Source organism: Struthio camelus, chromosome Z (genome assembly GCF_040807025.1).
Source record: "Struthio camelus isolate bStrCam1 chromosome Z, bStrCam1.hap1, whole genome shotgun sequence".
NCBI classification, from domain to species: domain Eukaryota; kingdom Metazoa; phylum Chordata; class Aves; order Struthioniformes; family Struthionidae; genus Struthio; species Struthio camelus.
The window spans coordinates 64051113-64195291 of NC_090982.1; the positions used below are offsets into that span (position 1 = coordinate 64051113).

At 44.2% G+C, this 144179-nt stretch overlaps 3 long non-coding RNA genes across 7 annotated transcripts; all 3 read left to right on the plus strand.

The window, feature by feature from the left end:
- Positions 1–3761: 3761 nt before the first annotated feature.
- LOC104152966 (uncharacterized) lies at positions 3762–63019 on the plus strand. 4 transcript variants are annotated; one of them, XR_011137944.1, is made up of 7 exons: positions 3762–4285; positions 56601–56734; positions 57650–58064; positions 59913–60013; positions 60558–60643; positions 60782–60883; positions 61410–63019. It is a non-coding gene; the product is annotated as an uncharacterized lncRNA (long non-coding RNA). The 4 variants fall into 4 exon arrangements; XR_696110.2 differs by having other exon boundaries at positions 60782–63019; XR_011137945.1 differs by having other exon boundaries at positions 57650–57982; positions 60782–63019.
- Positions 63020–75152: 12133 nt separating this feature from the next.
- On the plus strand, positions 75153–104497 carry LOC138064701 (uncharacterized). 2 transcript variants are annotated; one of them, XR_011137947.1, is made up of 6 exons: positions 75153–75439; positions 75862–76058; positions 82669–82770; positions 94324–94427; positions 97159–97258; positions 104403–104497. It is a non-coding gene; the product is annotated as an uncharacterized lncRNA (long non-coding RNA). The 2 variants fall into 2 exon arrangements; XR_011137946.1 differs by lacking the exon at positions 104403–104497 and adding an exon at positions 98129–99275.
- A 1989-nt stretch (positions 104498–106486) lies between these two features.
- LOC138064702 (uncharacterized) lies at positions 106487–109525 on the plus strand. Its single transcript, XR_011137948.1, has 3 exons — positions 106487–106578; positions 107489–107674; positions 109474–109525. It is a non-coding gene; the product is annotated as an uncharacterized lncRNA (long non-coding RNA).
- Positions 109526–144179: the final 34654 nt, after the last annotated feature.

A 144179-nucleotide genomic window follows, 5' to 3' on the forward strand; every position in this document is an offset into this window, starting at 1 on the left:
GCTAAAGGAAATCAGTAGCTGATAAGAAAGCTAAATCTTGATCTTGCAAACATTTCTGCACATGCTTAACTTTAAAATTGTGTCCAGTTCCATTGGTGTTAATGGCTCTTCTCAAGGCCTTAGGGATAAGTTGATTTTTAAAAGCTTGCAGGCCTGTGGGCTAATAGCATCCCAGTATTGGACCATAGGAGAAGCAGGAAAAAGTGTATCACAAAATGTGCTGTATTAATTCAACAAATGTATTTAAGTTTTAATTATTTATAACATTTCAGAGTATATTAGTAAATGTTCTGTAATGTATTGATAATAGTAATGAAGTCTGAGTAATTCAATTACATCAGCCTGCTATTAAGTCTTGCTAAGAAATGGAAAGAGAAAGCACCACTTTCAGTTCGGACAACAAAATATGATTCAGCAAAGAAGTGCTAGTCAAACTAGATTTTCAAAACTGCATCCTTCAGGTTAAATTTCTGAATCTGTTGGTGTCTCAGTCTGGCTTGATTTTTGGAAGTATTGAGGAGTGAGTATCTCTGATATTCTTAATTGACAGGGTTATTTAGGCTAGTGGATAACTTAGACTATTGGTTTAATCACAGTGTACATGGTAAGAGAAGCCGATTGTTCTGTAATTTATATGAAAAAAACATCTAGAACTTTCCAGCAAAATCAGGGTTGTTAGATGTATACAAACACCCAGGAAAATACAAGAGAACTTAGGAAGTCATGGTCTTACTACAAAAATAATAATAAAATAATAATAAAAAAATAAAAGGACATACTGTGTTGCAGGTGTAACAGGTACCACTGTGGAGCATGTGAGTGTGCTCTACCCTGTGCCCACCATGCATGGACAGCAGTCAACAGCAGCAGAGTTACTCTCGTTTGCCCAGTGGAGACAAGCTCAGTAGTAGTCTTGCGGTATTTGACCATCTTTCCCAGCTGGGATCTGCACTACCCCAACCTTTAGGAAAATTCAGATCCAGATCTAGACTGAGCACAAGCTCGTCACATAAGCCCCTCTGTGGAGTAAAGCAGGAGAAAGCTCTGACAGAGAGGCTCTGAAGCTGCAGCAGGTCATACTGTGTCACCCTGTAGTCACTTACTAGATTCTTTTTCTCTCCATACTCAAAGAGAGGGAGCCTTTAGCTCTCCACAGATAGTGTGGTAGAAGAATAACTCAAGCTTAAGGCTGATTTCAATTACTCTTTTCCCAAAGATGTCCCAAACCTGCTCCCCATCTCTTTGTCCGTGGGAAAGGTGCCATTGCCAAATGCTGGCAGGGCTCTTGTCGCGGGTGCGAGACCTGGTGCCCATGCTGGTCCTGCAGGACAGTGGTGGCCAAAGGCAGTGGTTGTGCCAAGACGTAAGGACATATGGATGCCGAGGACGCTGGTGTGAGCTGAGGTTCTGTGCAAGGGAATTTCCCAAGCCACGGTGACACCTCTGCAGTCCCTGCAAGGCAGAGCGAGGATGGGGGTAATCAAGGATGGTGCAAAACAAAGACGAAGCACCTGTAACGTCACTGGGCATACAAGATGCTCTCAAAGATTGAAAGACAATAAAAGTTATATGGAAAACCAAGCATATTGTGAACACAGAAGCACAAGAACCACAGGATTGTACTGAAAAGAAACCACGCAGCATCGCTGATGAGGGATGTACTGGGTCTAATAACTGCGTTGAGCAAAGTATGCGAATAGCTTGATCTCTCTCTTGCAGTCTAGAGCTGCCAGGTGACCCCAGGATGTGGGCAGAGAGGCTCAAGAGACCACCAGTTTTCTATGAGTTAACTCCAACATGTAGATTTTCCATGAAGGCGGCTGGCTTTCTGCTGGCGCTGGTGGGTCTGGAGCCAGCATGGCAGGGAGGAGGTTCAGCTCATGGGAGAGGGACATCTTTTGGGGTGCCTGCATCTCAGACAGCTGCATCTCTGTGTGCTCAAGGACAGTCCCCAGTCTCCCAGGGGGGCTGCGATCTGAGCACTGCTAGACTGACCGTAGGAGCCAACTGTGGGAGCCGACCACCGCGGCCATGCACCCAAGCACCGCGGCAGCCAAGAGGCTTTCCCTGCCTTGCTGCAGAAGCACCAAAACGAGGGGAGTAGCCGTGGGGCTGGGTGTGCTGACACGGTGCCGTGTTCCTGCACCGGGCCACCTCTGCTGCGGCACCTGCTCCTGCTTCCCGCTCGGTACCCTGCGGAGAAATCACCACCATGTACAGATTATAAACGGATCAATACTGCATAAAAGATGATCATTAGGAAGATAGGACCTCCCTAGCTCATTGGCAATTATTTTATGATATTTCTGATTAATGATTCCATTTTAGCTGTTCCAGTGTTCAGCAGTCTTCATTTGTTAGTGTTGATTATGGGAGTCCATGCCTTGCCTGAATCTGAGTAATTTTGACCAACAAATGTGAATTAAAATCAATAGAAATGTCATTAGCATCCCAGTGCCATGAAAGATAATATGGCTATTTCTCATGCATTCAGTTTATTAAAATTTGCTAAAGTGTGAAATATGTATGACAAGTAATGATGTTTTAATCTTTTGCCAAGGTAACAATTGAAAGCTGATTGATTCCATTCAGTAATTATAAAATCAAAATGATGGAAGATTGTAATCAAGAAGGATTCTGTCTCATACTTTGTCACGCCTCCATGCAAGATAAAATTCTCATTTGTAACATCTCTTCTATCTGAAAAGAAATCAAACTCCTATTTGCCCGAGTTTGAATCTCATGGCTAGTTAGATAATAGCTTTTTTTTTTGGACTCCAGTGAGAAAAGAAAAGCAGCCTGTGCCCACCGACTGAAGGGTTATATCCTCATGTGTGCCATGCTTTCTTAAGGATGTTTCCATACACCCTCCACGTGGCTGTTATTTAGGTTTGTCTGGAACAGCTGAATCCAGTCCTTCCTCCTTCCCCTCCAAAAAAGGGCAGTGACAGCTTCTAAAGTCAAACCATGAGAAATTCCTCAGAGACAGGGTCCCGTGAGGTGGCGAGCATGTTTGCGGGGTGTGCTGGGGGTGGTGAGATTGTATTGTGTTGAGGTTTCTTCTTTTTTCCTCTCTGCTTGCCTTTGCTGGAAAGCAACTAGAGAATTGATTGCAAACGGTCTGAAAGCTGTGCAAGGACTCAAAATGAACCCCAGCTCACCTCTTCACCGGTTTTAAACAGCAAGAGTATTCTCTGGACCAGGTATCTACTCAGAGATGTCCTGGAGCAGAAAGCAAAGTTTCCTTTTTGGATTGCTTAGTTTTGACATCCAGATTTGGGAGACGCTCAGCTATTTGTAAGGGTAAAGGAAGCACGTCTCTGTGGAGCCCTGCCATCAGTTGAATGACTCTGCAGTGAGATCCAAGAGGCAGCGCAGTCAGTGGGTGGCCCCAGACAAATTTTAATGGGCTTTAGGATAAAGCCCAAGCATATCACGAAGAGCAGCAGAATGAGCCTTTGGCTGAGCTGAATTTCTGAGCATGAGCTTAACCATTGAAATTAATGAGACGTAAGCAGGTGCCTGAGCGCTCTGCTGACCCTTACCTTAACCCCTGAATAACAAATGCTGTCCGTTGGAGACTCCATGTGCAAGGGGGATAACCCCATTTAAAACAGAAGATCATTTTGATTTTCTAGTGACATAGCAAAAACAGAATGTGGCCCTGTACTCCTTGGAACAAGAAAATTTTAAATTATTATCAACTGCATCTGCTCACTGCAACGTTTTATGTGATACAGGTTAGTGGCTGGCTGCTAGGTAGGAGAACTCGGCTTCAGTCGTCTGACAAGATTCTGGGTATTCTGCTCACTAGAAGGGTTATTTTCTCTAACCATATTTCTGTAGGAATGCATCTTTTAAGTCTCCTGCTGCATTATTTTGACATGACCTTCATATCTTTTCAGTTCATAGTTTCTGGAATTCTTTTTCTCGGTATATGAAGTGATGTTGCTGGGTGTGCTTTTTATAACAAACCTTGATGGGAGATTAGAAAAAAGCTAATATACCCTATGCCTTGGTAATTTCAGGGTCAAAATAGATTTTGAGTGTTGATCTTCTTGTGCTTGCTGATTAATCTATTTGACCAAGCAGCTGGTGTATCAGATCTAGCCGGCAGCACACTGAGCACATTAGGAAAACAAAGAGAACGTGCGATTAAACTAAGAAGAGACAAGAACAGCATTTTCTCCCTGTTCTGCATGAAGGCAGAAGATGCTCCGAGAGGATACCAACTCAGTTTTCTGATTGGAACCATGGCCTTTTTCCCCCATCAGATTATTCAAAGGTAAATTTGCTTTTCACTCTCTCAGACCGACCATTTCCCCCTCACTGGTATACTTATTTATTAGTAACATTATTTGTAAAATGCTAACTTCATTGCCTGCACTGTTATGATGTTATCTCTATGTGCTTCTGTGAGAACGTAACAATGTCATGAAGAAAAATGATGTAAAAATTATGTGGGTACATAAAATGGGATTGACAAAATGTAATAAATCACTGCTGAGCTGAAGAACAGAGCTGCATGTGTAATGAAATACTTGGGCATTACATCATCGTTTATGTAACATCTGGCAGAGCCTTGTATTTCAGTGCTGCTTTGAATCAGGATCATTTTTTCTCTATGAGAAAAGAGAAAAACAAGACTCTCGATTTTGCACACAGAAAACTTGAGAAAAAGGAAAAGAAAGGAAACCCTTGAGATGTCTGTGTGAAGTTTCCCCCAAGAAGTACTGAAATCCCCATCTTGATGTAAAAAATATAATGTCCAAGCTGCCTACAAAATGGTTTACATCCAAGCAGGACATTTCAGTTTTATAAGGGAAATACGTCTTTAAGGTGAGGAGGATATTCTGGGGTTGCACAGGTAATTTCTGAAAATAAGAGCTTTTCTAATTTTCCTCACTGCACATACACTGTTGTATAACATCATTGTTATACATATATTATACTTACAGACTTCTAGCAAAAAACCCCCCAAAACAAGACAAAAGAAGGGGGGTGGATTATATGCTCCTGAGTATTTTCCACAGGCTTTTTTTCAAAAGAGGATTCACCCTTGGGTGGATGGACTTGAGGCTTGCGCCCAGAGCCGCCGGGGAGCCTGGCGAGAGGCAGGAATTGCTCCTTGGAAAAACGGGCCGATCCTAGGTGATTTTGGAGAAGGGTCCCCTTGCCCTGCCCGGGAGGGAGCCTCTTTGAAGGCCCCGTCTGACGCCTGCCCAGGTGACGGGAGAAGCTTGCAGCTGCTCTTGGCTCCAGGAGCGTGCACAGTGGATGGTGGGTGCTTTATAGCTCCGGCCCGGAGACTGGGAACGCAACAAAATGGTGGCCTCGCGCCGAAGGAAGGTTCCCAGGCTGCAGCCGTGTTATAGGGTGGCTACACTTCTGTGGGAGGATGGGTCGGGCATCTATCGCTGACAGTAGTTCACACCATGTGCTACTGATGTGAGTGTTAATTGAAATGTATTTTTTTTGCTGCTGCAGTAATTGAAGGCAGAAACGGAGGTCTTTGCTAATAAAATCTCTGGATGAAACCCCAACCCCGAAATCCTGAAATCAGCAGAAGTTTTGCTATTAATTTCAAGAGGGCTAGGTTATTTCCTTGTCTCTTGCTTCCGCCGCCCCCCGTGGCAGGGCCCTGGGCACGCGGTGCTGCAGGCGGGAGGTGCCAGACCCCCCGGAGCGGGCTGCGTCCCGCGGGCGACGCTCTCCTTCCCCAAACCTTCGGCAGGTGGCAGCCGCCTGGGATGCGGGAACAGGTCATCAGCAAGAGCTCGCTCTACCTAAAAATAACCTTTTTGCTTTCTTCTTTTCGTATTCTACCTCTCAAGGAGGAAATAGGACAGGTTGCCGAAGAGAAATCACTGTTTGTTTAGCTCCTTTTCTGTTAATCAAATATCACGCAGATAAGCCACTCATAGCGTAATCGCTCTTCTCCCAGAGATTTTCATATGGTATATTTATCCAGCAGCATAGGTCTGGCTGATACACAAATAGAGCTGGTGGTTACAGCCCTTTCGCTCCCCCTCCTATTTTCCCCGGGCTGGTACAGAATGTTAGATCCTGATATGCTCTCGAGTAAAGTGTGATACAAGAGTCCAGCGTGTAAAAATGGAAATGATAAGGGGAAGTAGTGCAGTCCTGATACAATGGCTAGTGTCCTAGAAACCTGATTCTGTGTGGGTGTCTTGAGTGCTTTCATCCTTTCCAAGCAATTGTTGGAGTTAGTGAAAAGTTTGTTTGCTTCGGTTTTTAAATCAGTGGTGACTTCTGTTGATTTTCATTTTGGAGGAGACTGGTGCTGTAGAGCATGACTGTCGCTATATACAGGACAGTATAAAATTGGCAAATGCAAAAGAGGGAGGCAATGGCCACGTGATTAAAGTGCGAGATTTGGAGTAGGGATATCTTGTTCCTATTTCTGGTTTTTCTGCAGGTGACCTTGGGAAAAGAAATCGTTACCAGGGCCAAAAGCTGGCCATGCACAGGGCTGACTCTCACTAGCAGTAGAGGCAGCAATGGGATATTTTAAGGTGAAAATGTTTCCAGCACCTGTCAGCTTTTGGATGAGCACATTTTGCTCTCTCTTGCAGAAGTCTCACAGCAGTCTGCAGCTGCCTGAAGGATTTCCAAGAGGAAGAAGAACCTCTCAGAAGCATCTCCCTGGTATTTTTGATCCCGGACAGTGCAGGACTGGAAGCAGACAGCCATGCAGGAGTGGCACTAGGCAGGAATGGGAGAAGGTCAGAGGACAAGTGATGGGTTGAGGCCAAGTTCATCTTAGGGGGAAACTGGAGTTGTGATAGATAGCACTTGTCTTAAAAGCTGAACCTTTCTTACTGGAGCAGTCCCAGCTGGCAGGTGCCTTGTCTGTGCATATGCAGAGAGGTGGGTAGTGGAAAGCCAGCATTAGACAGCACAGTGGCACCAGGGAGTCTGCTGGGCATTTTTCCACAATGTGAACTATCTCAGCTGTAATGCAGTGACAGAGGCTGGTCTTTTAAAGGTGTGAGCTGGCCAGTGAAGCTCTTCTTTGGGTGTTAACCTTCCTTGTTCTGCTGCTCCTGCTTCTCCCCCTGGCACAGGAGCTGCCTCCTAGGAAATGTTGCAAGGTGCATGCTGCTCCTCTGTCCACTGCACTTGCTGATGCCTGCTATCTTGAAAAACTCCCTCCCCTGTGAATAAAAAGAGTTGCTATGGCTTGAGTGACAGGCCTAGGCCTTTGCACTAAGGCAGCAGTAGATGATTTCTCTCCACAGGGATTTCTGTGAGACACCCAGTGAGACTTGTATGCACTTAGCTTTTCTTTGCATTTACCGTGCGTACTCACTCATGCTCCTCAAGCTATGTCACGGTCACAATTTAAGCAGGATATTAGAAGCCTAAATTATCTAATGCTAATGAGGTTCTTTTGGTCCCCTGGAAAGAATCACTAAATATGAGCTGACAATGCAAGAATTATCTGTGAGCATCAGAGGGAACTGGCTTCCAAGGAGAAAAGAAGACTTTATTTATTTATTTTTTAAATATTATTTATTTAATAAAATATTGGCCTAATGGCAGGTGAGCTTTTTTTTGCTTTCTGGTTGTTTCAGTGTCCACTGCCCCGGGTGTGAGGAAACCTTGGTCCTTTCCAGGGCTGAAATGCTATAGTAGTACAGCACTCCAGCTCTTCTGGTTTAAACCAGCAATGGCCAAGGAAAGAAACAAAGCTTTCTCTCTCTGCACCAACCCATTCTTCTAGTATTTGTAAATGTACCTTTTTCTGAGCTAGTTATAAGCTCTCACATCAACTTCTCTCCCTCTAACTACCACCTAAGGATGTGAGTGCAGTGTATCTTCCGGTGCTTCCGTTGCTGGGACCCCAGTTCAGTCACGGCCTGGCACCTTCCCCGTGCACTGTTTGGTCAGTGGGAGGGCTGGCCCTTAGCATTATTTGTATCTTCGTGGGCTCAAAACACTCTTTTTAGAGTATGCTTCTTTTCAAAGGCTGAGCTGTGCCTCAGTAAAAGGGAATGAAAGGACACTCTCTTGCTGTTCTTTGTTTTGCTCACAGCTCTAGCTTATACCCTAGTGCTAGAGGAGCTGTTGTTTTTTTTTTGGTTTCTTAGAATAATTGTCATTGCCATCCTCCAAAAAACAGTTGGCCTCAGTCTCTTCCAAGTGGATTGTCATACCCAAGAGACTTGCTGCTATTTGTTTGCTCTTGGTGAAAGAGGGGATGCTGATTTCCGTCACTAATTTAATTTAGATGTCTGTATGATGTGTGGGGACTAGTCTATATGGTCATAGACTGTGTGAGATTTAATGTATGATAAGGCTTCTTAGGGGAGTCCTTTAGGGTACTGAGCAGGAAGGAGCATTTCACTCCTTAAGAGATTAGCAATTTGCTCACGATTTAGTCAAGTGCTAGGGCAGGTGGTAATATGTGCCCCTGGGACAAGAAACGAGTTTGCCCAGACTGCCAGGAAGATGGTAGCCTTTCCAAAGAGGTGGGAATGGTCAGGAGTCCAGGGAGAAGGCTGCGATCAGCCCAGGAACAGTGGCCCGGGAAGGCAGGGGTGGAGGAGCCAGCTTGGCCACTGCTGGCTGCAAAGCAGTGGGTCAAAGAGGTGCTGTGGCGTCTCAGCAAGGGCAACATGCCCTTGTGAATTTGCCTTGGGGACAAAGAGATTAAGCAGGATTTTTCCATTTCTATCAGCCAGTATCCATAATTATCTTTGCAACCATGCTGTCTATTGGGACTTATGACTGCATTACTCATATTTACTTGCATGATGATTTGGCTCAAATTAAGGGTGATTTCAGGCTGAGATCAAGGCACATCCAGGTCAGCAATGCCTAAATAGGACCACCTTCCCAGAAGCCAATGGCCCAGGGCATAGCTCAAGCGTTCATTGAGGAACACCTCCACCAGCCACGTAGGGGGCCGTTAACACCCACATCTACCTAAAAGAAGTGCTGCGAACAACCTGCGTGCCTGGCCTCCAGTGGGCGTGTGGTGCTCCAGCCTCGCACCCCCCCAGCCCAGGGGGATTGGGACAATGACCAACCACACTTTGGCTATTGCTCAGCAATCAAAACTTTGAATAATGTTGATGAGTTAATTCACCACCTCGGGAGAAGGTTTCCCTGCTGGTGTAATAGATGAAGGAGCAATTATGGTTAAAGGGAAAGAATCTTATATGGAGTTGTGTAACAGTGCCGTTCCAGATTTGTTTCTTTTTACTTCTTGACAGCTGTTTAGCATTATACAGATGTATGTATTGATAATATTTCCCATAATTTCTACAGAATGAAGCTGCAGTTATTTCCCAGATCTTCTATTTAATTCAGCCAAGCCATATTCAATTACCTCTTTAAGCAGAAGGTTGGGTGTAAGCAGAGCCAGGCTGGGAGTGTTTCGGTAGCATTGATTGGTGAAATCACAGTTGGTTCCCAAACTCTCTGGGGAAAGCTGCCTCCAGTGGGCTCTTCTCCCTGCCTCTGTTCCCCCCATTTTTGGGAGATGTAGGGGTAGGGGAAAGTAGAAGGGAACTCAGTCCTTCATCTCCTACTCTGGCCTCTGCCCAGGCTCCCTGCTCCCGCTATGCTGATATCCTTTGTCAGGACGATCCTGTCAGGAGAAATGTTAAAGGGAATATCTATTGTTGTCATTTGGTAGGATGAAGATTGCCACTAGTGCACACTGTTAGGTCCGTGGAAAATATTTTAAGAATTCCTGATGCTTAGCATAATTCCTGCCTTGTTTTTTCCTAATGTTGGTTATTCATTTTGACCTTTACTAAGGCCACTGGCCTTATTTTTGATTTCTCTTCTATTGTCTTTTTCTTGCTTTGAGCTGGTGATGTTCAGCTGACGCATGTCAAATTATTCCTGATTCATGCCAGGACCATTATCTGAAAACAATAAGCCTGGGATATATAGTTCGGGTGGTTTTTTTTTTCCTTTGTTCTCTTCTGTTTGATGGTTCACTTCCAATATTCCTTCCCGCTGACTTCCAGTAGAGGTTTTTTGCTTTATAAACAAGTGGATTGATTTCCAATATGGACTTTTACTTCCTTGAAAAAGCATCTCCTTGGGGGAAATTGGCAGTTCTCTCTCTATATATTTTCTTATTTGCATTTAGTTGGAGGGGTTTGGAACCCAGAGACAAGATTTACGTCAACAAATCCCTCTCCCTCTTATCCAATTTAGTTGTTTTAACATAATACAATCATTTTCTAAATCAAACTGATGGAGCGGTTCCTAAAGGCATTACACCAACTGTATATCTGGAATCATATTCGCTTTCTTTTATTGCATTAGCACCAGGCTTGAACTTTTCAGATTTGCATTGTGCTTTACAGAAGTTCTCAGGATATTTGAAGCAGTTTATAGCTGGAATCTGGTGTGTTTTAAACCAGAGACTGGAGAGTGGATTATAGAACAAAGCTTGTGCGGAGGTGAGCTTTTCTTTACATGGAGCAAGTGGAAACCAGAAAAAGAAAGCAAGAGGAACCTTACATTTCCTAGGTGGTTTTGGAGACATTGAAAAGTGGGTGCTGTGTTGCAGAACTGATTCTGATGTACATCTCATTAGACTCTCTAAAGTGTTTTACTGACCTCTGTGAGACTTTGCTAGAAAGAGGGTGCTGCTCAGTATGAGCAAGGGTCCGACATACAGCAACAAGGGCTGCTCACAGAAAGCTGTCCAGAGGACGTGCACCCAACACCTGGGATATAATCTGGCAACCCTCCAGCATATGCTTTTGGCGAACAGGTCTCCTGTTATTTGAACATTGTCTTTCTTTTCTCCGTGATGCCAGATGGGCTGTAACTATCAGGCATCCTTCTTAAGATATGCTTATAATACTAATGAGGGGAATTTTCAAAGACACAAATGAGAACCTAGCTCTTGTCTGTGCTTTTGAATATCTCCTCCATTGTTCTTACATGGTCTGAGGTTATTTCAGTCATAGTGCTTGGCCATCCAGAATAGGAGGGAGTTTGGGACAACATAGCTAAAGCAAGTAAGCAAGTAATGTATTAGGTACAGAAAACAAGCCCAAGAACATACAGTGAAGGGGAAAAGAAAGCTTCAGTGACACTGTTTGGATAAAGCACCGAGTTCCCTAAGCTGCTGAATGGAGAGGTACGTTTGCGCAGAGACCCTCCATGTGAACATGACCTTATTGCTTCTGGTCCAAAGGGAGTTTGTGTGAAACAATCTCAGTATCTCTCCACTTGGCACTTAGTTAAACCACAGTCCAGCAACTGCTCACACATTACTGAGGTCTGGCTGTCAATTAGATAACAATAAAAATCCTGATTTGCTCATAAGTGGATGTCTCAGGGCACGGTTAAAAGACTGTGAAGGTATCTGATTCCAGTCTGGTATCATTTGATACCTCTGATCACATTCCGCAACATAGACCAGCTATCACTGTTGGAAGGTGCATCCTCTTTGCAAGCACTGGCAGATAGGGGCAAGGGAGGTTGTTAGGATGCGTCATGGGGTCCAAGAAATCACTTGCAAAAGAGAAGTAAGTCAGCGCCGGGGCGTGAGGGCTACCGCTGGTGCTCTGTCTTTTGAGTAATTGCAGTATCATGAATCTGGCCTACTGCGCTAGCATTGTGTTCATTTCCAATAGCCCAGCACTCCTAAATGTCACAACTAGCTTTTGGCTTAAAGTCTTAAAAATTCAAATCAGGATTATGAATAATGAATTGGCACAAAATAGCTGGCAACTGGAAAACATTCTCAGTTTTTAGCGAAAATCTTACATTGTTTATAAAAAATATAATAATAATAAAATCCATTTTGAGATCTGTACTCAATTCCTGGAACAAGATACTAACCTTAAAATACAAAACTCTACTACCTGCAAATAGTAGACAAACTTCTGGGACCCAGTATAGACCTGTAAAAAGAGGTACAAGATAAAATAGTTCTAGTTCGTGAAAGGAGCTGTGCATTTCTCACATGGTTTCCCTAGGAAATAGAGTTTCTGTGATTACACTTCGCAGGTGTTTAAACATGAGTGTTTGCTGCTCCCAGAGCAACATTTGAACCCAAAGACTGATGTTCAGCTACATCTTGCAGGATGCAAGTCTTGCAGGACCCCCACCTGAAGGGTCAAAGAAACCTGTGTGCTGGCCTGTGACCAGAATATTCGGCAGTCGGGGAAATTTGTGTTGGTATGGTGCCCCTCTCACATGTGGAGCCACCTTAGGGGAGGATGTGCTCAGTGGAAGATCATACAGTCAGGGTTCCCTGCCTGGGTCCTGTTAGCAATAAACGTCAATATGGACTGTTGAGGTCCACCGCTCCTTTTGCACCTTTTACCCTGCCCTCTCTGCAGTGAGGCCCAAGTCTTCTCTTTGCAGCAAGGCCTGAGCATCCTGTATTCTCTTCCTGCAAAAAGGAGTTAACCACTGTTAAATTAATACCCAGTGTAACAGATTTCTTCGAAAATGAGACATTTGAGGAGTTCTAGAGGTGTATGATCTGAGGTGTATGATTCCTGCTGACCGTGCACTAAATGCAGCTCAGCTGGCTGCTGAAACACGCCATTCTAAGAAGTTAATTGTTATTAAGAGTGTTTAAAACATCCTTTCAGTGCATGCCATTGACTGCCCACATGAGCAATTTTACTTACAGCCCAATCTTTCCTTTACTATCGATTATATTAGGAAAGAGATGAAAAATATGAAACCAGTGTTGCAGAGAATAGGTCAGTTTATTAAGTCTCCCTCTCCAAATTGGCTGTTTTAAAATTCAATAGATGAACATAAAAAGCTGATCTTAGTGCGAAAAAAGCCTTCATGCAGTTAGTTCCAAAGGTAGCGTCCCTCTGCTTTTTATTGTCAGGCTTTTCATGAGAACCATGAAGCTGAAGTATGCTCGACCTCTTGCCAAATGATTAGTAGTGTATTTTTACCTCTGATAATCACATTTTGTCGCTATTTCAAACTGCAACAAGTTGTCATTATCTCCTACATATATTTCCACTTGCCACACACTGTACTTTATTATGAATGCAGTATTTATCCGTATATTATCAAGTGGCTTTTAGATCAATACCCCAACACACGGTGCTTGAGGTTAATGCAACTTATGAATACTGAAGGTGCTTACACAGCTGTGGTCTTGAGGAATTCCTTCCTCTTCAGAGACAGTCTAATATGGATGTGCTGCTCTCTCTCCAACTTGTGTGGTCAACTGTCAAGAAGCACGAGACACCAAACCATCCCACTCGCAGCTGCCAGTGGACTGGCACTGCAGGGCAGAGGAGCAAGGAAGGCAGAGGGAAGGGCTTTTTGGGTCATTTCAACCCTCCTCTCCCCCATATCAGTGCAGGACCATGCTTACTACACATCTTCTTTTGTGTACACACTGTACAGGTCGATGATTTGCAAACCCTTGCTGTAGACATTTTTAAATGTAAATGGTCTTCATGGAGAAAGTTAATAGAAATACCTGAAGGAGACCAAGCTGCAGCTTAGCATTCCTCATCTCCTTTGCTTTTTCCTGGCAATTTCTTTTCCCTTTCTGTACCGTACCTCATTTGACTACAGCAAATTATCATTCTTCATATTTGGTGTTTGTCCCCACAGCCTGTTCATCAGCTCCCACACCCTCTCCCCTTTTACCTCTTCCCCCTGCAAAGATAAATATGAATTCCTGATGTGGCCAGGAGCTCAGATGAGGATCAAAGCCCTGATATGTAAGGCTTGATACAAGCTTACTTTAGGAAGGCAGTCCTTGCCCCTGGGGAAGTGGTGACAGCCGAGCGAAATGGCTGGATGGGATGGGTTGGCAAACAGGGACAATGCCTGCTCTCTGCTTCTTCTCCCCTTGGAACCAGTTCCCAGGCCCATATCCTCTGGGCTTGCACTCACTTGTTAATAGAGCTTTGATAGCAAAGTGGTCAAAACTAATGGCAAAATCCCAGGACAGGTTATGATAAAGGTATATGGGAAAAGGATTGCCTTCCTGCCCTGTGATATGATACCTCCTTGTCTGCAGAAGAAAGCAGCAATGGTTTCTTTCCAGCACCACTGCATGGCTCACTTATGTCTAACTGGATGTCTGCTCTCCCCCCAGGTTTGTTTCAACCCTAAATTCATTTTTAAAAGGTAATAATACTCTACTAAAAGAACTGATACGTCAGTATATCTACTGCAGTATGACTAAAATGCAGAGATTAGTAAAAGCAACATTCATACCCAGAACTTTGCTAATAGTCTGTGTAGCACAAATGGCAGGCCAGATTTATGCCTTGTATGAGAACTTGATGCTCATGGCATATGCAGTATACCTGGATAATCAGTGCATGCACATGGAGGGGAGGAAGCATGTCCTCTCTTTCCGTTCCCCAGCCTGAAATTCCTGCGTTCAGAGTCTTCATCTCACGCAGTGGGCAGCATCCTGTGCTGACTTACACTGTAATGTCACCTCTAATGTCAGAGAGTTTTAACTCAATAGTTAAATCTGCCACAGGAAGTCAGCAGCAAACTGTCCTAACTAGATTTCCCTAACCTGGGGACCTTGTTCACCACTCTCTTCCCAGCACACAGATTTTCAGATGTCCTTGTTCCTTTAATGCAGTTATGAAACATAGCTGATTTGTATAACCTTACAGATCTGCTGACGGAGTTGAGAAGAAACCCAACAGGAGCCAAATTTTGTCATTTCTTTTCCGGTCAGAAGTTAATTTACCAGCAGAGGGCTCTCTCATTATTACATTTTTTTTTGCTTCCCAAGGTTAGCAGGAGGTTTCAAAAAAAAAGATAGAAGATGTATGAAGCTAGCCCTGTTCCCCAGGCTGTGCTGGGCACACTGAGGGACTGAGGCTGGACACGCCGCTCCGGGCTCCGGCTCTCAGTCCACGGCAGGGGAACAGAAACCCGGTGCGTATCCCCGTCCATGGGCCACCGCCAGCCCGAGGGGCTGGCAGTGCACAGGGCGCCCGCCGCAGCCCGGGCTGGCCTTGTCCTAACAGTTTGCGTGCGAGGGCTCGCTCATCCTTTCAAGGCAGCTTTGCCTGAGGGAACAGGACAGCTCACGTGATTGCTGCTGGGATGTAGGGAAGGATTGTGAAAAACACACCAAGGGAAACCCCCCAGTGATGCCATGGTCATGGGGAGTCATGCTATGATACAGCTGTTGCCATTTTATAACTTAAACATTTCTATTTGCTAATAAAGTTTACAGTGAAATTAATAGATGCATACAGGCACATATACATGAATGTGATTCTGAACCGTTAGAGGGGTGTGCTTGAAAATAATCTGTATGAATTTTCTGTATGAACGGGGCATCTATTTTGTGTCTTGCAAGTTGCAGCAATTTTTCTAGTGGTAAAAGGCGGGACATTTGTTCTCTCACATGAGTTCTTTAAAATATGGTGTAGAAATAAAATCAAGAGCAAAAGTACATTTTCAGAGGATTTGCATAGATGGCAGTATTTATTGTTTTAGTGTTCATGGCATAGACAGTTTTCCAGTTCTGACCTTTTTATTCTTTTTGTGCATGTAGAACTATATTCTAGGTGGAGAATTTGTGGTATCAGTTAAACTGATACTTGAGGAAAAAGTTCTTACTTTATTATGCATATTTATGAAACATGAAAAACAATGAAATTTACTGGATTTTTTTTTTTTTAACATTATAACTCACTATAGTAATTGCAGAGCTTGTCTTATAACCTCAGCTGTACCGGTATATTTAAAAGCTCTGTCAAGATATAACCAGGGGTAAATGCCCCAAACACTCAGGAGTGGTAGTTGGTCCTTGAAAAGTTGCTAGCTAATAGCAAGAGTGGGAGCTGTGGGAGCTTTCCTGGGCTTCACCACCGCTATAGGTGAGAGCATGACAGTCACTAGGCTACTTCATTCTTTCAGCATCCATGTGAGATAGTAGCTCTCTTTTCATAGACAGAGAATGAGTCACAAAACAGACGGAGCAATTTATCTCCAGGAAGTTTGTGGCTGGGCTGAACTCATGCCTTTAATGTCCCTGAACAGTGTTTGAGCCACTAGCCTGCCCTGAATATCTATGTGGTGCCAAAAACATGATAATAAAAAACCCTATAACCTATATCATCATCGCTGTTGTTTGGAAGCACTGTGCTTCCGTGGACGATATGATCAAAATAAAATCTTACAGCCTTAAAATTCCTTCATCACTCCTTGGCACTTCCTGGCTTATTGGGTGCACTCCATACCATAAACACCGAGTTCCTGCGATAAAAAGGCACTTCCCTCTTCCAAGGAAAGGGGAACTGAAGGGCAATAGGTCTGTACAAACAAACTGCTATCGCTTTTGCAACAGGCACAACTGGGTCGAATTCAGCAGGAAGATCACATCTCATTTGGGGTGAAATCAGGTTGCTTTGATGCCTTAAAAAAGGCTACATTGGAGCATACGCAATGCAGTGGTCCTCTGTGGGATGGTGATTTTATCCACTCTGAGCAAGTTACCCCAGACACACATTACTGAGCGCAGGCGGCTGGTAGGGCCAGCCAGCCTCTCTTATCCAGTTGCTACGTGGCAACCCAGTAACAATGAGCACAGTGTTTACTGGAAAGCAGGCAAGGCACTTGGTGGCACTTGGGCCAGATTCATCCTTAGCAGACCTCCACAGAAACCAGGCGAGCTCGGTGAGGGCTGGATGTGGTGCTCTCCGCTCAGTGACTCATAGTCCCGCAGTCCAGCAATTGCAAGTAAATTCCTCTTGTCCACTAACAGCAGTCACCATCACTGCCATTAAGCGTGTCCTGCGTGCGTATTAATTAAACGACACGCTCTGTCTCTTATCAAAACCTCCGTTATCAGAGAGCATTTTGTGCTATTTTGTTTGGGCAGCTGACATAGGTGTTGGGCCAGATCCTTGGTAACTGCCATAAACTTGTTGCCTATTCCACTTCTTGATGTATTTCACGTCCTTTGCTCCTTCTACAAAACAGAGATCTGGGTCTCCCTTTCTCCGTCTCCCTCCTAATCCAAAACAAGATTTTCAATGAAGAGTATAGATCTGATTTTTTTCCTTGAGCTGGAGACTGTAATTCAAGAGTAAAACAAATCCATTACAAGAACAGTCCTTAACAAATGAAAATAATAATTTCCTTTAGTTTACTGATAGCAAACCCTTGAGTATCCTCTTACTAGGCCTCTGCCAAAGTGTTAGATCCAAACGCCTCCCATTCAGGTATGCTCAATTATCTGGCATGTCTCTGGGCTCTTTGATCTGGACCTAACATTTCTGGTTGCCTGCACTGGCTGTGACGGCAAGGGCTGCATCGGTGCGGGTAACCCTGGCTCACGAGCACCGAGGTGACCGTAGTGCCCGGCCGGTGACGTGGGGTTGCGCTGGTACACACGTTTCTGGATAATCGCATCCTTGGCATTGGGAAGAAGTAATCATCAAGCACAGGGATGTGGAGACTTCCCCAGCGCATCCTTCTCCTTCAGGGGACAGCGAGCACTCTGGGTAAGTCTCTGCCTTTGCCAGGGGCACTCCTGCCCCATGGCCCCACAGGTCCAGTCTGCCACTCTTCACTGTCAGCTGACTGGAGGTTTTGGTGTGTGCTCGTGGTGTCAGGAGCATCCACTATCCCCAGGGCTGGCCCAGCCTAGCATGAAAACGAGGAGTGCAAATGCTCTTCAGACAAACCTGCTTTTCTCAGTGTCCCTTCTCTCTGGAAACTGCTGCAAGCTGCACCCAGCTCTCACAGCTCTTAAAACGCTGGTTGCACCATGAGCTTCTGCTTCCACACTTACCTCCCAGGGCACATTCATTCACACCACCTCAAACATAAACATTTTTCTATCTTTTCTATGTCTCAAAGCACAGCTTCTGGGGCGAATGACCCCAGAGTGAAATCAGCCGGGCAGAGCCCCCACATGCCCTGGTGTATCACTCACCGGGCACAGTGAGCACATGAGACAAGCTGCGCAGCAAAGACCATGCTGAGCGAGATAACCAAAGGGCACGGGAAGTTTGGAATGATATGGTTAATTACTTTGGCTACTTAACAGCTAAATGTTATGATGATTATTAAATAAGGTTAGAAACTGGGCCCTTGTGATTCAGCTGCCAGATCCTCAGCCTGCCTGAGGTGGTGTAGCTGCACACAGGCTAAGACTGTGCTAATTTTATACCAGCCCTAGCTCAGCTACAAATCTCATACAGAAAGTAAAGGGAAAAGATACCATGTTTGTATGGACACATGGTTTTAAGAAAGAATGGCAGTTGTCAGGCTGGGAATCAGCCCAGATCTTGGAGATGGCAATACCAACATGTAATCCCCTAAAACAAAATTTAGGATCAGTACATGCAAGCAGATAGAGTTGACATCTTTGAGTGAATGCAGCTTAGACATCAGCCTAATCTCCCTTAGGCACATCTACTTCGTATTCTGTAGTGGCTTCTAAGTGACTGTGCACAGTTGTGGTACTGCTGCTGTCAACGGAAAAAGAGCAAGTCCGTTCAAGTGATACCAGCCTTAACCAAACAGGGATAAATGAAGACAAAGTCAAAGTATGCATGTCATTTTCAGAGAGGTCACTGAATAAAAAGTCAAGCCTAGTCAGAATGTCTGCATAGATCTCATCCTGGCTGCAATCTCACTTTAACAGGCTTGTTGGGAAATAAGATGTGTGCTTTGGATGTTTCATTCAGCTAATATTAGTCTTTGTTCTGGCATTTACAATGTCTTAAAGGAAAATTCCAGTGATTTTTCAAAATTCTAGGCAGTTATTGAAAGCAGTTGAATTGGCTTTAGAAAAAAATGAATGTTGCATTTATAGGACCAATCATCAATCAGTCAAAGAAAGAAAGCAGAAAACCCAACAATCCAGGACAGCAAATGGTGATAAAGATCCCAGATAAAGTCACTTTTCTCAGCTGGCAGCAGGTCTGATGAACTGAAATAGAAAGTCCTTCTCATTGATTTCAATGGAAAAAGTAATTTACTTTGAACTCTTTGAATAAGTCACAATCTGTATTTAATTTCTTGACCAAGCAAGAGAATGTCATTTTGTTTTTCTTGTGGCTCCGAAAAGCTTTAACGTCAGTTGCACAGTTGAATCCCTTGCATCAAGCTCCATATTTACCCTGTTGTCAGTGTGCCTAGGACTGAAACACAAATCAGCCTTTCAGCTCTTCATTGCTTAAAGGATCAGGCCATAATACCGTATTTATTAATTCAAAATCTCTCTTGTCCATACATGCACAGTCAGAGACGACTATTTAGAGGAAAGGCAGAAAAAGTATAAAGACCGTAATTTAACTTTTAGACATTAATGTAGCCTATTAACTGGGAATATTCGTACAGTTCTAGCAAGCATACACTATTTTGCCTTTGAACTGCTTGAAGTGAGAGATTCATCTCTTCCGGCTGTCAAGGTCACAGATCCAAACTGCTGACCTTCTTGCAGGGCCAGATTGCCTTTTGAATAACATACGCAGTATGTTATCTGCCATTAGCAATTCCAAACATGTGAGGGAAATCCCACATCCGAGTGAGCCTCGGATCCTCCTGAATTTTGCCAGGTGGGTCGATCTGGCTCAGATCCTATTATTCCCACATTGGAACAATTACTGTGCTGGAATACAATGGAACAGTGCTTGGATTTGTGCACCACATTTTGCTTGTTCCAATATGAAATATGTGACCCGATCTTACATGTGCACTTGCTGTCTACGTTACACGGGCACATGCAAGCTGTCCATAAAAAGCCCTGTCTTCTTTAGTCATCACACTGGCTTGTTTAGCCAAAGATTATTCAGAGGCGAAAACACTTTTGATGATTAAACTCTAATGATTTACACTGTCATTTTGGGTACATTACACTTTCAATCATAAATACAAACAAGAGGAAGATCAGAAAGCTCATCTGGGAAGATGTCTTTATGGAGAAATAATGGGTCTTATTACGTCAAGGCTCCTGTATAGCAGTGTGCACTGGAAAGGTAGTGTAGGTGAAATGCGAACCCACCCTCTAAAAATCCAAAAAAGTGTAAACAGAGCATCATATGAATAAGGATTGCGACCCAGCCTTTCTTCTGAAGATTAAAGGATAACAAGGATCACGATTCTGGCAGTTGAAAATGATCCAGCAGAGAGAAACCATGAGTTTGAGCTCTGGGATAGGAGACTCTACTGTGCCTGGGTCCCCCACAAGGCGCGTTCTTTACGTGGGACAAATTATTCCCTCCATGCTCAAAGTTTCATGACAATAAAAGCCTAAGGGAAACTGGAAAGGCTGATAAATCTGTTTTAAAATGATGCTTCACCATTTTTAAGTGCCTTTCCCTTTTAAGAGAATGAAAAAGAAGAAAAATGATCCAAATGCTCTATTTTCCGAGAGAATGTTACTCTTTGTCTTTTTCTATGTTCAAAGTAGATGATCAAAAGGAAAATTTTTTTTCCAGAATGTTAGTTTTAATGATACTGTCTTACATTTAGGACAGGATTTCTCATAAAAACAAAACACAGGCAAAAGTGTTGCTTTACACCAGTGCATAACCTGGGGTTGGTGCATTCGGAAGAACCTAGTCTCTGGCCTGATGAAGCTGCAGCAGCAGCTGCGATATTGGTCCTCATGTCTGAACTTCACATAGACCGATATTCTGTGCTGTTATTCACTGAGTTTATTTTTCTCTTGTTTTGCGTGATAATAGACAAAGATACACTGATTTGCTCCAGTTAGATCGAATTCTGATACCTTCCTCATAATAGGAAATTCTTGTACTAGTGGAGTGCTGAGTTCTGGTCTTGCTTTTTATCTTTTTCTTCCTGGTTCATACACTCTTGTATTAAGGCTGATTGATTGCATTTTTAATCGATCTAATTTTGTCATCATGTTTACCGCAAACTCTTTTTGTCTATTTTCCTGGGCTAACGCTTTTCTCATGGCCCCCTGAAGGTTTCACGAGCCACTTTGTACCAAATTCTGTTACAGGTTCATGGAATTTTCCCTTTTCCTAATTATAGACTTCCTTTTCTTGAGTTTATTTATCTTTTGGTACTATAAGCTGCCACAGAGCGTTTTGTTTGAGAACATGATTCTTACCCCCAACCATGACAACAATTTTGCTATCAGCATTATAATCACATGAAAGTCTCAGCAAAAAGGTCAATCTGAAAAGTCACAGAGCCTCATCCACCATAAAGGTCAAGCTTATATGTACTGCACTGTATTGACTATGTGCAGCACTGGCCTTCTTAGGGCTCAGAATAACCTGTTTGAGAACAAACGAGTAATGAACTCATTTCATTATGAGTTCATCAAAAATGGGAAGAGGTCATTTTTGGACACAAAGGTGATGTACCTGAGGTTGTTTCTGACCAGCATTATCCATTTTACTTGAGGATCGCTTTGTCTGTCTCAGATATTGTGGCCTTCCAGCGTTCTTGTCTTTCGAAACAAGCCCTTTGCTCCAGCCCTCATGTGAATCCAGACCCAGCCTTCCTGGTAAGCAGATGGAGTCTGGGTTATCCTCTCTTCCACAATGAAGGCAGCCTTTCTGATTCTGAGATTTCATCAGGGGTCATCACAGCAAGCTAGTTCTTCTGTAAACAGTTCCCCATGCACTGTGGCCACTGCGTATAACAGGCAACAGGCACCACGACCGTTTTACTGTAACTTTCTAGTGCAGAGTGAAGATCTTGCCCAAAGGTTTTGATACAGTTGACTGTGGATTGTTGCTTTGGTGACTAGTGGATGATGCTAGCGAGCCATGGCTTTAGTCCTTCACAGCAGGAAAAGAAAAAGCTGTAGAGAAGTCTGACTGCACATTGCTCTGCTAGACTGACATATGCTCTTCCTTGAGGTCTGACCTGTTTTCTGTCTTCCTCAATGTATTCAGGAGACTGTTTCTTTTTATGATACACACATTATCACAGTGTCTCAGCACTTCAACGTCTGAGTTACGTCTCTCCTCACAACCTACTGCGAGCAGGGAAGCACATTTATCCTTATAATTTTAAAGAACGAAGAATTGCCAGGAAGATATTAAGTGACTTGCTGAAGATCACACAGTTATTGCAGGCCAGGAAATCCTAAATCCTAAACTCATACTATAACAATCATACTATCCTTCCCCCAAGACCATGTAAAGAGACACTTCCTTGGGGTGAGGGACAGTCTCACCAAGAGGCTGATAACACACGAATGCACTTGCTTTATGGGCCCTGCCTGACTTGGCAGAGCCCTGGGGCAGTGCTAACAGCTGGAACGATTTGAGCTCTTTTTGTCTTTGCAAGCTTTGCTTTTGAATAGAGCTATTCTGTGTAAGGAAACCTGCATTTTCTCCTTGTTCCTGCTCCTGAGGAAACTTGGCAGAGGTAGCAAGCAGCAAGACCGTTGGTGTTCGTTTGACTAGACCCTTTCTAGGCAGAGGTGTGAGATGTTTTCTATGCATCGCATCATATCTGCTGGCTACGCTTTTGTTATCTGGGGCAGTCGGTGCTGGGGGATGGAGCTGGAGGCTGCTGTCTAGGCCTGGTTTTAGAAAGGATGGGGAAAGTCAGAGAGATTGTAGAGAAGAGCCTTAATGTTATCCAGGGCCTGAAAATAGGCGTCATGGTGAGCGATAAAGCCGAGATTCCTCTCCTCTTGCTTTCGCTGCCTGCAAAGCGGCGAATGTGAGCCCTGGCACTGGCTGTCGGGGGGACACGGCTGTGCGTGCAGGTGCAGCAGGCACAGATGGCCACGCAGAGCAGCCGGGCTCCCACTGCGCTGGCACCCGCTGCGCTGGGCACCCACTGCCCCAGGCACCCACTGCCCCAGGCGCCTTGTAGGACCCCTAGCCGCTGGTGGCAGGGCACAGCTCCCGGGGCTCCTATGCTGCTCTCTTCCCACCCTGCAGCCTTTGGAGGGAGCCCTCTCTAGAAATAGCACTGCTGTCCCTATCAGTGAAACTTTCTACGCCTGTGATTTAATGAAGCCCATCTCGAGACTGGCATATGTTAGGGCACTTTCGCTCCTTTGTCTCTATCGTTTCTAAGAAACGCACCCATAAGCAACTTCAAATGAAAGAGATTTCTTTTATACGGCAGCTTAAACCCGGCTGAACTTGAAACAGTAGAACTGAGAAATAAGTATCCTCCTGCGGACGAAGCACACAAAGTTTGCTCTGCGGGCAACAGCGCAGTCACAAAAGAAGCTGTTTTAGAGATCCCGCCGCCTCGAGGCGAGAGGGATGAGTAAGCGTGCCGCAGGGGCCGCTGTGCCGGCCGGCCGGCCGCCCGCCAGCGCGCCCTCCAGAGAGCTGCCTGAGGGCGCGCGGAGGGTCCGCTGGAAACGCAAAGCGTTGCTCCGGCCGGGGGCAAGCGTGGCCGGTAGCCGTGCCGCCTGCCTGCTGCATGGCCCAGGGCGCAGGTTTTACAGGCTGGCTCCGCTCTCCGAGAAGGAGCATTGCCAGCACCAGGCGAGACGCACGGCTGACACGAGCCAAGGGAGACGTCACCATACTTGACAGGAGCTAGCGATAAGAAAGACCCATAATTCAATGTAATCTCAGCCTGGTGTTTACCTGCGTAATTGACTTTGGGAAATCGCGCCTGATGCTGCCAGGCTTCCCTTCCTGGGGCGGCTGCAGGACGCCGTGCGGGCGCGAGGGCTGGGGCCGAGGAGCGCCCCCGTGCCAGCGCGGCCGAGCCCCTGCGCGGGTGGCGCGGGGCCGAGGCGGGACCCCCAGCAGCAAGGGGAGCTGGCGGCTGCGGGGAGCAGCAGCCCCGGGGGTTTCATCGCGGGCGCCCCTGCTAACGAGGAGCGCGCCGGCCTCGTCAGGTAGGGCTGGGCTTGGTCTGCCCGCCGGCAGGAAATTGCTGGGCTACTGCGGGATTTTCTCTTTGAAATAATTTTCTCCGCGGTGAGAAGTTTCTTTGAGAACATTTGTTAAAGCGTCGCTTTCCCCGAAGCTGTAATGCTGTCTGGGCTGTGAGCTGCTCCTGAAACCGGTGCTGAGGAGGGAGCTTCTCCCTTCCATTTGTCTTTGCGTGTAAATCCTGTGCTGTCCTCGCGCCGAGCTGCATTCGGCTTTGTCACTGAGGGATTAGTGTCTGCTTAGTATTTCCCTCACTTCGCCCATTAGGTATTGCAAATGGACGCTGAAGAGGTCTCCAGGCATATAAAATCGCCTTAGACAGTTTATTTGTCCCCGCACGTCCTACGGGTTTGTGAAGGTCGCAAGCGAGAACTTTTTTCTCTGCTGGAGAAGGAGCACGCAGAGCAGCACCCCCAGGGCCAGGACAGCTATTGCTCTACCTTTTCCAATCGCACGGCCTGTCTGTGGAGTCCGTTTCCTTCGCTCTGCTGAAATTACACGTTCTCGTTGTCACAGTTGCTGAGGCAGGAGCTGGGCTGCGCGTGGGGCCTGGGGCCAGGGCAGCCTTATGGCGCATGTCCTGGCCCAGAGACTAGATAGCTGCTCGCCGTCCCCCCCCCCCCTGGCAGCCCCAGTGGGCCCCCAAGGAGCCCAGGCTGGAGCTGCCGTCCCCGTCGGCACACACGGACACCTTGGCAGAGGTGTCTCGCTCTGCCTTCGTGACCTGGATGCAAATTCGGCGTCATATCTCTCAGTGCAACGGTACAGAGTGACACCCTGAAGGCGTCATTGGCAATAAGGCTTATCAATCATTTGATGATGAATTTTCCCATCTGCATAAAGCGAGGAGTGATATTTATCCTCTTTCACTGATGCCTTCAACTTTTAAATAGAACGGAACAAAATTTGGTTTTATATAGCTCCTCTTGCACTTACCTATTCCAAAGCACTTTCACAAAGCAGTTAAGGTAGAACATAGTGCTGGTAATGCAGTGACTGTAGGCAAACGTGGCAGTCTGAACCGTACCATATACCACTGCATCCACCTCTGCTGGGTTTGATGCACGCACCGTTTAATCTTTTTTAATAGCTATTCCATACCTGCCCTTGATTCTGACTGACCAAATCTGAGCTATTAGATCTGTGCCTCAGTACCTTTTTTAAAAGCCTTTTTAAAAGGGATTTAGCGCTTGCAAACGTTGCCAGATTAAGGTAGGTTTATGCAACATGCGATTTTTTTTTTTTTTCTAACACGATGCTGAGGCATTCAAAGCTTCAGAGGGCTTGCAAGAAGCAGCGAATCAGCAGCTAAACTTTTCTAAGCTTCATCTGTCAGTAGGGCTTTTCTGGGAAGGCTGGCCTGATTTGCTGTCCTTTTCTTGTAAACAGCGTTATTCCCAGCGACAAAGACATTGGCTTTTTCCTTGTATGGTATCACTTTCAAAAATAAGTGACGAGCCTTTCCTGGCAGACAGGTTTATTTACCTGTAAAATATTGCGACTCCTGTGTGTCAGGGCACCGCGTGCGCAGCTCTCAGACCGCCGGGCTGTTTGTGGTGCAGCGGGAGGCGCGTGCCCTGCGAGGAGCCCGCGTCACCTCTGCTCCCTCCGGAGCTGGAGCTGGAGCTGGAGCCGGCGGCCCGGCCCTCCGGGGATGTTGACACTGAGCACAGAAGACTGGGCAGCTCCCCGTGTCCTGGAGCTGCCTGAACCAGCCATCCTCAAGATAAGTAAACACGATTTAACCCAATATTTTAACGCATTCATGCCTCGGACGAGCAGATGGTACCTTCTCTTTGAATGTGAGCCAAGGTTGCAGCAGCTGAATAAAGCTTTGTAAAATTTTTCATACAGAAATACTGGCATAAGAGAGTATTGATAGCACTGCACTACCAAACGCACTGTTCCATACCAGGTCGTGGCTCTTGCAATCGTTCATTTTTAGTCCTCCCAGCTTTCCCTTAATTTCTGTTATTTCTGTACCCCAGAATCTTCCCTTTGGTCTTCATTAACGATTAATGATTATTTCTGTCACTTTCAAGCTGGCTCTGTAAAAATGTATGTATAATTGACCAAATCCCCTCTCTTTTGCTCTTAGGCAACATTATTGACGTCAAGTGAGAACAAAATCCCACTGAAGTGTAAGAGCCCTTTTTGACTGAAAGGCTACATTGTATTAAAAGCTTTCCCGTGCTATTACAGGTTGTAACGAATATTTTTACTAGAAGAAATCATGAGCTCATTAAATGGGTTATCTTACCTCTGAAAAACTATCAGGAGAACACATAACAGCTACAGTTGAAAAAAAAAATAATTAGAGCTTTTTAAAAAAAAACATGTTTAAGGATGTTGTAAAATAGGAAGCATACTGTATTCCATTGCAAACCATTAATGGTTAAATTCCTCTCTCGGTTAGACTAGCATAAATCAGAGTAGCCCTACTGACTTTAACAGAGTTATGCTGAAATTGCTCTGGTGTAGTCCGCTCATTCTGGCCCTACAAACTCAGCATTCATCCTGCTAGATCCTATCCAAAGCCCATGGAATGTCTTGGCAATCTTTGTATGCAGATAAAAGGATTTGGATCAGACTGTATAAGTTTAACAAGAATCATAATTAGCTCAATTTGGTATTTGCATGGCTTACAATATGCAAGAAAGCCACGTGAGCCAAGTGGAGCGTTGGTCTTGTTGCTTAGGAATGGGAGTGAAACCATATAGTCTTTCACATAGTCCACTTAATTGCAGTCAGATGGTAACTACTTCAAGTAATTACCAAACTAGAACATGCCTGGAGCACCCACCTAACACCGATGTCTGCATCGTTGGGCCAGGTCTCCAGAGGAATGACTCTCCTCTTCTGCTTCTTTCAAGTCTCGACCATTCATAACACTGATGTTGCCATGCTGGTGTCACTAGCCTTTTGCTAATTGCCTTTAATACTTTGTTTGCTATGGGAATAACATTATATTGCCTACTACATTTACACAGTTCATTACGCTCTGTGCATGTAGTAGGGAAAGAATCCAGAAGTCAAGAGGCCTGATTCTGATCTCATTTGCATTGGAGTTGCATCCATTGAATCTGATGAACTCTATGAAATTATTCTTGATTTATAGCAGTGCTGGATAAGTACAAGATTGAGATCTGCTGTAATTCTGTGGATCTGCATAGAATGACTTTGCTCGTATTGAAGATGAGAAGGAGCTGTTGTTGATGAATATATTATATATATATATTTACATCATGATTCTTTCAAAAGGCTGATCATGTGCAAATGTATCCATTTTTTTCTGAGTTCATCAGTGAATTTCTGGAGAAGATATATCAGTGTCACTGGCAGCGAAATTTAACACAGTGCCTTCCATACCTGAAAGTAAAACAACACACAACCAATACAAAGGCATCCCTTTTCCGAAATCCTCTTGCTATAGAACATGACTGTCAGCTTCTGTACTGATGAAAAGAAAGCAAATGCCAATTAGTGTAAAGAAAAGTCTTTCTTCTAGTCTTCACATTAGAAACAAGCAGATGAGGGGAAAGGATGCTTTTGTATCAATATCATATAAAGGGTAATGAAACTGGAAATAGATTCATGATTTATTGTCCCTCCAGCAGCACATTTAAGTGTATGGGAAAATTGGCTTTCGGTATATACAGTAGCTGCTTACATAGCATGACTAAAGAAAGACCCTGTGAATATGAAAGGTCCCAGATGAATGAGGCCTGAAATGGAAAACCTCTATTGCTATAGCAGACTGGATTGTGTGGCTTTCATGTGCATTGCCAGTAATTTGCCAACATTTACATTTGATCTTTGGCTAGCAGAAACATTGATTTAGTAGGGTGTAAAGGCCCCTTTCTCTACCTGCCATCTAAACCCATAAAAATCATTATGTAGCAATCGTCTCTTTTTCTAGGTGTCAGGCTGGAAAGCCATTATCCCAGGAGTGTAGAGAAACTGTGGTGTAAATTCCATATAAGGTTCCACATCACTTCCTACATCTGAGAAAATATAATACACATCTCTTAGCAGCAGGAGAATGGTTTCACAATAGCGAAGAAGAGTGTACTCTAAATCATTCACAAGCAGAAGAGTATTTGGAGAGAGCTGCAATCTCAGACATAGCCACGCTACTGAGGGGTGAGCCCTACTGCGGCCATATGAGCTGCTTTGCACGGAGCAGAGCCTCTGCGACTGTGGAGTAAAGCACTTTGTACCGAGCCCCAGCATGGCTCTTCCCCAGCCGCTCCGGGGCCTTGGCACCGTGGCCGTCCTGAAGGCTGACCTCTCCCTATCCCAAATTGGGGGCAGATAGGGAAGTGCTGCAGGGCCAAATTCACCATTTTCTGCCATCTCTGTGTGGCTACGACATCTCTCTGCTGAGGTCAGTGCCCAGGGAGCCCGGGTGCGTGGCTGAATCATTTAATGATACTTTTTTCCATTGGGAAATGCAGAGTCACCAAAACTGACTGATTCAATGACTGAAAACTTTGGTGGAATGAATATTTTTTGGCTCTGATACCACATTTCTCATCTCTAGAGAGAAACGGCAGTGTAGCAGATGGTTGGGATGCTCAGCTGGGATGCAGAAGACCCGGGTTTGCATTCCCAGCTCCAAGGGGTCCTGGACCCCTCACCCAAGGGGAAAGCTCCAGTGGGCACCTGGGAAACACAGGAGCCACCTTCTGGTCAGAGTCAGGTGGAGCACAGTCTTAAAAGTAGTTCTCCCCATTTCAAGAGAACAGCCACAGATTATGGTCATGCTTTTCTAACGCTCACTTTTTTGCTAGTGTGGATGCCAAGCAGCTTCACAACACCTTGGTTCGCACGCATGACTTAGAACAGAAAAACAGCTGAAATCTTGAAAAGCCGCATAAGACTGGAAAACCTTGATTTGTAACCAAATTTGATACAGTACCAGCCTATTCAAGAACTGGTCCTGCTATATCTATGTGTGTGATGGAGGAACAGAGTTTCGTCCATAAGGCACATGAGTTCTTCATGAGACCAGGTGTGCAGCACAATTTCTTTTTCATATTAATATTATTTGGGCAGGGCCTGGAATTGTATCTGTTTCCTAAATCTCTTTAGTTAATGAAATGGCCAAATACAATCATCTGGCAATAGAATTGCACTTCAGCAATACAAACAAAAAGACTCTAATTTACATTTGTGCCAATACCATTAATGTAAATTGGTTATTAGCTATTTATGCTAAAAAGCTGTAATACAAAACATAAAGGTAGTTTTATTAACTACATTTTGCCCTGTGAAATCCACGCTAGAAGGCACACTTTGCAATCAGTGATTTGCTTTTCTCAGGCAGTATGGCATTTGCTCCACCTAATTAACATATTTATAAACAAATTACTACCCCCTTTTCTGCACTTTGCATTTTATAACACATCACTGCTATGAAGTTAATAGGACAGCCATGTGCAATGCTTTTGTAATTCAATTGCGACATTGGATTGTTCTTTATCCTATCATTCTCATGTATATGTAGGAAGGGGTAATTAAAGAAAAAAATAGCATTTGCAAACAATTATAATGCAGGAATAACAAGGAAGGAAATAGCTTTCAATCATTGCTTTTTAATAGGGATGTGGGGATGGATGAGGGTCGCAGGAAAACAGAACTACCTCTGATCTATTTTGTTTTTAGTTTCTCCCTGAAACTGGGAGAATATTTTCTGGGGTGCACAGGTCAGGTGTTCCCTCATGTGCTTCTTAAGTTCCTATGCTGATGGAAGGGAGAGCAATTAGTGCCTTTGCTAGTGGTGTCAGCAATGAGAGGCAAGTTACAAATCCAACTGGGATCCAAAAAGATGCAGCACCCTGATGCCACCCCAGAGAGATGCTGGGTTGCAGACCTTCTGTTGTAGCTGTTTTCACATGGATATAGCCCTTTGGAAAGGCTCCAGCCTGTGCTGGCAGAAGGGAGCTTGCAGGAGACCCATGACATGGTGACACGGGTGCTGGCTGCCTCTCTCAAGGGCCCGCAAGCCAGATGCAATAACTCTGCGCAGGACACCAAGGCCTGGGACTGGGATTGACAGTTGGCTTCACGTGTAAAATATGACCTCCTTGATTTCTACTGCAGTTATTTCAGCGCAAGGAGCTTTGGACTTTTGCACTTACTTACCCACTTGGCTGGCCACCTTGCTGATGCACGGCCTCCCTCCCCAGGACCTCCCTGTCCTATCAGTACTGTGCTGCGCCATCCCACCTCACCCTGGTCCCCCTGAGTCAGGTGCACAGTGAGTGATGGCAAGAGAAAGGGGAGATGTAAGGCAATTGGAAAGAAGAGAGGGGAGGTGAGAAATGGCATATGGTACGGAAAGAAGTCACGAGGTAAGGCCACCGGCAGAGGGGATGTGTGCACAGGGCTCCACGGCGCTGCTGGAAGTGCCTGGGTGAGAGCTAGTGCAGATTTGAAATGTTGCATGAGGTACCCAGTCCAAGATGTCCCAATTAATGGTTTCACCAAGGCTTTCTTTTGGCAGCAGTGCCAGCTCAGCCCACTGTTTTTCCGCTCTCCCAGTCCTAGCTCCCTCAGCCAGCGGCACAGTTTGGCAGATGCAGGGTGAGGTGGGTCACAGAAACCATCCCCTTGAAACACAGCCTAAAACAACAAACCAGCTACTCTTAATTCTGATTAGTCCCCTGATCCAGTTGTGGCCACCCCAACCAGCTGCACCGGTTGCAGCTGTGCGCTCGCTGAGGGGCTGTGTAAGGGCTGGAATAAGCAGTCAAAGAAGGAGGAGAGGGAAGAAGAAGGCATGGTGGGGGCTGGCACTGTAGACAGCAGAAATGAGGACCTGCAGTCTTAATGTTAGGCAGAACTGACCTTTACGGCCCGTTTAAGAGTGACAGACACTGCGAAGCAAAGGAAAGTCACAGGCTTTGTCTCTGTGGGACCTGAACTCCTGTTGAGGTTGCAAAGTTAGAACTCAATACGGAGCGGAGGGCACATAGGCGAAATCTGAGGCCTGAGGAGTTGAGCTGTCTGGGCACGCTTACCAAAATGCTCCCAGACGGCAGTAAGCTCTGTGCTCAGTCTCTGTGCTCCCCAGCCTGCCTGCTCCCAGCTGCGGGGCTGCCACGTCGGACAGCGCAGCTGTGGCTTGCGCTGCGCCCTGTCTGGTCACCAGCAAAAGAGGTGTTGGGCTGAGACTTTGGTTCATTTCTCTGCCGTGAGGAGCTGCGTTCAAGAGCTGCGTGTCATTTCCTTAAGGTGGAAACAGCTCCAAAACATTTTGGGTACCAAGGAGCAATTTTGAGCAAACAAATGGTCCTGAGGTGTGATTACGGGTTGTCAGATGAGCTTGTCACTGCCACTTGCCTCTTTCACGGGTAGCACGTCTGTGTCCCCAAAGCACCCCTTCTGGTCTGACTTCACTACCTTGCAGGTGCTGCTTCAGCCTGCTCTTCTGATGTCTTTCTGCTGATATAGAAGAGCTCAGGATAAAGCTCTTTGAGCTTCCTTTGTGGAAAGCAGGAAAGAGAGCGATGAAAGATGTATGCTTTTCTTTTCCAGAAATTAAAAAAGTTTTTAATTCAAATGAAAGCTGCAATATTCCTAAAAACAACTGTTAATTTGGAGGTCATTTATACTATTTCCTATTTCTGTAAAGAACGCAGATTTCTTTTGAAGAATGAAAATAACTTCAATTTAATGAATTCAGGTGTTGAAGTGGATTTTCAATCTTTCATTTTTGTTATTAAAAGTTAGCATTAAATTATATTCTTAGATTATAGTGTCATCTAACCCAGGCTGGCGTTACTTATTTTGAGGCAAATGAGCTAGTTTGGAAAAAAGAGAGGTAAATACGTTTTCTGTGCAAAAGATTTGCAAAGTTTTGGGCAAATAGCAGTTTTCAACTAGCTTCTGTGCGTAGGAATATTTTAACCCCAAGAGCACCAGCATTTTTCATGCTATCAGATTTGAAGAATGTGTAAGAGAATCTGTGCATATATACCCAATGACACAAAACAGACTGGTGCTCCAGCTAGTTTCGTGAGAAAGAATAAATGGAGCACTAGACTATTTTGTGTTGTGGTCTATGTTAGAAGCTCTTTGGCTATTTGCATTCAGTGCACCTGCGCCATTCCTGCCTAAGTCATTCTTAGAGGGTTGTTGTTGGTAGCCTCAAAGGGAGTGCCATGCTGCCCTCCGACCAGCTGGTTGGCAGTCATAACACTGGTGGCTCTGGCTGCAGGGCAGAGCATGAAAAACAAGTTAATAATTGACCTATGCTCCTTGTTTTTCATTCTTAGGACTACAGACATATAAATGATAACATCTGTTTTTTAAAAAAACTTTTTATAGTAAATAGAATATCTTTTACATCTCATGTTGAAAACAACAACAGAAATTGTAGGTCAAGGAATGGGTGATTTGCTCTGTATTTCTAAAGAGTGTTCTTTAAAGGAGGAGAGATCAGATATTGCTAGGGGAGATCGCGCAGCATTCAGAAAACTTTGTGAATCACGCACGACAGGCTGAGCCTGCCATTCTTCGTATGACTTTCCAAGTTCACACAAAGGTTACATGGCTACCAAAGATGAAAAGCAGTCTCATCTGTTTTTTTCTACCACAGCCTTTTTCCATTACTAAAAATGAGGATTGTGATGAATCATGTCTTCAGCGGAACATCAAACACAAGTCTGTAGTCTTCAGTGAGCATTAAATATAGATGTGAATATAAATAGAGAAGAGGAGGTTATTATGTAGGAAGGAGGAGGATAATAGCAAGGCACAAGTGAGCTATTTAACATATGCTTTCTGTCCCCTTGATATCACACGTTCTTTTATCTCAGGAGAAGAGGGCAATGGGTGAGCATGACCCTGTCATAGGCTATAGGCTCTCATCAGAAAATTGGTGATGAATAGTCACTATCATCTATGAAGCAATTGAATTTCTGCTTATATCTCTGTAAATATCTGAATGGATATTTCACCCAGCTTTGTATTCACATAGCTTCCTCCAGCAATGTTTTGTGTTACTACCCGCCACACATGACATAGAGGAACCCCTGATTTTCAACCTGTCTCTTTTGTTATGAGAAGCTGTTGTTGAGAGGCTGCAGTTGAATCTAGTCTTTCTACCACGGCCAGTCAGCTCCCTCTTCTAAGAGCCTTCCCTCTTAAAATCTCTGCTGTTCCCTCCAAGCCCTGTGCAAACTGCAACAAGCAGTGCTCTGCACTCTTTCGTTTGACCCACGGTGCAAGCAGGACTTGTCCTCCAACAAAGATTTGTTTAAGTGTGTCCATTTAATATCCTGCCACTACACTGTTCAGCTACCACAGTATTAGATGGGACATTTGGCTTGGAGGACTCCTGGCCGTGTCTTGTTTGGAGTCTGTCTCTCCAACGACCTCAGTGTTCAGCCTATGTACTTGTGCGGGATTTCGAGCCTACCACCACAATCCAGTTCAGTGATTTCTGTCTCTATGTGCATCCTCTGGATATAAATGCCAAGACCAGTGCCTTGGTTGCCCCAGCCGTGTGGTTCTTTGCTGATCCTGGTGAAGGCAATGGGCTATAATGGCCCTTTAAAGTCTGGTACGGCTCCAGCATCATTCCCAGTGTCACTCGTGGCTGTTGCATAGCAGAGCGTGCAGCACTCTGACCACACAACACCCTCGCTCCTCCATGCTCCCCACAAAGCCCCTTTCCTTTGGAGTGTTCCAGGCAGGCAGACAGGTAATTCTCTGTGCAGAGGGATTTCCCAGGTGAGATCCTACCATAGTCAGAAAACAGGACGGCCCATTGGTCCTGCTTGTGGTGGCTTGATGGCAGATCCTGAGAGAGGTATGTTAGAGCAGGTAAATGCAGACTTGCGTTGTGCAGGCAACCATTTCCACCAAGCTAAGGTCAGAACTATCACCAGCTGACTTCCTTTTGGTACGGAGATGCCCGTCACCTGTCTGTTCTTAGCACCTGATGGGTCTTACCGCATTTCAAATCTGTACTGAGTCACTGTTAACAGTCTAATAGGACATTTCAAACCTCTTTCTGTTCTTTGTCTATTGAGAAAATACCATGAAACCATCCTTGCTGGTTGATTTGCTTTACAAATGCCAAAATTATATTGTACTGAAATGACAACACACTTGTCCCATTGCCGGACAGAGTTGGGAGTCTTCCTCATGACTTTGCGGACTTATTTCTATAGAAAGTTTTAAAGATCTGATTCATCTCGTTGTTCACAAGCGGGAAACTTAACAGGAAGATATAATGGATCAGACCACCAAATTCATAGTCTTCGCTATAAAGCAGTGATTACAAGTACTATATAACTCTAGGTTAAACTTTTTCTAAAAGCATTTAACACTTAGGAAAGAGAATCAAAAGTCATAATTCAGATACAGCCCCTTTAATTAAATCTTCTAAAGATGAAATAGGGCTCTCCAAAAAGTCTGTGAGGATATCTGTAGCAGAAAACAAGTCATATCTACTCTACATACACGTCTTCAGTGCATGTCTTCAATGAGCAGAAGAGCCCCTAATGATTGGGCTTAATTGTTACTCATCAACACCACTGCACCATCTGTCCTGAAGTGGTAATTTTCTGTGATAGCTATATAATACCACAACATCAGTGCTCTTCAAATATCAGGATACTGAATTAATCATGAAGGGATTTTCATTAGCACTGGAAAAAATTGCCTCGGTTAAGTAGACTTTCTTTAAAAACAGTCTGGTCAAAGATCGTTTCAACCTTTCAAGGAAACTAAAATGCCTGCGACAGGTTTGTCAGGGTTGCTGGTCCTGATTCCTCCAGGGGATTGTTACTGGCACTTCCCTTGGTCTTTCCCTAGATATCTCTCTTGATTTAAACTTCTATTTTTCTCCCATATTTAAATCTTGTGGTAGGACACAGCATCCCCTCCATAGTCTTTGCTTTGCTCAAGTTGCTTCTAAAGTCAAATCTCAGGTATGTTCTGCCACAAAACGATTTCTGGCTATATACTTTCCAAAAGCTGGCTACTGGATCTGCTTTGGTAATGATCACCTAGGAGGGGAGACAGATATCCAGCTTCCATCAGAAAGAGATGCCAGTCCCTGCTGGGTTTGAGGTCTCTCCATTAAGTTGTAGGGGATCCCAGAGTTCAGGTCAAGCACTTTGCCAAATATCACCAATACAGCTAAAGATGTGAAGCTGCTTGCACTGGGGGTTTAAGCTAGCTGGAAGCCTGTGTGGAGGCAGGAGAGCACAGGAGGAGAGACCTAGTAAGTCCTTACAGAGTAAGGAAAAGGAGCATTTGAGTATATAGCAAGAGGGTTGCTAGGAGGTACAGGAACAGATACGGTCCTCGTTTGACATACGCTGAAGTCAAGCATCCACATTCTTGGAAAAGTGTCTGAAGTGAATTTTCTGTAGCTTGATCTTCTGATCTGACTTCAAAAATATGTGTGCTACTATTAAGATGATTTGACTTGAGTATCAGAATGGTTTTGCTGCCATGCTGCCATGCAGAGACTTGTAAGTCTGCAAAGACCCTCAAGAGATCACCAGGTTCATCTCCTTGCCCCGTGATTGCCATTCCTCAGTACTGGGCTCTCTGCACCTTTGCAGGTGGCCTGTTCCAGAGCTTCACTACCCGCACTGTCAGAAAGCTTCTCATGATGTCTAGCTTGCATCCAGTTAGCTTGCTGCACAACGCCCACTTTGTCTGGTCTGTTCCACCATGGCAATGAGAACAGTCAGTTTTTCTCCTCCTCACTGTAACCTTTTATGTATTCAAAGTCAAATTCCCCGCAGAAGTGTTCGTGATCAATGTTTTGGAGATAACATTCTGTGCAACAGTTCGACGCTCCAAGACTTTCAGAAAGGCAGTGGAAAGCAACAGCTGTCTAAACTCTTCCAGCCGCTGCTAATAAACTTCCCACTCTCTGCGCTGAGCCATTTGATGGCACATGCAGTGAAATGTCAAAGATGGAAAGCCCCTTTGGCACAGAGCCCGTCTTTTCCTTGGTTGGATGAGAATGGCTGACTGTGAATCTGTCGGGGCTGCTGTAATGATGCTAAGTGTGGCTCTGCTTAGTACTACTGTCCAACTAGCAGCCCACACAAGCCTGCAATTTTCCTCTTACCCAGTATTTGAACACAATGCTGCTAATCACAACCAAAATGGCTATTTATGATCTAATTATAGCTCCCTGTTGAATTTAACTGCTACTGCTGAGGGTCAGCTATCAGAATTTTGAATTCTAGTTTGCCCAGGAACTGTAACATAGACTTTTCTCTTGAGTTACCTTTTCCTGCATATGGTGTGAGGTGTAACTGTGATCCACATCCGGGAGAAATCAGCACTCTTACAAAGAGTGTGCTGAAAGCACAATCAGCCCACCTCGTGTGCACTTACAAGCACCAGAATGAGGTCTGAGCACCTTCAACACTCAAAATGACCCTATTTCAGTGATTCCTTACTTGAAGCCTTAATTTTTAAGTGGTCCTTTATTCCGTAGTTGAAATCACTTACCTTAACAGTAAGAGTTAATTGCTTCTGCCCTAACGATGACACCAGGAAATGAACCCAAAAATAACTCTAAGGACTCTTACTTGTAGACAGATTCCTTAACAATTTGTATATTATATATTGGGAAGGTCCTAGCATAAAAGGTATGCCTGGCTGCATCCAGTACCCAGTCCTTGTAGTCACTATGAATGCAGAGTGTCTTCATGCTTCTGTTTTGGCTTTTCAGCTTGGCTTTCTGTTGTCTTCCAAGGAAAAGCTCAAGAAAAGTGAGCTTGAGCTCTTACAGGCTCTGGTAAGTATCCTGGAGTTTGGAGGTGAAATCCAGGCCTCATGAAAGTCTATATGATCTCAATAGGCTGAGGACTTTCCCTGAGATGGTTTTCTAAGGCTTAACTGTATCCTATTTGGAATAGCTGAGCCCAGCAATTTTGGAGTGCCCCCATCATCCCCACAGACAGAGCAATGGAATCAGCTTGCCATTCTTAACACAATAATGGCACTTTCTTAGGTTTTCTTGCTCGTCGCTGGGTTTGCCTACTGCTTATTCTTTCCTCTCTCTGTATCATTTCTTTTTCTATTAAATCTCTCCCAATATTAACAAGATGATTTTTCTGAAAGAACAAAAGAAGAACGTGTATGCATCTAGATTCTTGCATTTGACCTTGCTTGAGGTTAATGAGCCTATTAATTTTATAGAAGATACTGGCATGTGGACTGTTTCACTTTGCTGTGTGCACGGTGTATCTAATAACACTCAACTGCTCTCTGAACCCTTAAATTAGGCCTTAAGTTATTAATCAGAATGCCATGAAAGCCTGAGCTCACATTTGTAAATAACAAAGTGTTTAAGTAACAAAAAATACAAGAACTGTTTGTCCTACATACATTCACCCCTTCCCTCCCTCTCCCTCTCCTCCCAGCTTTTGTGTTACTGCAGTGCTAAAAATCGTGGTAGTGAGAGTTACAGTTTCAGGGACTTTCGAAAATAGTGGAGATTACTGTATAACCTTATTTGTTTCAGCACGTAATGCTAATTGTAACAGCGTACCCTGTAAAGGGTTCTCTGCAAGATGCTCAGTTTCCAGCTGCTGGGGGAGCTATAGCCGATGTGTGGTTGTGACTGACTTAGAGTGGGAACTCCTTTGGGCACAAACATGTAACTCCTGGCCTGCAGGAGAACTGCTCCCAAAGCCATTTTGAAAGTATGTGGCCATGTGCAATGATAGACACATGTGTCAGGAAACCTCCCTCCCCCAGGAATGAGGTACCCTCTCCACTCTGCACCTAGGGTGCCCAGCCAGGCTGTCCAGCCCACCCTGAGATCTGTGCTGTGGGGCTGCATTGCTTCTGAGGTCCCCGGCATAGGCTGACAGGGACAGCAACGCCCTCCTCCTAATAGCAGAGTTGATGCATGTGTTGAAGTCCTGTTCCTGCAGTGTTACTGGGAGGTGAATCATGGGGTAAAGCACACAATTTAGCTCCTTCTAATCTGGGTTACATAGAGTTTTCCCACTTCTGCCTCTGGAAGGGCAAACAGGAGGTCTTTCCTGCAGGCTGATTTCTGGCTCCACTGCTGGGAGCAGGGCTGTGCAGCAGCACGGCAGCCTGTGTCACTGCTGCTGGGCACAGCTCCCGCTCCACCTCAGACAGGTGCTGTCACCCATCCCTGTCCTTTCCCATGCATGCCCAGATAGATAAGGGTACCTTTCCTGCAGAGATGAATCCAGGCACAACTCAACCAAATACAAGCCAAGAGTTGGTGAATAATGGCAGAGGTACGTGGCCTGGTGATGAGGACAGTAGGGGGAAAAGAGGGGAAGGAGGTCCCAGGGTGTATCAGGATGAACAAATTCCTCAAGCACTCTGCATGTGAAATCCCTGAGAACAAGTGAAGCTGCACAGCACATGGAAAATACTAGAAAAAGTCATTTTATCTTGTGTTTTACTCATCCATGAAGCTCCACATACACTTACAGCACTGCATAAAGATGAATAGTAAGGAATCTATTTGCTCATTAGTGTGACCTTCCTGCTGCTGCTTTGTATCACTAGGAAATGTCTCTGGGGAGGGGTTGGATGGTAACAAGCATCTCATGTCTTGCCCTGAGAAGTCGTGACAGGCCAAAGAAATACAGAAAACATGATTCTTTCCAGAGACTCTACCTAGGCGCTTGGTGTCAGTCTGTAAGAGATATTCAGGTATTAGCCAGTCCTGCATCCACATGGCTTTTTAAAAGGCTGGAGACACACACTCTGTCTCCTCAGTGCCATCTACCCGACTCCAATATCCTTCTGCTTTGCAGTGGGCCCCATGCAGGTACTGTCCTTTCCTTGGGTTTCTTCCATAGTCAGTTTGAATGTAGCTGGGGCAAGTGACAAAGGAAGAAGCACGAGGATGCTAAGAAAGGCCTTTTCCAATAGCACCACTGGGGACTGTGAGTGATACCTAACAAATTAGCCATTTCCACTCTTGCCATGTCCCACAGACCAAGAACTAGAGCAATGGGCTGGATTTGCTTGCTCCTCCACCCTACACTAGAGGTAAGAAAGCTGGTGCATCGTTTCCCCTATATAAAGGACTCTGGAACTGGTTAAGAGACATCTAACTCTTACATCATCTTTCATGAATACCTTACTGTAGGAGGCATTTTGGAAAGGGGTGGAGGTATGGACAGGATTGCACAGTTCTCCAGGTAGGCTGAGGGAGACAGTCATTTGATGTGCTCTGGAGCAGCCCATAGGTCATTTTGTGAGGAATGGTGTCATATCACTGTTGATGGTAACAAATGTCAACCCTCTTCTCCTCAGTCTCATCTGTGCAATCCCTAAGACTGCTGTACCTGAGATGGAAATTCATATATTCACATCACAGTATGAACTACACTGTTTAATGGCAGATTACTATATGAGGACCTACCTAGAGAACAAAGATGTAAATATTTCCCTACATTGTATGCTGATGGCTTTTGAGGGTCATACCAGATAGTCAGCCTTAATCATTGCTTTGAGTAATGGAAAGTGAAGGACACACTAATCCATACTGACTGATGTTGGAACAGTTGTTTCCTAGAATAGAAACATATCAGTTCATCCTCTTCCCTGACATTTCTTATGCTATAGGAGAACACATAAGGGTTGCATGGGGCATGACAAAATCAGAGAAGGTACATTGACTGGATGGCCTTGTCAGTGGAGGGCAGAGTGATAAGAAGACAGAGGACCAAGGACAGCATGGATGCAGCTGGCATGGGTCAGAGACAAACCCAGGAGTAAGTGTGGTACAAGCCACTTGATGGAGAGTTTGAGTCTGAACTGGTGCATGGCTGTCAGCAAACATACAGATGTAGCCATTGCTATCACTGTTGTTCCGGGATTTTTTTTTCAGCTGCAATCATTTTTTCTTCCTTTGATGGGCCCAAGAGAATTAATGTTCCTTGCCTGCTCACTGCTTGGGATATATTTTGAATATTTAAAGCATCACCCTGTATTTGCAGGGATCAGATCGTAATTTATCTTGACTATTGCAGTGTTTTTGGCCGCTTAATATTTATTCTTTATGAGTGTCAATAAAGAGTTTGCCTGATAGTCAATTGATGATATTCTATAATCAGACTCTATTTTGCCAGTCTTGCACATAACATGGTGCACTGAGGTGTCATTTTCATCTTTTGAAGTCTGCTTCATTTTTGCTAAAGAAGTAATAACAAAAACACCCCAAAATGATGCTATTTCTAAAGCTTGCCCTCAAAGTTCCATTTCAGCTGGAGCCAGGTCATCTTCCCCATCTTCTGTCTTAATCTTTGAGTTCTCAGAAGCCCAGAATTAAAGGTTATTTAAAAAGTCGGATCTGTTTTTCTAATAATCTGAAACAGAGCGTTCAGTGGGAACTCCTCTGTCTGACCTCAAACTCACTTACAACCCAGTTCAACATGAAAAGGTTGTCAAGCTTTGTTAATTTGTCAGGGAGCTGGGACCAGGATTTGTGTTTATAATCTCACTTGAAATTCCGTGGTAATCTGTCCTGCAAATGCTCAGGTGTGGGCTTAAATTTAACAGTTGTTTTCAGTGCAATTGCATGTATGTTTAAAGTTTGGCAGGAGCTGATGTGTTTTCCAGGACTAGGTTCTAAATAGGTTCTGAATTTCATTCAGCTCAGATAATTTCAGAAATAACATGCAAAAAGTAATAGCATGTACTATATTCTAAATGAGAATACACCTTTTAGTTTTGCTCTATCTATAGGGACTATGTAATACAAAAAAATCACATCTGTCTGTTTACTACCATTCTCCCTGACATCTTAATGAAAATTAGCAGATGCATATTTTCTGTGCCAGCATTACCCTGGCATTTATTAACTGACTGAGGTAAAAACTAACCTTAGACAGAAATAATGAAAACAGGAATCCAATGTGACTAGATGCACTCTATAGTTAATGGTCTCATTAGTGATGCCACTGTTTTAAATGATGGCAGAATAACTCAGTATGCACATTAATGCAAGACGTTGATAGATTATGAATTGTCCAAATGCAGGACTAAATTCACCCCTTGTATAATTCCAGGGAAGTCAAGTCATGCCAGAAATAAAACTGATCCACGTTATTCTAGGTGTGATTATTATGTCTAAATTAATATAGAATTGCTATCTAAATATCTGATAAAAGCCCAGTCTGACATTGTATAAAATCAGAAAACCATGAAATGAGCATCAGGGTTTTTCTTAGAGTTATAGGCCAGAGAGCCTCAAGGGGTTGTGCAGTCCATTTCTTGGCTGCAGCGCAGGAGCAATGATGCCTGGGTTATGCCTGATAGATGTTGGTCTAATCTGCTCTTAAGAAATGTTGAATTATGGAGATTCCACAACCTTTCAAGGCAATCTATTCCCATGCTTGACATCTGTAGTGTACATATATCACAGGACATTCAGGGATACTGAAAGGCAGCTAGATGTCAGCCTCTTGCATCAATCAAAAGATGTTAGATACTTAAATGCTTTTGATGATTTGGGCCTTTGTGACCCTGATTTTTATTTTGTTACATATTTGTAGGTCTATTTATTAATCAGATGTACTGAACTAAAACCAAAATCACATTGTCTAGCATTATCAACGGGATAATGGTGTTATGTTAATACACAATGAGCCCATCCAGAGGGCTGGTCTATATTCTGTGTTGCTAGGCAGGTATGTGCTGGGGCTTCTGTGAATGCCACTTACCAGCACTGATGACATTGCTGAAGAACTCTAGTCTAGAAAAATAAACTTTATCCAGCTAAAGAGGAAGATTCAGAGGTCTGATTTTATCAGAATTCCATGGCTGGAATAAATTAATTTTCTCAATATCCATTAGGGGACTAGTATTGTGGTGCTTTAATGATATCTCTGCATGAATCAATGTTTTACACAGAATTGCTTTGACTTTCACAAATATCGAGAGAGTGGCTAATTGATTGTCAGACTCCTTAAGTAGCATTGATTTTACTGCTGCAATATTCAGATGATGAGGTAATTGCATCTTATCAACTTATTGAAAAAGTCCTGTTAAAGCAATTAATGGCCATGGACTTCTCCAGCTTCGTCATTTCTCTTTGGGTGCTGTTCTGGTTTTTCGTTTTTGTTTTGCAGTCCACTGGGTCTGAGGTCTGGGAGGTGGGGTGGCAGTCATTACATTGTTGTTTATCCTCAGAAATCACAAGGTTACCACCGTTATTTCCTGCTCTTGGGAAAAATAGCAACCTGTGGTAAAGTGTTGACAAATTCTGACCTTCAGTGGTGCTCACTGTACCAGGCAGAGGAAGGCAGCAGGAGTTTGGCTCAGGAGAGAACTTGCACATGGAGATAAGCGTTTAGTTGCCCATGTGATAGGGGTATAGTACCTACATGGTACATCTCTGTAAATGGTCTTCCATCAGAAAGGGGAGTTCTGGGAATCACCACAGCGTGAAAACATAGCTTGCTTGATGCTGTGAAACTGCACTGTGTTCTGGTGTCGTATTGACAGGAAAGCTGTTAAATACCAAACTACTCGTGTTGATTTAGTTGCTTACAGGCATCTGACGGCATTTTCAACTCTGCATGCAGTCTGCAAGACCCTTGCCTCAATCTGAGCCATGCTGCACCTTCACAAGAACCTTCTGTATTTCTAGATTACTCCAGCAATCACCTATCGATCACCAGCTGCCAGAAGCTTTAATCCGATTACAGGCAATAAAACTGGTTTCTATCTCTGGCGCCTGACTCAGGTTTCAGGGCAAGGGAAAAAGTATGACATCACCCGTGCTTGCATCTGTGTTGGGTAGCTAATGAAATTACACGAAGAGTTTGAAGACCATTAAAGTCAATGTTGATCCTTATTATTATTAAGAGCACTTTCAAATTTACTGCACCACAGGGCAGGCTTGAAAGCATCATTTTTCAAAGGTGTGTGCATTGCATTGGATTGCAGAGAAGAGCCCTGCTGGCTGTAGAGGATGCCGGCAACAGAGGGAATCAATTCTGAAATTAATTGGCTAAAAGTCCACATAGCTCCTTTCCCGTACAGACCCACACATCCCATTATTTGGCAATAATGGGCACAATAGCGACCTTGGGATAAGAAAGCCCCAGGTGGGCTCCAGTGTATGAAAAGGAGTAGGTGGTTTGCAGAGGTTTCCTCCTGCAGCCTGTTGTGGCTCTTGGGCTGTGTGGTGGCACCAGTGTGGTCTCTTCTTCCCTCTGGGCACGGCAGAGCCCTGTGCAGGGGCACAAGCAACCCTCATTCATCCCAAGGGGTCATTTCCTCCCAGCTTGTGCTGTTGAGTCCTGCCTCTATCTGCTCTGGCAGAATGGCTGAATTTTTCATTTTTTTATTTCTCAAAGTTGTCACTGCCATTTTGAGAAAATGTTGGAGGTCTTTTGGCTTCACCTTAGCCAGCAGTCAGAGAAGCTTGTCATTACCCGGCAGACTGAAATCCCAGACTGGCTGAGCTGCTGTCCTTACTGAAGGCCTGACTTCTTCTGTGGAAATCCCATGCTGTGATAGCATTTGCACAGCCGTTTTACTCTTTTTGTGCATTCCTGCTCGCTGGGGAAAGGAAGAAGTCACCAAATCCTCCTCAGTTCCACTGCAAGAAAGAGAAGGAAGGCAAGAGGGTGAGGTAGGCGATACATACATAGATCAGTGCTTTATAACCTGCACCTCATAATTCTTCATGGAGACCGATGCTCAGATAAAAAATACTTAGATGCTTGATTCCCAGCCATATGAAATGCCTCTGGTCCTCAGTGCTCTGGCTATTATACTTGCCTGGGTTTCTCCAGCTCAGATGAAGGTGAATCCAAACTGACTAGGACGAAGAGCATTACTGCCAAAACACAGAAATATTTTGTGCCAAAGTCTTCATTCTGTTAAACAGGGTAAAGTGTAAAAAAGATACAACCTAACCTTTTGGATATTTCAGTATCTGAATATTTATCACATCTCATTACTCTGTTTCTCCAGTCCATGTCTAGGATAAAGGCAATTTTCATTCCAAGAGCTATAGATTTTCCATTAGTTTTTGGGCAGGTAAAGCTGCTCTCTCTATTTCAGAACTCCAAAAAAGTAGACGTGGAAAGAAAAACTTTCTGTAGTTGTCGTGGTATGAGTGGGGTGGGCCTCCTGGGATTTCTGGATTTTGCTTAGGAGAAGGAGTCCCTAATCGGGCTCAAGTGAGTTTTATAGATAGTGACAAAATTAAAAACTGCTTATGTCACAGGTGAATTTTCATATCCAGCTCAGGAAGGTGGCTTAAAAGCTAAATTCATTCAGCAAATGAAGGTTTCAATAGCACAAGAACCTGCTGGCTGGTATAGGCTGGGAAGGATGTGGATGCCTTGCTGTGGAAGTTTTTGGGGTGGGTCTGCATAGGAGTGTGACAGCTTGACAGCTTTTCACAGCCCAGGTTGCCCACTGCATTGTGCAGTGCTAGCAGTGGGAGTCCAGTCTCCTTAGCTTCTCTGATAGGGTTACTGCAGGGAAAAAGGTTTCTCCAGCATAGAGGAGATCCTAGGAGCAAGCTGGAGACTCCTAGACCATGTCCTGGCTTGTGCTTTGTCTTCAGTAGCAGTTTTCTGGCAGCACAAGGCAGATAAAAGCTAAACTTGTTCTGCCTTTTGAACAGGTTGTTTCTATTCAGGTGAAGGCAACTCTGAGGTTCAGAGAGAAGAAAAGTGGCGGAGAGGCCTCAGTGATGCTGCCTCTGCCAACAGTGGACTTCTCCGAGCATCTGCACCTCAGACCAACAGTGTGAGCTTTTCTTGAAGGCTGGCACTAACTGTCTAGGTCTGCTGGACGTCTTCTGAGCAGGAATTAACCCTGGCTTAGTGAAATATGCTCATAAACAGCTGATGCACAAGCAGCAGGTCCAAAGTAAGCACTCAGGAGCACGCTTGAAGGACTTGAAGGTGAAATGCAGTATTTGGCAAATCCAACAGTGTACTGGTGGAGCTAATCCCCCCACTCATGCAATTCCTCATCCATCTCCTGAAGCTTTCAAGTGGAGAGGGAGTCACATCCATGGAAATCCTCAGAAAGCTATTTCTGCCTTTCAGTTTTGCACTGCCTTGTCCCAGCACGCTCTAAAGCCTTTGTTATAGGACTGTAATGTGTAAGCAGTGGCTGGGGAATGGTGTGCTTCCCAAAGTGGATAACGGTGCCTGGTTTTCCAAAGAGAGGCCATTTACAATGGAGAAAATAGTATAATCAGAATGAGTGTGTCATTTGAGTCCATTCAAAACTTCCCCCATATCAAATCCTAATTCCATCTGAAAGATATACAGCACCAGCCTCAGCACAATGCTGCCGCATCTACTAATACTGGCAAGATAAGGAACTGTAAAGAGACAGCACAGGCAGAAATGACCTTAAATAAAAAGAGTGAATTTTCAATTAACAGGTTAATCCAAGGAGCTACCAATAGATTCATCTCTCACAAACAAATGTTTCCTTCCCGTGCACATCTTAAATCCCTTCACAGTAATTAAATGCAAACAGAGGGGATAGATACAAAATTTAGCAGTAATACGTAGTATTCTTCAACAGGGTGTTTGGTATCTGTAGCAGCATTGCTAAGTGTGCATGTGTAAGGAGGGGACTCCTGTTTATTGTACTTTTTTTTTACCAGGTACTTGCCAGCTCAGAGGCTGGAAGCTTTGTCCCTGACACAGCTACATGTCGGTTCTAAAAGAGTCAGCCCAGTCAAAAGCAGTGAGGTATGCTTTCCTGGCTAGCAGCCACAGATGTTCTTTTTTTAAATGTTGGAATGCCACTATAGGGACGTTAAACACTATGACTCCAGTAATGTCAGAACCAACGTCCTGAAAATGAGAAATTCCAGTGAAATGATGTACTATACAAGATATTTTCCACCCCCCTGCACCACCACTGAAGCCTTGCATATATTTTGCTCCTTCATTTTCATATATATTATATTGCCCATCAGTGTGCTGCTGCATGCTGCAGATCAGTGAGGCCTGGTGACACAGTACTTGAATGCAGAGATAGACCACGAGCAGTTGCTCTGCACTCAGAGCTTGTGGGTTTGAAATAGGATTGCCCCTTTGGAAAGTGCAGAAACTGATTTGGCCACCTTAGGTAAATGTCCGCTGAGGATGTACTCTCAGTCTGCTCATGTACTATGGCTCCAGTGTTGTCTGCAAATCCACAGCAAAACCATTAGCTCACCTAAAAAATTTAAAATGGCAATTTAGTAACCCCTCAATTACTTCCATTTTAAAAAAAGCTTAAATCTCCTGCAAGGTGCTCAGGTTAGGAAAGGCACATATTACTGCTGTGAGCTCAAGAATAATGCTGCAAAGCCATGGCATATAACATTGTGGATACCTGGGGCAAGTTTCTGACAAGTTTGAAGAAGAACTCAAGAAGCAAGAGCATTAAAAGAAGGTAATTACAAGAGTGGTAGGTGCTAGCTTAAAGCTCAACCAAGGGTAGCCTGGCAGCCAGCTTTTTTTAGGCTTTGAGATGTAGGGAACCCTGGGATGCCATAACAGGCAGGCTCTTGGCTACCCTTCATGTGGAAGAAGCCCTCCTGGGCAATCCAGGAATGTGAGTAGAAGACCACGCCATTTTGGTGATTTCACCACTCACCTTTCTTGGCTATGGAAGTACATAAAAATTTAGCCCCTGTTTGGCAGCCTCCTTACACAAGCAGCCAAGAAGTCTTGCCTTGCCCTTGCCAGGGTCTCCTGCATTTGGCAAGAGCAAAAGATTTGATCAAAGATCAGCTACCAGCTGTAGCAGGATGAAGGAGAGCAAAGATCATGGCTTAGAGATGTCTCTCCCATCCCTCTTAGTCCTTGTGTCAAGTGAAGGTAAATGGACCAGATGGCCCAGCAAAGCCTTAGGAAGAGCAGCTATTCTGACAACAGCCCTCATTATAAATGTGGTGAAAAGGTGATGATTAAACTTTGTGGCACAGGTTTTACTTCAAAGCAGGACTTGCAAACGGGGGTATGTGGGATACGTGAACTGGGGCTGATCTGAATTGGCATTGTCTGTGGTGGTTAATGTTCATGCCCATGTGCTGCTCTCTGCCCCCGCTGCCACTGCTGACAGTGGTACCCAGGAGAAACATTTAGGAAATTGCTCTAAAGCAGGAACCACAGGAGAGAAGAACAGCCGTCCAAAAGCAAGTTTGGAGTACCCGGAGGGATCTCATGAGTATTAGCCATAGTAGCTCTTATTTACATCCTACACTATAGAGTCTACTGAGCAATCCTCCCTTCACAGACTGCGAGATATTAAGGCAGGTTTGAACAAGAGCTGCTATGAAGCTATCTAGACCTTTAAGGCTTGAGCACAAATGTGATTCAACCACTTCCTCTACTTGGCAATTTGGTGTTAGCCAAGCCAAGGAACGCCTGTCATTTTCTCTTTTTTCCTCGCTCTCTTCTGGAATGCTTATTCATCTGCTTTTTGTTAGATTTGGTCATAAACTCAATACCCACCCCCTGCTAGCTGGGAAGACCTTGCTAGTGCAGGTTTGTTTTAAAGGTCTTGTTCAAGAAGCGTGTGTCAGGAAATAGGTTTTTATTTCCAGGTGACCCCTTTTCCAAAAGTAAGACAATTTCCATCCCACATCACCGTGACAGCTATTTGAGTGAAAAAAAAGGAAAGACAAGAAAAGAAAAAGCGTAATTAACATTGGGTAGAGGAAGAATTCATAGAAATGTGTGGGTATCCCAAAGAACACAATCCCTTCCCCACTGCTGCTGCTTGCCTTTCAGGTTCCTCCTTTCATGTTGATCAGCCTGTGGGCTGTAGCACCACACTTCGATCAGAGTCCAATAAATAGCAATTTTTGTCATAGGTTACATTAAAGAGCTGCAATTAATTTATAGGCTAAACCATGATAAATTTCACTACCCTTCCACATTTCAACATTTGCTTCGGAATAAATTACTGCCTATATATTGGGTGTTCTATCTATACAAAACCATATTGCAGCCTGTTAACTTAAAAAAAAAGATAGGAGAGAAAGAAAGCATTCTAATTTCTCATCAGTGTAAGAAAAGATAAGAAAAAATATTAACACAATGAATAATAGGTTTCTGAATAGGGTAGGATGAGTTTGCAAGAGAGGAGTCTCAGGCACCGATCCTGGTCTTGGTTAGATTGGGAATAAAATCACTGGAGTCATTGTAACACAGGCGGTAGTTCAAAATAGGCTGCTGGCTTCGGGGATAATATATTTTTTTAAGAAGCAATTTATACAAGCCAGATTCTGCTTTGATCTTCATGATCATGAATCTGGTAAAATGCCATTTTAAAGCTGGTGGTGTCTCTCCGGGTTTGTATGAGCGTCACTGAATCGGAGCCATGGAGCAGGAAGCAACTGCAATCTGCTTTTATATTTCATAGTCATATTAAAAATGATGGCTGGGGACCTAGTGAAAAGCAACATATTGTCAATAGGGAAAGCTTTATAGAAATTTCTCTTCAAACGCTCTCTTAAGTGTTAGCATGCAATTTAGATTTCAGTATTTTTGTGACATGATTTTCTGATGTTTCAAGCCCCCCATGCCCAGCTGACCTCAGGGAGCTCCTGACAGTGTCTGGCACCACCCCAAGGCCACCTGGTGAAAGCCTACCCTCCTGCCGTGCTCTGGGCCAGCCTGTGGGTGTAGTGGGGACAAAGACATCCTTAAGATCCTGTCCTTACAGAGCCAAGGCCACCTGCAGAAACTCTCCCACAAAATATTCCGAGTGAAGCATTTACGATGGAAAGAAATTTGCTGAAAACAATGGTTCCGCCAGTGATTCCTGTGGTGCACAGAGGGCAGCCCTAGCTGGGTGTAGAGTGACCAGAAGGCGCTCTGGTGCAGAATGGGTGCCTGAGCCTGTGCCGCTCCTGCGGACGCATTGGGACTGGGGCATCTAAACAGCAAAGACAGAAGTAACCATTGGGTACCATAGACACTGGTTATAAATGCTGAAATATGGAATAACAAACAACTCAAAATGTATGAAAGAACAAAATAGCCTTCCTTTTAGTAGTTGTTCCTATTGTTTTTCCCCACCCTCCTGATAATTTTTAAAAAAGAGAAAAGCTCTGCAGTTGCTGTAGAGCAGAGAGTTGGTGTCAGGGGCATGGGCAATCCCTGTGCACAGCTGTGGTGGTAGGATAAACCTGTCTAGAGGCACATTATCATGGACAAAAAGCAAGCTGCCATGGGTAGTGTATTATATTCTCCATTACCCTCTGGTAGGAGAAATTCCTACAATCAGCAGAGATGCTGTGTATGGTAGCAAGTGTCTCCCAGGACTGCGTACTGGGTGGACTTTGCCTGATTCAGCCTTTCATTCCAGGAGGGCATTGCAGAGGAGGCGGTGACAAATTTGGTGCACCACAGATTTTTTCCAGTACAGAGACTAACAAGGCAGCAGTAGAGCAGTGGCCTTCATTTCATGCCTTAGCAGATATGCTGCTAAGAATGAATCCAGCCTCTTACTACATAAACTGTGGTGAGATACTCTCTTCTTGAAGAAATCAGTCTGCTGAGGACAACTGTTCCTAGGAAAGCCCAAGGATGCTCCAAGGCTCAGAGGAATTTCTTCAGCACCCAGAGACTGTTGGGGTGTGGCAGGAGTTTGCCATGGTGGCACGCAAGGATTATCCCAAAGCCAGGGAAGATCACTCAGCGGCTGTTTAACTGGGTTAAAATTTGCTGTAGTGGTACAAAGCAGATAATGACAATTATAAACCAGCTAGTTTTGCTACAACTAACAACAAGATCACGGTCACATGCGGGTTAATGAGGACTAGTTGCCTAGGTCCTCGTGCAGCCTTCTGGATGGATTTTGACACTGTTGTTACACTGCTTGCAATAATACTGGAGCAGGTTTGGGTAAGCAAGCTGCTGCAGGTCTGCAGGATTACAGGAGCTGTCATCACAGCACTGTCTGCTGGACAGACCCGTGCTTAGTGCCTCAGAGCCTCAGCCCTGGCACTGCTGTTTCCTTCGAACTGCTCAGCCCTCAGTAGTAAGCACCTACCCAGCCCCACGGCAGCCTGGCCATTGTGGGCTGGGTTTAGGAAACAAAACAGTAACAAAATGGTAATGGTTGATGTGGTGACATAAATATGCGCGTGTGGGGAAAAGTGGGGGAGAGCTGCCTGAGCAAACCTGAAGGAGAGGGACTGAATTTCTGCCAGGGACAAGTGCTTTCTTAATTGTCCAGGGTTTCAAGTGCTTTGGAATTCAATATATTATTTCATTGCCAGAACCCTACTGTGAGAGAGACTATTACCCCTGTTTCACAAAGATGCTGGAGAATGGATTTATCAAGACTATCATTTGCAGACATTGGTACATATATTTCTTCCTCAAATCTGCATTTAGGTGCTTCAGACTTGAATTTTTCATTTCAGGGAGGTGACAGGTAGCAGAGGAAGTCAGAGTTGGAATTACTCTGAGCCCCTTATTTGGTTTAGTCAGTCATTTTTTCTTTTTAATGAGAAGGCTGAGTTTGTCCTGTATATTTCTTGATCAGTTAAACTAAGTGAAAAGCTCCTATGCAAAAGCTTGTGGGCATCTGCCTAACTCTGCAATTACTGGGAGAGTTTGGAGGTTCTTGTAGTCTGAGACAGAATTTCTTCAATTACACCGTTCTGCCCCACTACAGGCAGTACAGGCAGCACGCCAGCAAAAAGGAGGTCCCATGCAAATGGCCAGCTTACACCTGCACAGCACCTCTTCGCGTTCGCCCCTTCGTAACGCTTGTCCGGTGGCTGGTGGCTAGGCGGGCTCAGTCTCTGAATGAGAGACCAGCATACAACAGGTACAACAAGTGATAACGTTAAGTCTAGATGGAAAAGTATCCTTATTTCCTCAGAAGCTACATCCCTTTTTTTTTTTTTTAAGAAAAAAAGGTTTGCCCCTCCAAGTACCTTCTGCTCAATGCTCTTTAGGCATTTCAAAATCTCTGGCGCTTTTCATCTCTGAATTCAAAGAACCTTTGTGTGAAGCAGTAAAATCACTGGCTAGCTAAGTCCGTTATCTAGAGTAAAAGGATTAATTTTCTTTTGATTACAGGAATGACTTTATAGAGAGCATTTGAAAGGGGCACGTTTTGCCTGCCATCAGCCTTGTTTTCAAACAGCAACCAGCATTTATCTGCTTAGCCAGGAGATGTGATTTTATTTACTAGCCTTCTCAGAAGATATACGAAGAGGATTTCAGGACTTGGTTCGCCTTTGGTCTTATATTAAAACCTTCCATGGAAATTTAGTCGATTGGACTGAAATGTCTTTGTGGTTTACACTGGACAAGCAAGAAGATAGTAAGGGACAATGGGCCACTTCACCGGTAAGGAAAGGAAGACGGCAGTTTCTCACTGCAGCGCAGTGTGGGTGCTCTGAGCTTGTTTCTGACCTCAACAACTCCAGATTAAACATCCAGGGCTTCAGGAGAGTCCCTTTGAATGTCCAGCTGTGTAGAGGAGTTTCTGGCCCCCATTTTATGGGATATCACTTTTCTCCCTAATTCGGGTTCTTCTAAATAGAGCCGAGGGAGTTGGCAATGTCACAGTTGCCTGCAGTTTCCCAAACTGTGACCTCCCCGGTGCAGATGCCTGCATGTGAGCTGCTCACCGGGGCTCATGCGCAGCCGGAGGAGGCGAACAGGCGCTCTGGGCGCGATTCACCCCCTCCTGCAGCACACACCGAAAACAGGCAGCCCGGTCCTCCCCTTGGGGCACGTGCTGTGTCTGGTTCAAACGTGGGCATCAGGGTTCGTCGGCGCCTGGACGGCACCTGCAGCCCTGCCTGTCCCTGCCGTCCTCCCCAGGGCCCCCAGGCCATGCCGTGTCCCAGGCCCCGTGCCGGCCGCTGATCCCCGCGGAGGGGAGCGGGAGCAGGGGTGCGCAGGCAGCCTGTAGCGCGAGGGCGGCAGGGGGACGGTGGCGCCACGGGAGCCCCTCTGCCCCTAGCTCAGCAGGGAACCGTGCGCCCGGAGGCAGGTGGTGCGGCCTCCTTAAGGGAGAGGCCCGCTGCCTCGCCAGTGGCAGCTGACAGCACACGTCTGAGAGGAGCACAAAACCTCACAGAAAGTGAGAATCTGCCTGTTCAGAACTGGAAATCGATTCCCCAGCGCGATTCCCCAGGTTCATCCTTGGGGTCAAATATAACCGCGCAGGAGAAAGTGCTGCCTTCCCGCTAGGAGGGCTGCCAGCCGAGCTGCTGGCGGTGGCCGCGCTGCCCTCGCTGTCAGGGAGCGTCGGTGCCAGCACCCCCCCAAACCTGCTGGTACTGGGCTCTGAGCCGGCTGCTGCCGAGGATGACCCTGAAGATAGCCCTGTGCTGGGTCTGACAGGCCACTTCCCCATCTCTGGGATGACAAAAAAAGCACAGATTCTGCAGAAAACCCTGTAAATATCAATATCCACAGAAGGAGCCTAGATGTGCTCCTGCAGCCCTGTCTGTTTTCGCCAAGGGCCCCGGGCTGCTTGCCTGGCACCCCTCGATCTCTCTGAGCTCTGGTGATAACCCATTACTGCACTCCCAATATCAAACTGTGCAGAGCACTTTGATACCTTTAGCATAAAAGATGCTATAAAAATCTAATTGTATTTTATATCTGATGTTAATATAATATTCTCCCAACTAATGGAGGACTTCATAGTGCCCATTTAATTTCTCTAATGTTAACTTTCTAGACAAATTTAGCTATGGTACAAAGGTTTTATGTGGAGGAGTATTTTTCCTTTTAATTTCCTTTCTGTTCCTGCTTTTCAGTTGAAGGTCTGATTCTGTAGTGCATATTGTTCTCCCTGCTAGTCTGAATTTAGTAAAAAGAGAAAGAAGCTGGAAGAGTGTTAGGGCTGCCTGTCTCTCTAACTCCCTACCTTGACCCATGTTGTAAGTCCACAGGTTTCATAACCTGGAGTCTTTGTACTCCAAGTTACTGGACGCTTTGGTGAAAGAAATAACCATTTTCCTCAATAGTCCAGTGTGATGGAGAAATTATGAATTTATTGACAGTGCTTGAAATGTATTTAGCTAGTTGTTAAGACCTGCCTTAAAGTTTGTTTTAAGAATTAGGAAGAGTTTACCTACTCTGTCTTGACCGTCTGAGGGCAGTGTCACCTAATACTTGCTGGAAGTGATAAGCCTGGTCACTGCATACTAACTGCACTTTTCCCACCCTCTAAGGACCTCATCCAAAACTCTGATGTCAAAGAGAACCTTTCCACAGACCTTAACTGTGTCTTGGGTTTGGACCTATTGCACTCACTCTCCCGGGCCAGAGGGTCTGCTGGTGTAAATCTTTAATTGCACTGAATCCGGTTTGGGACCTTTCACCTGATAGATTCACTGACATGAACCTAGATGGGACCATCACTGACTTTCAGGTCACACTTCTCACAGATATCCAATGTAGATTTCTATGAATTGCCTTTTGTATGAAGCAGTTATGCTTGGATAGAGCATGACTTTGAGAAGACTTTCCAGTCTTGTTTTAAAGACCTCAAGCAATAAAGAACCTACAGTGATCTTTGATAAATTGTTCCATAGGTAATCAAGCTCACCTTTAAAACCATACATATTCTCCTAGACTAAATATATCGAACTCAGATTCCACCAGATACTCAGTTATTCAGAAAAGGTTGTCCTTCACTTAAGTTTGTCTTTGTTGTTAATGCTAATAATATGCAGCAAACCACAAGTCCTTCTTGTTAGTGTTTATATTAATTACACGCTTGCAGGCAGCTATCACGTCTCCTTTAATTCCGTCTTGTCTTGAAACAATACCTTCAGCCTGTAGACACAACAGATGTTTTAGGTGGGAAGGGATAGGAACCCCTATGGAATGGGCATCAAAGGGGAAACTAGTATGAGGCTTCTGGAATGGGCAGACCTTTCCTTTCCAAGAAAAAGTGGAAGACACCAGAATGATAATCATTTAGATCAGCTAAGAACCTGACCTAGTGCTTATGTTTTAAGCAGGCATGCTGTGGGCAGCTAAATAGTGACTTGGCCTTGTTTAAACTTACATACATATGAGATGAGATAGGATAGAAGATACATTTATATAAAAATATATATCAAATAATAATTCTTCCAGTTTTGCCTGTAAGCACCACACAGTTATCGCAAGTTCTTCCTTAAACTGTAATAGAAACCGTTGAAATGTGAATTCTTCTAGTGGGACAATGGCAGAAGGGCGTCAGTATGTTGATTTGGAGGAAACACCAAAGAAAAGAGTAAACACCAAGTGAAGATGCAGTAACTCCAGGTCCTTCTTTAGAAACAAAAAATATTAGGCAGTTAAGGTGTAGATTGATATAAAGTAATCAGGAAAGGGAAAAAGGATAATCTTGACAGGGAGGTATGAAAAACCCAAAGGCTATGATAACCAGCACCGTAATCCCAATATGTTAAAGCTGATCAGCCTGAACCCGTTATCAACGTAAAGCATGAAATGAAAGGGATTCATTTTTCATATTTCCCAGATGATTGGTGCTGAGAAAGGAACTGGATGTTGGCAGGAGAAGCATGATGGTTAATATGGAAGTGTGCTTACATTTACATACGCATGTTTAATGAATCACCTGTCCATCATATGAGTGTTGCTGGTTCTTGAGGCACTAGTGATCAGCTCTGGTCACTAAAGGTAATTTGAAGCACACTGGAGAACAATTTTGGAAATAGAAAAGTTTTGCTGGAAATCTGATGTCTGGTGGGTGAGAAGTTGGCTCAGCCCTTTCTCTTTCTCTCATGCATTTGTAAAGATCTGATATCATGTGGAAACACTTGTAATATTGAAAGCAATGGAACTGAAATGAGAAGAGCCTAGTTTAGGGTGCTACAGAGCAGTGGTGAGTCACTTTTTCCAGACCATTTATGAAATTACAGCTAGTCCCTGGACACCCTATTAAAACCCACTGGAGCTCCCCACTGCTATGGCTTCCTCTCTGGGGAGCCTCCCGGCTGCTGCTCGTCTTGGCAGGCACTTCAGCCGTCTGCTCCCTTGCCTTGTCTAGGTTTGGAAATCCTCTCCAGTTGGGGAGGAGCAATCTCTACTGACTTCCCAGCCTGGGCTCCATCCCCGGCTGAGGTCTGAGAAGCAGTATATCAGTGGGCAGGGAAGAGAGGACAGGTACTGCTTCTGATATTCGGTCTTACTTCTCTCTGGCCTGTGTTATCTGCACACCGTGACAACTGTACAGTTTCCTTCCCTTAGTTTCCCAGCTCTTCCACTTTGAGTACTCTTTCTACAGCCTGTTGTGCGCATACTCTCTTGGCCTGCTCGAATCCCAGCTCTCCCACATCCAAACCACTTCCTTCCCATCTGCTGGGTTGATGACCCTCTCTCTTCTTCACCTTTGGCTGGGAGGACAGGGAACTGCCTTCTGCTTAAACAGGGGCAATGGGATATAGGCCCTGCATGCAGATAACTTGAAGCTTTTACTTAAATACGTTCAGCTTGGACTTCATGACCAGCTAGGGCTCCGACTTGCATGAGCTTCAGCCTCTTAGAAAAAGCCCTGGAGATCCCCAACTGCTTCTGAAAAATGATTTTTGGATGCTTAGCTTGAAAACAACCCAGATCTAGTTGCCCAGCCACAGCAGACTTGGGTTACACAAGCCAGATGGCTAGGACCAGTGCCAGTCCTAACAAATCCCCATGTCTTAGCTCCAGCCTGTATATCACTGCCTTGCTGGTTTCTTCCACTTTCTTTAGAAAAGTGCTAGTCTACTTAACTGGCTGGGTGTCCCCATCTGGCCTAGGTTCGTTTCACACCGCTACCCGTGTTCACCTCGCACACGTATTTGTCACATCACTAAGCACAAGTCCTCTCCTCTATTGCCTCTCTTTTAGTTAGTTATTTTTTTTATTTATGTTTTTAGTACCTTGTCTCTGCTTGTTTTTCCCCCCACGGTACTGCTGCAGTTAGCAGTTGGCCTAATCCCTGGAAGATGTCAAACTTTGAGTCTTCTCTTTTCAGAGAAGTCAGATGTGGTATTGCCTCAAAAACTGAACAGATTTTAATCTCATTACCTCAAGTAACGATGCACACCAGACATAGAAATGAGGAGTCTGAAGAAAACCTCGGGGGATGGTACCTCTAAAACAGATGATTTCTTCTAAAGAAAGAAAAGAAAAAGAAAATTAATGCTGAAACGTTTTCCTGAAAGACATATTCAGACTCCTAATGCAGAGTGTATTATCTGTGCACAGAGTAGGGTCCCTATGCCAAGGTGAACCACTGCACTCTTGGGACTTTGCACAATTTTGATTGCAGATTTTCATATTGTCTGGAAGAGAAACAGAAGAAGGTGGGAGGATGTGTTAAGCAGAGGATGTTGGTACCGAAAAGAGCTGTCTCAGAACCAGTGCCGGAGTGGGATAGAAGCATGACATTTCTTCTGCGTCAGTAATAGAGTTTCAAACCCAAAATTGCTTGTGAAATGAAGCTGCGAGCTGGCCGGGGGAAACATGTCTCCACTCCATGCTACACGGAAAAAGAAGTTCATGATGTTCTGTATTAACTATAAGCCATTCCTGGCAACTTTAGCCACATACGGGAATGAGCGCAGGAAAGGAAGGGCAGAGGGGAGAGGCTTTCTTGCTAAGCCAGTAGACAAGCAGGATTACGGCTTGCACAGTGCTTAGGGAAGCTATTCAGCTTGAAAGGAAAATATCTGAGTGCTGAGAAGGAGTGTACAAAATAATTATGCTTATTTTGTAAACCTAAGCACTGCTTTTCAGTATTTCTTTCACCTTTGTTTTTCTGCAGAGTACAGTGTTAATAATCCTTCCCAGATGATGGTATGATGGATGGTTACAGTTTGATCTATCACCTACTTCACGGCAGGTAGAACTAACGAAACAGTTAGAAGACAGAACTGCTTTCATGACTGAGGTGGGAAGGTAAAACACAATAAACTATTTTCAGTATTACAGGTCTTTGCTGTTATTGTCGTTTACTTGTTTAGTTCCCACCAAAAATACCTTTGGTTCATTTGCCATTTCCTTTTTTGGTTAACACACAGTACTGAGCTATTCGGTTCTCTCATGTTCCAGAAAACAGACAAACATTTTAAAAAATGTATGTTCTTTCCGAGTTTGCATATTTTTCCTTCAGTTCATTTCTGAGTCTAAGAAATGGCAAGAAACTTCAGAAGCAGCCCAGGTCTATTTTAGAAGCAGAAATACGTGTACCTTTTTTTTTTTTCTTCCTTGTAGCCTGGTATTGTTTTCTCCATTTTTTGTCTGCGTTGTTTTCAGATGTGATTTTTTTAGAGCTCATTTTAGATTTTCGGGGCTTCTTGATCACCTTTTTTCTGCATTATAGAAGTCAGAATCCATTTACTGCCAGATGACTAATGTTCACCCATGTTGCTTAGCTGGCTTGTCGCTAGACTCTTAACAAGTATTTGATCTATAATGTCCTGGGAAAGCCTTAGTCCCCCCACTTGCTTTGTCTCACTCCCCCATTGTTTACCCTGCTTTCCTGGGGAGACGGAGCTTACGCAGTCTCAGCCTCTGTCTGTCACTCTGGTGACTTCTGAACTAGTTTGTCAGTTTAAATCAAATTTGCGAGAGGTCAAGGGGGAGGTTCCTGCACATTTCATGAAAGTAGGAGGTCTATTAACAGATGGCCCCACTAACAGTGTGAGCCAAACTCCTATGTCCTCCTGTGCATCCTGCGCAGCTTCAGGCATGTGGAAGCGATGCTGCGCTCAGAGCTGAGTCCCACAGTGATTCAGGGCTGCCTGAAATGCAGCCATGATTGACACACGCTTTGTCCTGTGCTCTCAGCACTGTCGCCCTTCTCCTCTCTAGGGCTGCAGCTATTGCAGAGAAGCGCTGCACAGAAATGGTGAGCTTTCAGAGAGAAAATGCCGAACTCCACCAGCTGGCATCCTGCTACCTCCCGGTGGATGGGTGACGTCACTGGCTGTCGCGGCTGTGCCAGCTTTTGAGTCACTGGCAGACGTAGCAGAGCCTTCTGCCTGGAGCAGCGTCGGTTGCCCCTACAGGAACTGCAAGGATCAAATGACATTACAAGACACATTTTAAAAAAGAAGAATGGCAACAGCGTCTACCTAGAAAGCTCCTTAGCCTGTATATGTATTGGAGAAACGTTAGAGCCAGTTTGAAACGGAACATGATACTGTGCGTGCCTTTGGTATATTGTCACTGGTACATGAATACGCCCTCCTACAAGGCTTAGATGGCTGGAATTAACATATTTGAGGTGACTCCCTGCTCCTTTAGTCCTTGGCAGACAATCTTTAATGGGCCCTGAACCCCTGAAAGCTCCCTGGTGCCTTTAGAGAAGCTGGCCCTCACGTGAAGGGGCTGTGCTCTTCTGCATTCAGCCGTGTTTGGAAAATCCAGTGAGCTCAGTGTTTGTAAGCAAGGTGTGCTGCCACAGCTGCCTAGCACAGAGGCAGCTGATGAGTTTGACAGGCCTTGGTGAACTGCACTCACTTGGAAGGATGGACATAATCGATCACTAATTTCTTGGGCTCAGTTCCTGCTGACCTAACCTAGGTGTCTGACTTTGGCACCTAACTTGCACTTAAGTTTTAGGCCCCTAGTGAAGCAGTCTTGCTAAAGTGTCTATGTGCTCCATCCATGATGTGGGCAGAGGTAGTGGCGTACACTTACGCAGGCAGGATGCATCTGGGGGCCTGCAAAAGCCTTATTCTGCTTGCTCTACAGAGCACGGGTATTCACTTTCAGACGCCTGTCTTGTCAGGCATCTGGAATAGGACGGGCCAGTAGGTTAGGTGGGTTGGATCCTGCTCTCTTAGTTCAAACTTTTTTTTTGCAGACTAGCAGTTAATAGACATCACTGCAAAGTATGCATCCACAATGTGCTCATGCACTGCTGCTGAGAGAGGAGTGCCTAGGTGCGCAGACACAGACATGCTCTGTGCTGAAGGCATTACCCAAGATTTGTGAAATGTACTTTGTCATCACAGGCAATTTTTCCTTTTGCCACCCTCAGAGCTATGCCTTTGCTGGGATTTAAGGAAGCCTTCAATATCTTGACTCATCCCAAAGTTTATTTATAAATAAGGAGGTCAGCGTACACTTGCATGACTCCAGGTACTGCTGGCAGGATTCTGACTGCTCAGAAGGTTTTATTCATTCCTAAGGAGTGGGAATAAGCTGTAACATTTCTATCCAACTGATTTTCCTATTTTAGACATCACTACAGCAATATGAACAAGAGGAACTGAAAAAGCAGATATAAATAGCAGTGAGATGTGATCATTTCTGATATTCTTGCTGAGATTTTATGGTGTATTTTTTAGTCCTGATTATACACCTCAAGGCAGAAAACAGGCTAAAGCAGATTTTATATCAAATGTGCAATGAACTTTAGATTATTTCCTTGGCCCTATTGCTATTTTTCCAGAGAAAATTAGAAAAGGAAAAAATGATTTTTAGGGCTTATCATTTAGCAGATAACCTTTCTTGGTAAAATGGTCTTATCTGCTGCGGTTTCTGAACATTTGGCATTCATTGCTAGAAATGTTACTACTTATTTTTCATTCTGAATCCTTCTTGCTACAAAACTCAGATCACATCCTATTTATAGTCCAGTTTTGGAAAGAGATAAACATGGATTCATAGATTCATGTGAGAAGTTAAACAGCTACTTAATTTTTCAAAGAACGCCTTTTTATGAATCAAACCAGTTAACTTAAATCTGTAGCTTTGTATGTATTCGTAGGTACTGCAGTTTGATAAATGCATGATGAAGTAAGTCACTAGCAGACTTACCTTTCGTCTCATGTTATCTCACGACTGAAGAGCAAACACATGACAAAATTTGTAGCCAATATTTGTTTGGGGCTGGTAGGGTGAATCAGTCTGGATGACAATCATTTCCTATTAAAAAACTGAAAGCATTAACTACTGTTCAGTTTAGTCTGCAGAAAATGCTAAGTACTGAGGGACAAATAAAAAATGAGATTCACAGGAGTACCAGTTAGATTAATCAGTTAATGTCTGTAAAATATGTTAAAATGGAGAACTAATCAACCAAAGGTTATTATTACTTATAAAGAAATGTGTCTTCTAATTTTAGAAATCTCTTCATTGGATCAGTGGAAAAAACAAGAGCAGCCTGGAACCCAGGAATTAAAATCATACTAACAGTAGATCAAAGAAGGAACACAAAAATAAAAGGTATGGAGTAATATCCCTCTCTTCATGGAACCACACAGAGGCAGACCTTGGGTCTGGAAGGCAGTGGCTGGCAAAGCCAGAAATTAAGATGCTCAGCTCAGCTTATTTTTCTTCTTGAATGTACCGGTTAATATTTTCATAGAGTGAGGGTATGTTTTACGTTTCTTACTGAATATTCAGTATATTAAAGGATTGAGTAATTCAGTTGTTTCAACATTTGCGTTTTACTCATATTCCAGTTTTCAGTTAGATATCAAATAATAAACACAGGTGGGATATAGCTGTCTGCTCATTGCTTCTTCTCATATGTGCCTTATATATGACAGTGGCAATATCTCTGTGGCCAAATTTTTCAGAGAGAAAAATTCTTGTAAACTGGAATATGTTTCATGGAGGAAAATACCTTCCATTTTGATCTCTGAATCAATCCACTTACAGTGGGAAGCAAAGAGATCAAGAAACCATCCCTAGAAAAATAATAAAATGAACACAGGCTGTTGTTCTTTTTTGGTCCTTCACACTCTTGCCATCTTCAATTGCACAGCAAATAGCAGCACTCAGGAAGCAGTAAACAGCTCTGGCTGCCTGACAGTAACCTGAGGCTCCATCATGCAGAACAAAAAATGAAAGGTAAGGACAAACTCAAAGGGAATGCCGGGCACAGTGCACGAGAAAGCTACTTAGTGAATGTTTTAAGTGGGACAGTTCTTGAATGTGCACAAGTATGCTAGAAAATCAATATAACCTCTGGGACCCCTGTCTTTTCAGACAAGAGCCTGAAAATGCACTTTTTTCTCAAGACATCTCTACAGCAAGTATATCTTCAGATATGAGAAGAGAGTTGGAAGGGTACAGAGTAACAAATGACAAGTAAGCAAAAGCGATAAATGGGCGTAAAATAAGGGAGCAATACAAAGATTATACTTAAAATCCACATTGTTAATTGGAATCAAGTCACAGTTCTTTCTCTCTTGGAAAAAGAATAGTAATTTGTCTTCAGCTTTGGCAGAAGAACAGCATGCATAAGAGCAAATAATATTTGAAAGTAGAACAAGCCGACATGGCACCAAGTGAGATAAATGCTTATCTCATAATCATTAACTCCTGGCCTAGCTACTGCTTTGCATTGCCAAAAAATCAGGAGTTGGATAGGAATTATGTAGGCTAAAATAATAATTCTAAGGAGCAGTATCAGAAAAGAGTTGCAACTGTATTTGCCTGTGATTACTAAAGTACTATAAAAACAAAGAGCATCTCCTCTTGGTGGTCCTAAATCAGTGATTCACTGTGGTAACTTCTGATTTTTGCTGCAGAAGTAGCTAACGTCCATGTTATTCAGGAGCCAAGTGGCCAACTTCTGTTAGATAATCTCCTCCATCATTATGTGTCTGAATAGGAAAGACCTACTGTTCCTAGAAGGGAGACAAAGTGGTTGCAGTGGCTTCCAGAAGACAAATCAAAAGTGTTCTGGACTCCTGCCTCAGCATGAAGCTGATCTAGTGTCAAGTCATCTATTTAGCAAGATAACCATCTGTCCAGAGTAGGTTTGGTGAGGTAATGGTTTTATTAATTTCTTATAATAAGATGAGCAGGCATAAGGCTGCCTGTGGCATTCAGAGATTAGTATTCGACCTTTACTAAATTATTTGCCTTCATTTCTGGTGCAAAGCCTGATGATTTTCAGTGCGTCAGAGGTGCTACCGGGTGAATTTTCCTAGGGCTTTGCAGTGAGAACAAGAAGATGTCAGGGTGGTAGGTCTGAACTCATTTTCACACCTGCAGAATAAGCACTTTTTAATCATACAGGCTGAAGCAAGGAAAGGCCATTTCCTCTAGACTGTTCTACACTGCAGGTCATTGTGTGCCATCCACATGCTCTTCTAACTTTCCTGGACAAAACTAAACTTGCTGAAAAGCTATCTGCTTGATTTGCATAAGCTATCACTTTCTTTGGTAGGTTGTCCAAAAGTTGCCACCCCCACTGTTTAAAAAAGGTAACTTGTTCCTTACTTGAATTTTCTTCTTAAATTTCCACCCACTAGTTTTGCCTGTGACTTTCTCCTCGAGCTCAAAAGGGCCTCTAGGACTCAGTGTTCTCACTGCTTAAAGGAGTCTCATCAAATGTTTCTTCGCTAAGCTAAGCAAATCAAACTCCTGAAGCCTCTCTTTTTCCAACCCTGGAATCATTTATACAGGTCTTATCTGCACTCTCTTCAGGTTTTCAGCATCTTTTCAGAAATGTGGATGTCAAAATTGGACAGAATTACCGTGTAAGCAATGGCTTCTATATTAGTGGAGAAAACAACAACAACGACAAAACCCAAAATGTTGTGTTATGTCTTGGAATAGATTTTAAGATAAATTCAATCTCCAGCATAATCAGTAGCTAAGTAACACAAACCAGGAAAAAACAGCTTGTGCACCTTTAAGATGTAGGGCTTGTAAAGCACGGTGATAAATCATGAGCAGGACTTATACATAAAACGTGGGGAATGCTGCAAACGCTCCTGATCACGAACAATATAAATCCACACTAAAATACTTTAAGGATATCCCCTCCTTTTGTTTTCCAAAAGAAATTCCAATAGCATGGCCCATCGTCTCAAAGGATCATGCTATGGACATATCCACAGGTGCCTGCAGCCTTACGTGCAGAATGGTTGACAGGGACATGCATGGTAACATGCATATTTTACGCATGCATGTACTTTCACTTCACCGGCACCACTTCACGGCTTTGAGTATTTTGTATTAAAGGCTTAATCTGCCATTTCACTTTACTTCTCTGGTCTTCCTCTAGAAGTTAGTACACAAGCAAAGATTTGGAGATAAGTTAATTGGTGTCAGCTCTATTGTCTATTAAATATTCCCAGGCTGCCGTCATCCCCTGACCATCCTGATCATCAGGCATTTGCCACCACCAATTAACTTAGCTGAATAAACAAGCAAGAAAGGATGGTATGTAAACTGAGACTTGCATGCTCCAGCTCATAATACTCACCCATTTCCTTTCTTCTCTCCATCAGAGAACAATATGTAACTAGCATCGTGCTGGAATGCCAGCAAACTCAACTGCAGCTCCCCTAGATGATGAAGGGGAATCAATATAAACTGAACTAGATGGAGACGGGGGTCCTCTCATCCTTCAAAGGGTTCATCAGGTTGCTTTTGACAGTTGTTAGTAAATCACCAGTCCAAAGTTTTTGGCTGATTCTCAGTAGCTGTCAGTGATGTGTCTGAGAAATTCTTGATGATCTTGATCCGGGTTTTACTTTTCTCACCTTTGCCACCCCAGACTCAGCGAAGCTAGATGCTGGTAATTCATGCATGGTAGATGGGTTGGCCTCACCAGCTGGTCTGCAGATCCTTCCCTGTGTCACCTCTGCTGCTGCGCAGGGACCTCTTGGCCTGTGGAGAGGTATGTAGGTTAGGACAAGAGCCAGAGACAGGGCACCGCTGAGGCAACCTGTAGCTGAATTACAGCTGGAGTCAACACAGCCTGGTGAAGCACCAGGAATAACAGCCATGCACAGCTAACAGTGCATTATGCACAGTCCTCACCACCTGAGCTGTGTTTCCTGAAGATGCAGCTGTTACCCTGAAGGATACAGTCAGCTTCAAGACTCAGAGGAATTCAGTCTAACTTTAGGCACATGGTAGTGGTTACGGTAAGGAAAGGGACATTCCCAGAGGGACAGGTTTTCTCCAAATTTACCTAAATCTGTTCTGAACATATGGCTCATGCCTTACTCATTTGTTAAGCTTAGAGCTATTGAAATACGATGCCTCCAGAAACGTCAGCTTGTCAGCACTGTTGGAAGACATTTCAGAATGAATGGGAAAAAGTACCAGGGGAACACTTAACTGCAAGGACACATCTCAGACAAATCCATACCTTCCAGGCTGTCCCAGTGGTGAGAAGAGCGAAGGATGAAGGAGTCAGAACCTAGGTCTGTGCCAGCCGCCTGGTCGGAGTGGTGAAAGCTGAGACACCACATCAGCCTGCAGGGTCTTGCACCAGGGAACCTCTCAGGGGCAGGTCGAAGGCCTGCACCAACAGCACCATCCTTTATTTGTTTTTTTCCTGCCTCCTGACACAAGGGAGGAAGTCACTGTTGCACCTGAGCACTGCAAAGAGGGTGTCAGTAGGAAGACTTTGCAGTATTTCTTAGCACAGGCATATAGTCCCCATTTCTTTTCCTTTGACCTTTCCCTTTTCCTTTAACTAGGCCTTCAGTGCTGAGATTTGCGTTTCCTCAGCTGCAGGAGAGTCCCTGTTAGATGACAGCAGAACGAGGCCCTTGAAACACTGCTGAATGATCCTGACTCTGGTCACTGCTGGCAAAGCACGTTTTCTTCAAAAAGACCTTGCAGCGCTTCTTCCCGCAAGTCAGGAGGAGAGAACAGCTGAGGGAGCAGGAGACAGCTATGCTCTTGCATTAAACATTTTTTCCCAGAACAGCCAAGATATGAATAGCCAAAAAACCTAACGATAGTGGAGAGAACAGACACAACTGGGAAAAGTTATTTAAAGAACTAGCTCAGGAAACTTGTATTTATTATTGCATTTTGAACAAGCTGATACAGAAAAAATAGTATAAAAGGACTAACAACAGTAAGGTCAAAATCCAGTATATCTGCATCACAGTGATTAGTTAACCAATCATCACAACTGTTGAAAATGTAAAATTCACTCCTTCAGGGCTGGTAGATCCTGGTGTCCCTGCGAGTTGCTGCGTCTTTTCCCAAGGCCCACAAGAGCTCCTGGGATTTCCCCACCTTGGCTCAGCACTTTGTGGGCAAAGATGATACTCTGCATGGGGAGCCATTTGCTGGTGTGGTGATGAGGTTAGAGGAGAAAAGCCTACAGAAATTGTGGGGCTCATTGAAAAAAAGGTATGAACAGATCCCTGGTTGCCAGAAAGGTACTCCTGCATTTTGTCACTACCAAATGCTTCCAGCATACTTTTCCATAAGATTTTGTGTGAGGTGAGGTCTTCATCCCAGCAATAAGGACTACACTGAAGTTCAGCTCTCTGAGGGATGACAGTTGAGAGTCGTTTTCACTTTTGTGAACCTGTCCCACTGGCTTCTGTGAGATGAGAGAGAAACTGGCATTGTGAGCAAATGATTTAGAAAGTTCCTGTCACTCTGTCCCTAGAAGGCCAAATTCCTGCATAAATCCATCTTGTCTATGCGAACCCTCCCCAGCTTCAGGTGGACTTAGTAGTCTTCTCCCTTCCTCCCCCGACTGCTGCAGATGCCTTTCTGTGGGAAAGCGCTGCTCTCAGGAACCGCTTTTTACAGTTTCTTTATGTGACCTTAAACATCTTTCTGAAAAAGGTGACTTTCCTCAGAAACAAGTACATCTGCCATTGCACTGAGCGTGGGAGAGGGAGTGGTGAAGGGAGAGGGCTGGGGGGACCAGGAGCTGCTGAGGTGGACACCAGTGGCGCTGAGCCAGAGGAGCAAATGGATCAGGAAACTTGTGTTAAAGCTTTTCTTGGACATCTACATGAGGATTCACGGGCTCCAGAGCCTGTTTTGGGAAGAATGTCGTCTGCTTTCGCATTGGCATCAACGCTACGGCGCCAGCACTGAGGAGAGGAACTGACTCCAGGAGGCAAGGGTTAAAATAACACGGGCTGCTTATAAATAAATATCCTCATGCTCTAGTGCATAGCTATAAATAGTGTTAATGTCCTCTTTACAGGTAACTGAATCAAACTTTCAGGGGAGGGATCAGTCTCTGCGGACCTTGCCAGCCACTCGCTGGCCAGGTCAGCGTCCGACCACGGCTCCGTTGAGCTCCCAGCCTTTCTGTAGCCCTCAGTCGGGCTGCCCGGCTGCTCCAGGGGCAGTTTGCCAACTTGCACATAGCACCACCTTTGCCAGCCGTTGAGTCGAGCCTCGCTGCGTGCCTGGGGCCTCTGCTAGTCCTGTGCTGCCCCCTCTGCAGACCGTAGCGTGTGCTGGTGGTGGGTCCTCTCCAGCGCGGCGCCTGTGGCCACCGCTGCCACCCTGCCGCTCCTCGAGGTGACGCTGGTGCCGGCAGCCCCGCAAGGCCCTGTGGTGGTGGTGACGAGGCCGGCCACACTGGGTGGGTGGCCCCGCACACACGCGTGGGCTCATGCAGCGTGTGCCCACAATGTGCGCGCTGTGCCGTGCTGCGCTGCACTGTGCCGTGCTGGTCGGTGGTCGCGCACCCGCTGTGCGTGCCCCAGGGTGCCTGGCAGCAAAAGGATTAAACCTGCGACTGGTTTCGGACATGCGCAGGCCAGGTTCAGATGCCCAGACCACATGAGCTGGGTCAGCTAACGGCAAAGGCGTCTCAGGTTAACTCATGCCTCAAGCTGTGAGATATCTGATAAGTTATCTCGCATTTCTCTGCTTGAACTACACCACACACACACGCACGCACACGCACACACACACACACACACACACACGTGCGCGTGCAAATTTTCTGTCCTTTCTGTACGGGCTGGCGGGTGATGCTAGAGGAGACCTGCTTTGTAATCACAGACATACATGCGGATGTAGCTGACCTGCCTAACTCCTAACGTTAATCAAAATCACGTTGGGCTCTGTGCAGCCGTGAGGATCTTTCCTCCCTCCCTCCCTTCCTCTCTTTCTCTCTTCCTTTTCTCTCTTAATGAAAAAAAAGGCAAGTTCCTGTAACAAGGGAGCAGTTCTTAAGAAAGGAAATCTCATGAGTTAATGAGAGAAACCATGCATGTTTGCACAAAGTTGGAACAGTTTTAAAAGAGCTCAGCTCAGTTCTTGGAGACATGATTCTAAAGGCCTCATCAACACTGTAAGGGAAAACTCAGAGAAGGGGATTCCTCTCTAATTTGTTTTTTCTGCAGGCATTTTATAAGAATCTATTCTTTCTTTTAAAATGCATCTCAGCCCTTCTTCCTAGTGTTTCACTGTTCTTTATTTTTATACAGGAATAGCTAACTAGCAAACATTAAATTTGCTGTATCACAAAGGCTCTAAAAGATAGGACATGACTCTCTAGCTTCTGGAGACAGGTATTTTGTCTGCAGATGATAAAATGGCTTTAATTACTGCATTACATTTGTGGTACGACTCTTCCACTGGCAAGTTTTAATGGCCCAGTGAAATTATTACTTGTGATGTAACTTCATTATAAGTTCTCTTAAAATTGTTATGATACTTTGGAGGTGGAAGACTTGATCACATGTTAATGTGAAGGTGGTTTCCTTAAGGGTTACTCTAGCCTGACATATTTCAGGCAGTTTCTACTGGCTGCTGTTCATAAAAATGCATATAGTAATAGCAAAAATATGGGCAAAGAAGAAATGTATCTGTTCACTGGATCGCTACTGAAATTATTTGCATGACAAAAGTGCTTATGGTTGCTAGAATACCCAAATAAGCGGAGATGAAGTCATTCTTCATAAAGAAAAAATATTTATTCTTTTCAAATTGCTTTTTAAATACAAAAGTAAAATGTTAATATGTATAATGCTAAGTCAGCTTACTCCAGCTGGGAGTCTGCCCCATATAGTCATACTTAGAGGGATGGGTATTAATCTATTTATTCAACTGCACAAAGTTCAGTAGAATAACTGTTCTCGCTAATTGCTAATGGGTGAAAATGCTGGTGCTTATAGGGAGACATTCTGGTAACAGATAATTAAGCAACTAAGTAGTTGAAAATGTCAAGAGAGAAAAATGATCTTTTCACCTCAATGAGGTCATTTTCAAAACTGTGTCAGTTCGGCTCCCATCATCCTGCCGTCTTGCAGCTCTGCCAGTGAGCTGTACTACAGCCCCCATGCAGCGTGACCCAGCAGAGACAAAGGGACAAGCAGGGGAAAAAGACTTCACTCAGTCCTTGTTGGAACCTGCCTGCTTCATGGTACCCATGCACCGGGAGGAGAGCTGCAAACTCCAACACCATGTCCCCAGGAACGATTCGCAAACTGCTACAGGTGGTTCTTATTTGCGCTGGCTTTCCTAACCAGGTCTTGACCCTTGCTCAATGGCTTAGAGATGTTGTTCTTTCCCACCAGCCACGTCTCCATGCTACTGCACGCCAGGTGACTCCCTTCCTGCACTGTGCTTGAGATACCCCACCAAGTGTCTCCTTTTCGGGAAGTGTCAGAGCAAGAAAGGGAAGGTCAACAGCTGTAAAGAGGAGAAATCAGAGGGAGCTCTCTGAGCCGTAACATAATATTTTGGCCCCTCTACCACCTTTGAAATGTGTCCCTTCCTGTACAATGGAGGTCTGAAAATGGTTGTGCCTTCCTGCTGTCTTCAGGCAAGGCAAAGGAGCACTCCTGGACCCCAAATCAGAAGGTCCTTGGACCCTTGGGCCTCAGAGGAGGCTGGAAGGGGGCTGTGCATGGGATACCTAACCTCCTGATGTTCTGGCAGCCTCCAGGGCAGCCGGAGTGTGCCCTCAGCATGAGGGGAAAGGCAGTCCTAGGCAGCACTTTGGATGGTGACTGAGGAAGCAGACATGCTGCAGCTGGTTCAAATCTGGTACCCTTTTTGAGAAGAGTGAGGTAGGGGACATGGCATGTACCCCTTTCCTTTGCTGCTGGCCTAGGAGGACTTTGCATATGAAGTGCTGGCTGCCTGCCTAGCTCGCAGCTTACCCGGGAGCACTGGAGTCTAAATATGACAGGGCTTTGGTAGCTGTTTCCACATATCACAAAGATGCCCCTTGCCCTTCTCTCTCTCAAGTGTGAGCCTGTCCCCATTTGCATCTATTTACGGCATGACACAACAGCCCCTTGCAATTCCATGTAATCCAGGTGGGGGGTGAGTGGGGAATATTTCCTGCGTTTTGCTGCCGACCATAGACAGCTTCTTCTGATCGTGATGAATTTCTGATAAAAAGTGAGGTCCCTGCAGTATAGGCCTTGCATTACCAGCTCCCTTGTGCTGCCCCTCCCTGTATCAGCCGATGTGTCCTCTTCCTGTGCCCTGGCTGCCACCCTGCCCACCCTGTCCCCGTGGCAAGCTGATGCAACACGGAGCACGTGTCTGCTCCGGTCGCTGCTACACTGAAATATAATACTGCAGCAGCTTTCACCTCCAGGATGCCAGTAAAAATGCCAGTACATTCTTGTCCAGGCACTCATGTCACACTGAGCAAAGAGCAGCACTGCTGCCACACCTCCCCTCAGAGCCTTCTATCGAGGTTTAAAAGCTCCGTCTGGACCACCTTAGAGTTCAGTTGGAGTGAGTTTTCCGTTGAAAACTGAAAGTTAAAAGCCTTTAAGTTGCAAGGCTATAAAATGAATGATAGATCATTACAGGCACAGTTTTAAAATTCTTCCTATTTTGCTCACATGGAGCCAGCCTAAAATCACCCTCACTGAGAACCAAGATAGCCTACCAAAAAAGAGCCCTCTCCCAAAACTCCTATCTTCAGTAATGCTCTGGTAGAGGAGATGAGAGCCTACTTTTCAAGACAGGCCTAATGTAAAGCTGGCCAAGGTCAAGGGAAAGGCTGCAGTGGTTTTGCATTGGACTCATATTGGTTTTTGTGTAAATAACACACAGCTCCCTTAAATAACAGGGAATGACTACATGGAAGCTGAATTTATTTTATAAAATATTCTTGGAAAATAAGTTAATGAGTAAATAGGTGAAACCATAAAGCAGTGGGTTTAGAAAATAAGCTGTAATGGGAGATATCACACGTAGTTTAAAGAATTGGCTAAATATAGATATATTCATTAGATCAGAAAAGCTCAGTAGTCAGAGACAATTCTGCCTGATTACCTCCAAGACTAGATGGATGATTAATGAACACGCTAGTTCCTCAGGATCCTGGGGCATGGCTGGGGTATGGCATGCTCACGAGGCTGCATGGGAAGCCAAAAGTGGTGGTTTAGGCATTAGATGTACTGCAAAAAGGGATTTCTGTGCCTGTGGTCTGAAAATCTATAACACTCTGCAGTGAATGGCAAGTTCAGACGCATGCAATAAGGGCTTGGGCTTTTCTTATGTCCCATGGGCTTCAGCCCAGAGCAGGTAGGTGGGCTGAACTGATGCTGGTTTGCCTGCACAGCTGGATGAGAAATGGACTTTATAATTCTGCAGACAATCAAAACCAAAAATGTTGGAAAAAACATCTAATAAAGAAAGCTTGAAAAATTTCAGCTGGACTAATGCCAGAATGTTAGCTAACCTGTTAGAGATATTTCAGTTTCATTCTGGCATTGCTTAATGTTCTCCATAACCTTGTTCCCATTTTAGGGGACACTTGGGTTGGTATCAAAGGGGAGAATGGTGTTTCAAAACAAGGAGCAGAAAACTTTCGTTTTTCAACACTGGATGAAAATGGTGCACCGTTTCCAAAATAAAACCCTGAATGTTGAAAGTATAAAAGTTTCGATCTTGGAAATACTTTTTCCTTTTTCTTTTTCCCTTGGAAAATCATCAAGTTTGACCCAGTTCTTTCAAAAATCTCTGTTTAACAGATATGCTAGTTGTCAAAAAGACTCCTTCCCCATCTAGCCTAGAGTTACAGCTGTGAGCTGTGGCCCCTTGAGTTAAGACTTTCTCACTGAGGCTGTAGCAGGCTAGGGTCTTCTCCTGTCATAATTTCTCCAGTGAGTCTCAATTCAGTGAAGAATAGAATCAGTAGAGCCACACACTTGTAAAACCAGAGAAATGCAGTGGGGAATCAGGCACAAGCTTATAATTTCACACTTTTGGGAAAAAAAGGAATTCAAAGTTAATTAAAATCAAAAGAATCCTTTTGCAAATTATGTCTGAGGATGTCTGAGTGAAAAGGGCAAAAGGCAAATGAATATTTAAGGCGGGGAACTCCACTAATTCTGACATACACTGGTACTGCTCACCTTTGGCCTCGTTGTCTTTCTTGCTGCTAAAGGGAATTACTTATACAGGGTATATTCCCAAGAAGCACGCACGGTATGGAGCCCACGATCTTCCGACAGTGTGAAATTGCTACTGCATTTGTGCATTGCCTTACGCTCTGTGCTGGAAAGGACTCATGCCTAGTCCTTACTGCCCATGGTATTTACAGGGATGCTGACAAGTTGGAAGCCCTAAGCTAGACTTCCACGCGCTTCAGGCATGCAAAAGCACGTGGAGGAGGCATGTGTCCAGGAGGCATGGGCAACTGGTCTGGAAAAGGTGTAAGGTGTCATGGGGGTGGATGGGCATCAACTCCAGAGGGATCATATTGTCAGGGAGGGCATGTGGCAGGGCAGGGGGAGTCACTTTTCCCCCAGGTAAGAGAGTGGCGGGGAGGGGAGTGAGGGCTTGGGTGGACCCGCAGCTTCAAGGGAAGCTGTCAGGCAACAGCATCCCTCCTCAGCGTCTCCCCAGCCTAAAGGAGCTGTTTGCCTGAGGAGGGGCAAACAGCCTTGCATTTCCCTGTGCAGGCTGTCGTTTAGCTCCTCCTGCTAGCTACACTTCCTTGCACAGCTCAAAGGACATCGTCTTCAACAAGAAAACTGCAAGCGTCCCCCCTAATGAGCTCATTCTGGTATTAATCCATCACTAGGCGCCATTGGCCAAATTATGCTCTCATTTAAACCTGCATAAATCTAAAGTAGCCCCACTAGAGTCAGAGGAGATAATCCAGATTTATGCTACACTGATTAAGAGTAGAGTTTGGTCCTGTAATTTTATAACACTGTGACTGCAGTTTTACTAGTCCGCAGGGTCCAGAGCGAAAGTATTTGTATTTACTTGCTCTGAATTTTAAGTGCATTTTGCTGAGTACCTTAACTAAGGCATCCTGCAGAAACATGGATCTCTCAGATCAGTATATTCTCCTGTTTTGGTGAATTGTGACCTTTCATCCTGAACCATGCAGTACCCATAAAGTACCAGTCTCTAACAGCATTTCACCTCTGCAAATCTAATGGCTCCCACTATGTTACACACAATATTACTCCCTGACCTTTTAGGAAGTGCAGCTGCCAGTAATGCCACCCATTTGTGGCTTCTTCGTTGCTTCTTCAAGAGGCAGGTAACTCACTGGTTTGTCATGACGTGCATTTCCCTAGGACGAATTATTACAGCATTTCTTCATCTTTTCTTGGTGAAATGAAACTACCAAAACCTTCAACAAGCATATTTTTGGTGAAAATATCTGGAGCTCCCCTTTCATGACTAGTTCTTTAACAAAACAGGCTGGTTTTTATCACCTGTGGGTAACAGTTTTACATCCAGTGAAGACTTATCTGCAATACCTTATCACAACTATGAAGTGCAGCAGGAACTGGCAAGGCGGCTTACCATTTGTATCCCTTTGGGAATATTAAGTATTAAAAGTAATTGGCCCCCAAATCATAAAACTTCTGTCTGTGAAAGGAGATTGTTAGGGCCAGAAAGTGACCTTATAAACATGGAGTTTGGGATGGGAACAGTAGGTATTATGTACACCTGGAGACTTGTTCTCCTTCCTTATGCTTATGGCATTAATTCAGGCTCTGCAATCCAAAAGGAAATTAGGAAAAGGAAAAGCTTTCAGTCGAAATGCGAAAAAGATCTCTGGCAGGATTAAATGATGTCCTGCCTTCCTGAGTTCTGGTTATGCTGCTAATCATTTCTGTATGATGTAAAGAGCTGCTGTTACAACCTGTCTAGAAAACACACTGCAACGGTAGCAGAGAGCACCAAAATGTGACGAATCACTGAAAAACACAATTCAAGTAAAAAACGGAGCAGAATAAAAAAGCCTTCCAATGAATAGTGTTAGTCGATTTATAATAAGGGAGGGAACAGTAATTAGTCATGGTTGAATGTTTCCTATTTCCCCTCACCATCCAGAGCCCCTTTGGATCGTTGGGCTTTTGTGGAGAGAGAGGTGTTGGGATCCTCTGGGGTTTGGGGAATATCCTTGCTTCGTCCTGAAAGCACCTGTCTGTTCCCTCCATGGCACAGCTTCTAATCCTGCCCTGGAAGCAGTGAGACAAAATGGGCTTCTAATTTCATGGTTGAAGTCAGAAGAGATAATATCTGCTCGGTTCCCTGCATAAAAATTGCTCTCTAGCATAAACCTCCTGGAATTCTGCTTTTGTGACCTCAAAAGGATCAGGATGTGAGGGATCCGTCTGTGTGTGCACGATCTCTGTACGTGCCGAAACATAAAATATCAAGGCTGCTTGATACAATATAAAAATTTTAATAAGAGTCAAGTCACATAAAGCTTTTCACTGCCTTCCCCCTTTATTCTTAATATATGTTCCAACCATGTCTGTGGAATATAGCTTGTCAGTATGTGTAGGTACAATCTGATTCATGTTGACATCTTGTAAAGACTGGGGAGGTGTTATTCAGGCAGCTGCAAGGGCACTTCTCGGAGAGTGGGAAGAAACACTGTATTATGCCTGCTCTAACGTGAGTTTTTAAAGGTTACCTCATTTGTTCAGCATGTTCAAAGGCATCAAAACCAAGCTCCAGTAAGAATCAGAGTCAGGAGAGGGTTAAGGAAGTAAATGATGCCTGATGTTAACATCTTTCCTCTTTTTCTGCTTTGTAAAAGATAAACGTTTCAGATTTCAATCTGTGGTTCCCAGCAGTGCTTTGGGAACACTGCAGTAGGCCCGCAAAAATCGCTAATGCTGGACCAAGCCGAGATAATGCGTCTCAGCAGGAATGACATAATGCCCTAAAAGAAGACTATGATGTAATGCATATCTCAAAAATCGGAGCCAATTTCCGTTGCAAAGCCTTGAAGTCTAGCACTAATGCTGCAATATGCAAAACTTTGGAGGTTTAGATCTTTTCTTCTCTTTATTTTTTTTGGAGAATGATTTTGTAAGGCTTACAGCCCTGCTACGGTCTGTGTCAGCTTCTAAAGAAGCTTCTCTCTCGTTCCACACTTTCTGCAGTTCTGGGGCTTACTGAAAGCCATTAAGCATTTCACCTTGGTTGAGGTGCCTGCAATACGTTAATACGAATGCTGTAATTTATAGCGCTAACATGGCTGTTTATGCAGGTGAGGCATAAAGCGTATATAGTATATTACAGTAAATCCTGCTTAATGAAGGTGTTATGCAGGGATTTATTAGACTCACTAATGTCTCATGGAAAAGTTAAATGGTATTTGCTAAGCTCAGCTTGGGTATCAGCCAGTGCAGCTCCGTGGTCTTGAGTGAAATTGCCCCCCGATTAGGGCAAGCCATATCTGGGCCTCTGCGGTTTATAAACCATCCTGTCTAGTTTTTCTTTCTTTTGTTAATAAATACGCTGTCGGAACAGCAGAACTCGCCTGCTGCTTAGCGCTGCTCTGGTGTGTAATCCCGGGGGACCGGCGTGCTGGGCGCTGCTGCTGGCGCGGGTGGGAGCTGCCCCCGGCTTTTCTGTGCTTCACCTCGCTCGTCCCTGCAGGGGAGCGCGGGGCAGCAGGCCCTGAGAGGGCAGGTGGGGAAGGAAAAAGCCTTTTGGCAGCCGGTTAGCAGGCCGGAGGGCGCAGGCTCCTGCGGCAGGCGCTGCACGCCGAGGGCTGCCCTCCGAAAACCGGGCTTGCAGGCCGCCTCCCGGGACGGCCGCTGGCCTCAGCCCCCGTGGTGCTCGCGGGCATGGTGCAAGCTGCTGTGCGCCAAGGCACATCTCTTCATCTCGCAAGTGTCACATCATCGTGGTTAGCGCTTGCACGCTTTCCAAGCGCCCGTCCCCTGCGCGGATGCTGCTCCTGGGCGGCGCGCCGGCCAGGGGCTTTTTGGAGGCCTGATCCCCGGGGGAAAGAGCTCTCCAGGGGAGAATCTGTTCTGGCAGGGAAGAAAAATTGTATTATGGCCTTCTGCCTCAGTTAACCGAGAAGATCTCACAGACATATCTTTCTTGAGCAGCAGAATAACTTCAGGAGGGGTTACACTGGAAACCAGAATCCTTTAAGACAACCAGCGAGAGAGCTCACTTTGCCTTGGGGTCCCATGCAGGTGCCGGCTGCCCTCTTCTGCAGACGGCAGCTGCCGGTGCGATCCCGATGGCCGTGAGCCCCTTGTAGCAGAAAGCTGATCTGCACTAATCAAACCATCTCAGCTAAAGCAACTGAGATATTAATATGTAACCTCAGTTGGCTCTTGTAAATGTGAGGTTTACGTTTTTGCTTCTCCCCCTTAAGAAACATTGGGAGTGTCAGATATTGAAGGCTTGTGTTTACTTGCCTACAAATGCAAGGTTGCTAACTCAGATTCAGCAGGCAAGTAAACTTGTGACCTTGTTCTAAAAATTAATAAACCACCATCAGCACCTCAAACAGAGGGGGAAGCTTACATCTGCTCATGTTAGTTCAAGCCTGGACCTGCTTTTCATTCAGAATGACCTGCCTGCAAATGGAGGCTACTGGATTTTATGTTACAGACTGCTTGCTAAAGGAGACTGACCCGAGACGCGTGGCATCATTAAATTGAGAACAATGCTGGACATGCACCACAACCACACAAGTGAAAGGTGAGTTGCTGCGTCAAATTGTTTTAAAAACTCATTATCGTTAATAAATACCAAGCTGTGTTATGTCCACCATTTCATTAAAAGAAGAAAGCCAGAAGGAGAGCTTAATTATCTTGCTCTAGTAAAAAGCTCTAGGGGCAAAAGGGGAATATATAATTATAGTGTCAGTATGGCCTACCGTCCTGCTGGCAGGCCGGCGAGACAGGAACCCAGATCTCTCATCTGACCTCACCTCTGCCATATGTGACTGTTGGGGCACGTCATTTAACCTCCTTTCTAAAATGGGAGCCCTAATACTTGCAGAGCTAAGTAATCAAAGTCTGAAGACTGATTTTTGTATGAGGCCGGGAGCATTTGTAAGCTCTTTTGGCTTTTAAGAATCATGGTGAAACGTTTTTCTTTATGCCTTTATGCATACTTAGATACCTACTCACCTTGCGCTAGCTGACTGGAACTCAGCAACCGGGATTGCTTTGGCAAGGAAGGCATTGCATGACAGTCAGTCCCCTGCCACACACTGAGATCGTCCTGCTGATGACATCGGTTGTCCCGAATCCATGCAGAAAACCATGGGGGATGGATTTTGGTAGGAGTTCAGGAAAGAGAAGCGCAGACCAAGGTGTGCAATATATCTACAACTAAAAACTGAATACAGTGGGTTGTGCATCTTCTAGTCAGCACAGAGGGAGCAATGAGGCTGCATTTCTATGGCAGAACCTGGCCCAATTCCCCCAGGAGCCGTGGGTATCCAGTCATACTGCTGGCCTATTCACCCACCTCCACATCTTTGCATCTGGTGCTACTGCTCCAGCCGAAGGAAAGCTATTGCACAGATATAACCTACTTTTTTCTTTTGTGACATTGGTATACTTCTGTGCAGCTGGTTTAGTGCTGGTACTCTGATAACCTGTTGCTAGGACTGAGTCCATTTGCTTTGGGCACCTAATTAATCTCAGCAGTTAAGTTGCATAACTCTGAGCAAAGCCTCTTACCAGGTTCAGAAGTACCTTGGGCTTACAAACGTCCCTAGGGATTTGCAACAGCATTGTTACCGTGAGATGGGGGGAGCTTACTTCCTAGTGCTGTTTGCTGTATTTCTGTCTGTTGGGCTAACAGGTGATGGAAAAAATATGCCACGACTGTGCACTATAGTGCTAGCACGGTAAAGTGTCCAGCTGTGGCTTTGGGTAAGTTAGCCTGGGAGCACCGGCACAGTAACATCACTGTGCTGCCCCTGGTGCCAAAGCTTGTGTCGAGCTAGCTGGGGTGTCACTGTGCTGGTGCTGCACGGATGTGCCTGCATGGCCTTGCTCTTGTTGCAGCGTGGCCTGGAGAAGAGCTAGGTGTTCACTCCTGCCATCAAGCTCTGCAATTCAAATGCTTAGCATGGCTCTAGCACTTTTCATTTGTGCATCTCCAAGGCTGTCCACACAAGTGAATTGGTATCTTTCTCATTCCTACTTCGAGAGATAATAAGGCCTAGAAGCCAGCTTCTCTATCTGACTCAGCCATGGGTTCGCTGCCCGCAGTTTGATTCATCTCAATTTAAAGGTACAGCAAGAGCTATTAGGGAAAAAGAACTGATCTGCCTAGAAACGTCCCATAGCATGAGAAATTGTAAAAACTATGGCCAGAGAAACCATTTTCTACCTGAGAAAGGAGCAGAGTTGAAAAGCATTTGACTCTCATATTCCAGATTAAGAAGGGCACAGCAAAAACTGATCAGCTTCTCCCATTTGACACTATCCCTTAACATGAGAATGAAAGGTCTCCAGGACATTAAAGGCAAGGAGTTTAGAAGGAATTACCAAGGATATTGCTTTGCACACTGAATAGACAGCCTGTGGTCTTCACTGATGCAGACACTCAATGTCAAGCATGTATGGCTGGGTTTTTAAAGTGTTGGCTAATATAATTGTCACTGGCTACCACACACAAGGCTAAGATAACCAGGGCTGGATTTTACCCTCCAGTGCTGCAGCTGATCACCTCTGGGGTATGTCTATGCATGTGTGAGAGAACTGCCCAACTGGCTGAGTGCACTGAAGGTTTTTTCTGCCTCTGAATCATTATTCATAATATTTTTAGAGACAAGAGGCTGAAGGAAATGAAATCACATTGGAACGCAAATGTTCAAAGAGAAAAGCCAGACCCATCGGGAAGTTTGGGAGTCAAGCTCTTTCTTGTTTGCACACCCTACTTTTCATTGAGCTTGGCAGGAAGTTAGGTGCCTAAATCTCTTTGTAAATCTGCTCCTATAAGGCAAAGTATCACTGTGTTATGTGCATAATCTACACAACGGAGAAGGGAAGGAAAGTGATTCCTGTTGTCTTTGTTTCCTGGGAACTCAAAAAAAAATCTTCTGGCATACCTTTGAAAGCACCTTGAGAGTTGCTTCAAGGCACTTCCAGCGCGATGGCTGTGTCGGTGAAAACTCTACCATCCTTTGTTAGCTGTGCCCAGGCATACCATTGATCCCACCGTGTCATGTGGCTTGAAGTGACTGTGTTTTCACTACCTGTAGTGATAAGGTTCAAATTCAGGCTGCTCTCCACCCTATGCCTGCATTTCCTACCTACAGACCTCCTGGCTGAATGGGCAGTGGTTTGGTCCAAGAGCAAGAGCAAGCTAGCAATGAAGTAACATGACAGCATAGATATCCTCTTAGCGACCGCTTCACTGGCTGCAGGTCAGCTGGTGTGCTGGGTCAGGCTGTCCCGGCCTCTCCTTTCACTCCTTGCTGTGCAGAGGGCACTGAGGGTGAGGGAGGCCTTGGGATTTCTCTTGGTCAGGAGATCCATGCTAGGTCCTATACGGTGCCCAAGTGTAACTTGCTGCGGAAGAGATGTAACACACCATCCATCTTCCCCAATTTTCCTCATGGACAGCAAAGCCCTGCAAAGGACACTACACAGAGTTTTAGGAGCTCTGAGATATTATGCTCAGAGCTCCTGGAAATGGAGAGCATGGCTATGCCTTTATTTGCTGCTATTTCTATTCCAGCGGCTTCTAGATTCCTGCTGTTTAGGCAAGAATGATTCATCATCTGAATACCCTGTGTGCCCTGAGGCCATTGGAGCTGGGTGCCTTTGGGCTGGTCGCCTGTCCTACGAGAAAATTGTGGTGACTGGATCCTGGGAGAGCTCCCTGAAGGCGGAAGAGACCGCCTGCATTTGCCAGGGCATATCTGAGCATGGTGTCTGGCCCCTCTCGCTCCTCTTATGTTTTGCAGAGTGACTCACCCACCCCCAGCGCTGTAGAAAAAATAAATCACAACTGCAGCTACAGGTGACAATGCTGAGGGCACCAGCATGGGCACTAAATGGAGAACATCCTCAGGAGGACAGGTGTGCTGGGGGGCAGGTTCTGGTGGCAGAAGTAGTTCAAGATGCCTTTGGGCGCCCCTTTAATTTCACAAAACAAAACTTGTTCCCAGTCCCGCAGTGACACTTTAACAAGTTACAGCTCCATTTTTATTTCACATGTCTTAGGCGTACTCAGAGGAGTTTAACTTATTCAACCTGCAGGATGCTGCAATACAAACAGCTGCAGTTTAAATAGACGATACGTCAATCCAGGCTTATAACCCTGAAGATTATGTCCATGGCACAGACTTGAGCTTCTGAGGGCATGACAGCTCACAGATCAAATAAATGGTCTAGATAGTTTCAGCAGGACATCTCAGCTGAGGAAAAGCCTGATCTGGCGAGTGGTGCTGTGTGCTGGGAAGGTTTCTGCCTGAGAGGGGTGGGGGACAGCAGCCCCATGCTGAGGGGAAGCCCTTCAGCATCGTCAGGATGGAGGGAAGGGGTGCACAGGCCTCCCTGCACAAAATAATCACCGAGCTTGCAAGCACCCCAACACAATCTGAGGGGGCTGCACTTCCTCGTGCTGCACTGACCAGAGCACCGCTGCCCCTGGCCCCGGCACCACGTCTGCCATAAGGACGGGGGAGCTGCCGGGGCGCCCAGGCTGGAGGCACACCTGGGCGGCAGGTCCTCGCCGAGGGCGGTCAGCCGAGGGGCTGCCTCTCAGCGGCCACCACGGGTGTGCGTGGCTCCTGCGCCCTGAGCCTCCCCGCGTGCTCGTGGGGCCTCAGTGGCAGGAGCTCGCCGGGGCTGGAGTCAAGCTGAAAGGGTCCAACTTGGCTTTACGTGGCTGGGGCACTGCTAGGACTGCAGCTGCGCTTGGACGACAGCTACGCTACTCTTCCTGCTCGGGGAAGGGATATTAGGGATTTTATTTCCATTCCTGTGAAAATCTTGTGAGATACAGGGGCTGAAATGAGTAATTTATGGCTTTAGGCAGAGCTGGTGGCACCTCCTGTTACAAGGCGTGCACAATATTTTCCATTGTAAGAGTCTGTTTCCAGTTGCTTCTCCTTTTGCCAAGCACATCTGCCTCAAGCTGCTATTCTATTTAAATTTCATCCAAAACATTGTCATTGTTTTTGAAAGTGAGGGCAGTGGAAAATACATTGTTTCACCCGTATACATCTGGGTGTGTATGTATATACATACACATATATATAGGTAAAATCTGGCAATATTTTTGTGTTGTGCGCTCTGGAATGGGAGTGTAGATGAACAGCATGGGGTACTTTGTCATTTCCATGCAAATCTACCCAGATCTGACCGAGCTGCAAGCCCCTGCTCACGCCAGCTCAGCATAGATTTGCTGGAGCTACGTGGAGCCCGGCTTCCCCGCGGCTCCTCCGGCTGCGCCCAGCACGGCAGAGCTGCGGCCTGGCGCCTCGGCCCCCAGCAGCACCTTGGCTCTGTCCGTAGTGCCTTTTGAGCCGTGCCTGGGGCTGAGTGCATCACGACCACTGCTCGGAGGCAGGTTTGCGTTGGGGCTGGGCACCTCTGGGCAGGTTGGGTCTGGCCAGTTTTGGGGAAGCCAGAGCAGGTGGACAGGAGAGGGATCTAAGATCGTGACCCATCGTGACCCCTTGAAAAAAGCTGATTATCCCTTTTGCTTGTCCTTGTGTTACCTGACCAGTGCACAGCTGCTGGTGGCACGAACCGAACCCAGCCCTGGCTGCAGAGTGCGTGTCTTCTGGCGCCACCAGGAGATGGGCATGGGAGGGGAGAGAAAGTGGTGGAGGAGATTTTCCAAGGGGTTCAAAATCAGAAGAGGAAAAGGGGCAGCTGAGGCTTTGCTCTGGGGCAAGCGTAAGGAGACGGGATGCCTGCCAGCGGGAAACCAGGGCTTGTGGGTCCTTCTGCTTGCACAATTTTGTCTTCTTTTGGCTGAAAGATGTGGGAGTAAGCATGCAGCGAGCACTGGAGGAAATGTGAAAGTATGACTCAGAGAGGAGAGGAAGGAGGGGAGAAAAGATGGCTCCTATGTTTTTGAAAATTATATGCATGAAGAGGCTTGCTTAGTTCAGGGATAACCAAAGTTTTGGGCTTACAGGGATATGTTTTCTTTAAAAGGGAGGAATTTCCTGGATGCAAGAGATGCTTGGGTGTCAGATGTGTTGTTCCTACAATCTTCATGGTAACAAACTGTTAAATATCACACTGATGGAGTGCATGCAACAGCAGTTGCCTAGAATCCTCTTTTTGAAGATATTCTCTCACACAAAGACCCAGATCTCTTCTCTTCATCCTGCAGCTCAGTTTCACATTTTAAGTTTCACCTGAAACCTATAACCTATTTTGTGTGTGTCCCAAATCCCCATTACCTCTGGCGTCTGGCGTACCAGTTAATACTCGGTGCGTTGCCCAGTAGTTGGGAATTAGGGCCATAAGTGCAGTAAGACAGGACCCTTCTAGATGTATGTTTGTCTAGCATCTAGCAAGGTGAGGTTTACACCAGGACTGGACTCCTAGCCTGGCCAGACTGAAATTAGAATAATAAAAATACTAATTTTATCACAATTAATAATTTGGGCCAAGAATATAGTTGTCACTCGGCATATGAAAATAGCATAAGATTCCACAAGCTTCCACACCAGCTATTTCTTATGCCTTTAGATTATTTCTCTCTCTCTCTCATATACATACTTACATGCATGCCCTCAAACCTAAAATTTCATTATTCTTCTTCTACCAGCTGAAGGGCAAAGGCAACCTCAATGGAAGTAAATGCATGGTTCCAGGTTTACCTATACACAACAGGAGTTTCCTCTGCAGTATTACAGCTTTGCTGGGGTTTGGTTGTGCTGACCATAAAGGCACCAAACTGTTTAAAGACAAGGTTTTGAAGGAAAAAAACAGGACGTACATATACCTTGCTGTTTACTCAAGGTAAAGGTTTGGGCTCTTGGCAGCAAATCTCTTGTGAGCAGTAGAAGTTATATTCCCAAGACCCGTTTCGTTCAGAAAAGGACACGAGGGACGCAGCACACTTGACTTGAGGGCAGTAACTTCACAGGCAGTGCTACACCAGGGAGCTGGCCATCGCTGGGGCTTGCAGCTCCCTTCCCTGGGGCAGCTCTTGGTGTCCCATAGCCACTCGTGGGCTCTGGGAAGGAAACACCTGAGTCAGGCTGGGCTCGAGTTGGAAGCAATGAGACACGAGGGGAATGTTATTCAGTAGCAAGGGTGATGCTTTTTGCCCTGTTCCCTGCGGTCTCACAGCTGCTGCGAGATTTCCTTTGCTCCGCTGGACTCTAGATAGCCTGTTGGACTTGCCTTATTGTTTCTATTCATGCTACATTTACTTTCGGTGACTCAGCAGTGCAATTAGCAGCACTGGCCTCCTGATGGAGAGGGCTGAGCATTAAGCTTGGGAATGATCTCATGGCTGTCACCTCAGGACGTCATTCTGACTAATGCAGGGCTCCTTGGCCGAGGCTGGTCGCCTCACAGAGCCTGCAGCAGTCTGCAACCAGGACAGCTCCGGGGAAGCCAGGAGCCCGGCTGTAAGCACACCTCAAGCCGGTTGTGGCTCAAGCCGAGGAGATGACATGAAGTGATGGATTTGGCCAACTTAAGGAAGCTCTCAGCATACGTTCTCCTCTGCTAGGAAGGGATGAAAGTAGCTGCAATCTCTCATCTGTTGTACTGTGTTTCCCTAGGGGGTTCTCTGAGGCACAGACTGCCTCTTTCTATGCTTATATAGCTCCTAGCAAAAGGAGTCCAGACCCATGGCTGGGTTTCAACAAAATACTCTCACAAAGTCCAGTTAAGGTGCTATGATGTGATACTGCTACTACACAGAAAAATGGCAGAAATCACAAGAGCACCTCTAATTTCCCTATTATTATTCTTTGTTCACAGGAGCATGAAGAGCTGTACTGCAGTGTTTCTTTACTAGTGAGTTTGTAACTCCTTGGCTGGACTTCCCTTGGTCCTTTGGAGATAGTGCACTTTCTCCTCTAGGTAAATGTTGGTCTTTTTTCATTTAAATATTAATTTGGACTGGCAAAATGTAATGTGCCACTCTCTGTGAGGATTAGAGTGATTAGGAGTCTCAGAATTCACTTTAATCATTCAGTTCAATACTGCTGAGATTTGCAGTCTACCCTCTCCCATGCAACAGCAAGAGTTTTTCGACATGCTAACAAAATTGAAATGAGTTTCTTCATCTTAGACAAGGATAATTAATCTTCAAACACTGTTTATCTTAGCCCCCAAATCCCCAGAATTCAGAACCAAATTAATTTAAAGTCTAAATCTGCTTTAACAAGTAATTGGTTAATCAACGGGCTCGATGTGTAATTATATTCTTTGTTCACATCTTTACAGGCTTGAAAAGACCATCTAATTCCTATGTTGCTTTCATTCCTATAATTAGACCATGTGACATATAATGCTGTATGTATGGTGAACAAATTCTTCCCTGGAATAATTTCCCTGAGATTGTTTCCTAGAGATGAATTTGGTCTCTCTCTCTCTCTTTTTTTTTTTTTATTTAAACTTAAGAAAGCCTTCATGTGATTTTTAGCGTAAATTTAAAGAATACACTTTGAGTTTTAAGCTTTGAAACTTTGCTCGCTGCCTCTCCCTGAAGGAATCTACAGTGCGTTTTTATTTCCGTCATTTCAACTTGACATAGCTTTGATAGTTAAGGGATCCTTGTTCCCCCTGAATATTGATAGGATGTGGCAAATTCAAGATATTGTAATTCCTATTATCTTTCAGAACAGGCCAGCCACAAAACCTATTAGTTGGCATTATTCTTGTGGACAGGAATTATTGTTGCTATTAGGAAAGGATGCCTGAGAATAAAATGGAGAAGGAAACTGTGGTCTTTTTAACACAGAGTTGTGGGTCTTCTTTACTTAATGGATATCGTCATAATCCCATTGTGGTCAGTGGTCCGGTCAATGGTTTTCATATTTGTGTTCACAGAATTCCCTATTTCCATCAGCTTCATGAGTATTTATGTTCCAGTATGTATTAATATCCTCTCTTCTTCAGTGGTGCCTCCTTGCTGAAACTTATTAAAGCCATATTCTTGTTTAACTCTATGCATACCTAAATATCTCATGTCTCATTCTTGCTAGTGCAATATAGACTACAGCTTTAGGAGACCAATCAAAAACCTCTTCATTCTGATGAATGAGATGCAGAAGAATTTAACTGCCAGCACCTTACTGATATGAGCTGTTAGAGGACAGGGGAATAGAAGCTTTCCAAGCATTTGGGCCCAAACCTCTGGAGGTCTGCGTGGGCCTATCATGCTGCTTTGCAGTGCCTTTGAAAGTGGAGCCTTCGGGCTATCTGTGCAAGGAGAATGTGCAGTGTTTGGTGCCTGCATGTCCTTTCCTCTTGGCACCTGCCTGGGAACTTCAGCAGTGAAATAGGAAAAAAAAAGGAGGGGAAATGAAAGGGAGAAGGATAGCAAGGGCTGCAGACGAGCCACACTGGAAGTGGTGAGGAGCAAAAACTGGAGCCTTCTCCAGCTCTTGCCAAAAGCCAGACCACTCCAATACATGCATTTGTCCTTCTTTGCCGCCTGTGTGGGGCACATGTGCTGCCTGTGGGGCTCTGTGGTTTAGACAAATGTCAGTGAACAACCTGAAGGAAGCGTTCCTAGCTGATGAGGTTAGAAGATGTTAACAAAAGCACTTCTATAAAGCGAGTCGCTTCCACACCATGATGCTGTTAAGCTGAGCTGATGAATCAGCAAGATGTGCCTTGGCAAAATTTCAAATTCTGTTCATCATCATACTGGGAAAAACTTGTCACTACAGTTGTGAGAGGCAGTCTGTGGGTTGCCTATTCTCAGTGGTTGAGCTCCTGGTGTACCCCTCAGCACCCAGGACGGATCTAAGTTGGGCAGGGACAGGTCTGATCTCTGCGGCAAGCACAAGTTCAGGCTTACTGAAAGCACTATCAGAAAGAGTCCTTCCTTCCAAGAAGCAAGATCTTTGCCGTTAAAAGATTTCCTAGGGTTAGGTTTCTAATGGCAATGTGAAAGTATGTCACGGTTCAAGAAAACAACTGCAACAATCATTTAAATCCAGACAACTGAAGAGGTTTCTCTCCCCTTCCCACCATCCCCTCTGAACCCTTTTCTGCTCACTGGATCTCAGTGCTCCTGCTAAATGGGCAATACTTCCTGCTTCATTCAGAAATCTGTATTGCCTTGCTCCTGAATGCTAGTGTATGTTACAGTCTGGGTTTCTCTCACTTACTTTCTTGACTGAAAGTCATAACAATCAGAGGATTTTTCACCTCCTCGTTTAGAGAGACAGTAATTCTGCTCTTCTGCTGAGTGTCCTCTCCCCACAGTCCCTAGCAAGACATTAGGTTTAGGGTATCAACTCAGGGTTTCCCATTCCTTGTTTCTGTGATAAATGACCCTTGCAAAGGTAAACTCGCCTTGGCTGAGCTCTGTTCTCACTGAGCAGTTGTACCCAGAGGCCATGGGCTTTCTCGGATCTACTGGTATTTGTCTCCACTTGGCTCCTCTCCCAAGGGGTGTCCCCTGTTCACCACCTGCAGCATCACTGCTTAATTTCTGAGCAGTACTGGCGTCCGGAGAAAGCTCCTGCTCCTCCTTCTCTCTGCGGTGCTGATCCCTGCACGTGAGCTCTGCCTTCCCCATGGGAGCCCCGGGCTGGCACTGTCTCAGGGACCCTCACGCCTCATTTCAGATAGTGACAATTTTGTTGTTACCCTGAAATGACAATCCTAGGGCCTGTTCCAAGCCCCTGGAAAAGGCACACATTGCCTTTGCACACATTCACTGGGCTTGCAATGAGCCACACATTTTAGTCTTTCTGTCAAGCCTTGTCACAAGTAGGAGCTCCCAGATTTAGGCTGAGAAACAGGCACTGGCCATGACTTCCCTTTTCTTAGAGATCTCCCCTTCAGGAAGAGAGGGGAAGCTGACAATATCCAGCAGCCGCGAGTTATCTTTTACTGCACATGGTTGCCCAGCAACATGCACTGTGGATGTCTTCTCGCCCAGACAGGGAGAACATGCTACTTCTGCCTGGGTCGTGTGACCCTGGCCACGGTGGTGGTGGGGAGCCTGGCCACCAGCGCAGTGGAGACCCATGTCTGCTTCTCAGGCTCCCTATTTAAGTTATCTTCACGCTATGACTGTGAAGTTACAGGATCTTTAAGTGCCATGGTAATGAGAAGTAGGTGAAAGTCAGTATCTATATTTGGTTAGAAAACTCAGTATGTAAAAACTGCAAGAGCAAATCTTTCCTTTTCTGAGCACAGAGCAGAACTTCAGCTAATGTTTATGGGAGAGAAAAATAAGACATTGACATAATTACAAGGGTTTGTTTTGAAAGTGCTTGGCTCAGCTGTGGCCCCGGGGTTTGTGGCATCCCTCTCAGCTTTGGGAACCCAGGGCCCCAGGGCTGGCTCAAGGTGAGGTCCTCAGGACATGCTCTGACCCTGCTGGGGGCTGCAAAACTGAGCCCCAGCGAGAGCCCCTGCATTTAAAAATCATGCGTCAGCCTTCTCCCCTCCTGTCCTGCCACGCATAACATGGGCTTCAGAATAATGGAGCTGTAAATCTGTATTTCCTTTTATTTAGTTGCCAGCTTCTGAGCCTCTATGAGTCACATTTTCAATCTTTTCTTAATAAACATGAGAATAAAAAAACATTCTTGAAATGTTCTTAAAAAATCAAAACAAAGCAAAACCCAAATAACAACTGCAATTCTCATGTAATTTCCTGCCTTGGGTGGTGAGACTTTAAGAACGTAAAACATAGGAAGATGTGATAAGATTCTGGAAGCTGGGAATAGCAGAGAAATGATGCTTCATTTAGGCTTCGTGACTATACAGCAATCCCATTCAAATCACTAGGAAGGAAGAAAAAAGAAACTTTTTGAAATTTCTAAATTGTTTCTATGTGACAGCAATTGAAACAAACTTGTTTTGAAATATACATCACTTGGATTTTTAGTTGAACATGTTATTGACACCTTTCTTAAAAAGGTCATAGACTTTTTTTTTTCTTTACTACAAACCTTTTATTTTGGTGCCTAAATAAGTTGTTAATATTGCCATTAATGATTTTATATTTCTAGAGCTGTTAATGTGAACAGAATATTTTACCTGATGTTTGTAAAGACAAATAGGTGTTTATTCCCTCCCTCCCCACCTTTTTTTTGGAAAGAAAGCAATCTTTTAACTAAAGAACTCTTTCACTTTGAAAAATGGGGTCCCGTGCTGCTTTAATCATGGAGCTTCATGAGACCTGGGAGTTCCTTGACAGGATGGTGCATCGATCTGTTTATAACAGCTCTGTGAGTCCTCTTCAGGATCCAGTGCTCTGGTACCCCTCTCAGAATTGGACTTGAGCATGTAATGGCAACCAGTTTGCACTGTACCCATTCACAGGCGACCTTAGCGCAACTGAGCAAGAAAGCTTTTCTTCTCACCTACACAGTAATGCCATTCAGACATGATGGAGACACAAACTTTAGTTTGTTTCCCATGGTGTAAAAGGGGGCCAAAAGGAGGAAAGAGTGAACAAAATCTCCTATTGCTTACAGCACAAGCACGTTCAAACATCCCCTGTGCATGCAGTAGGCTAAATGTAATAGCAGGGTACGCTCTGGAGACTTAATCCTGCTCCCATGGCATCAGTGAAGTAAGGAGAGCTGACACTAGGCATGTAGAGGAGAAGTCAAGCCTCACAGTTGACAGACAAGGCAAAGGGAACCTGACAGCGTACTCCTGCTCTAGAAGATGCTGGGATCATTTGCTCTGCTTTACCCTAATGTAGGCAGTGGTTAAAATATTTCTGAAAGTCTGGAAGGTCGAGTTATTTGCAGTTTTCCACAGTCAGAATTCTTCCTTACTAACGTAGAGACATCGATTTAAAACTCCCAAGAACAGACTGCCTTTCCAGGGCTTCCTACATTTCCTGATTTTTGGCCCATCTGGATATACTCTAGACAAGCCTTCTTTCTGTTCTTTAACACTTCCCATTCTCTGTCCCAGCTAGAAGTAACTGGGAAGCTACAGACTGACAAAATAGTTAGTACCATAGTGTTATTAGACGGGTTTCTGGAACTCAGGATGTTGCTTTCTGTAATTGCTTCATGCTCACTGCTCAGAAATCACGTTACTCTCCCCAAAACTGATGCGGCGTCTCCTGAATCAGCTCAGACTCGGTTTAAAATTGCTTTCCTTGCTTTACACGCTTCCCCATTTCATGGCAGCTTTTTGGCTTGCTGGGAACTGTCGTGTAATCTCAACACGACTCATGCAAGCTCCCCTGCAGCGCCCGCCTTTCGGAAGAACTCTTTCGAGTTTCTGTCCTTTAGAGCTCTTACATTCTTGCACATATAAGGCTTTGGTGTTACCCTTGGAACAACACATACTGGAGAGAATATGCTTCTTTTGTACAACACCACTGCAAACTACTATTTACAGCAGACAACAACCCACAGGGGAAATTGGCCATAAAGTAGTACATTTCATTCTAAAAAAGAATTACCCCAAATTTCTATTTTAACAGTCATTTTCATTTTAACAGTGTTTAAGGTGCACATCTAAGAGCACATTCCATGGGGATCGTTACATTTCTTACACGGCTGAAATCGCTTAGCCTTCAGGTTTCTGTAGGCCTCTGTGCAAAGATCCTTCTCAGAAATGCGCAATCCCTTGGGTGGTATTTCTGCTTAATTATACAAACATCCTTTGGAAAGTAGGTTTCTTTCCCTTGCAAGTTCATCCTCATCATAGGTCTAAATTTGCAGATAGAGAGGCAAGTGCATTATGATGGCAATGACTGATAGCTGAAGATTTCTTGGGTTCAGAGTGTTCCCTAATGTAAGCCATTTTTCATCATCTAGAGTTGTCTGATAATGATGCCATTTCCATTGCTTGAATGTTGAAGCAGCAGCCACATATCATGGAGTTAAAATGACTGTTTATAGGGCAGCTAAATTGTGTTGTTATCAGTTTAGGCCAGTGTTTGCTGTGCTTCTGGGGACAAAACAACAATTGAACTTTCCTAAAACTCATCAAACAGGACGAGAACGCTGAGAATACAAATCTATGCTGGAGTCAAGCTAGGGGAAAAAGGGAGCGAAGAAAAAAAAGAAAGCTATTTTTGTGTGAAGTTGTGATGACCATCAGATAAAAATGACAAAGCTGTACTTGTCAGAAAATAAGTCACATTGCTGATCACTGGATAACTTTGATGTAATATTCCACAATCATTTAACTGAGATTTCATGGCAAGATTAATGGTGCAGTTTTTAAAACATGCATGAGGAAGAGCTTTCTTCTAATATCCAGCTGTCAGGCAATCCTTATCTGGGACTTATGCTGATTGATTATGATTGGGATTGAACTAGAACATGACCTCTAAATAAAAAAGAAAATCATGCAGGTTTGAAAGTGAACCATCACGCTTTTAGGTCTTTTCTAAACATTTCAAAACCTGTTTAGGGCCCCATGTCATTACATATACATACATACATTATACACTGACATGTCTGTGCGCACTCAGCCCTATTAACATGTGAAAAATCAGCAACAAAAATCCAATAAAACTCTCTTCTGTATCACAGAATACTGTGAAATTAGGTTTAATGCATCATTTCCAATATACAGAACTCATATTGGAATGAGCTGTTTATGAGATACTATGTGATCATAAGCAGTGCACAGATTTTGAGTGAAAGCAGACTGACCTCCGTTGGAAAAAATGCTAGTTTCTAATGTATGACACTGTATGAATTGTTATAAATGCTTTTGAATGGATGGTGACTATAAATCTCACTTTGGGCACTTCGTGAAATATTTCCAGCATATTTATACTGGCTTAGTGGTGCCCATTCTTCTTCAGTGCTTACCACATACCTGGTGTTTCTGTGTGAGACTTCTAGTACTGTCAAAGAAAGTTCAGGTGGTGCTGGCAAACCAATGTCTGCCAGACTGCAGCCAGCTTGAGAAACTTTCATAGAAGAGAAGGTAATCTGTAGCTACGTAGTGAGGAAAATACAACAGGACTTTCCAATTTTGTTTTCCATTAGTTCTCTCCACCAGTCACGGGAGTTTAAACACTATTAAGTGTTTGATCTGATCAGCCCTCAAAGCCAGAGCTTGCCTGCTGGAGCTCGAGCAGCCGGGCATGCAGCACCTCTTGCCAAGGGGCGTCATCAGGGTAAACAGAAGGTGCAATCCACCACAGGGGTAACTTCTCACAGCACAGTCATTTGGCTCTGTGAGAGCCCAACGCTTCTTAGAGGCCGTGGCATGCCTGTAAGTCATTTTATCTACAGTATGTATGGGTTCCACCTTTTGCATGCCCTTACCAGTGTTGCATTTCCATTTGTACATCACCTGACTCGTGCTTTGTCCAAAAGAGGCTCTTTTTATCCTTCTTTGGGGCCACCACATAAGAGGGAGTGTAGAAGGCCAACAGAGCTTGCTTGGCCCTGGAATGAATTCCTGCACCGTTACACTGATCCCTATAATTGTAAATCGTAGCTAGATGGGGACAATGAAATGGGAGGAATATGTGGCTAATCTGTGTCTCTGAGGACCTGGCTCCGTACCCCAGAGAAGATGCAGGCGAGGATGTCCTCCTTCACCTCCGGTCCCTGGCCAAGGGCAGCTGGAGCACAGTCGGCAGATCTGTGTTCTGAAGTGCGGCTCTGCCTTATCGTTAGATCTCGGTTTGAAAAAGCTTGCTTGTGGAATCATTGCAAAGAAACCCCCAAACAAAACAACCTCCCCCCCCCCAAAACGAACCAACAAATTCAGCCCCCGCACAGATGATTCCTTCTCCCTAAAACAGGGAGGACAATCCAAGTGGAACGTGACATGGTTCAAAACATTAATTTGTATTGGATGTACTGCAGCAACGTCCCATCAGAGGGCTGGTAGGTTTTTTCAGAAATACACCCTCGGGCCTGAGGAGGCTGGGAAATGCTGGCCGATGCCTGTGCTGCTGCTATAACTGGCTTCACGTGCCTGGGCTAGAGTGGCCAGCACTGAGCTTTGTGGCACTTAAAGAACGTTTTGCAAGAAGATAAAAAAGTCTTAAAAAAGAAAAAGAGTTTTTTTCCTGAAAAACTCCACTCCATGTTCGTCACCATTTTCCAGTGGCCCGACATGGAAATGGGAGAGAAAATGGAGAAGCAGCAGAAAAATTTTCCTTCTTTTTTCCCTATGAAGAAAAGGCAGGAGGAATGAAAGTACATTTCCCCTGGCCTTTAAAAAATGTTGTTTCTCTTCTTAGGCTCAGTGGGTTTGGGGGCATCTGCTTTATTTTCCTCCCCTATCACACCCTGAAATACTTAAAAGGTCACATATTAAAAACAAATTTTAAGGAAACAATTTCAAAATAGTCAAAAATGTGTTCATTTATTTAAAAATATATTTACTGTCAATTTTTTATCCTAAGTCTTATTTAGGTTTCTTATTTGTATCTTGTTTTTGTTTGGGATAACTATACAAGTGGGCATAAAAGTAGCCTAATAATGTTTTAGGATTTGTAGTGACTGATTTTCAAAAGGGAATGTAAAGACTTGGTGGTAGAGCCCTAACATTTCCTCCTGATCACTGGAGTAGATGCATGTGCTTCAAATTAGACTCTGTGTTGGACACAAGTAAAGTTTGTGCAGTCTAGGTGTAAATGACTGAGCTTTGTAAGTTATGAGGTAGATAAAAATGTTGTGGTCGTTCATCAATCTCAACTGTTTTATAAATTATGTTTTAGGCTTTTGGAATTATGTGAAAGAATTTGACTTGAAAAACTAGGTAATTCTCAATCATTTGAAATAAAATGGAAAGCTCCTTTTCTTTAGTTAAATATCTAGAGACCATGATCATATTATGTCTGCAAACTGGCAAAACATGAAAATAATAGCCAGTGTAGATTTTTACAGCAATGTCTGCAGGTTACTTTGGAATATTGTAAAAGGTGTTGCTATACCAAGGGTATCGTGAGCTTTGATGGCACATGCAAGCAGGATAGAACAGATTTATATTGACGTGTATTATAACAGAGAGTCTTATAACAAGGGCAGAATGTATTTATGTCATACTCAAAATGTCATGTCAGTCATAGGCAAGACTGATGAAGAAAAGTGACGAGACACAGTGGTTTGATTTATCTTTCTTTTCCAGAATGGGGACTTTTCAGGATCTCCCGCAATGCTTACCACGTTAAAACCCAAAGTTCCAGCAACCAGTGTAACACAAAGCAAACAAACCTCCATTTGTATCATTTGGCTTCCATTTTTGCACCCAACTGCTGGAAATCAAGAAAGTTTCACTAGTAAAACAAAATCTTTTGGTCCTGCATTCCTGTGGTAGAAGCTGAAAAATATCCATGTCATAAAACTGCTGCCACGCTTACATGCTTAGTTACAGCCTAAAGGTAGAAGCAAATGCTCTTAACCTCAGCCCTGCCAACGCGGGGATTTGTGTAAGGGACTTTCTCCCGGCCCTGCTCCTCCAGCTCTTGCACGTTTGTCCTCCCTGGGGGAGCATAGCTTACACAGCTGCCAAGGCCAATTCTTTAGGTACCATGTTTCTAGTGAATTTAGGGAACATCTGAGCAGACTTTAGAGATATTAATCTGCTATTAGCACTCATTACGCTCACTAAAAAAGGTCAAAGGCCCAAGACTCCAATATATTGCCATATTGTCATAATAAAACTTTGGCAAATTTTTCAAGAGTGATGCCCAAAGAAGTAGACTGTAGGTATTCCGATGGGGACTTTTGGACTCTACGGTTCAGATTCAGCCACTGCCACTTTTCAGTGAGCTTATAATTGTTATTAGCAAATCATTCTGAGAATTATATGAAAAGTTTTAAACCAAACAGATCCAGTTTATTTTATACTCTTTAGTGGAAAAAACCAAACACAATTGAAAAGTTTAATTTCCCTATATTTGCTTAATTCAGAGCATTTTGCAATTAAAAAAAATTATCCACTTTTACAGTCAGAACTGAGTTGGCTCAGGTAGGGAAAAAAACCAAATAGACAGGTCTTTAATGCAAAAACAGGCTAGTGCACATAGCTACTTTTACCTTGTGTAACTTTGTACATGCATCAGGTTTTTTCAAAAGAGATTATGCTGATTTTTTTTTCAAATGACTTTTGAAGAACACAATCCTTTTGAACATTACCGGATGCCCCCTCCTGGAGAGCGAAATCTTTTGTCTCTTTGGAAAAGCTGCATCAAAAACTATGATGATACAAGTTAATATACAGTGCTTTGCCACTGCATCCTGACCCATATTGCAGCGGTTGGTCTCTTGATTTCCACTTAGACATCAAAGCTGTGGACATTCTGTATCACCTGCGGCAACTTAGGTAGGTGAAACAACCCCAAAATCCAAATTGAAATATTTCCACCACTGTATTCATTCTTGCCAAAAAATGACCATGAGAGGGTTTTGTAAACTTTAGACCAAAAAGTATGTTTCAGGAAGCTTGTTTTTTTTTCCTTTTTTTCGGCTGTGACCAGTTAAGTCTTAAAGAAAATAAAGGAGAAAATATTAACAAGATGATGTAAAAAACTGTTCAGTCCAAATGAGAAGGCATTATGTCCTTAAATGGATCTGTATGGACTAGGCAAGGACTGTGAATGGACCTGTCAAATAAGTCTCTCTCTTGTATGACCTTGGCTGCACTTGCATCAAGTATCCTCAGTCTGAAGATATCTGAGCCCATCTGGTCCTGGACAAATGCACTTAAACCTATTTTTAAGTAGCTGACAGTGTTAGGTGGGGAAAAATAATCAAACGGCAATGTTTTGATTTAATGCTCTTGACATTGTTAATGAACTAGTAGCATGGAAAATGCTTGTATCTAGCTCCTGACCAGCTTCTTCCATCTACCTTCCATCCCATGTGCAGGTTCACTAACCGCAGGACATCAGCCAGAGAAAAAGCTGTCCCATAATTTAGAGTAAAAGTACACTAGCAGAGCTTCAGAGGAATAAAAAAGGGGCTTCTATTCGTCACTCGTCAATGTCTTCGTGCTGTTCAGAGACTAAACATGCACAAAAACAGTAGGAGGCTGTTATGTTCCTGTTAGCAACTACTGTACAGAAAAAGAAATTTCTGACGTGAATTGTGCAGGCTGTCAAACTTTGAAACATCACAGGATTCTGATAGCCCTTCTCTAAGTCAAATTCAAACATCTATGTCCATGCAGTTCAGAAGGTGCAGCAGTTACAGCAGATCAGGAGCCAAAAAGGAAAACCTAAGAGTCACTGTTAGCATGGCCGCATTGCACAGATTTAATGCATTATAATATTCCTTCTCTGTATACTCCATGAATTAGGATAAACACGTGTTACTGTTTTACAGATTTTGCAGATTTGACCAGGAACCTTTATGTCTGGTCTTTTTCTGACTTTTTTTTGAATTACACAGTCCTAACAGTATTGTATGGCTTTTCTCTTACAACTTAATTTTGAAAATTTGCTCTATCTTTGAAAATAGTCCCAACTAAAGCACAGACTTCCTGGGATTTCAGGTTGCCCGTCTGTGCTGAGGAGGACTGGGGAGCTGCTGTGCAGGTATCACCTAGCTGCAGAAAGATTCTTCAGAAAGCAAACCACCGTGACGTGGACCTTGTCTGTAAGTGTATCACTCCGTCACTATATAGCGTACCTTGTAGTGATGTGCAAAAACACAAGCAGAGTCCAGCGAGTCAGTTTTAACATACAAATCTTTGAGCGGCTTGGGGACCAAGTTATTCAAGGCTCTATGTCTATAGCAGTGGTTTTAAGTCTGTGTTAGTGGGCAGAGGAGCACTTCAGAGTTTGCAGGTCTGGCTGCCTAACTCCATTGCACTCTGACTCCAGCTCCTCCAGCAGCCTGGAAAGGAAAGGAGGAGTTAAGGCTGCCTTAGAATAATGGATAATATGCACAATTAAAGACTCATGCTAAAGTCTTCCTGGCTGAGAGTGATGAAGACTGCTGGCAAGGATCTCTACACCTGTTCGCTGACCTCGCTCTTGGTCCTCCATTAGTTTCACAGTCTTCAGATTTCTGGATAGTCTGCAAAACCCACCTTTTCTCCTGGGCATGTAGGAGAAGGCAGGTAAATGGAAAAGGTTATATCGCTTCACGTAGAGTGTTTTAGAGATGCTAAGTTTATTATATTTATATGCAGTCAATGTATTTGCTATCGCACTACTGCAAGTTTTTCCTCTCAATTGCATATTTGAATAGAAATGCACAGAGGGACATTGCCAGAGAATTTGCATGTTTTTCCACACACGTGTCAGTGAAGAAGCAGCATTCTCTCATAGCACTGAAAGGAGTTACTTCTCCTTTCACAGAGGTCTGTTGAAGACTGTATGGGAGGGTCAGGAGGAAATAGAAATAGTGCTCGAATGGCTGGTTCCACAACTTTAGGCTTTGTCTTCTAGAGATGACAACCTCTGATTACTCAAAACTAGGCAGAGCCTCTGCCTGACAGTGGTTCATGGGATCAGCAGTAGCAGAAGCAGAGAACCTGAACTGGCAAGTGCAAGCATATACCCGTGCTTATTTGAGGTAAACAGCTTTGAGAGAGAAATACATCTGTACTGCTCTATACCCCTCTTGGTTCGGTGAATGGCTCATGGTGATACTCTCAAGGTAGTCACAGCCACGGATCTTTAATGCTACAAACAAAGGCCATGTGAGTTAAAAGGTGCAATAGGAGAATTAGGAGGAAATTGGGTAGTGGAGAAGGGAAGAGGAAAGATGTGCAGCATCTTGGAGGAGACGTGACGAAGTCTGAATTTAATGCAGATCACAGAGAAGAATTACACATTTCTGAAAGTTTCTCTATATAGCAGGATGCTAACAGATTTTCTGTTGATACTAGTATGAAATGCACGTTTTTTTCTATGCAGCATATTATGAAGTCTCCAAAATAGGAAATACTCAGATAGGAAATACTGCCTTTTACAAAGGCAGTAGAAATCCAAACTTAAGATCTTCCCATGGATATACTGTAAAATTTGTGAGCTCAGATAATTTGCATTGCCAGGGAGGGTCAGGAAAGTGGGACCACTCCATATGGTAGTAGAGGATTTAACACTCACATTTATTTTGAACTACAATAACAACAAAATGCTATTTTAAGATAATGGTTCCAGCAATTTTATTTTGCTTTTCTCTGGGAGAAGGTTTATAACAGACCACTACTATGTAAATATAGGACCACACCAGCTACATTCAAAGCTTTCATGTAAGCTGTGTTTGCATTCCCAGTTAAGTGTTATGACAATACTCCATGGTGGAGTATTTTTTTTCTCATCTACTTTTCCCTAACTTTACATCCAACAGCAATTTTAATACTGTTGCTTGGTATCATAGAGCATTTCTAAGCAACTCAGTCAGTTGCACAGTAGCTTGCACCAAATGCAACCTTTTATGTCGATGTGGCTGTTTAGCAGTGAAGCTAGCAGAGTAAAATACCGTCAAGAGTACTGGTTGTGTTATTAGAGATGGCTCTGCAAATGAAACCCTGCAAATGATAGTCTAAACGCATAGGAATTGTAAGTGAATGAACCAGAAAGGAAAATAAGATACATACAGAGCAAAGTATCCGACTGAGATTTAAAGCCATACATTTCAACAGATATCATAAAAACTCAGGTAGCTTAATCCAATGCACCTCGTAGCTTCGCTTGTACAAAGCAGCAGACCTAACCGGGAACTTAAGTTTTCATTTTCCTACTAAAATTATGCTTATTCAGAGTAGAGGAGAACATTGACTAAAACATGAAATAGCATGACCCAGACATGCGGCACAGTGTCTTAAAAGAGCTTTTTTTGGAGTGCTTCATAGGGTAGTGGAGAAGGGAGTAGGCCTTCGGAGGAAAAAGCACATGCTGGGAGTCCAGTTGCCATAAAGAAAACAATCACCCTTTGTGAGCACAGCTCTTCAGATAAAGGAAGATTTTCTGTTAAAATGTAACTTCACCAAAGATATTTTAAAATCATTCTTACCCCAAATTCTGCTGGAAGAAGTTGGAAAAAATCACATTAGAAATTGTGGAAAGTTTTCTAGCCCTGCCCTTTGAGCCATAAAAGGTTTGGATATTGGTCAATAGGGTTTGTTGAGCTTTGCTATTTTTTCTTAGAAAGATGACTCTTGGATGTTGAGTCAATGACTGAATACTTTTTGGAAACCTAACTGCAACAACATAGCTAACAAAAAAGTTTTTTCTCTAGAAGACGAATGATGATAGCAATGACTCCATGAAACCATCAATGCCAGGCAGTTAGCAGGCAAGGACACTCTAAATTCACTTCTATTAAACCTAGAAAGTTAAGCCTGGTGCTTGTCTTTTTTCATTTGCCTTCGTAGGATATTTATCTTTCCAGCTGGCGTTCCTTGGTTACCCCACACTCTTCTGAAAATTGCCAGTCAGCTTTGAAAGGAAGCTGAAGTTGCCAGGTTATATCAGGTATGTAAATCTATCCACCATTTTTGTAATAGCTGCAGCAATTGAATAAAGCTGCCTACATATCTTGCTTGAACTGGAAGATTCTCTCCCTTGGTTTCATGTAGAAGAATGTTTTTTTTTTTTTTTTTAGTGAGCATAATGTGCATAATACCTTGTATTTTGGCAACTACTTTCCAGAAAGAAGGTGCATGGAGAAATGTTATAGTAAATTGTAGCTTCAGGGTTTATATGATACAAAATGTAGAAAAAACTTCAAATGTTGATTGCTGGCCTAAGAGCAGCATACAGCATGGCAGGGCTGCGAGGTCAGGTGGTCGGACAGACTGACAGGCTTTTCCCCTTTTCTTCTTTCTCATTTAAAAGTTGCGTGGGAATTTTTTAATAAGTACCTAAGTTCATTGGCACAAGTCCCCTTGCCCAGTCAAACACCTGAGTGAAGTGGTATATTATTAAACATCCAGCACACTTAGATGCCATTTTGAGGACCTGGGCAGCACAGGGGATAAGTGGTCAGAACACGCAATTTTCTCTGTTTAGTTTATTGGTTACCATCCAGCACAGGTTGACAGAGACTGACATTATTTTTCTGGTGTCTTGTGACAGCTTATGTGAATGCAGCAGCTGGTCTTAAGTGGGTATCAGTATCAAAACAGTCAATCAATATTGGCAATAAATGTTAGCTTTACTGTAAATCCTCCAAGTAGATAGACTAAGACTCAGGGAATACACTGACTACTTAGCCCTTATCTTTTAAGTACACAGTGCAGCTCAAACAACAAGCCAGGAAGATAACATGAGTTTTGCTGTTGGTATCGCTAGCTACATCTCAGAAACCTGCAATTTCTAACTTAGCTGATGATACTGTTCCAGGTCCAGGGACTTTCATAACAGCAGAGAGTAGCTGACGGTGGGAACAGACCAGTGTGCGTGGTTCTGCTGCCACATCAGAAGCCAACTTCATCAAAAGAGACACAGTGCCGTTCATAAGGAAGAAAAGAAAAAGAATCATGTTCCTAGGCAGCCAAAATGCAGATGGTAGGGGCATTTAAGGAAAAACACATATGAACTATGCATTTCAAAACCCATTAGTCATTTACAGATATAGGCAGGTCAGTCTAAACAACTAAATCTTGTGCCTGTTTGAATAATACTTACATGATTAGAGTTATGACAGCTGCAAAGCAAGGCAGAAGATTGAGGAGTAAGACCGTATTTGGAGACTGGGACTGGCAACAGTAGATTACCCTCGAACAATCTATTAAATAGCAATCAATCAGGTATGAAAGTTGGTCAGTGTCTGGAGAAAGGAAACTCCAAAAGTCTGTGACTGCAAAAATGAATAGGGAAGACCGCAGGCAAAGACAGAGGTGTACAATTACTCCAGAATGAGTAAACTCCCTTTGAAACTGTATGCTAACTATGCGTGCTGACTAACGCTACATTACTTTTTCTAGTTTGTGAGAAATTCAGGATTCACTAGTAAAATACAAATGGCCATAAACACTGTAAATGTTAAAGTGAAAAGCTGTAAATCAGAGGGGCTGTTAGGTGCTTACAGTCGAAGAAATGTCCTCGTTTTCTGACATGCATGTCATTTGCAGCTCTCTGGCTTCAGTACTCAATGGGGTTGAAGAAACTAATATCTGAGTAATGGGATGCAGAATTTTTAAAAGGTTCATTGAAGTAATTAAATGAATGAGTGATGCTATTCAACAGTATGACTGTACCCTATAGTACCCTTTGGAAAAAGTATTTATCTAAAAAAACCTATAAATGCTCTAATAGCAAGGTATAACACAAGGTGGGCAACATACATATCAAGATAACTGAACATATTTTTAGCCAGAGAATGAAATTATCTGCAGTTTTACTATAATATCATAATCTTGTACAGATTGTGCTCATCAGTGTTTGAATTTAGAGGTGAAGTGAGCGTGGAGAAAGGGAAGGGAAATTCCAGCATGTGTTACAAAGCATACAGGCAAGCTATTTTGAGGTACAGCCTCATGCATCTTTGACACAGGGCAAAAAACTAGAAGTTATTTAATTTTTATACTTTCTAAATGATTGGCTAAAGTTTCTGCTTGTGCTTCCTCCTGTGGTTTGTTCAAAGGGAATATTTCTCTTCCAGACAACTTTAGCAAGGGAAATGGTCTTGCATTTTCATGGGAAAGTGCACTATTAATTCTGGCTTATTAAACTGTTCCAGAGAAGGATTTCATAGCATCACATAGATGTGAAATGTCAAAGATCTACATATTATATCCCATCTTTCTGTAAATGCCTAACTATTCCCTGTGCTATGCTGAGAGTGTTGTAACCGTTCTTATTTGACCCAAAGGACAAGACTTGCCATAGTATCTACTGAATATTTTTTTCCAGTGTTCAGTCTCCATTTTCTTCTGATTTACTATGCTCTTGAATGCAATTGACCCTCTAGGGTGAAGCCACTTGCATAGCTTACCTCCCTTCCATACCTTTAGCTCATGTGCAGTGTAAAAACCTTTCCCACCTTTAAAAAAACAGTATGTTTGAGCTAATGAAAAAATAGCAAGTTCCCCTGGAAAAAAAAACCAGGAAAAATCATTACATTTATTGAGCAAAACCATAAGAAGAAACATGCGTGATTTATGTGGGGAAGCATAGCAGAACCTGTGCGGCACGGCAAGGCAGTCCCAGTCAGAACTGAGGCAAAAGTGCCAGCCAGCCTGCTCCTGCTAGATAGATCTGCCCTGAATGAGACACTGATCTCCTGCTTCCTGTTGACTTTCAAAAGCTCAGGAAAACCACAAAAATACTAACATGCTCAATTTCAAAATCATTGTTTAGCCCAAGAGAAACCATTCTTTAAAATGTTAATTTCACTGGAAAAAAATACAAATTTATTTTGGGTCAAGCCAGATGTAATTTTTTTTCTAGTTTAACCAATGAACCAAAAAACAGTGGTTTACCCAGTGCTCCGATTTATACTGTAACATATTTAGGGTGTTGCCTTATTTCCCAGTGTAACTGTCTAATCAGTTTCTTCTGATTAGTATTTCTCCTTTATTTAGTCCTCCATTGCCTGTGGCCGAAGAAAGATGAGAGAGGGAAACTCTATGGATTTGATCTAAGATTTCTACTATTGTAACAAATATCAAACAAATAAAGTTCTTGGAAATTTCAATTTTGAAAAACTTTCAATTTTGAAAAAAATTTCAATCCAAATTGTTGCAGTCTGAAAAGGTATAATTAATGTGTCAATGAATTGGAAGAGTTTCTCTGACAGCCTCATTTGACATTGATTGAATAATGCACATCTTGGAGTACATTAAATTTATTTTACTAATTAATAAAATTGATAACTAAATTGATGCAATTTGGAATGTATAAATGTATCCCCCTCATGTCTCAGAAAATAAAGTATCTCAGAGCTCAGATACCTTGAGTAAAGTTTCTTTACGGGTTGTTCCCTTTTTCTGAATTTGATACACTCACGGATTGACAGTTAAGAGGAACAGGCATATTCCCATCTTAGATTTGTCCCAGTATTCTTGCAAAGTACAAAGGTGGCAGATCCATAACTTAGTTCTACCTCATTCCAGATAAAGAAAATAAAGTGAATTCACCCCCATTGGAGGACAACTGCCTCTGCTCCCCAGTCAGATCTTCCTAGATGCTAACAATGCCCAGGAATACTTACTGCTATAGGAACTACTTAAAATGAAAACTAAAAAACTGCTATATATAATAGTAACTGCTATCAATAATAGTAATAATTTTATATTTTGGAAAGTAGCTTTGAGGTATAACAGTTAGTTTGTGTCTGTGTTTGTCTGTGGGAACAAAGAGGTGCCCACCTAAATTTAATCTCCTGCTACCAGTTTTGTACTCCCTACTTGCAGCGAGACAGGGCAGAAAGGGGTGGGATGCAATAAATGGGGACATAGAGAGAAAGAGGGTTCTGCTCTTTTTGGAGTAGAGCTGCACCCCTGGAAAGCAATGTGAGAGCGGTAGGATCACTGATGTCCTTGTGCTGCTTTAGAGTCGTGATCTGATTGCCAGGATGCTGAAAAATAAAGGAATTATTCTAGCAAAAAATGGTGAATTCTGTGGCAATTATGATTTGCTCTGGAGACTGCTATGAGATCATCAAAAACACTGAGTGTTGTGTCTGGAGATCTGGGCTGCTGGGGACAAAAAATATCTGATTTTGTCGGAAAACCTAATAGAGGACTAGCATGTGGGAGGGGAAGAGAGGAAGGAGATGAAGAATCTAAAGATGTTATTTTGTCATTTCAACCTCTCTCTCTCCCCCTCTCTTTTAATGCCCAAGAGGCTTCTTGTCTCAGTTTTTTCCTGAGCACACAACACGCCCTCTTTGGACACCTGACCTAGGAAGGGGCGAGAAAAGTGAGAGGATACCGGTTTTGACATGCTATGTCAAATGCTTTATCTTCCCAAGAGATCACACATCAGTGGGAGGAAAGATCCTTCACCTCAATTTTCTTCTGACCGATGCAGGAGGGCCATGATGCTGCCTTCGCCTCTGGGAGGTTACCTAGCAGCCACAGTCCTGATGCAGGGGCTCCTCTCTTTTCAGGACTTTTGCTTCTAGGCAAAGCACAAGGACAATGGTGTTACTGGGCCCTGCACACCAGGAGGCCTTCGGTCCCCACTTGCCCATGCAGCCGCGGGACATCACCTGAGCAAAAGCCTGAGGCACTGTCAAAAGTTCAGTTTATCTCTAATAATATGCTAGCCAGTAAAGCTAGGGTGACAGACAGGTATCAAGCCACACAGCGTTAAGAGGTATGCCAGCTGGTTACAGGTTATATGGGTTATTAGTGAAAGCGTGAACATGTGATACAGGATTCTCTGGGGCGATGAGTTACGTATAACAAACAGAGTAAGTTCTCAGCAGTAATTCCCTAGCTCTCCGACTCGAATCTTTCTGCCTTCTTTCTTCTCTCTTTCTTTTGCTCTTCATACATTGTAAACAGCGGTGAATCCTGAGGCACCATGTTTGGTTATGTTTCAAGTAGTAACACTGAGGTATTGAATTAAGACTAAAGAAAATCTGATCCCGAAAAGTACGACTCTGAAACACAGTGAAGAAAGGCAACATTTTTGTAGCAGCAATGGGCTGACAGACAAGTCAACGGTCATTTAGAAAGAAATCAACCAGATTTCATGAAAACATACTACTGTAGAAGGGAAGAGAGAGAGTATTGTCTTTGCTTTGACAAAATACTGTGAGCTTAGGATGCATCAGCTGATAAACAGAGCAAATGTTGGGCTGCTGCACTGTAGGTGCCTGGGCTAAGGAGACTAATAGGGTTTACAAGGGGATGTCAGCGTTTGTAACAGAGGTAACCCTGAGCCAGAGCAAGCCTGCTGAGACAGCTCCAGAAGACAGCGAGGTGGAAAAGACAGCAGAGGCATCAAATTAAGATCGAGTAGCGTGAGGCAGCCTGCCAACTTCTTACGCACTGAGCACCAGATCCTCAGCTGGTATGAGGTGGCATAGCTCTGCGGCTGCAGAGGAGTCATCCGGGCAGGCTCGCGCTGACAGTGCTTCTTGCCCCTCCTGTTTAATTTGAATTTTGGTATCAAGTTGTTTGTTTGGGAAAGGAGTCAGGGCCTTGAATTTCCGATATATTCTGTCATATTTACTTCCGCCAACTGTGCACCAGAGGCAACTGGCAGTGCTAAGAGCGGTTAAACAGAGGGAGAGGAAAAGGCAGCCATAGGCACTCTGTCCGTATTAGCTCATTCAAAATGAGGAGATGCAGGGTTGTAAGTGTTCCCGTTCTGTCACTGCCTAAGGAACTTCAGATATAATTGGTCTCGTTATAGATCAGAGCAGTATTGGCTTGAACAGCTTGTCCTTTTGGTCTGTTTTAGGAGAATCAACATATATAACTGCTTCCTCCCACATCACACCCATCATCATTCTCGCTGCATTAAAAACGGCTCCCCATTTAGCTGCGTTACTCAGGAGAATTTGCAGCCTTGTCTTGGACGAAGATTTAGCTGAGACACCAGAATAGCAAACTCTAGTAACCAAATTGCTTTGAAAACCCTGCTGCAAGGACCTACTGTCACCAGGGTGTGGGATATGCTGCAGTTACGGAATAGAGGATGAAAGGAACACGTATTGTGAAAGGAGCTAAAATTCCCCTTTCTCCTCCCCCAGCTTCCCATGGGATAGTCACTAATAGGGGACCAAAACCAGCTCACTCTTCTTCTGTGGTTAACTAGATGGTGTGTCCTGCTAGAGGCAAGAGCAGCCCTGGCACGGCAGAGGCTGAGACATTGTCCTTTCACAATGGGCTTGACCCCATGCAAGAATTACCAGACAAAATTTTGGACATTCAGAGTAGTGCAATGCAAGAATGCCTGAGCCAGCTTTGTGCACAGACGTTTGCTTGGGCGGTAGAAGTAGCACCGCTGCTCCAGTGGGGCTAACGTACCCTTTTTGACAAGACAGGGCCTTGCACCCTCATGGCTGGGCTGGCTCGGGTCCGGTGCAGGCTCTGGTGCCTCGCCTCTGCCTGTCCTGCGCTGTGTAGAGATGCTTACTTGGCAACATAATGCAGTGGATGAGCAAAACAGTCCTGCCTGGCTTTCTACACCACGACAGTCACTGCATCCACGATCTTTTCCAGTGCGCCTTTACAAACACTTTTTCTCTGGTCAGTGTAACAATTTGCTGCACTTGGAGCAAAAATGCAGGCTGTATTCTTGAAACAAAACCTGCCAGCTCTAACACAGTTACACAGAAATCCTTTCTTTTCAGTTGTTTCTCCTCATTTAAAATGCCAATCTATCATACGCTGGAGCAAGTGGACAGCAGGCTTTGTCTTTTCCTTAAGTGTGGGCCACGTATCCAGAATAAATCTTTCTTGACACTGAAAGTGGCTTCGGTATTCTCCCTGAGTGCCTGTCTGGCGATGGCAGGCATGAGACCCAGTCCTGGAGAGTGTCTCCAAGGGGACAGAGACTCTCCTGGGAAGAGCAGCTCACCTCTTCCCTCACACGAGTCTGCCTGAGCAGAGGCCTGTAGCGCCGTATCCACATCCCTATCACGCTCGCCCAGCTCGGCTTCTCCTACAGGCGAAGTGGCATTTCTAGGCAAAAACACTTTTTTTTTGTCCCCCAGATCTGGATCCATTGAGCTCTGACATACCCCAAGAAAGGAAATTTAGATGGGGAAAGGCTGAAATGAATCAGGCAGGTGATAACGCATTCCCAACGCACGACTTCATTGCAGCTCCAGCGAAGGATGCAGTCACTGCTGCAAGCAGCTGAGCTGGGAGCCTGTCGGCATTAGCTGCTTCCTCGCTGAAGGTCCGTGCGTGAGATCACACACTGCCTGGCGTTGGTAAGTCTTTAACAATTTAGGAGACACTCATATCCTTTTAGTCCTACAAATGAGTATTGCAGAAAATGAGCCATTTTCTGCCCTTTTCGAGTTTCAGGTGTGTGAACGGGTGCTCTTGTATCAGGGACACGGTCAGAAGTTAATGCTGAAATGCGCTTTGGTGACGTTCCTCCTGCAGTGGGTGACATCTCTACAAACAAGCTTTCTTTCCTGGAGATTTTCTCCCATCGCAGACCTTATATGTCTTCTCCCGATGTCTTTGGGCCTGGTGTCCGAGCATGGGAGTATACCACACTGCTTTATCTGGTGACCTACTGTCACAATTCCTGTATAATTCCCTTCCTGTGACTTCTCTGGAACTGTTCACAGCAATATTGTTCACATGAACGACGGCTGCGCTAGCAGCGCTGTCATCATAAATTACTAACCTGGAATAGTATTGTCAGTAGCATATTTCTGTCCCTGTTACGTATTAAATTAACAATTTGGAATATTATTTTATGCTCTAGATTAACAGTCTTCGTCCTTTCCTGAAGCTGTATCCTACAAGTAGCTGAAAGATCGTGAAATGATTACCCTGTGCTTTCCACCCGATCGTGCTGCCTGTCAGCAAATGGTTAGGTTGGAAAAGCGAGGGGGCTGCAGAGCCCCTGGCCAGCGGTATGTGCGCTGCCGACAGCAGCAGCAGAGAGTCGCGTGCCTTCTTCTGCACTGCGGTATGCCACAAGCTGCACCATGTCAACGCTAGCTTAGGGCATGCCACAGCCATAAAGCAGGTGTGTGAGATGCCTTTCACTCCAACAGTATGCACAGCACATGCCATGCCCCTCACTCGCTGTTCGTGCTAGCAATTCCTAGTCTGTTGTAGCCTCCCGCACATGGAGTTCAAAAGCGTTGGTAGTGGCATAGAGGCCTATGAAGATTTAACAAGATTTTTTAATGAGGCTACTCCACATAAGCTATCTATCTACTGTGTTATATTTTCTAGTCCATATTCAACCTAATGCATGTTCAAATTCTGAATTTTAAAATGGAATTAAAATGTTACAGCAATAATTTTAAAATGTACTTCAAGAATTTATGGTGTTGTTTGTTCCTCTCGCTTCTGCTCATGAGACCAAACTAAAATTTAACTTGTAGGGAAAGAAATAGGATATATAAATGCTCCAGTGCATATTATCCACAAGCCAGAGGACTACAGACAAAGGCCAAGGAAGTGACGGGTAGTGTAATCATCAAAATTATATGAACAGGGAAAAATAAAACCACGAATCAGAGATTGTGACTTGGAATTAGCTCAAATCTGGACCCCGGTAATACAGGGGTCTCACTGCGGGTCAGTGAGGAGGGAAAAGGGAGAGATTAAAAGGTGAGATGTAAATCATACAAAACATTTTTTTTCAGTGCTGTTTTCCCCCTTGTTCCTTGAAATATCCATTAAATAAAGTTTTACACTACAGACTGTTCAGAGCACTTTATTATTAAGAGAAGGCACTTAATAGAACCCTTTTTTGCCTGAAATGTAACTGTACATTGTCTATTTAAAAGGGTACTTCCCCAAGAAGCATCTTGTCATACTTTAGAGTCAAGGGGACAATTACAGTGAATAGCTTATTCAGCACATTTTGTCTCATTTTCTGCTAGCAGATCGTCCAGGAGTCAGTTGTGATTTCTTTGAAACCTTTCACTCCCGAAAGGTTTCAAGAGTATTATTTTTAGACTGCATTCATGACTGAATATGATAGTTGCTATTTGATCTCTGTTGGTCGGCTATTATTAGAGGCAGGCAAGCCGTTCACAGTTGAACTAGACACAACTTATTTAAAAAATGTAGTCTAATTTCTGTTTGCAGATTACCCCCAATGAAGTCATGTTTTTATGGGGTTATTTATGTTCTGTGTTCCATGAGCTGTGCGTGCAAACAAACGTAACCAGTAACGGCCTCTTAAGAAAGGTAAGTATGAATATTTGATATTCATTACTTCTTATCTCAGTTGTGAGGCACGTGTCAGCTTCCTGATCAGATGATGAGCATCTTACATAAGTCTATTTTACATTCATGAATTATCTGCTAATATTCATAAATGTTCAATGAATTTACAATTCAAACAGCAGATAGAAGGGCACTTTTGGTGCAAATGCTCCTGCAAACATTTATTGAGCACTGTTCATCAACTTCTTGTGAATATTCCCACAAATATGATTCATTTATTTACATATTTTTAAGCTTTCTAGTGAAAGGAAGGGCGAATACCAACTCAATGAATCACAAGGTTTTTTTAGCAAAAAAGTCTCTGCTATTTGGTGGGGCATGCCATTAAGGTGTGATATATAAATGTGATTGGTCAGCTAAGTAATGCAATATTGCTCCAGTGTCCTGGCCAGTCAATCGTATCATTATTTCTCTTGGAAGGGTGCAAAGGATAAATTCTACCTACAGAGGATAGATTCTACCTACAGATACTGGGGTCTTCCCCAGCTCTGCTTCAGTGCTCCTATGCAGCCTTGGGAAAACCTCTCCCGTCATCCTTAATTTCTGTTCATAAAACGTAGAGAGGATGTTGTGTCCATGTGAGGATAAATTTGGCAGAAACAAGGAGCACTTGCAGTGCTATAATGAGGAAAGCCAGATGGTTATCTAGAGAAAAAAAATATATGTATATATTCAGGGCGACTGGGGCAAAAACTTGGAGAAGATGCTACAGTTGTCAGAGTGGGATTAAGAGTAAATAAAACACATTGAGAAGCTGTAACACAATTTCCTTTGCAGTTTCTTATACCTTGTGTAAAAGGCTTAAGCAGTGCATTGACATAGTCAGTCTTGACCATGTGCAGAGCTGAAAGTTCGTGTTCTTGTGTCGCAGTCACCCAGAGGGGTCACGTGCAGAGGGATGGCCCGTCAGAGGGAGCTGCAGTCATGTTCTAGCCTGGCTCACCGAACTGGCTCTGTGGGGGGTCATAGGAGCTCACTGGCTGCTACAGGAGAGGAAAAAGAGGAAGAGATGAGAACCAGAAGAAGATCAATGTCAGCTCCAGATGGTGGTTTTCTGGTGAGTTTGTGCCCCTCGTGATTTTGGTGAAAGCTTTTTTTCCTCTTCGTTCTCAGCTTTTCCAGTTTTCGTATTAACCCAGGCTGTCTCAGAGGTAAATATTTTCTCCAAAGTACCTTTTATTATGCTTCACAGAAAAGACTAAGCACATTTGGAAAAAGGTCTGTGGAGCCAACAGAGCAGTGTTAAAGCTGACAGGAATGAATGTTACAGCTTTGCAGTGCTTAGAACTTCAAGGACAGAGTTTTCTGTTAAAAGGAATAAGCAGATGCTTGTAAAAAAAGGCAGACCCGTAAAGGTATAAATGCTCCACATACCTTATAATGGATGTGAGCTCACTTCAGGACGTAATTCAAAACGCTATGCATGATCTGTAGTGAGGCCTAGTGCTTTGGCCTCAGGTGATTCTGAGTCTGCAGCTACCACTGCTCTGCCCATGCTCAAAACAAACATTTTGTTGGGCTGTCTTCAACGGAGACACCACTTCTAAATATTTAAGAGTGGCTCCTTGCTAATCTTGCCCATTTGACTAAGCAGGCTTGGCTCAGTCAATGGGATAGCTGGAATTAATACCCCATGGTTAAAGAGAAACTATGAGCTTATCCTGAAAAGGGAAAGCAGAGCAAAACACTTGCTGACAGTTGTTTAGTGGGTGATATCACCAAGAAGTATCAGCATTTACAAAAGAAGCTCTAGTTTCAGGAGTATTTTGTGTGGTTATATCCCCCAAATTTCCATGAAAACCACTCTCTGCCATTATTTGCAATGAAACAGTATCGGTTGTACATCTACACCACATGTTTTGGTCAGCAGTTGAAACATGATCAATGACATATTCACCTATGACTTCACCACCTGAGCTCTGCAGGCAGGTGAATAAGTAGGAATATGTGCAACTAAAGAGAGATACATTCAAATTTGCTTATGGATTCTATTTACTAAGAAACCTAGCAAGCTGCTGTTAGTCAGACTCCTAGCCAATGCCTTATTTATAAGTGAGGTTGCTTGCAAAAAAGGTGAATTTCATATGAAATCAAAACATCACTTCATGCTGAGTTTGGTAAACATAAATCAGATTTTCATTTGCTTTTGTCTTCCCCTGGGTACACATGCTTTACTTGGGCTGAAGCTACAATAACTTTGCTAAGATTTTTGGCTTTAGGCTCTATTAATGCCGTTATTACTGCTGGAAATACGGTAGAGTTCACTATTTCTTTTGTAAATTCTGTAACATTTTTACATATATTATACTTCTTTCCCCCTGGTAGTTAGAGCACAAAAATGAGAGACTTTTACCCACTGTCCGCTGAAAAAGTTACAAACTTCATGGTAATTCAGTTTTACAATCTGTATGACACAAGAACATTTGTAATTAATAAGGTTATTTCTCACAGAGAAATGTTCTTAGTAGACAAAAAAAAAATATCTTGCCTATTCAAAAATTACTCCAGAAAGTCAAGCAGAACGATAAGCTAAATGAAGTTTTGATAGAAGCGGGTACCTTGCCATAATGGCAGTGCTTTTTAATTACTTCTGTTGAAATAGTACATCTGTTGAAGAACTAGGTCTGTTAAAATGAGTAGAAGTACCCTCATTTCAGAGGCTAAACAGCACTTTGTAGCAACGAGTTATCTCCTCTAGTCTAGCGCACACGAACACAGCAGCAGCAAACATGAGGGCAAGTGGCAAACTCTTAAACATAGAAACCGCAGAGCAAACTTTCTAATGAAAGCACAGGTCTGACTGTCTCATCCTTTCAAGGATGTTCCTGTTTTAATCGAACTCTGTCTTGTCACTAGAATGCAGCTATTCAAGTAGTCCAAGCCACGCATCGGTGCCAAAGGAAATCACCATTACCACAGAATTGCCAAGTCAATCAACCCCAAGTGAAGGAGCTTGACAAATGTGACGTGAGAAAGAGGGAGAACGAGGGAAAGTGTGCTTGTCTTGAAGCATGTGTTAAAGTATTTCTTATACTGGCAGCCGCTGTGTAAATCAGCTGGGGGTGGCCTATGCTCTCACTGACCACCCCCCATGAGCTAAAGGTTGTCAGCCACTGCCCACTCTACATCCTGGTTAATTTGTTCTTGAGGCAGAAATGCGGGGGAGACACAAAGATGGTTTGAAACAGCCTGAGAAATGCCAGAAATTGGTATGTGCCAGGCCCTCAAGATACAGGATCAGTGGGGTGGGTCTTGTTAGCAGAGGGGGCTCCCATCAGCTCCCTGCCAGCAGTGAAGGCACCTGTAGCAAATCAGCCTCCAGAAAGGATCCAGGGAAAAGCCTTTGTTCTCCATTGTGCATGCCTGTGTGTATGTGAGTGTGTGCTTGTGCATGTGCCCATGCATGAAGTGACTTACCGTGGAAAGAGCCAAACCAAAGTCCCAGCCCAGGCAGGCCCACGGCTCAGCCCAAGAAACGCTGAAAGGTGCTGGCAGTGGGGCTTGCGTGGCCATCTTTGGCACCCCAACCAGCCTAGCCCCAGTGAGAAGTGAGAGGACCTCGCACCCTTGCTCTGGCCCGCTCAGTCCCTGAGCTCCCTGCTGAAAAGACGATGAGTGAGGGGACGCTAGCAGACACATGAGCATTTATGATACTGGCTGATCCCCTGCCACAATTGTACAGAGGCATTATGCCAAAAAGTTTTGAATTAACTGAGGCTTTGTCATAAAATATGAGTTACGACTTCTGGTTAATTTGTTTTAACTTCTACCCTGCTCCCAGTGACCAGCCCAGTGGTCATGGGCTAAGACAAGGGGCCAGGTAGCTGGGTATCTGTCCCTCTTGCTTATAAGCACCCTGTTCATCCCAAATTGCCTCAAGCCATTGCAAGATCAAAATTATTCATTGGAAGACTTTGCCTTGAGGGAACTGCAAGCTCTATTTCTTTAATGATTTTAATGATCAGAATTGTGCCAGGTCAAGCTATTTAACTGTGTATTTAATTAGTCATCTGTATGCATGTAACTTAAAGGCGTTCAGCTGTGCTATTTTATAGGGATTAACTAAGCGGGCAGTAAATCACCTATGCCAGCAATAAAAGTATTTATAGCAGAACTTTTTTTTTTTTTTTGCATTATTATTGCTATATTGTTTGTAGTGGTAGAGGTCTGCCTGAGAATAATTCCACTCTTAGATATGGGAGAAACACAGTAAGGGGTTTTGACTGACATCGACTAGAAACAACAGCGGGCAACACAGAATAAACTGAAATGTGAAGTTCACAGACAGACAAACCAAAAAGTTATTGCCAGCTGCAGACACTTGTTGTGTTAAAGAAACACGCATGCAACATGGAAGCAACTTAGCCCTATGGAAGCACATAATGCAAAGAGGAGCAGGAGAAGAAATATGACCTGAACTGGTAGGTAGTAGTTCTCTGGCTTGAATAAATCTTAAGTGTATTTGGCTGCTAACTGTTCACAAGTTTGCACTGGCAAAATACCGCTTGGAATCAGTGCAGTTACCCTCCTGATATTGCTTGTTCCGTGAGTGAACAAACCTTTTTCTATATAAGTGCTAGTGAAATCCTGCAAAGAATTATGGCACCATGATCCTGCATAGATAAAATGCATATTTTAAAGTGAAATTCTTTTGCGCCTATATGGCAGGGAGGTGGGCTCCTCCTCAACAGAAGCAATCTGCTTGTTCTTGGTTTTGCACAAATATTTTCTATGCTGCCTTTGACAATAAATCTTTTGGGAGAACGTTGCCTGTTTATAACAGGCACTGACCTGTGAAACAGAGGAAAATAGATATTGTTAAAAACCTTGGCTCGCTTGCTCGGAGATCATGTGGCAAGGCCAGGTAACTTTTGAAGTGGTGCATGGGGAGTTGTTTGAGCAGTACAAACTGCATTAACAACACAACCGACTTGAGCGTGTAAGCCTCTTTGCACTACTTGGCACTTTTATCCCAATAAATAACATCATGAGACATTCATTCCCATCGCATTGTTATTCCAGTGTGACCTAGATGGGCAGCCAAAGGTTTTCTGTTTTTGTATTTTTACTCTTGGAGAAAAGTGGACGATGGAGTCAGATATCTTTGAACTGTTCCTGTTTACCAGAATCCTGGCACCCTGAACTAGGTGGAAGCAAGCAGCAGGAGACAACCTTTTTGATCACGACTCTTTTAGCAATTCTTGGCCTCTACATTTCTCTCTCATCTCCTCTTCAGGTCTGTCTACTGCTTGCTTACTGTCTTCTCTGGTTTTCCTGTACTTCTGCTCCAGACACCCAGACAAATACAAGTCCACCAATCTGTATGCTAGCTTCTGCAAATATAGTATGTAGCCTGGAGCTACATAGTTTAGTTTCTACTCAGGCATAGCTTCCCATGTCCCCTCCCCTGGGTGGTATACCTCCCGGATGTGCCTTGAGGGAGCCAGGATGATGGATAGGGTATAGATTTGCACAGAGATGCTGGGAAATGCTTCTGGCTTCCACAATTTAGAAATAGCTGCAGAGAATTAAAAATGACTGCCCAGGTCAGGCAGGAGGGATGGGACTTTGAACCTGTGGTATTAAAGAGACGGGTTTTTTCCAATTCTTGAGCAAGTCTTATGAGGAGTTAAACGTGGCAGTTGTTTCCCCCCTTCAGTCAAACTCCCAAAAAATAAAAAATCCGCTGTAGGTAGAATAAAATACCTCTTAAATTCTGATCATATTTGGCAAATACTTTCATCAAAACAAAAGGGAGTGCGAAGACAGAGTTTTTAAAAGTGTCATTTTTTTTCTTTGTTATATTTAGAAAAGATAACAGGCATTGTATGGAGTAGCTTTTCCCATTCTGCAACAAAAATACATTTCGTTGAACAAAACATTTTCTGTATCCTGAAATAAATGAGATCATTCATGCCAAGTAGAGCACTGGAATAGTTGCTGGTCAGCCCAAAATTATCATCTCAAAACAGTGGGCATATGCACTTCACTATTTTCTTTATCCCTGCTTTCTTACTCTTCAGCTTCCTTTCTGGTTCCATTTGCACCAGTTTCTTTTCCTTTTTCTTTCTTTTCCTCCACCCAACTGAACTATTTTTATCATGTTTGTCTTCTACCCCAGTAAATTAATCAACTGGACAAATCTGATGCTGGTCTGCTCTGAGGAGTCCCTTCTCCCACATCCGCTCAGTGACACTGCACTCTGATGGGCCTATTGACTTGCTGCTCTACTGGGGGCTCCTGGAAGTAAATTTAGACATGTACTTTTCTCTTCATCACCTGTCCAAACAGCAAGTACTTTGGAAATGCAGAAATATTTCCTCTGCTCAGTGCTGAGTGAGCTCTTTTGTTCTTCTGCACAGGATTGAACCAGAAAGAAGAAGAGTTTCTTTATTTTCCCTAAAACCTTTGGAAACCCTTGCATGCTTTAGCTGTGCTCACTCCCACCCAGCCTCTGCAGGAGCTCTGTTTGCTCTTCCCAAGACTGCAATTACCAGGCGCTCCCCTTGGCAGCTCTCCCTTCTTGGTACATTCCTTTTTGTTATGCTAATATACTTAACCAGCTCCAGCTTCTTATACTGTAATACATCCCTTTTGATTCTCTAATCTACTTCTCTCTGTGCATTAGGGCAGAGAATAGTTTGCCAAGGGCCCGGCAGAACGTGTTTAGCTGACTGATTCTAGTTGTTCCTATTAGATCCTGGCATGCTTCTGAGATTTGTCACTTCCACACAAATCTCACTCCTAATCCTAGGGTTTAGCAAAGTTTGGATGGATTTGAATTCTACTACATCTTTTTTAAAGGAGATGATAATGTTCTCTGATGAAAGATCTCTGGATGAAAAGCTTATGTGCTTAGTAGGAGAACATCACTCCAGTCCAGCATTCTCTCTCTCTCTCTTTCTCTCTCTCTTTTTTAACCTTAAAGACGGGTGCCTATGTTAAGATGGCACCATCAGTGCATTGAGCCTCTGAATTTGTGTGCCATACCTTGGGGGTGAAGACATGATTTGCTGTTGCCATAGAGGCATGTACAAACAAGGACATAACTTAGATCCTGCATTCCAAAATATGGCTCTCACAGAGCTGATCACTCAAATTACATTCCCAGTGAGCTGTACTTCCTGGTGGAAACCCTTTGAAGTGTTCAGTCCTTATGGTAATGTCTTTCCTCGGAGCAAAACATGAAGTATTTTCTTAAGTGTTTAACTAATATTTTAAATGACAATATCATTAAAAAAGATTCAACTTGATTTCACAGCAATATTTCTCATTCATTGCAAAGATGTTTGCCTCTGACGTGCCAGTCCTTAGCATTTGCACCACTGTACCATTTCACAGACTGCTCTTTCTTTCTCTCCCCATTGATGCAGGAGGAGTGGTTGCATTTATGGCATTATGTCTAAAGGTCACATAACAGCCAGTTCACTGTATGGAGTTTGGACTGCAATGAGTTCTCAAGGGGTTCAAACACTGCATGAGGGATATCATGCCCTTCCACATCTAAGCAAAACACATATCCAACAATAAACACCTATAAAAGAAAGAGGAAATGTAGCCTAACATGCAAGACAGTCAGGGAATTTTATTCTGATCAACATTCCTGACTTCAGCAATGGACTACTAGATGAAAATGGTAACCTGGCTTTGATGTGAAACACAAGAGCAGTTCCACTGTCAAGCATAGAGATATTAGGCAGGTGTTTAGGTACAAGTGTTTTTAAATTTTTCTACTTAAGCAAAGACCTCACCCTTCCTTACAAACTTCACCTTTCATGAAGATTGCTGATGGGGTTGTGATTTTACCTTCACTGAGAAATCACTGCCGTTTAGGGACAGAGAAGCTGGAACTGAAAGATTCCAGCAGTGCGTCTAACTTTGAAGGCAACGACATCAATGAATATTAGTACGCAATTACTTTTTGCTTGTCAGATGTTGAGGGGCAGGTTCCTGGTGGCTACTTTACACATGTGCATCCCAGGACATCACATATGAGCACATGGGAGGGAGGTGGGATGGTTTTTAGCAGCATTATCAGAGATGAAATGGCATGGCTGGCGTGGGATCTCCTCTGGAAGAGAGGTTGTTGCTACCCTTATGCAGATTACTGGGTTTTCTCTGGGGTTTAGTTTGTCTGTTTAACCACTTTCTGATAGTAAATATGACTTGGAGAAGCTTCAGATTCTGGAATGTTTTGACTTTGTGTAATATGGGACACCTTTCCCATGTGTCTGGATGAAGCAGAAAACAGGCCAAAGCTGAAGAGCCCTTCAACAAAGCTTGTCTTTCTAGCCACATCTCTGGATTTTAATGCCCATGCTAAGCTTATCCAGTTTTCAGCGAGGCATGACACGTTTTGCAAATAGGTAGGAAATCCTTTCTTCATCACAGTGTAAAGGAAGCAGACAATGTTGCCTTCTGAAATCTGCAGCTGCTTGGCCCCAGATGAGAGCCGAGTTCCTTGCCCAAATGCCTCACGGGTCCTTTGCAAGGGGGCAGCTCTTACAGGCAGCCTGGCTGACAACCAAGGGAGGCAAACCTCCAGGTGCTGTTATTTCACTGTCCTCATCCCCACTGGCACGGGTAAATGGAGCTGCGGGGTACAAGGCCATGTGCCGGGGTGGCAGAGAGGAGGCACAGCACCCACGGGCTCATTATTCCTCCTGCTTCCAAGGGAAAGCAAGAATCCTCTTGCACTGCCTTCCCTACTGTCTTCTGAGCTCCCCAGTAAAATTTCACATGGCTTAGATTCAGCATACTTGATGGCTTAACAGGAAACTATAATTGCAGGGGGATTAGATGTGTTTCATATTTGGAAATTTGCTTTGTTGTTGTGTTGGCCCTAACTTCTCACTGAGAAGGCAGCTGCTGCTTGTTCCTGCCCCTAACACCGCTCAGGCAGAGCTCTGCTCATTTCATATTGCTACAATGCATTGCATAGCCGGGAAAGCAAAGCATCTGCCTGACGGACAATTGGCAAGACAACACTCTCACTGAACATCCTGTCCCCAGTATTTTAATTTCAATGTTATAATAGTTTTTAAAGATCTACCCAAAATGTAGCCCATGAAAATGGCAGTAAAATGATCCTGATATGTGATCAGAAATCAGGGAGTGTTGTGTCCCTGGCTGCGATAACCCCTAATAAATGCTAGTGTAGTGAGGCAGGGACTAAGCCAATTTGTGAGAGACCACTTCAATTGCTGAAGAAAACCTTCACCAAAGTACTCCCACTATATCACGCAAATAAGCTTTCCAAAACACACGTCTTTGGGAGTCACTTCCTTCAGTGATTTCTGCATGGCAGACTGCACCTAGCACGCAGCAGCCACAGACGTGTGCAAAGCACTCCAGCTTTCCAGCACTGCTTCCCACCATTATGGGACGAGGGCAGAAGCTGAAAAAACATGCAACATGTCTCTGCCTGGCTCCACTCCACCAGTGCAAAGGGAGCAGAAGCTGCTACTTCTCTCTAGCCATCAGAAATGAAGGCAGTGGCCCTGCTGAGGCCAGCTGAGGACGTGTGGCTGGTTACCTGCCATGGTTTCTGCTGCCCTACTCTCTCCAAGCTGTCCCCACTGCCTTGAGCAGAGCCGCCTCGTGGCTTTGCTTCCCTGGGGCTAACCCTGGCGTGGCAGAAGACCTGGCAGCAAGTGTTCAAATGAGTATGCGTATTCCTGAAATTGCACAGGGATTTTTATTTACTGAAGATGAAAATCTCTGTGGTAATCATTCACCTGATTTGTGCATGTAATCAATTACTTAACTTGGTGAGAATGAGGTGTACATGTGTATGTGGCATGTGTAATCATTACCCTAATGTGTGTATCTATTGCGATTTATTTTAAACTGTTGATTACGTCATGTCTCTGTGTGGTTTTTTTTTAGGCAACGCAAAAGACATGCTACGGTGAGAAGCTACGCTGCCCGTGGTTAAAGTTGCACTCAGGGTTAAGAGTCTTAGATGTCCTTTCTTTTCAAACATAAAAGCTTTAGCAATCCCTAAATTTTTAAAGATGATAATCACATCAGGAAGGGGAATCTAACTCAGAATATTCAAAAAAAACCAAACAGCAACATGAAACCCAAACCAGGCTTTTAACTGATCTTCTCTGGAGTCTGACCTCTGCTTGGCCTAATGCAAAACAGCTCTGATGAACGCATACTGCCTGGGTAGTCCTTACTGAGCTAGTTCTAGCAGAAGTGAGAAGTGATTAGAGCAGCAAGAGACCCCTTCTATAATTTATTTATTTTTTAATAATGCCATGGAGGGCACGAGCAGTCTTATAGTTCAAGGACTAAGGGAATAAAGGTTCATTTTACTTGATTCAAACATTGTTAGTACAGGAAAAAAGCATAGTCATAATAACAAAAATTCTGCTCATTAGTCACTTTTCTTTTAAAATAAAACGTCTCTTCAAGGAAGACAAAAACTGAGAATGTGGCATAAGCCATGGTGACTTCATAAGTCATTACAGCTAAGGAATACACTTAATTCTTTTCTGTGAGATATCTGGAATTGATTTTCCATTTATATCTTCTTTTTAACAACAGCAGCATGGTGACTGCTTCAGGGCCATGAAATGATTGCCTTAGGAATGGAAATCCTGTTGTTGTTACAGTTCTTAATCTGGTGGGTAGCCAAACTTCACTTTCTATTTCTCTCTTAGGCAGTCTACCCTGATAACAAAACAGATCGCCACCACTCCTTGCCTGGTAGGTAGCCAGCACCTGAATTCTGACTAGCTCTGGACAAACTGAAAGTCCCCACGCACAGCGAAAAGTCACATCCTGCACACTGCCTTGTTGATACGGGAAAGAAGGAGGTTGAGGATGTGGCAACTTTCCATGCTTGAGAACTCATATTTGCTTCAGAAATTAGATAAAATGCTACTTCCCGAGTGCAGAAAGAAACCGTTTCTGTTGTACTTCCAGGGCTGGAGGCAATGGAGACAAGTGGATGCAGTGACCGAATTCACAGCGAGCCCACCGAGTGCAGGAGTGTGACCATGTTCACAGCGAGCGTGACTTGTCCAGCATTCTTCTGAGTGATTACACATGCAGGGGGGATTTCTGGAAACCATTCAACCATCTCATGCTACTGAAATCAGGCCTAGCACTGGCTGGACTCAGATTTTTGGAACCCTATGTTAGTGATACTGTGTCCATAAACCAAGGCAGCAGCATACCAGGAATATAGATTACCACATAATTCACAGGCAAGACCTTCACATCAGCAGTGGGAGGAATTGTGTGTCCTTTCTCCTGAACCAGGTAGCAGTAATAGGAGGGGAGCAGTTACCCTCTGACAACTGAAAAAGAAGGTAGGATGTGAAACAAACACTTCAGAGCATTTTAAGGAGAGTTGGGCACAACTTGCCAAGTTGGTGTCAGGATTTCAAGCATGGAGGTGTTCAGATAAGGGTCTTCAGTCCTTGCAACATATGGGCCGAGGTAATACATTGCGCCAGAACATGGGTGGCCAGGGAGCATGGTCCAAAGACAGCTCAGTTTTTAATCTCTGATGTAGGCCAATGTACATAAAGGCTGATTTCATGAAGTGCCTTGTGAGTCCCTTACGTGATCCCCTGCTTCCTGGGGCCCCAGTGATGCAGGGACATCTGAACTAGCTTGATGCACAGCCCAGTGGAATGCATTAGCAAGGGCCTCAGATACACAGAAGTGAGTACATTGCTTCTGGAGTCGCATCGACTTTGGAAACAGTGTAGTGTTTTTGAGAGGCTTGGACTGCCATTGAACTGCTGCAAAGGATCTGCTCCAGTTTCTGAATCCGCAGCATGGATAATCCTCAACCTAGATAAATAGTCCCTAGCTAACAAAACTAACTGAATTCGTGATTACTGTTACTAGCAACCATTACTACTATTACAAGCACAGATGCTACATGAGCACCTAAAAATCTAGTCATAGAACAGAATTGCATTGCCCCATGCACTATCCAAACACAGATAAACCCACAACTGCACTGTAAAGGAGCAAAACCTACAGAAGAACATGGCTGGACAGACACTGGGGCGACAGGAGGAAATAACGAGACAACACTGGACATCCTGCAAGGCTGTGGCAGCTATATAGTGGGGGCCAGTAAGTTCCATTTTCTTTTCAAGCATGGCAAAGGAAAATTTCAGTGAAGGTTTGCGATAAAGATAATAAGTGAGCTTTGGAAATATTTATGGGGAGTTCCTGCCAAGATTAAATGCAGCAGGGGAGAAAGCATGGGAAGGCATGTTTGAACACTTACAGGGTAGACAATTAAGGCAACCATCATTGACATAGCAGAGGTCAATACGCCTGTACCAAATAGGTAAGAGTGTTAGGCAACGAAGAGTCCCTGAGGAACTATAAAACACTGTCCCCTTCTAAGCGATTCTCTTATTCTGATGCGGTTGGAACTATTTTAACCCTTAGAGTTGGTCCAGTCTTCCTGTTATCAGTGCCAGCTACTTACTAACTCTCACATGCTTCCTTATTACCCTTTGACATGATGTTAAGGAGAGCCTGAGATAACGAAACAGATCAAAAAAGACGGGTTTGTTTAAACAGGGTTTCATAGCCAGTATACTATTTTCACAGGTAACAAAATCTGACAGATAAAATCTGCATGTAGATACCTAGCTGAAGACAAACTGAGCTTTCACCCGCTGTATTTGAAATGAATTATTATACAGACAGTATTACAAATCAAGGGAGAACACACAGGTATTCTGGAACTTCAATGCTGAAGCAAAATTTTGTCTTTGCTACAGTCAAATCATGCAATGGCTGTGCTGAGGCTGGGTTTTTTTGCAAGTTGTCTAATGAGTAAATAGGACATAGGCAGTTTTCAGCCTTTACTCAGACTGATATGAGTCATTTAAAGAGTCCAGTGGCTCCTCTGAAGCGTACTTAATTGGAATGCAGACAAATAAAATGCTGATGTGGCTAATTAATGAAGAACTTTCTTAATTTTACTAGTGAGTTGGAATCAGTGCAATCATTAACCTGCTTGAAATGCTCTGCTGAGTTAAGAGCTAAGTCTCTGTAAGAAGATGAATGCAGACTGAGAATAACAACATTTTGCATAAACTCACTAAAGCTTTGAAAAGTAGCTTTTCTACTTGACATAACTGTACAATACTTTATTCTATGGAATAAAGTTATCGTTTAGAATATCTGCATAACTCAGTCATAAGTATTCTGAATGCATGAGAGTTTAATGTACCTACCTTCTTTCATTAGCGAATGCACCCACTTCTGCGGTGAACTCTAAGAAAGCGATGAACAGAGCACAGCAACAGAACCCAATAATTCAGGAAAGAAAATAAAGATGATAGAAACTACAGGGAATTCTAAGCATCTTCTGAATATAATAACCAAGGTATGGATTTCGTTCTGGACTCCTTGATTAATATCACCTACCCTTGTGCAAGGTGCCCTGGGACCTTTTAAAAAGCACTTTCTTTTACAGAGCCTCTAACAGCATAGCTCTTCCTAATCATCTGTGGGAGCATGATTTCAGTATTGACTTGGAAGTATACTACATACTAAATCACCAAAACTGTTTTCTGGAACAATTTGCTTTTATTTTGGTGATCTTCTATCCAAGTAATAACACAGGCCAACATTTTATGACAATGGTCTGATTTCTTGTCTCTCTTCAGTGTTGTTCTTAATATTCTTGCAGCTTTGCCATCAAAGCAGATTAATTTTTGCTCTCAGTTCACTGGCAAAGGCATCGCATTACATTGCAAATAAAACTCTGTTTGTGCGTGTCTCTGGGTGAGCACACGTGAGAGTGTGCACAGCCTAGCCATTAAGGAGTTGGCCTGTTTGCCTGTTTTTTTGATTTTAGGAAAAATGAACCATCTTTAATTTGCTCTTTATTTCTCCCTCAAGCTGTTATACAAACTAAGATAACAGCTGCCTTAGGACTAAAAGCCTTCCCTGCCCATTTTCAATCTCTCTCCTTGAACACCAGTCTCTTTCTTGTGCTGCTGATTCATCGCCTTGCATTGCAATCTATGTTCAGTGAAGAGGCCACAAGGAGACATGACAGAAGCATGGGGACCCTGCTAGTAACAGAAATCTTCCATAGATTATAGTGCTGAAGCCAGTGGACAGGATCAGAAACAGTTAGCAATGCAGCTACTACATTATGACAGGATACTCGAATAGACTGGATAAAAAGGTTAGAGTTTCTTTGTAACAAATTTCCATTTCACTAAATTATCATAGTATTAAAGTTAGTAAAAGCTAGCAAAAAAATTGCTCCATATACCATGCATCCAAAATAGGCCATATGAGGCTTCAGTTTTTAATTCTGTATCTTTCATTTTCCATTCTGATTGGGTAGGAGAACTCTGATTTCTCCTTTTCCTGATTTTGGATACTTACGTACCTTTTTCTAGTGGATTAACCCCATTGTCCATCTGGAAGCCTGGGATTGCACCATATATTTTTTGCTTTTACAGTCAGCTGGAAAATCTCCAGCCCCGAATGGGGCTCTGCCTTTGGCTTTGACATTTGGTTTTTAGTCTCCTCTAATAATCAGGGTTAATTCCTACACTTGTCCTAATGATTTGTTGGCTTTGAATTGCCCTAATTCATATGATGCTTCTGTCTCAGCACCAGCCCCTGTATCCTAAAGCTGGCACTCTAGTAGCATCTCACCCTGTACTGGGAATGCGAGAAGCACATTTTAAAATATATCTCTCTGCTTTACTTTTCTTTCCCATTTCACACAATCACAGAATCGTTTAGGTTGGAAGGGACCTCTGGAGATCATCTAGTCCAACCCCCCTGCTCAAGCAGGGTCACCTAGAGCATGTTGCCCAGGATCACATCCAGACGGCTTTTGAATATCTCCAGCGAAGGAGACTCCACTACCTCTCTGGGCAACCTGTTCCAATGCTCTGTCACCCTCACAGTGAAGAAGTTTTTTCTCAGGTTCAGATGGAACTTCCTGTGGTTCAGTTTCTGCCCATTGCCTCTTGTCCTGTTGCTGGGCACCACGGAGAAGAGGCTGGCCTCATCCTCTTGACACTCCCCCTTCAGATACTTGTACACGTTGATGAGATCCCCTCTCAATCTTCTCTCCTCCAGGCTGAACAGGCCCAGCTCTTGCAGTCTTTCTTCATAGGAGAGATGCTCCAGCCCTCTAATCATCTTGGTAGCCCTCCGCTGGACTCTCTCCAGGAGTGCCATGTCTCTCTTGTACTGGGGAGCCCAGAATTGGACACAGTACTCCAGGTGAGGCCTCACCAGGGCTGAGTAGAGGGGCAGGATCACCTCCCTCGACCTGCTGGCAACACTCTGCCTAATGCACCCCAGGAGACCATTGGCCTTCTTGGCCACAAGGGCACACTGCTGGCTCATGCTTAACTTGTTGTCCACCAGGACTCCCAGGTCCTTCTCGGCAGAGCTGCTTTCCAGCAGGTCAACCCCCAGCCTGTACTGGTGCATGGGATTATTCCTGCCTAGGTGCAGGACCTTGCACTTGCCTTTGTTGAACTTCATGAGGTTCCTCTCCACCCAGCTCTCCAGCCTGTCCAGGTCCCTCTGAATGGCAGCACAGTCTTCTGGTGTGTTAGCCTCTCCCCCCAGTTTAGTATCATCAGCAAACTTGCTGCGGGTGCACTCTGTCCCTTCCTCAAGGTCATTGATGAATATATTGAACAAGACTGGTCCCAGGACTGACCCCTGGGGGACACCACTAGCCACAGGCCTCCAACTTGACTCTACGCCATTCACCACAACCCTCTGAGCTCGGCCATCCAGCCAGTTCTCAATCCACCTCACTGTCCATTCATCTAGCCCACACTTCCTGAGCTTGCCTTGGAGGATGTGATGGTAGACAGCATCAAAAGCCTTGCTGAAGTCCAGGGAGACAACATCCACTGCTCTCCCCTCATCTACCCAGCCAGTCATTCGATCATAGAAGGCTCTCAGATTGGTCAAGCATGATTTCCCTTTGGTGAATCCATGCTGACTACTCCTGATCACCTTCTTGTCCTCCAGATGCTTAGTGAGGACCTTCAGGAAGAGCTGTTCCATCACCTTTCCAGGGGTGGAGGTGAGGCTGACAGGCCTGTAGTTTCCTGGCTCCTCCTTCTTGCCCTTTTGGAAGACTGGGGTGACATTGGCTTTCTTCCAGTCCTCAGGCACCTCTCCTGATCTCCAGGACCTTTCCAAGATGATGGAGAGTGGCCTAGCGATAACATCCGCCAGCTCCCTCAGCACTCGTGGGTGCATCCCATCGGGGCCCATGGATTTGTGGATGTCGAGTTTGGACAAAAGATCTCTAACCTGATCCTCCTCAACCAAGGGAGAGTCTTCCTTTCTCCAGCCTTCCTCTCTTGTCTCCAAGGTCTGGAATTCCTGAGGACTGGCCTTAGCAGTGAAGACTGAAGCAAAGAAGGCATTCAATAACTCTGCCTTCTCTGTATCCTTCGTGACTAGGGCACCCGCCCCATTCAGCAGCTGGCCCACGTTTTCCCTAGTCTTCCTTTTGCTATTGATGTATTTGAAGAACCCCTTCTTGTTGTCCTTGACATCTCTTGCCAGATTTAATTCCAGCTGGGCCTTAGCCTTCTTTGTCGCGTCCCTGCACACTCTGACAACGTCCCTGTATTCCTCCCAAGTGGCCCGTCCCCTTTTCCACATTCTGTACACTTCCTTCTTCTGCTGGAGTTTGGCCAGGAGTTCCTTGCTCATCCATGCGGGTCTCCTGCCCGCTTTGCTCGACTTCTTCCTCAGAGGGATGCACTGATCTTGAGCCTGGAGGAAGTGACGCTTGAATATGAACCAGCTTTCTTGGACCCCTCTTCCTTCTAGGGCCCTACCCCATGAGATTCCCCTAAGTAGATCCCTGAAGAGGCCAAAGTTAGCTCTCCTGAAGTCCAGCGTTGCAATCCTACTCCTTGCCCTGCTCCCTCCTCGCAGGATCCTGAACTCCACCATCTCGTGGTCACTGCAGCCAAGGCTGCCCCCAACCTTCACATCTCCAACTAGACCTTCTTTGTTCGTTAGTACAAGGTCTAGCATTGCACCTCTCCTCGTTGGCGTCTCCACCACCTGGGTCAAGAAATTATCATCAATGCTTTGCAGGAACCTCTTTGACTGTTTGTGCCTAGCTGTGCTGTCTTCCCAACAGATGTCAGGGTGGTTGAAGTCTCCCATGAGAACCAGGGCCTGTGATCGTGAGGCTACTTCCAGCTGTCGGTAGAAGGCCTCATCGATGACTTCCTCCTGATCAGGTGGCCTGTAGTAGACCCCCACAACAGTGTCACCCATGTTACCCTGCCCTTTAATCCTTACCCATAGGCTCTCAACTTGCTCTTCATCCACCCCGAGGCAGAGCTCCATACATTCTAGTTGCTCCCTCACATAAAGAGCAACTCCACCACCTCGCCTTCCTGGCCTGTCTTTCCTAAAAAGCACATAGCCATCCATGACAGCATCCCAGTCATGTGAACTATCCCACCATGTCTCTGTCACTGCAATGAGATCATGGCCCTGCAACCGCACACAGATCTCTAACTCTTCCTGTTTATTCCCCATGCTGCGCACATTGGTATACAGGCATTTCAGAGAGCCAGTCAAGCATGCAGGCTTCCCAGGAGAGGTGCAAGAGGATCCTCCATAGCCATGTTGCATGCTGTCTCTCCTGGCTGTATGCACCCGCTGGAGGCATCCTGACTTGAGCGGTGTTTTACTGACTCTCCTGCCACTATACCACTCTCCTTCCCCCATCTTGCCTAGTTTAAAGCCCTCCTTACCAGGCTGGCCAATCTGTTGGCAAAGACACGCGTGCCCCGCTTGGTAAGGTGGATCCCATCGCTCCCCATCAGCTGTTGATCTTCCAACAGGGTCCCATGGTCATAGAAAACAAAGCCCTGTCGCCAACACCAGCGGTGCAGCCAGCTGTTAACTTGGAAAATTAGTCTACTCCTCCTCCTGTCCTTTCCCCTCACAGGCAAGATTGAGGAGAAAACGACCTGGGCTCCCAGACCCTTCACCACCATTCCCAGAGCTCTGAAGTCCTGTTTGATGGTTTCCAATTTGCCTTTTGTGTCATTAGCACCCACATGGAAGATCAGCAGAGGGTAGTAGTCCGATGCGTGGACAAGCCTTGGCAGTCTTTCCACGACATCTCTTATCCGAGCCCCTGGCAGGCAGCAAACCTCTCTGGACAAGAGGTCAGGTCGGCAGATAGGTGCCTCTGTCCCCTGCAGCAGGGAGTCACCCACAACAATCACTCGCCGTTTCGTCCGGGGGTTCCTGCACGGCACAGGGTCTGCCAGGCCAGTTGCCTCCCTTGGAGCCATGCCCAGCCTCTCCTCGGCTTGGAGGGTGCTAAACTTGTTCTTCAAGGGTAAGTCTTGAGGAGGAGCAAGAGCTTTTCTCCTTCTACGAGAGGTCACCAGCTTCCAGCCCTCTTCAACAGCGTTATGATGCACCTTTACATACGGTGCTGAGCCCTCTGACTACTCCGCTGCAGTGGGGGCAGGGGACTCCTGGAGCTGAACAGTCTCCGAGAACGCCCTGTCAATCTCCCGCTCATCCTCTCGGATGCTACGCAGCCTACTAACCTCCTCCCGTAACTCCTTTATCTGGTGACGCAACTGGTCAACCACAGCACACCTCACACAGGAGAGCTGACTGTCAGCCCAGGCCTCACGGGGAGGCCCCAGGCACTCCCTGCAGCCTGACACCTGCAGAGCTGCATCTGCTGTCCAAGGGTCTGTCTGGGTTGAAGCCTCAGACACAGCTGATGCAGCACCTCCAGCAGCCACTGGGGAACGTGCTCTGCGGCGTGTCATCACCATGCCCCGGGGAAGGACACACCACTGTGCAAAATGGAGAGGTGCCTTCTTTGCCTTCTGACACCCTTCTGCACGAACTGCTGCGCGAACTGCTGCGTCTGTTCGCTGCCTCTGTTGGCTGCGCTCACAGAGCAGCAGCCTTTCACCTTTCAGCCTTTCAGCAGCAGCCTTCCACCTTTCACCTTTCACCTTTCAGTTATCCAGCTTCTCTTTAGCCTCTGAATGCCTACAAGATCTTGTGGGTGCTATTTTTCAGGTGAGCTACCTGGACCTTTCTCTTTGAAAATATCTGCATTGTATTTCCTTCCTTGTGTTTTAGAATAAGCTTGCTCTTCTTACTGCTCTTCACAGTCCCCTTTCCATCATAAAATCCCCAACATTTCTCCTAGGGTGTTTTTGCTTCCCTGTAACTGATCCGTTGTCACAAAGCAGCGGTGGCATACACTTAGGTTTCTTTCATTTGCCATGACATATGACCACCACCTGTGTTGTGCTTTGTTTCTGGATCCCTTGTCCTGAAGTTCAGTCCTTATGTACAAGACAAAGGTTAGTCTATTTTTAGCTCTTTTTTCCAGCTGCTTCCAGAGACCCTTGTGGAGCTGTAGTGGGTGGGAGAAGGTAGTGCTGTCCAAGGCTGAGCAGGATGAGAGTCGCCGGCTCCCATGGAAAGGGGGGCTCCCTTGTGAGACTGCCCAGTGCGCGCACACGCCAGGTTGCGTGGTTTTATGTCTCCTCCTCCTCCAGAGTTCAAATGCTGTTAAGTTTCTCCTCAAGTCCAACTGTGACTTTGCCCGTGAACACCAGAAATATTGACACCATCTTTCACTACTTATTTAGCTTCCTTTTCCCTCGCAGCTGCCATGTGCAATATGGGTGGTGTGAAAAGAGTAAAACGTGCATGATCAAGCAGAAACCCAAAGATCTATTAAGACCTGAACCCCCTCTCCCCAGCCCCACCAATCTCCTTTGCATATAAAAAGAAACACCCCTTGAAGCATAGCAAGTATCTTGGAACAGTGCAAACATTGCCACATTAGGCATAAAGATGAAATTGAAAGGGTAAATGATATGAGTGTTGCAGTGCCAAAGATACTAGGGTAAATAATAGCTACAAATTATTTCAGTCTCTCAGAAGCAAAAGGTGGTATGTGTCACTGGTCCCTGCCAAGACGACCATTTAAGAAGTATAGCAAAGGGAGAAGGAAGCTGTATCATGGTGTACTGAGGAAGATGATATGAAAAGTCATCTTTCAAGGCTCTTTTACAGGAGATCAGATGACCGATACCAGCTGATATGTCACAAAGCTACTTGAAAAATGCAGTAGGCGTTAGAGATCCTCTAGATCCCCTGTAAAGGTTCCACTGGGACAAGACATTACTCATTCAGCAACCCTAAAATAAATGAAATAGATGATATACTGAAAGTAAGAAATACAAATTCGCATATACACTGGTCTTACTTTGTCTCTGTAGTAGGACCCTAAAATGGGTGTAAATTGTTTTAAAATCCTTTTATTCGGTCAGAAACCTGTCAGGCTACATTATTGTAAAGGAGAATCAAATGCAAAGCTTTTTTTTTTCTGATGAGACAGAACCTGTGTGCACATGTGAGAGTGGGATATTGTAGGGAAACTGATCCCCCCCATGCAGGCTGGGCTAGTGTATCTACAGATACATCGCCCAAATCTCCCATGCCTTGCGCTTTTTGCAGTTGTTCGAAGCAGGCCCACATGCATATATACTAAATCAATACTGTTTCCACAAAGCAGAAAGCTGTTAGGATTCACTAGAAAAGAACATGAAAAGCATTACCATTTGCTCAGCTTTTCAAAAAGCTTTTGATAAGACTCCCAATAAGGGATATATTAAAGGAAATAACTAACCATGACACAAAGGGTAAAATCTTTTGTCAATTAATATCTGGATAAGCAATGGAAAAGAAAAGATTCCATGGCTTTGGCACTGTTCATGGTGAAATATGTTGATTGAGGGATGACAAAGGGGTTTCTGTGGAGCTTGTCATATTTAACATATTTGTACTGAAGACAGGATGACTCTTCTAGCAGGTCTTATGTGTGTGAGCAATTGTATACTTCACTGGAGCTAGTAGATATCTTATCTAAGGATTAAATGAGAGAACAGTTCAATCCCCCTCAGTTAAATGACAATTGATCTGATAGACACTACCAACAAAATCAAGGAGGTATCAAATGAAATACTGGTCAATACATTATCACTTTTAGTTACTCTTGTATTCCCTACGGTTGAAGAATTCATACTAGATGCAGAGTTATTCAGCCTTTGCTATCCAGCTTCTAAGGGCAGTGCAGCTCCCTGCAGGAACCAGAAAATAGTACTGTCAAATCTCAGCTGCGACTGTCTCCCTCAGTTCCCTCTGCTGTGTTAAACAGAGATCTGGCACACATGTGGATGCCTGCAAAATAATAGAAACACTTCTTGTAGGTAGACAGGCACAGGATCTCCTGAGAGAAGAAGGTTTAGGAGACATCAGGGAGGATGAAAGCAAAAGCCTGACATCTGTAAGCATGAAATAAAGTAGGGTAGCTTAATGAATTAGGGAAAAATGGATTTAAGTGAAATATGACTCACTGTAATGACTTTGTAGTCAGTACAGTAGTACAGAAGTATAGTCAGAGTAAGGGATTTGGTGGTGTCTTTCTGAGGAAGATCTGACCGAGACTGCAAAGGTCTGAAGAAGATACCTGGGACAGTTTCTTCATTCTCACCTCTGGGCATTTCTATGGTGTGCCCTAGCAAGGTAGGTCATCACTGATGCAGGATGAAAGATGGAGAAACAGGGGTACACAGCTTTGAAAGGAAAAGCAAGAGGAGGTTTACTGGCAGCTTTTGTCAGTTTGGAGGAACAGGGACTATATCTTTGTTCTGGGAATATCCAATGCTAACACAGTGGGATTCTACAAATAAGAAGAGTCATTGTACTGCATACTGGAAAGTGTCTTTCTTCCAGGTTGTCTCGTAAAAACAAGTTAGAAGGTAGGGTTTTAAATTATAAATATAAATACAAGGACAGGTGACTTCATGGAACACACCTCTGGCATTCAATACTAGAGGCAGTCAAAGAGGAAAACATTATGGCTGTATTTTAAACCTATCTGGGTATTTTTGTAACTGCTAATGCTTCCAATTATACATGCTCAGAGATAATCAAATCTTGTGCTTCAGAGCATCAGCTGATTGCCCAGGGGTCAGGAAAGTGTCCTCCACCCCATGCACAGCATTGTGCAATGGAGATGCATTACGTGGCTTTTTCTTTTGCTTCCCCAGTGCACTATCTGGTAGGCAAAGGTAGAGGCAGGATGCTGGTGTCCGTCTTCCCCATCTGTAAATCTGCTAGCCACCCCCCCTGGAACGATGCCATGATCTGCCAGTGCTTTGACCTTTCCCCTTGCAAAATCCTTCTTAATACCTGATTTACTTCCCAGCTTGACTATTGCAATTTCCTCTTTCTCTCCTTTATCATTTTTCTATAGCCCTACTATTTAAACCTCAGAGTGGCTGGTGTATTGCGGTGAGCGCAGTCTTGCTTTACTGCGTGATTGAGTGTGTGAAAGGTTTGCGGCACGCTTTGCGAAGGACAGAACAAGAAAATAAATTCTGTGATACAGGCCAAGGTGTCAGTGAGGGAAGGGCCTGGCAAGCGACGCTGCATGTGAAGATGGAAAACAAAAGGCCAGGGCTCCTATGGATGCTCTTTACTAGCAAAGCTGGTCCAATTTAATGCTTCTATGTGTAAACTAGCAATTTTGTTGGCCTCACCATCATGGCTTATGTCAGCTGTTCTCAGACATAAGCTGTAGAGGCCAAGGGGGTGGACATTTGGGTAAGGTTTCTATCCAGTCTGCTTTTAGGGGAAGCTGCAGGGAAAATGTCATCTGGGTGCCAGAGGCCATGGGACTATGTAACACATGAGAGAGGAGGCGAAGGAGCAACACTGGTGCACACTGCTCCTGCTAGCCTTTCTCTAGCAGCAAGCACCGTGGGAGCTGACACTCCCTCCAGTCTTCTCTCTGGCTTCCTCTGCGGCGGCAGCCTGCCTGGACTGGCGGGTAAGACAACTCCAGCTCCTTCCCACACCTTCAGACCAGCTCAAGGTCCAGGACGGACAGCATCAAGCAGTCCTCGGTTACTTCTGGGACTTCTTCCTAGGCCCATGCAATGTTGCCAAGACCAGCTCTAGTATCACTAATGCAACAACCCAGTCTTACAAGGCCGTGAAACAGCACAGCTCAGCAGCGAGCCTTTCTTCGATGGGACGGGACAAGTCTTCTTGACTTGATTTCTGGGCCTCGCTGCAGAGCAGTCAGCAGTCACAGCTCAGGTCAATCAGGCCCTCAGCTCTGGGACAGGTTTTGGCTCTTAACTGAAAGAAAGAGAAAATCTCAGAAGTGATCTGAACTTTCCCACTGTGTTACTAGCAAATACTAGCAAATGCTAAGCAAATGGCTGGGCAATGAGCACACGTTACTTGAAGGAAGGAAACTAAACAAGCAAGGAATTATCTGTGTGTTTGGAACAAGTCTCCCATTTAAGAACAAGACTTACATGTGTTTTCTATGAAATTTAATTGGTAGAAGGGAAAAATGAATGCCCTGCCACAGCTGAAAGCCAGCAAGGACCATCATGCTTTTAAAATGCAAGGATATTTTGAAAAAGAAAAAAAAAAAGCTGACAAAGCAAAGGTGCATATGAAGGGGCTGTTCTGCCCAAAGGCAAAAATCTAATTTTTTTGCTCTAACCATTCACAGTGGGTTTATGTGATTGTTTACTTTGCTACTTAATAAATAATGGAGTGCCTGCCTCATGCAACACATAGTACTTTTGCAACCTCCTGCAAGCCGAAGAAGTGTTCCTGATGATCAAAAACTATCAGGAGACCTGGGGCAGTTTTAAAAACTTTATATGTCCCTTCAGTCAGACACTACTATGTTCCAGCTCCACAACCTGAAAAGAACAGAATTTGTCTCTAGGAACGCAGCTTGGTCTTTCTCATCATTCTTGTAATACAAACATTTTAATCTTACATTCAACAGATCAAAATGATGTAGTTGCTGCGTACCTGACTGTAGCCACCACTCACATGCAGTTAGATTACATTTAAAAATCCAGTTATTGCCACTGAACTGTCTAAAGCACAGTTATGTGACGTGCCCTAGCTTATTTTGTCAGTGAGGGGAGAACTTGCTTTTCTGAAGTGAGAGAGAACTTTCAGCTGAAGTTCAAACTACTTTTGAGTGGGAACTATGAAATAGTTTAGCCGTTTTATCCCTGTACTTTCCAGCTGGCAATGCTCCATGCTTTCATACCATTCAAGATCCTGAGTGATTTGTTTCTACTATTTAACGAATTAAACTCCCCCAAAATCTTGAGGAAAGCCTCAAAACTTGTAGAATTTACTATTTTTCTATAGTATCAGGTATTTGGCATTTTCTTTCTTAAAAGTTGCAGTTTCTGGCCTGTCCAAGGAAAGAAAGGCAGCTCGAGCCAGAAAGCAGCAACAATCCTGTGAGAGACTTGCTTTTCCTGAGATTCCCTACTTATTTTCTAGACCTTAGACCTGTCCAGGCCTCATGTACAAGCAACAGGCCTAAAGGGTGATTTTACAGGGCCAACCCAAGGCTGACTGATACAAGAAGTCTGGTTAAGCAGTGCTTTAACATTTATACTAGTTCTGCATTCATGCTTAATAGCACTGATTATAAATAGCATTGTGCCCTGTGATCAGCCTCACATACAGCTGGGAGCTCCCTAAGAGCTTACAATTAAGATCTCAAAAAAACCTCCATGACAGAAACCTTCAAATTATTATCTCTTCAGTCAGATAGACAAAAAAGAGAAACACTAGTGCCCCCAACCAGCCCCACTATCATTACAAAGCAAAGTTGCTCTCAATACATCCCTCTTAGAGGGGAGGGAGGAATTAATTGAGCCGCTACAGCTGTTTCAGCCTGGGCTCCTCCTTATAAATCCCAGCTTGGGGGCATTGTGGCTTTCCTTTAGGCAGGGCTTTGTCTCTTTTTTGTTCTCAGTAAATTCATGTCTTCTGCTTTAATGTTTAAAATGTTTAAAATGGCTTAGAAAATGGGCTTGTAGTAGTGTTTTGAGCTGGGGTCACCAAATATAGCTTGGGTTGCAAACCCGGAGCAAGGAGTCCTAGTCAGACAGACTTCCTAGCTTGGGAGGGATATGTACGTAGCTTGCTTTAGGCACCTAACTTAGCTTTTACTCAGTCTTCTCATCTCTCTCCTTCATTTATAGCAGCAGATTCCCCTTCAGGGAGTGCTGCAGAGCAGGGGCACAAGGTAGGTCCCCTTCAGTTGGGAAACACTGTCCTTTTCCCAGTGTGAAACAAGACCTCAGCTAAGGAGCTATGGTGCAAAAGGGAAGGGGATCCTTTCCTCAGTATGTAGTCTGGGTTGGTGACTATACTTGAACATTTACAGTCCCCTGTGTTATCCCTACCAGGTGATGTGTGCTCCAGGCCAGGTATCACCCCCTAATGAGAGTATGTTACATTTGCTTTCTACCTCTCCTTCAGATAGATACTGAAAACTTTCAGAAATGATGCTTATCTTTGGAAAAGCTGATGTAAAGGCATGAAAGACTATCTCCCAGGTGCTGTGGGGGGACAAGCAAATCTCGTGTGTCAAGACTGCACCTCTACTCTGATCCCATGGTGCTGCTGTTCCCAGCACCTACAGGCCCAGCTCCACGCCTGGCCCCCTTTAAGCCTAAAAAGGCATTTTCCAGATTCATAGGTCACTATCCTGTGGCCCACTAAAACTTCATTGGAAAGCCTTAGATGATTTAAACAAAACCAACTTGTATAACAGCCAGCATTCAGCATGAACAAAGCCATGTATAGAAATACGTTTTGGCTGAGCTCTCCCACCTTCCTCAGGCTCTTTTACCTCACTGACAGTACCCTCAGCCTACTGAGCCAGTCTGAAGGGCCTGCTGGCATGCATGCTGGGCATGTCCCACGAGGTATTGCTCTAGGCTCTGTGTATACTAGAAAACTAAAGAAGGTGCAGACTGACTGTCTAACACTCTTCAATTGACAGTGTGCCCCTGCTGCAGTTAGTACTCTCTAGAAAATACCAGGGCACGTCCCAAGGCGTAGCCTCGGTTGAGTCTGTTCCTGGAAAGGGTTTGAAGTAGGCCCCTCTGTTTTGCAGGGAAAGGCATTTGTAAGCTGTGTTGTGAGGACTAGAGAATGACCTGTTTTATTTATTAGTATAGATGCAGAGACCAGAAAGGCCTCATAAAGGTATTTTGAAATATGCTGCGTGGGTCTTAGATGGGAGAATTTGTGTAGGCAAAAAGGGAGGCTTTGTTAACTACAGATCTTTGTGGTTTTATGCTGAGAGAGAAAGAGGTAGGCAAATCTCACTTGTGCTGTTGTGGGGGCAAGGAGAACAACATGGCTGGACTATCTGGAGGAGACAACATGGAATTTTCCTAAGATTTAGGCAGCAAAACATGCAAATGGTTCGGAATGACTGGAGGCAAATGATTCATTGTGTTAAGTACCATACAGTCAAGAAAACAGATGTCCTAGCTGGACTGGGGACAGAACAACCCATTGTATTTAGTAGATTTATCAATAGGATAATGAATATTTTGTTCAGATTGTTGCAAATTTTTTTTAAATATCTTAAAACATTGTAACTAGACAAAGCATGAAACCCTCTAGTAACAGTTACCAAGTTCTTTCTGAAACAGCCATTAACTGCATGAAAAGTAGGACTTTAAATCCAAATATACTGAGATTATTACCTAGCCCTATGCAGTTGATTCATACTCATCATTGCCATTGATATCAGTGGAATTGAATGGATCTGAGTAAATTGAATATATGGCTCAGTGATTTTTGTATTGATGTAGAAAGCAAGGGGCTAAATTTAAAGTTAATAGTGACTAGAACAAGAGCCTCTTTTTCTGGTGGTATGTGTATAAAAACTACTATATGCCTGTGGGAGGAGTGTAATATTTGTACTAATATTTTTACTGCAAAGCCTGATCTGTACACAAAGCACTGTCTACAGACAAGAACCTAGTCTGGTCCGGCAAGCTTATAGCCTTACTAAAAGCTATGAGGCGGTGGCTGCCCTCTGCTAAGCACCACTTCACTGACACACAAAAATTTTACTCGCTCTATGAAGAGCTAGCTGAGGTTTTCATCCTGACTACACAGCGCAAGGCTGTAGCTCATAGAAGCAAACAAAGGTATGTGGACCTAGCCTGGGACAAGTGCAGGTGACCACTAAGGAGGTCTGGCTCCCACTGCAGGCAAGATCAGGGAGAGAAGACTTCCTGGGGACATCTAGGTCTATTTTCTTCTGGGGAGTGCCAAGCAGACCAAACATCAATTAAAAAACAAACACCATCTACCTATTGAAAACTAGAGTTTTCAATAAATAGTTTTTCACACTAAACTGTGCTTTAAATAGATGTTTTTACTAAGGACTCCTTCTGCTATTGGCAGCCCTCAATTGTCTGGAAAGCTGCATTTCAGGGTAGCATCACAGGCTGAAGTCCTTCCTTCCAAAAACCTTTTTGTATTACTGTAGCGTTCAGCTCCCCATTAACGGTACAAATCTCTCCTGGATGGGCCATCAGAGCCTTTTGAAACTGTCAGGTATACCAAAGAGGTGGAGGACTAGGGGATTTGGTCCTGCACGTGAAGCTCTTTTGGAAGGTACTTAAGCCAAATGCCCTTTGAGGTCAAAGAGTAAGACATACCAAGTCAAAGCCATTGTGAAATGGCCTGTGGAATCCACTGGGATTATATCTACTGCTGGTATGCTTGCCTCTTGCTGTCCAAAACAAAAAGAAGCCTTTTCATAAAAGAAGAAATATATGTATTTCTTTAAATAACAAGCAACCACGAACCTCCCCATTTTGTGAGCATTATTGCTGTCATATTCTAACGAGAGAATATAGTGCAAAAAGTAAGTGCACGCCTAAGGAGCTTTCTCTTAGTCTTGAGTAGATAGTTACTCTAATTGCCTGGCATGTCCTGACTCCAGTCCTCTCAGCTCTGCTCACACTGATCCATTACTGTGTAACTAGTAGGTCAGTCTGAACACGGAGATGATAGCTGTACTCTTTTTCTAAAAAGTCAGAAACTGGAGCCAAATCAGTATAGTGACAGCAATCTTAAGGTAATGAAAGTAAAAAGAAATGCAAATAGCCGAGTGTTTTGGGGCAGATGGGTGAGGTACTGAAGGCTAAAGGAGACTTTGCACTAATCATTCTCTGTAATACTCCTGAAGTATCTTACCAGGGCATTATTTTTAATCTTTATGAGCTGAATGATTGCTGCAGGGTGCATTTAACTTTTCAACTACTATAGAGCAGCCCATTCCTGGAGTTAAAGATCTTCCTGTTTATCCTTTCAATGGAATCTAGCTTTGTTTCATCTGAGCAGCAAATTCAGCAGAGTTAGCTCTGTTGGCAAAAAAAGAAAAAAAAAAGGCCCTGTTAGTAGCATGAGTTGGTTTTTCTACGTGAAAGGGGATCTTTGCCCCTTTCATGACTCAATGTGTTTTATGAAACCCACCCTCCTGACAGAACATTGAGGGTTCAACAAAGAGCTAAAACTCTATTTCATCCTCACCAAACAAGGGCAACTTGTGTAAATGCCGTCTCTGTCTCGGAGAAGCTTGTCGCTTGTGACTGCCCGAAGACATGTCAAATTGGGTTAACTGCTGTCTCGTTATTATTGTAAACTGCACTGTCTGATAATAGACTGGTTGAGATAAGCCAGTCTACTGAACAGGCAAAACACTGGGAAATCCCACTTCAGGACAGATTACAGCAAAGCAGGGCATTGTTTCAAATAAAAGTCTCCAAATGGGATCTTGGTAACTGTAATGGATCTGACTGACAATGCCCAAGGTGGTCTGATTGTCAGTATCATACAAGGTTATTTTCTGCCTTTCACAAGGGTTCCTGAATGTGACAGAGAATCCTGCTCCTGACAGACAAATGGTTGTGACGAGTGTTAGATTAGGATCTGCCAATGGCAAGCCATGTTAATTTTCTTGCAGACAGAATCGGAGCAGATAGGCTATGCAAAAGTCCAAATTCCAGGTGCCCAAAATAGCACACAGATTTTGGGTTGGAATCACTCAGACTGTTTGTTATAGCTAATGTATTTGGGGGGCTGGTCCCTTATTTCTTCTTTCCCCCTCATCTGGGCTTGAATATTCAGAACTCCTTCGCTCCCTTTTGAGACACTCATATTTCTAGCAGAGCTCAGTCAGGGGTAGTGTGCTGGCTGCCACATTCCTCTGAAAATCCTTCTGCAAAATGTGGGCCACAAAAGGCAGGCAAGCATGTGTGGAAGGTGGCAAATTGAGGGGATTCGGAGTAAAGACTGTTGTGAGGCCTAGACCTACTTCTGCCATTCCTGCTTAAAAAACAACATTGTTGTTGACAAGATGGGCCATTGCTTCCAAAAAAAAAGAAACACTTCAAAGTCAGCAACCAAAAAAGGCATCCATAAATCCTGAGCCACAAACCCATGTATTTGTGCTTAGGCAAGAAAAACTTTCCCCCAGGAGGACCCACCACATAATTGTGGAAACTATTTCTGTTAGCTCACTGGAGCTCTTTTCCTTACGTCTTCTACTTTGAATGGAGAAAAGTTGTAGAATGGCAACAGATCCTCTGTACTGACCCCTCGCCTGGCTTTGCTGTGCCCACACCTCCTCATATACTGCAGGTTAGGCTCAGGGAGATGAAAGCAATTCAGGCTCCTCTCTTGTTCAGAAGACATCCCTTCCCTAGGTGCTCTTTGGCAGTCTTTGAGGCCTACCTGAATATAACCTGTACGGACCCTTGTAAAAATCCCAAACTCAAATGCTTAATAACTTACCAGAGCTCAGTAAGTCTAGCTTGGGGAACGTTACACCTACTGCATGGGGATGGTACACCTAAATTCTGCATGTGCAGCGAGTTTGTTGCTCACGTGCCCCATCCTGTATGTGATGAATATGATGTGCCTGGGGTAGGTTATGCGAGTTATGGAGAACCGTTCTGCCATACTCAGTGGCCATGTTTTTTGCAGCCACCAGAAATCCAAGACGTCACTGTTCGAAACAGTAGAGCTGGCCATTCTATGCTATTTCCATCATTATATGGCTTGGCTGTCTGAGGCAGCTGTTGGTCTCAGTGTCCAGAAAAGCCTCATCCAGGCTGGCATCCCTGTGTCTGAGTTACACAGTGCAATTATTCTTCTCCTGTTTGACATATGTGGTCACAAAGACTTAGACCACTTGCCTCCTGCGGTCCACCAAATTCTGGTTGCTAAATTACCTCTTAACTGGCTATCAACAGAAAAAACCTTTAGTAGGTATGCAAAGACTTCTCGCCATGCAAGACATTTCTGTAAAAGATTAAATTCACACTTACTCTGTTAAACAGAAGGATTCCTGCTTTGTGCAATTCTTATAGATCAGAACCAGTGAAAAACCCAGAATATTTCAGGGCATGAAACCTTCTGAACTGGAATTTTAGTGCTACTCACTGGTACTAATGTTTTGACAAGGAATGACTTCTATGCCCCCAGAGAACAGGGGGTCTTCCTCCTGTGCCTTTATATAGAAAGGAGCACAGAAAAAATTTGAAGGTCTATACGGTCATAAATCACAGTGAAAAAAGAAATAGAAAGAGGGAGGATGGGAGAAGGAATTGCTTGGCTGGGAAGTTAAAACTGTCAGAAGAAAGCAAGGTGATGGTGTGGTGGTTTGAGTATGTTATGGGTGAGCACACACTTGTACAAGTGTAATTCTCTGCTTTCTCTCCACTCTATCATAAATAAATCAGAGGATTCACTTGTGTTGTTTGAAGACGTTGTGCCAGCTGTTTCATTGTCATCTAGCTGGTCTGAGCTGCCGTGTTATAACGCATATCTAAGTTGGGTTTATCTAGGTTGTGTATGATCGACACAGCGTGCCATAAGGCATCGCTGCTGTTGGTGTGGTAAAGGACAGTGGGTGCTGGATGGGCAGTCGCCACCATTCAGCCACTGTGTCTGAAATGGGGAAAGATTAGCTGCCTCTGTAGTATAAAAAAGTTACCTGAATTTTAAGGCCCTGTGTCTGGGTCATATAATGGAGCTGCCTTTGAACAGTGTAGAAGGACATGCGCTGCTCAGAGCTGCAGTGGGATTTGGTGAGGCCTACAGTGCTTTTATACCCACACATCCCCTTTTGCACCTCCTACCCACACTGAGGCAACGGGTACAGGAGTTCAGCTTTTGCTTTTGAAGTGTGCACACAGATAACACGAATGCTTCCTTCTGCGAGAAGTGGCTGGAGGTGCTTGGGTCGTTCTTCACCCAGTGTGGGACCTGCAGTGCTCTTAGTAACACCCTGGGGCAGAAATGTGTCAGGGCAAGGTGCAGACAATACCTCGCGAGTATGAAAAAGTGATTCACCGCATTAAATGGACCAGCTTATGTCTGCTGAAAAGACCCTTTCTGATCGAGTCACTAGGGGAGTATTTTGCTTCTTTGTGGGGGAACATACAGCTCACATAATATTAGCGGGAATGACGTGTTTGCACCCAGAGAATAATATACTCCTCAGGAAATTACAAATGGCCTTAAAAGCTTTCACTATATCACCACTGTAACTTCCTTAAGTCCAATAGTTCCCCAAAGCTTAGAAAATGTTTATAGTTAGGTACTCTTCAAGTCCTAAGAACAGGACTACTTGAAGGGCTCGAGATTCAGAATTTGGGGTTGCTTTGCTCAGTGTGATGCTCCAGCGAACTCGCCCCACTGCAAAGGTCAAAGTTCAGATCCGCGATAGAAGGTTTGGGCTGCAGTCCCCTCTGCTTTGCGGTCCATCCAGAAGAGCTCACTGGGACAACTTTGAAATATTACGGGAACTTCAGCCCTCCAAAGAAGTGAATTCAATAAGTAATTGTCCAGAGGTTGTGGAAATGCCGTATCATTTATTTATAAAAATAGAAACATTTCTAGAATAGGGTCATCCAAAATCAGTCTGCCTTTTCCTTGTCTGTGGAAAAAATTTGGCCCTTCAAAGAAGGAAACCAAAAAGAAGAAGCCATCGGATAATGGGAATTATAATTAAGCCCAGAGTCAGGGAGTCATCTCTCTGTTCGAGCCAATAGTTGGTCTGTAAGAGCTGCAATTCCCTAGTCAGGGGAGGTAGTAATAGCATGAATTCCCTGACTAGGGTAAACAACAGCTAATGCGTGAGGCTTTTTTCCTCTCCCTCCTCTTTTTCCTCCATCTCCTCTCTCTATCCCTGCAGCAAGGCTGACAAGTCAGCCTCAGGACCTACAGCAGAGGAGTAGAGGAAACCCTCCAGTTCTTTTCACTGAATATTACACTGGCAAAGGCATTCCAAAGCCACAGTTAAACAGAATAAACAAACAAGTGCATGGTTAGGCATTTTGCTTCCAGGTAGGCTATTCATTTACTTGAAAATACGCAGGCGTGAGGCAATCAGTGGGAGCAAAATTGAGCCACTGTGCAAAACGCAAATACAAACAGATGAGAATGAACGAGTATGAAGGGATACTCATTCCTGATTCTGCATAAAGGAGGAGAGATTTTTTCCAAAATCTTTTAGACAATCTCTGTTCTTTTTCCAATTCCCAGCTGCTGGGTTTAGAATAGCTTGCTTCGTTGTATTGGGTGCAGTGTGCGCAGCGTGGGACATGTGATGTGACACATCTTCCCTACTTAGGCCATATTTGCAGTCTTTTTTTTTATTTTCTCCTCCAAAGACTCCCTGGACATACAATGAAGGAGACTTCCACATTTGTTAAGAAAATATTTGTTGACCTTAAAGTGCCTGCAAGAACTGCAAATTAAAGACTCAAAATTTGTAAGGCAAAACAACTAATTTACTACGAGAATTGCCAAGTCAGCCTCACGATTCTCACTCATGAGGTCTGGATGTTTGGGGCTAGGGATATGCAAGCCTTTTTCTGTGCCCTTCACCTTTTTCTTTATACTCCATCTCCGGCCTCAGCTTAACAGCTGCTTCAGGAATTTACCACTTGGGCTCTCTGTTGTTCCTGAAATCATGATTAGCTGATTTTGAGCAGGGGGTAGTGGTCTCGGTACAAATTTCCATGGCTATTTTTAAGTTGCATGAATTGCCAATAAGCTAATAGCTGCTAATTTCTGAGTTGCTGATTTGTCTGCATATTCATAAACAGGAACGCAAACTGGCTCCATTTTTCCAATTCAATTTTGCATGCTCTTATCCTCTGATGTGGACTAGGGGCCCCGCTATAATTCAATTTAATTTGAAACAGCCAGCCTATTAGGACTGGAAAGCTGACTACCGAGTCACTTATTTTCAGAACTTTTTAAAATGCTACTCCATCCTGGTACTAACCTCATGATGGTGGCTTTGTGCCACTCACTGGCAAGACGCAGCAGGCCATGAGAGTAAACATAATGTGCTTTTTTTAAACATGAGATGTGTTCCTCTGGGGAATTTAGGTCAATTTCTGACCTTAGCAGAATCTGGTCTAACTCCATAGATTTTCATGGTGTCATTCTAAAATGGTATGTCTGCAGTGGAACGAGAAATGGATTTTTGGAGACGGAGTTCAGGCTCTAAAAGTGACCTTATTCACAGAAGATGAGACTCACCGCAGCACAGGAAGCCTGTACAATCGCACGGTGCTGTGAGGTATTGCTCAGAAGGAACACAAGCCAGGACTCCTTCTGTGCACAAGGGGGATTAAATAAAAGATGAATTGTAAAAATAACTATGAAAATAGTCCTAAATTGACAAAAACCCAAGCCATATTATGTGAACATATTCCAAGTTAGTTAGTCAAGTCTTTGATGCCTCTAAGAAGGATCTGTAATACACAATTCCTGTTTAAATTTTTGTACCTCTTGAAAAGACAAAAACAGTGAAACCACCATAAAACACCTGAAATTGACAGTAAAGAAGTACTTCCTCATGCAACACATCACTAAACTGCAGAAGTCATTGCCGCAGGATGTTTTGTAGCCCAGATACATAACAGTTAAAAAAAGATAACTAAATAAGGTGGAAGAAAGTTCTACTGAGAGCTGTTGCACGTGATGGTCTGGACATGACCTCTGGCTCAGGAAATCACCGAACCACTCCTGGCTGGACTGTGGATAGAAAACCCAGCAAGGAACACATTTTCCTTAGCAGCTGGCAATAGCCACTGGCAGAGACAGAATACTGGGGAAGACGGACTTCTTCTATATGTAGGGATACTTCATATTCTTATAGGAATAAGATGAAGACTCAGACGGAAGGGTGGTCTTCCTCTACTTCTTATAGTGGACTTTAATCGTACCAGAGCTAGTCCATTTATCTTTAAATTGTTACACTTTTTGTATATTTTAAATGGCATTTCAGACCCAAAATTTCAAGGACTTAAAATTATGTAAAACTTCAGCTAGCTCTCTGGCTTGAAAATCCAGGATCACATTTATGGAGATGTTTTTTAAACAGTTTGGGTCATTTTTTCAGTGGACGAATGCATTTTAGATGACAAATTTTGGAAAAATTTTCCTGCTCTTCATTTTTTTCCACAGAGTTTTCAGCCAGGGGTGACATTTACTGAGATGAAAGGATGTTATCAAGGTCTCTTTGGCATAAATTATAGTTAAGAATCAAAGAGGACAACAGAAGAATAATGGAATTAAACTTCAACACAACAAAAGGTTAAATATTGGTGGGAAGTACTGAGGAGGAATGAGAGACAACATCACCCAGAGGCCTGGGCACAGGGAGGGGAGTCAGGAAATTTGGCTGCTTGTGCCAGTCTGCTGCTGGCAGCCTCATGCCAGTCACCACGGGCACATCAATCCTGTAGACAACAAGGCTGCGAGATTCAGCTAAAATATGACCAGGACATGTGCTTTGGAGCGCATACATCCACACCTATATGGAGCACGCTCAAGCCTATCTCATAGACTGAAAAGCCACCAAATGCCCAGACAGTCTTACTCCATAATTATGCAATATCTTTGGATATTGCTCTTGCAGATCGGTGTGGAGATAATCGTTAGCCTGTGTCATCCTAAGTAGTGCCATAAGTAGCAATGTTCCTTCTCTGTCTCTCTAATGTCTGATCTAGGTAAATTTTCATAGACCAAAAATAATTATCTTCTATTTGGCTTCTGTGGGAGTTAGACCTCTATAAAGACTTAAGGTTTGAGCTCTTAGACTTAGACTCTTTAACTGGCAGAAGTGATTTTCCTTGGTGATTTTTTGGACAATTTTCTAGTCTGATATAATTCTTTTCAAGGGATAGGGAGGATCTCTTTAGGTTTTGGCTTAGTTAAAGTTCCCTTTAATGCAAATATAAGAGAGATTTCCAAAGCTAAATGGTAAATTATACCACAGTTTCATTGGCAGATGAATAAAAGAGAGTTAGGTTGGCATCCTTTTGTGTTTTTCAATAATCTTTGCTGAACTTAATTACCTGTAAATTATACAACCCCAGGGCAGGTTGGACAATAGAGAGGAAACCAAGTTAATATACATATACTTCTCTGTTAGCCATCACAATAGTGATCAAGGACCCTGATTAATTTTGACTTGGCATCGGGCAGCAGCTGGCATTTTAAATTTTCCAGCTTGTTTTCATCATGTCTTTATGACTCAGACCTACTGCATAGCCTTTCCGTTCAGCCTCCGACAATAAGGACTGAATAATAGTTCTTCAGAGCCAGGGAGGGCAAAGAACGGGCAGTACATGCCGGGCTTGAGCTGAGCGGAGAGAGGCACTGGGGGAAGGACCCTCCGGAAATGATGCTGGGGCAGGGGCTGTGGTGCCAGTGTGACCACTGAGAAGGGGAGCAGGGTGCAGCATGGGCTAGCGGCCAAAGCTCCAGTTCGTTCTTACTGCAAAAATACCAGCTGATTCTCCTCACTGCATGGGCTGCCCCAAACTCTAGTGTGGGAATATAACCACCCTCTGCATAAACACCCTCAGTTCTCCCTGTACCCATATTCTGCTGGCTCAGCACCTTCAGATTTGCCACAATATTTCTACTTACTTATAAAATGTAAAAAAATTGTATTGATCTGATATCCAGGTTTGAAATAGTCAATTATAAACAAGGGAGCATTGAACAGTTACAGAGACCTTGAGGACGGAAAAACTGTGCATCCCCTCACCGGAGAGCTGGGAGCCGTCCATTGCCCTCCCCTGATTAATGTAAAGCGTTTAAGTCCTGGATGGGCGTGGGCCCTGCAGACACTACACTTGTTTATAGGAAAGCTGGTTTCTGTCGCTTTTAGAGCTTTTAAATTTTCAAAAGTATTTTCTCCTCCCTTATATCTCTACTAAGATTTCCTAGGAACTGAAGGAGTTTGGGGAACATAAGGATATAAAGAGAATATTCATGCTGGTGTATAGCTCTTCTTGGAGGTGTGGCATAAATACAACCCATGTTGGTTTGTGATAGTATGACTGTAGTTCTGGCCTTTGTTTGGCCAGAGCGAAGTCACCCAGCCAGCACACACCAATAACGCTTAATGCTACTGTCCTTTGCTTTCCTCCATGCAGACTTCCCTGGTTAATGCAAATACCTGGCAGGTTTGCCAGCCTCAGTATTGTGCTCCTCTAAAATGTGCTTCTTTCAAGATGTTTCTGAATCTTGAGTCTTGTCTCTTTACTGTGAGAAGGCACTGGGGATGGAAGGAGTTGGGGGGCAGAGAGAGCAAAAAAAATCACTACTTCTGAGAAGGCACTAACTAGGTGAGTGTCCACTTCCACCAGTCAGTAGATCAGCTGCAAAACTAGGTCCTGCCTCTCCCTCACACTGCTGTGGAGACAGTTATACTGGAATTAGCAGATGCCTGAGTGCACTACCTCTCATTTGTGGCTCTGTGCTCAGGACAGAGAGTCTGCTTTTTAAGGCCATGAAGCGCCCCAGTGCTAATACCAACCTCTTGCCTTTCTGTAAGTTTCTCTCAATATCAGTTGTCTGGATACTTCAGTAGAGCTTGTACAGGTAAAGGTAGAGGCAAGAGGCAGCCACTTGCGTTCCTCTTTCGCATGCAGTGCTGTCCAAACCTTTGAAGACTGTAGAGATTTCTGCTCAGACTATGGCATGCAGAAGCACTACCTGCAGTAACGGCCAGGGCTGTCTCCTCAGGGAATCTCCTGGAAGATGCAGTGGCTTTCCTCCCACCTTGTGTTTTGAGAGCAACGGAGAGGTTGGGGGTAGGAAGGAGTAGAGGAGGAATCTACTTGGTTCGAGGTGTGTGTTGGTGCCTCCTCCTGCCTACCTGCCTATTGGTTCAGTGCACAGCAGAGCACAGAAATGAGATGGCGGAGAGCTAACTGGTAGCAGCTCCGCTGACCAGTAGTGCGTTCATCTGCTGCCAGTCCACCTCCCTCTGCCTCTCAGTTTTCTGCTCTTGTCATGTACAGCAGCAACAAGTTGGCATTGCTGTTGCTCCCAGCGGTAGCCAGGGCTGAGTCCAGTAAGAGGTTCAGTGGGCTCCCCCTGCACCTGCAGCACAGCAGGCAGGTGGCTGCCCTTGGCTGGGAGAAGTGGCATTCTCAAATATCTGGTTTCCTCCCAGGGTGGGCCCCTTTCCATTGACACGAGGGCACTGTGCCCTTGACAAACATTTATTCTAAAACGCACTTAAACAAACTGGCCCTGCAAAGTTCTCCATGGCTGGCTAGCACTTG